This window comes from Megascapheus bottae, chromosome 12 (genome assembly GCF_031878675.1).
Source record: "Megascapheus bottae isolate mThoBot1 chromosome 12, mThoBot2.hap1, whole genome shotgun sequence".
In the NCBI taxonomy this organism is placed as follows: Eukaryota; Metazoa; Chordata; class Mammalia; order Rodentia; family Geomyidae; genus Megascapheus; species Megascapheus bottae.
Genome location: NC_143520.1, coordinates 40,966,573 through 41,078,592, shown reverse-complemented (window position 1 = coordinate 41,078,592; position 112,020 = coordinate 40,966,573). Strand labels below are relative to the sequence as shown.

Below are 112,020 nucleotides of genomic sequence, written 5' to 3'. Positions count from 1 at the left end.
CTAGCACTCTACGACTTGAGCTACAGTACTACTTCTGGCTTTTTCTGAGTAGTTTATTGAAGATAAGAGTCTGTTGGACTTTCCTGCCCCAGCTGGCTTTGAATTGAGATCCTTAGATCTCACCATTCTGAGTAGCTAGGATTACAGGAGTGAGCTACCAGTGCCCAGTTAATCCTATTGTTTTTAAGGCAATTGTTTACTTGCCTGCTTAAAGAGCATTTAGTATATAACTGTCAGATAACTAAAAAACACTATCATAAATTGCTTTTTGATGAACTGACAATACATTTCAAGATACATCTCGGGAGTAGGAAGTTGCTTATTCAATAATTATTTACATACTAAAACTTAATGAATATTAGTTCAATTTCTCTTACTATAATAAATACTTGAGGAAAGCTAAAAATATTCAGTATTCCTAGAAACTAACAAAACAGTAATTACTTAAATAAAACAAAGGGCTGGATATCTTAAGATTAGTAAATAATCAGTTTTTCCGTTGGTATACCCCTTTCCAATTGTGCAATCATTTTCATTAGCACTGCATGTATATGAGTATGAAAATATATACATGAGAGAACAATCGATATATCTCAGTTTTCATGTGATCTTTGAAAATAACAACAGAATGGATGTTTTTCAGCTAGGACTGATTGACCATTCATACTCACGCGTGATGCTGAAGAAGCTCAGACAGAACTTCCACAGGCCTGTAGACTCTCAACAAATCAAGACTCTCAAACAGATCCACATCTCTCACAGCCAGCATCAGAGGGGTCAGGCCATGTTGGTTCGGGAAATTTATATCCAGGAACTCTTCAGATGACTTTACAAACATGAAGTTTTATTTCTATTGTGCTTTTATAGCATGATTACTTAAATTAACATTTGCATTTTCATCATTGGATGATTTCTCATTTTAACTTCTGTTTAAATGCTAACTTTTTTTAAGGGGGGACTGGGATGCTAGGGGTAAGATCCCCATGTACCCTGATATCGAACTACACCCTCAACCTTAACTTCTATACATTCTTTCTCATTGTTGATCCTGAGAAAGGGGTGAAATAGCAGCCTGTTACATATAGAGACAGATAGACTTGGATCTATGTTTCGCTCTCACCTCTATAAGCTGGCTATTTAATTTCTTCAAGAAGTTATAAAATGAATACCTGTTATTTTTAAAATATTTATTTGTTTATTTATGTATATTTATTTATATATTTATCCTACTTGCTGACCTTCAGAATGCTGAAGATCATTCATTATTCCAGTTGAAATAGTGGAATCTTTCTTTTTTTTTTTTTTGCCAGTCCTGGGCTTGAGCTCAGGGCCTGAGCACTGTCCTTGGACTTTCTCAAGGCTAGAGCTCTACCACTTGAGCCTCAGCACCACTTCCGGCTTTTTTCTATGTATGTGGTACCGAGGAATCGAACCCGGGTCTTCATGCATGCTAGGCAAGCACTTTAACCACTAGGCCAAACTCCCGGCCCGTGGAATCTTTCTTGCAGGATTATTTTGATGATTTAGAGTCAGAAGGTGATAATCAGCCGAGTCACACACATAGTATGTGCTCAACAAACATTTGGATTACTCACAATGACAATACCATTCATATATATATATATATATATAAATAAATTACTTGCACAATTTAGAACTGCAAAGCCACTAGAAGACCAAAATATCCAAATTTACCATTTTATAAATAAAAGTAACACCAGGCTCCATCTTCATTTCACTTTCTACCATTGTAGCCCAGGTAGCTTCTCAGCTAGCTCAGCTTCTCATCTAACTTGACTTCTCTTGGGACAAAGTAGAGATAATGATATTACTTCAGCCAGGTGCTGTGGGAATTAATTAGTCCATTTTTTTCAGCCTCTGAGAAGAAACTACCTCTTCTGTCAATGTTTATTATTAGTTAGAACCAATATGAATATTTTGAGCTAAAATCAGATTATAACAGCAAATGCATTTAGCCTCTCTGGATCCAGTTTACAGACACTCATTTATTAAAGCTCGGTTTCTAAATCATAGGCGACAAATGTAGCTACAAAAGCAAATTTGGGGATTAAAATTTCATCTGTCAAAATATGATTAAAAGCAAATGCCTTGCATTTCAGAAAAAAATTCTAAGCTTCTTTTCATGATGCACGGTGATTTTAGACTACCATCTAGTACAACAAAAGAATTTAAGCCATCCATCCTTGGGTTTTGTCATATCTACCCTCAAACTCTATGTGACTAGAATACCTTGTACTTGTTCAACTGTTTATGTCTTTACCAGAAGGGATTAGAAGAAACTGTTTCCTAGCAGCGATTGATTTTTCTTTCAGCGAGGTCACATGGTTCTGACAGTATCTTTAAAGGTAAACGTTAAGAGTAGAGCCAAGAGTAGACAATTTCCAATAATTAGCCACCTTGGTTACGCTTATGATTTCACAAGGTACTTTGGGAAAAGTACCTATAAGGAGGAAGTCTACAGAAGAGGATCAATATCTTCAAAAGGCAGCATTTGAAAAATGTATCCTCTTATGTCCTTTAGTCACAGCTAACTATTATGCAAGGCATGGGCTCTCTGATTCCCTTTTCAGGATAAAGATACTAACTGTATCTGGTCCGAAGGGATCTAAACAGCAATTGTGCAAATGGCAACGACGTCGAGGGAACTCCTCTGAGCAAGATGACAGCAGTCCTCTGGGTGCTTCCTAAGAGCATCATTTCCCAGGGTGCTGGCTGACTTCTTCTAGTGTTCAGTGAGAGGAAGATAGAAATAGGTCATTGCTGTGTTCTTTTATTATCTTGTTTCATACTCGAGTGTCTCTATTTCTTCATCCTTCCTTCCTTCCTTCTTCCTTCCTTCCTTCCTTCCTTCTTTCTTTCTTTCTTTCTTTTTCTTTCCTTTCTTTCTTATTTCCTTTCTTTTGATCTCTCTCTCCTCTCTCTCTGTTTCTTAGTTTCTCTCTTTCAGTCTCCTTCCCTCACCATCTCCCTCTCAGTATTGGAAATTATACTCAGTTTGCTAGTCAGGCACTCTATCTCTTGAGTCACACAACCATTTTAACCTCATTTCTTTCTCATTTCCTGCCTTTAAAAAATAACTTATTTGCCTTTAAAAAGAATCATTTATAGTTTGTTCTCTTCTTATCACCACTCTCCCATCCTATGTAGAAATTACCATTCATTTAACTAACCAGTAAGTGTTGAAGTTGCTCAAGATCACCTTGCCATGAACTTTGTAGAAGCTGCATTTGGGGAGCCTGCACTCCATTGACTTCCAAAAGTTGTCTTTGAATATTACAGTTAGCTACATGGACTGCAGTTTGGTTGTTGTAGTTGCAAAGGGTGATGTCTGCTCCCTTTTCCAGAAGAAATCTGACTACCTGCAACACAAGAGCATTCTTATATAACACTGTTGCATACCAACTGAAACTTCAAAGTTGGATTAAAATAAACTTATTGGAGCAAACGTTTGAGACTGTATCGGAAAAACTAGAAGCAAGAAGAATTAGGGACATGGTTCAAGTGGTAGAGCACTCAAGAGCTAGACCCTGAGTTCAAACCTCAGTGTTATGATAACAGTAACAACAATAACAAAACGTGTGTGTGCAGAGTTGTAGACCGGGATATAGCTCAGCGGTAGTGTTATCATGTATAAGGCCCTGGATTTGGTCCCCAGAACCACAATAAATAAAGGATTGGTTTGGATACAAGTAACTTCTATTTGCCTTTTTCATTGGGAAACAAAAAAAATCTCTGCAATATTGGATATTTCTGGGCACTTATTTTAAAACCTATTTTTGTGCTGGTCTTGAGGCTTGAACTCAGAGTCTGATTGCTGTCTCTGAGCCGTTTTTGCTCAAATCTTGAGCCATAGCTTTACTTCTGGCATTTTTGGTGCTTAATTAGAGGTAAGAGTCTCAAAGGTATGGGTCTGTTATCTCCTCAGAAAATAAAAGTAGGATGGTTGTAGTTTGGCTGGGCAAAAATCAAAACTCTATCTCAAAATTAACCAGAGGAAAAAAAGACCTAGAGGTATGTCTCAAGCAGTAAAAACCCTGATTAGTAAGTACAAATCCCTTTGTTCAAAGTCCTTTTTGAGGGAATGTGAAAAAGAAGGCACTGTCCTTGGTGCTGAAACACAAACAGCCACCTTTAAGCCATTACAAACCGGGTGAGGAACAAAACCAGAAGAAAAAAAAAAACAACCTGCAACACACTGGTAAAATGTAGAGTGCATTTACAAGGAACTATTACACTCCCTTGGCAAGTCCAGAGGGACGCTTAGAAAAGTGATGTTTAAATCAAGACTTCAAGAATTGGATTCACTTAGCCAGACAAAGACTGGGTAAAAGATGGTTTCAAAACCAAAGGATGCTATATGAATAAAGGATTGTGGACAAGAGGAACTCTATCCAGGAACATTCCTGGATAGAGTTACACATGGCCAGGGCTCAGAATACAAGGAAGGAAGGAGATGTGGATGAAGTTAACAATGTCTATATCCTGAAGTCCTTACAAGGTTGGATGTTCAGAGCCATGGAGACTCAGTGACCGATTTTAATTAGGAAAACATGATCAGATTAGTGCTATAGAAGTGGATGTTGTGGGGAGAGAGCAAAGCTGAAGAAGGAATAATAACACTGCAATAGACCTATGGGAACATGATGGCAACTGAGTAAAGGAAAGGGCAGTGAAAGCTGGGAATGTGGACAAAATCTTGGCACATTTAAGAGGCAGATTAGACATGACATAGATTCTATATAAGAGAACTAACAGTGAGCTGGAGATCAAAGATAACTCTCAGATTTATGTCTCCTTTTATCTAAATGTTTTACTGCCCCTGCAGAACAGACTGCCATATTCCCGTGAACCAACAGAAGAGCTTTGTGATGGACCTTTCCCTTTTCAAATGCTTTTGTATGAAACCCACTAGAATAGCTAGCATAAAAATTCATAAGTCAACATAGGCACTAGTAACTTATGCCTGTAATTATAGCTACTCGGGAGACTGAGATCTGAAGCTGGCCTGAGCAGAAGTCTGTGAGACTTTTTTTTTTGGTAAGTCATGGGGCTTGAACTCTGGATCTGGGCATTAGCTCAAGGCTAATGCTCTATCACTTGAGCCATGGCACCACTTCTGGTTTTCTGGTGGTTAATTGGAGACAAGGGTCTCATGGATTTTTTTTTTATGCTCGGGCTGGCTTTGAACTGCAATCCTCAGATCTCAGCCTCCTGAGTAGCTAGGATTACAGGTGTGAGCCACCAGTGCCCAGCTTCTGTGAGACTTTTATCTCCAATTAACCACCAAAGAAACAGAAGTAGGGCTATGGGATCAAGTGGAAGAGTGCTAGCCTTGAGCAGAAAAGCTCAGGGACAATGCATACGCCCTGAGATCAAGCTCAAGACCATCACTAGCTCCTCTTTCCTCTTTCTCTCTCTCTCTCTCTCTCTCTCTCTCTCTCTCTCTCTCTCTCTCTCTCTCTCTCTCTCTTTCTCTCTCTCTCTCTCTCTCTCCACACACACACACACACACACACACACACACACACACAAGGGAGCAAAAGTATTGGCAAAAAAGTGAAGAACTTGGAACCCTCCTATCACTGGTTTTTTAAAGGGATGATAGATGCTTTGCAAAACAGTCTAGCACTTCTTTCAATGATTAAACATAGAGTTATCATATAATCCAGGAATTCTGCTCCTAGAAGTGTTCTCAAGAGAATTTAAAACACAAGCTCACAACAAAATATCTACACAAATGTTTGTAACAGCTTATTCATAACAATCTGAAAGTAAAGACAATCCAAATTTCTGCCAAGAAGAAATTAAATAAAGCAAAATGTAGTATATCCATACAATGAACTATTACTTGGCAATAAAATACCACAAGAAAGAACCCTGAAAAAATGCTAGGTGAATGAAAATAATGTACTATACAATTCCATTTATATCAGTCCAGAATAGGAAAAGTTACAGAGGCATACAAAAGCAAAAAGAGGGGCCGGGAGTTTGGCCTAGTGGTAGCGTGCTTGCCTAGCATGCACGAAAACCCAGGTTCGATTCCTCAGTACCACATACATAGAAAAAAGCTGGAAATGGTGCTGAGGCTCAAGTGGTAGAGCTCTAGCCTTGAGAAAGTCCAAGGACAGTGCTCAGGCCCTGAGCTCAAGCACAGGACTGGCAAAAAAAAAAAAAAGCAAGAAAGAAAAAAAGAAAAACAGCGAAATTAATCCTGTATTAGGCAAAGGCTGCAAGCTGCACAGTTCCAGCTAGAAAGCAGTGTGGATTCCACTGAGGAACTCTAAAGCTGGAATAAAAAATAATAAGGAATCAGTGACAGTGGCTCAGACCTGTAATCCTCACTATTCATGAGTCTGAGAACTGAGGTTCATGGTTCAAAGCTTCAAAGCTAGCATAGGCAGAAAAGTGTTAGACTCTTATCTTCACTAAATTACAAAAAAATCCACAAGTAGAGCTGTGACTCAAGTGGTAGAACACTAGCCTTGAGCAAAAGAAGCTCAGGGGTCATTATTACTTTTTTTAAAATTTTTGGTATTGTTCTAGGGCTTGAATTTGGAGCCTGGGCACTGTCCCCAAGTTTCTTTTGTTCAAGGCTAGCTCTCTATCACAGTGTCACCTTGGGATTTTTTCTTAGTAGTTTATTGGTGATGAGAGTCTTCCAGACTTTTCTGCCCTGGCTGGTTTCAAACTACAGTCCCTCAGATCTCAGCCTCCTGAACAGCTAGGATTACAGTCATGAGCCAATATCCAGCTGATGATGGGCTTTGCATAGACTAGAAATATTGGAACATCATTTGGTGAAGCAACAAGACTCTTCCAGGATTCTGGAAACCAAACACAAATATCTCTGCTAGATGAAATGGAGCCACTAGTTCCCTTCCCCTGTACCTCTGTTAGGTTTTCTTCTGCTGCAGTAATGAGAGGTGTATTCCCAGTCTTTGGGTGCTGGAAGTCAAGGTTCCCAAGGATGGAATGGACTTTAGTAATATGGTCACAGATGAGTTCCACATCACCTCTTGAGACAATTTCCAAGAAATCATGAATTAGCTTATTCTTATCCATTTTTCTAGTACCATACAATTTCCTTTAAGAGAAAAGAAGTGCCATGAAATAGTGGATCAATGAATGTAACATATTTTGTCTTTACTGTCACCTGTTTTCCTTTACATGCACAAGTATTATAATAGTTTTAAGACAATTTGTCACGTGGAATAAAATTCTTCTTTCCATCAAGGTCAGTTCTTTGCATACATTTTAAAATAAGAATGATCATAAGTTTACTATTACCTTACAAAACAAGTGAAATTTTCTCTCCATAGAGTACCAATAGTGTGATTGTGGGCATTTGCTCATCTCATCTCCCAAGGAAATGATGGTCCCCTTTACAAAAGGCCAATGGAAAGGCTGGAGGTATGGCTCAGTGGCAGAGCCTAAGTGTGAGATCCTGAGTTCAGACCCTAGCACCACCAAGAAAAAAGAATAGTTTGGTAAGCATCTGAAAGATCACATAAAAAGTATTGACACTGGAGGCTGGAGACTCCTGCCTGTAATCCTAGCTACTCAGGTGGTTGACGTCTGAGGATTGTGGTTCACAGCTAGCCTGGACAGAAAAGTTCATGAGACTTATCTTCAATAAACAGCAAAATTCCAGAAGTGGAGTTGTGGTTTAAGTGGTAAAGCCCCAGTCTTGACCTAAAAAGACAAGCAAGATTGCAAGGACTTGAGTTAAAGTCCCAGGACTGGCACAAAAACAAAACAACAACAACAAAAATTATTGGCACACTTTAAAGGTGAACATTTGTGTTGAGTTTTATTTTCTTTAGTGTTATTTTTAGCTTTGCAATTCTTTTCTTTAAGTCTTATTTTCCCAATAATACTGTAAATTCCTCAATAAAAGTCTTATTTTTTTTCTTACTGATATTTTTGCTGTTTTAAGCTGGTGCTCCACTCTATCACTTGAGCCACACTTCCAGCCCAGCTTTTTGCTAATTAATTGAAGAATGGATCTTGCCGATTTTTCTATACAGGCTGCCTTCAAACTGTAATCCTCTGAATTTCAGCCTCCTGAGTAACTAAAATAAGAAGCATGGACCACCAATGCCCAGTTCTAAAATCTAAATTTTTTTCTACCCTTTAGGCTACTACTTGAGCCACAGCTCCAATTCTGGCTTTTGGTAGTTCATTGGAATTTCAAAGATGTTTCTGTCTGGGCTGGCTTTGAACCACAGTCATCAGTCTCAACCTCCTTAGTAACTAAGATTACAGGCAAGATTCATTGGCACTTGGCCAAAGTTCTAGTTTTAAATATTGCATCTGGGTTTTCCCAATTATTGCAATATTTATTAAGTTCCAATTGCAGTCTCCAAATACTACCTTCATTTCCATGGAGTGTATTGCTGTTAGAAGCACAAAGTCCATTCTTTACTTCTGTTTCTCAAGTCGTAGTTCACTGTATGTGGCCCTATGCTATTCAGTGAATGAGGTGGTTTGCTGAAATGGCCTGATTTGGGGTTGAAAGCAAAGGAATAGAGAGATTCATTTCATAATATAGCTTTATGGAGCAAATTTAAGAAAAGTAAAAGAAGTATAAAGTTGGTCTACATACACAAATGCCTTTAGAATTCATAGGCTATATTGTAGCAAGCCAATGTCTTTAAGATAAATAAACTTTATTTCCAAAATAGTAATACCCCATGAATTCATCCATTTATTAGAAAAATATTATATGCTCTTTCAGAACTTTCACTGTCCTGTTACAGATACCATAAATTAATTAAGACAAAAGGTCCTGGTATGAGTGGCTCACATCTAAAATTCTAGATACTCAGGAAGCTGAGATATGAGGATTTTGTTTCAAAGCTAGGCCAAGGAAGAAACTGAAAAGGAGTTTGCAAAGTATTCCCCAGCAGGTTATAAAGCCCAGGAAGTCTTTATCAGCACTTTTTAGGGGCACTACTACCTTAGAAACATTATTAGAATCGAAGAACAAAGAGCAGAAGCCAAAATTTGAAAGCATAGGTTAAATGCATTGTTTTGTGATTTGATTGGCTGTAGAAAATTAAAGAAATAACTCAAAGCAGTTGGGGCTGAGACATGGGAAAGACACGATGGTGAAGAGAAAGGTCTTTGCTTTATAGAATAACAATAGATGAGGTCAGCCATACAGCCAGTGTGTAAACAGAGCGTGTTGTCTCCTAGGTTTTTAAAGAAATGATAACCTTATCTTGGTGCAGTTTCCTAGGCGTCACCTTTCATGAAGAGTATGTGCATATGCCTTCATGAAAAATGAATACTGAAATCCATTAAAATTGTTTGAAAAAGAGGAGAAAGACGGTAAGAAAGTAATAGAATGAATTTGATCAAAGTACATTATATACATGTATAGAAGTATCACAGTGATACCTTTTTTATAATTTTTTAATTGTGATTAATAGAAGGGTTACATTATATTCACCAGATAGAAGGTGCATTACTTCACAAACATTGATACCCCTTCTTATGACATGGTCCCCATTTCCCTCCCCCGCTTATTTTGATTTCCCCCCTTCCCTATCCAATTTCAAATAACCAATTAAGCACATATAAAATATATCAGATAACAAGATGAAATATTGTAACAATATGAGATAATCAAGGGATGGCAAAAGAGAGGCAAGATAACATAGTATATTAAGAACAACAGTCACTCATTATATGGCTTTTGTTTCCTTATCCTGGAGGTCCTTACATTTAGTGTCATACTTTTTGGCCTAATGTCTCTAGATTTTGTTCTATTCTAAATCTCTGCTAGGAGATCCCAAGGTTTCTACTGATTATGACAAATGAGGGAAACCATTGAGCCTAAGTTCCTTTGAGTCTGGCTTACTTCACTTAATAGGATTTTTTGTAAGTCTTTCCATTTCCTTACAAATGGGGCGATGTCGTTCTTTCTGACAGCAGCATAGAATTCCATTGTGTATAAATACCACATCTTGTTGATCCACTCATCAACTGAGGGACATCTGGGTTGGTTCCATATCTTTGCTATGGTAAATAGTGCTGCAATGAACATCATTGTGCTAGTGGATTTAGTATGCCCTTGTTTCTGGACAGTGATACCTTTTTGTATAGTTAATATAGGCTAATAAAAAATTACCTTCTTACTATAAATAAAAATTCCTGGGTTCCCTTAATAGGTCTGAGTTGAGGCTAGGGATTCTTTGTGTTAGAAATCTTTTCATTTTTAATATACTTAAAAGTAGGCCTTATTCAGTAGCCTTGAGTTGAAGAGCACAGGGACAGTGCCCGGCCCAGAGTTCAAGCCTCATGACCGGGGGAAAAAAAAAAGTAGGCCTCATTGGGCCAGGATCGTAGCCTAGTGGTAGAGTGCTTGCCTAGCATGCATGAAGCCCTAGGTTCGATTCCTCAGTACCACAAACACAGAAAAAGCTGGAAGTGGTACTATGTCTCAGTTGGCAGAGCACTAGCCTTGAGCAAAAAGTGTCCAAGGACAGTGCCCAGGACCTGAGTTCAAGCCCTAGGATTGGCAAAAAGAAAAAAATAGGCCTTATTCCTTAGAGTAGTTTTTAGGTTAGTAGCAAAATTATGCAGAAATTACATCTTGTCTCCTGCTTCACTAGCAACATCCTGCCACCAGAGTGGTACATTCCTTAACAATTGAGGAGCCAACAATATAGTATACTCACCCAAAGTCCATAGTCTACATTCATGTTCTAGTGGTGTTTTACATTCTGTAAGTCTAGACAGACACATAAGGACATATATCTATGTACCTACTGTGACAGACTCATGCAAAATAGTTTCAGGGTCCTAAAAGTCCTCTATCCGCAGCCTATTCTTCCCTCCTTCCTTCCTCCCTTTCTCCTAACCCCTGGGCTTTCTCCAGGGACCACTTAATCAAGTGCTCAGGAAGTTCCGATCATCAGGCAACTTCTGGAAACACTGACATAATGATACATATTCTGTTGACAACATGCCACTTTTACTTTTTCTTTTTTTTTTTTTTTTTTTTTTTGCCAGTCCTGGGCTTGAGCTCAGGGCCTGAGCACTGTCCTTGGAGTTTCTCAAGGCTAGCACTCTACCACTTGAGCCTGAGCACCACTTCTGGCTTTTTGCTACGTATGTGGGATACCGAGGAATTGAACCCTGGTCTTCGTGCATGCTAGGCAAGCACTCTACCACTAGGCCAAACTCCCGGCCCCTTACTTTTTCTTTAATGGACTTTTATCATTATCACTTGTCATCCATTTTCATTTAAACATCTTGAGATAACTATTATCTTCCCCCTCCCAATTTTCTCAGCCCTATTTTTCTTTTTTTTTCTTTTTTTGCATTTTTTATTGTAATTAGTAAAAGGGTTACATGATATTTGTCAGATAGAAGGTGCATTAATTCACGTACATTGATACCCTTTCACATGTCTTGGTACCCATTTCCCTCCCCCCCCACACCCCCCACCCATCTTGCTTTTCCCCCCTTCCCTATCAAATTTCAAATAACCAAATACAAATAAATTCAATATATCAGATAACAAAGTGAGATACTATAACAATATGAGATAACCAAGGGACAGCAAAGGAGGTGAGAGACAACGTAGTACATTAAGGACAACAATCATTCATTATATGGCTTTTGTTTCAATATCCTGGAGGTCCTTTCAATTAGCTTCACATTATATGTCCTTATGTATCAAGATTTTGCTCTATTGCAAATCCCTGCTAGTAGAGCCCAAGGTTTCTACTGATTATGACAAATGAGGGAAACCATTGAGCCTAAGTTCCTTTGAGTCTGGCTTACTTCACTTAATATGATTTTTTCTAAGTCTTTCCATTTCCTAACAAATGGGGCGATGTCATTCTTTCTGACAGCAGCATAGAATTCCATTGTGTACAAATACCACAACTTGTTGATCCACTCATCAACTGAGGGACATCTAGGTTGGTTCCATATCTTTGCTATGGTAAATAGTGCTGCAATGAACATTGTTGTGCTAGTGGACTTAGTATGCCCTTGTTTCTGGATGGTTGGGTAAATGCCAAGTAGTGGAATTGCTGGATCATAGGGAGTTCTATGTTTAGCCTTTTGAGGCACTGCCACACTGCTTTCCATAGTGGTTGAACGAGTTTGCACTCTCACCAACAGTGTAGTAGTGATCCCTCCTGGCCACATCCCCTCCAGCATCTGTTATTATTCATTTTCCTGATCCTGTCAGCCCTATTTTTCTTTTGGTAGTACTAGGTTTGAAGGCAGTGCTTTGTTACCCAAACACTTTACCATTTGAGCTACTTTTTCCTCTGCTTCTACCCTGTACTTTATTTTTTTATTGTTTTCCAGTCCTAGCACTTGAACTCAGGGACTAGGCATTGTCCCTGGGATATGTCTTTTTGTTCTTTGTTTTTGCTCAAGGCTAGTGATCTACCGCTTGAATCATATCTTTACTTCTGGCTTTTTTTCATGATTTGTTGCATGTAAGAGTCTCATGGACATTCTTGCCCAAGCTGGATTTGAACCAGGACCCTCAGATCTCAGCTTCCTGAGTAGCTAAGGCATGTAGACTGGCAGCCAGCTCTAATTTATTTTCTCACAGAGAATAATTTGAAGTAGACATTACATTCTTCATCTCTTTTTATTCAAAATTATGTTGCATAATAATAATAATAAAGCAACAATAACAGTATTGAATATTTATTGAATGCTTACAGTGTGCCATACATTGTTCTAGACATTTTACATACATATATTTTACCTATGTAGTTCTGGATACTATTATCATTCCTATTTTATAGATGAGAGAAATTGCTATCAGTCTGGTTACTTCACAACATCTTAATCTAATGTGCATGAGAGACATCTTCAGATATATATGTCTTTATGAGACATATGGTGCTATGATATGGGTGTGCAAATTTGTTTCTAGAAACAGTATTGTAACATGTAGCTTACCCCCCCAGACCTCAGGATTGAACTTGGGGCTTTGAACTTATTAGGCAAGTCTTCCCTCCAGGAAGCCATACCTACACCACTTTTTAGCACTGGTTATTTTGACATAAGATCTTGGGGGGGGTGCATTTCTTGTTTTTTTACCTGGATTGCAGTCCTTGCATTTATGCTACCATAGCTGAGATGACAGGTATACACCACTATGTGCAGTTTGAGATCAAGGCTATTAACTTTTCTGCCCCGGCTGTCCTAGAGTCACAGTCTTCCTGATTTTAGACTCCTTTGTAGCTGACATGACATCCCACACACCACCATGTCGAGCTAATAGATGAGGAGTCTTGTGAAATTTTGCCTAAGTTGGCCTTGAACTGCAATCATCCCACTCTCAGCCTTCCTAGTGACCAAAATGACAGTGTGAGCTACCATGCTCTGCTTACTATTTTTTAAATTTAAGCACTTTGTTTGTAAGCATAAACTTTGAAATAAAAATACCTCTATGTACCTCTGGTTATTCATTATGCATCTACCATATTTTATTATCACCTTTCTTAGTGATGGACATTTAAGTTGTCTCCGCAATCCCACTCCACAAACAATACTGGGATAAATTTACCCATTTGGGCATGTTTGGTCCAAAGGTTCCCTATGGCAAATGGGTCAAGGATATTTATGTTCATTAAACACGGCCAGATGGTTCTTCCGAATGGTTTCATCAATTTGTACTATCAGCAGTGCCTGACAGTTTTCCTTAAGCTATTCTAAGAAAAGTAGACATCTGGTTGATTGCTGTCAATTAGTCATCATACTAATCATTAGCATTTAACAAACAATGTACTTGGAACTTTACAAGGGATGAAAAGAATAGGCAATGTGTTCAGAGATTTTTTTTCTCCAAGGTTATTTCTTAACAATTGTTTTAGAGTTTATGCTTAAATTCTTTTATGATTTTTTGTGCTAATATTATTTGCTCACAGTTGGCACTCTAACACCTGACCAGGCCTCTAGTGTTCTGCTGGTTGGAGATAGTCTCATAGATATTTCTTCCCCAGCCTGGCTTTGAAGTGAGATCCTCTATTTTTAGTCTCTTGAGTAACTAGGATTACAAGTGTAAGCCAGTGGCACCTACCTTAGGTAAGCTTGAGGAGAACATTCCAAAAGTAACACCTACCATTTAAAATAAAATGTGTACATGTATATTTGACCACTCCAATCCAAGGGTTATCAAATCAAAGGGCGACAATCCTGGGTAATTCATTGATTATGTAGACATCCATTATCTCACATTCTCAGTGGTGGCTGGAGAAAGGTAGATTAAAGGAACACATAGTAAATCAGCCCTCTAGAAGTAAAGTGGACATTCAGTGTAGTTTATTTGGGAATTCTATTTCATCTTCTGTCATTTAATCTGTACATTTCCATTTTGAGGGTTTTTTCCACCAAAGATTTCTTTATTAAGATTAAGTAATTACGTATATTTCATAGTACTGTAGCATAGTTACACTGAACTGAAGTCACAATGACATGTTTTATTTCATAATAATAGGCATTATTATTCTAATCTACAAAACTTAAAAATGATGAAAAAGGCAGAAACCTCAAGTTTTACATAGAAAAGAGTTTAACTTCAAATATTGACAATAGAACTATTTCTTGCAGATCAGTTGACATGTATATTTCTTTCATTTTGCTAGGTATCAGCTCTTCTCTCTCATTCATTTCCTCCCCACCCCCCCCCCCCATGACTGCCCTTGCCCTGCTTAGTTCCATGTCATCAATGTCTCCTGCAGCTGATGGGCCCTGTTGCTGAACATTGTCACCTGCTCTCCACTGATTCTCTGCCCTCCTCCCACCTTTGCTCAGGTGTGCTCGTGTATACACCATATATGAGGTAAAAAAAACCAGAGTCATCTAAAAATGATAGGACCGGTTAAGAAGGGTCCTTTGTTTCCTTATGTTTGTGGATCTTTTCATTCTGTATACTATTTTATGTACATATAATGAGGTGCTTGGTTATTATATTTTGGTACTTTTTCCCTAAGACTGTCCTCTTTTGGTCTCATTAGGTATGGGAACCTTAAATACTGTTTACTTTGTCTTGTCTTGTCATGTTTTAAATCTAATACCCACATATCAGGAAGACCATGAGCAGTTTATCTCTTTGGCCTTGGCTTAGTTCACTTAAAATGATCTGCTCTAGCTCCACTCATTTCCCTGTGAATGGCATTATTTTATCTTTTCTGATGGCTATGTAAAATTCCATTGTATGTAGGTACCATATTCATCTGCAGTGGGGCATCTGGGTTGTTTCCATATCTTGGCTATTGTGAACAGTGCAGCTATGAACATAGATGTGCAGATGTCCTCATCATATCCTGGCTCATGTTGTATTTTGAGTTTATTTTTAAGAAAACTGCTCAATTTTCCATTCAGAACAAGTTTTGGGGCGACAATTTTTTTGCCAGTCCTGAGCACTATCTCTAGGCTTTCTCAAGTGGTAGAGTACTACCACTTGAGCCATAGCACCACTGCAGAATTTTCTATGTTTGCGGTACCAAGGAATCAAATCCAGGTCTTTGTGCATTCTAGGCAAGCATTCTACCACTAGGCCAAACTGCTGGCCTGCAATTCTTTGTTTTTTTTAAAGCAATAACATTTCATTCCACAGGGCTCGCTTTAAGCCCAGTCTTTTCATATTTAATTATATAAATAATTTATCTATTTGTGACATCAAAACTTTAAATTATATTGTACATTTGGTTTGGAATCATATATTAATAAAGACTGTAAACAATGGCACTTTGATTTTATGTTAGTAAAATGTGTCCAAAACCATACATATACAATATTGAGTGGTTATAAGAGTTATAGCACAAAAATTACAAGTATTTACGTGTTTAAGATAAAAGATGATCTCTGCACATAATTCAACGGAAGTAAATGTTTTCATATGCTTCTCTTGTCCTACTAGTTTATCCTATAGTCTACAGGCATTTGCATAAAGTATTGGAAGGGAATGACAGAAATATTTGGCAAGCTAAAATAGCTTATTATAACTCTAAAGATATAATTATTTGAGATTAAAACACAGTTTTCTCCATCAATTTACCTGATGTCCTTCTTTTGGGACATACTTTAGAGACAACAAAAAGGTCAAAGCAGATGATATTACCTAAGACAGAATTAAAAATAGAGATTTGGCTTACCTGTGGGGTGTTTTGCTGAGGGAGTTGGTAGACAGTTCAAGAAGCACTAAGCTGAACTAAACATCATTCTAATTCATGTGGCACTGATTTCTGGGCCTGATATCAACCCTCACTTCAGTTAGGGATTCATTTAAAAGCAGCATAGATTTAGAATTCTTTCTTTGATTACTTTCCAGGGTTATACAGTCCAAATACTTTTGGAAAAAAAATAATTTAAACTGATTCTCAATGCTGAAACCCTTGAGTTCTCACAGCAAGGAAACTGCTTAGTTTACAGGCTGTCACCGAGGCAACCATCTACTGTGTGTACAGCTTGGAGAATTGAAAGCAGAACATTTCATCTAGGAAAGAAAACAAGTATTGCATACTCTTCTAAGTTGCTGCCTAAGTGTTTTAAATAGTTGGATGTCTGTGCACATTTATGTTAACATAATTGCCATGATCACCTTACTGAGTTGTTTGTTGTCTTGGAAAGCTGTGCCTCAAATAATCTCTGTCATATTTCAGCAAGTTCTTTCAAACCTGAAGACATTTCTGCTTGAGAATCTAGTAGATGGCCACTGAATTGTTTGTAGTCATAGGCCCACACTTAAGAAAGCACCAGCAGAAAGAAATCCTTACATTATAAAACATTTCTTGTCCAGACAAGCTTGTAAAAGTAAAATAGACTGCATTCTCATGTGTGTGATTCATCAACTGCACAAGCCCAGCACTTTGAAGTGACTATGGAGTAAAGATACTCATAAGAAAATAGATCCTGCTGTTCCAGAATACAAGGTCAGTCAGCTGGTACTTGTGTGCTACTAGGTGTATTGTTACCATGAATCAAAGGATACAGAGTCTCTTCTCTGAATTGGGCACACATTTATATCAAGAAACTCTCTGTTTTTAAAAAAAATATGATTAAACTAACTTAAGGATGATAAATAGAGGAGTGAGATTCCATGAGGTAACCACTTTAAACAATTATCAGGAACATTAACAACATCAGTACCAGAAAGCAGAAATATATTTGATTGAGTGAGGTGTGGGTAAAGGAGAAGGGGTAGAGAAAAAGAGAAATACCATAAATAATATTACATGTTATTAGTTACTGCATATCATATTGATTCACAAATTATGACAAGCATATTCCATCAATAGAAGATGTAAATGATAGTAAAGTTGCCCCTACTATTTTTTTTTTGCCAGTCCTGGGGCTTGAACTAAGGGCCGGAGCACTGAAGGGCCGGAGCACTGTCCTTGGGCTTTCTCAAGGTGAGAGCTCTACTACTTGAGAATCACGGCACCTCTTGCAGCTTATTCTGGTATGTGGTGCTGAGAACTTTGTGCATACTAGGCAAGCACTCTACCAGTTGAATAAAGTCACTTGAATATTTTTTCCACCACTATTTTTAAAAAGTTGGATGAACAAATTCAGCACTGGTACTCACTAGACACTATGTTGAAAATAAATTATACCATTTGTGGGTGAGAATGGGAGAGAAAAATTGTGAGACAGCTATAGAAGGGGTAACATTGTCCAAAAAAAGCAGAAATGTACCTGACTTAAAAAAACTGTAACTTTTTTTGTGCATCACCTTTGTAATAGCAATTAAAGAGTTTTTTTTTTCAGTTGAATGATCCAGAAGCTGGTGGCTCATACCTGCAATCCTATCTACTCAAGAAGCTGAGATCTGAGGATCATGGTTCAAAGCCAGCCTGAACACACTTATAAGACTTTTATTTCCAATTAACCAGCAAAAAAGCCATAAGTGGGCTGGGAGTTTGGCCTAGTGGTAGAGTGCTTGCCTAGCATGCACAAAGACCCGGATTTGATTCCTTGGTACCACATACACAGGAAAAAGCCAAAAGTGGTGCTATGGCTCAAGTGGTAGAACATTAGCCTTGAGAAAACCCAAGGGCAGTGCTCAGGCTCTGAGCCCAAGCCCAGGACTAGAAAAAAAAAAGCCAGGGGCCGGGAGTTTGGCCTAGTGGTTAAAGTGCTTGCCTAGCATGCATGAAGACCCGGGTTCGATTCCTCGGTACCACATACATAGAAAAAAAGCCGGAAGTGGTGCGGAGGCTCAAGTGGTAGAGCTCTAGCCTTGAGAAAGTCCAAGGACAGTGCTCAGGCCCTGAGTTCAAGCCCAGGACTGGATAAAAGAAAAAAAAAAGAAAAAAAAAGCCAGAAATGGAGATATGGAACGCCACCCTTCAATAAAAAGCTATGTAAGAGCACACATTATGTTCAAAGCCTCAGTACTGACACCAAAAAAAAAAAAAGGTTGGATGATTATCATGAATCCTTTTCTATACCATATTATATTTAGTGATGTCTTTGTAATATCCCAGCCATTGGGGGGGGGGGCGAACCCCTCAGCAATAGAGTCACCAGCACTCTGCTAAGAGCCAGTTTAATAACGGTGCAGTGGCTAGTCTCCACCTTTAGGCTGATAAGAGAGTAGCCCCGACCTTCAGTGGGGCTGAGCTTTTAAAGGTAAACACCACAGGCAGGTAGTAGTCACCATATGACATCACCTATAATACCCATACTCAATAACCACAAAGATGAAATCACACACAGGTGGTCCTAACCACTTGCAAGTGGTTAAACAGGTTAAGCATTTTCACACACACACAAAGAAAACCAAAAACAGTTTGTCAGCTAAGCCTGCCAGGTCATTACAGTCTTATCTCCGGATTCTCAGACTCTGAGCACCCAGCAGGTAGGGCTTTTTCTTTTTTTTTTTTTTTTGTAAATTCCTACATAGGACTGATCACAATGCCGAGGAGAGTAGACACTTGATAAATGTTACTGAAGAAATAAAAATACAATGTCCAATATTTTTGATTTAGAGAATATGTCTTAGAAGCTTCTGATTCACACACTATCTTCCTTTATCAGCTGTAACTTTGACTGCAATTGTTTCTGGCAACATCTTGGAGAATTCTCGATTCTCTCTGCAGAGGGCCATCAAGGTAGATGAAGATGGGCCAGGAGTTTGGCCTAGTGGTAGAGTGCTTGCCTAGCATGCACAAAGGCCAGGGTTCGATTCCTCAGTACCACATACATAGAAAAGCTGGAAGTGGTGCTGTAGCTCAATTGGCAGAGCACTAGCCTTGAGGAAAAAGCCCAAGGACAGTGCTCAGGCCCTGACTTCAAGCCCCAGGACTGGCAAAAAAAAAAAAAAAAAAAAAAAAAAAAAAGGTAGATGAAGGCAGTCCCACAGCTGTTGCTCCTTTCGCAAACAATGTTTTCTCTATCAGAGAGACCTAATTCCTAATTAAACTGCTCTGCCCCCATATTCCTCCAAGGACTAAGCTGAGGATGATGTTTCCAGGCTTCTCATCTCTTAAACTGCCTATGTGTGCAACTATCTCCCTGTGGCCATTATTGGTAACACTTTGAAATTACTGAATTATACCAGAGAGGAAATACTTGCAAGGAAAAACATTTGCCTTTGGATTGGAGCAAAATAGCTCTTAATGTTGAAGAAACGATCTTTTCTGCTTTGTGAACCAGTCTAATAAAAGTGTGTCTCCCTTGAGTATTTTACATCATTAGCATCCTAGTTTCGCACTTCACTTTAACAAATAACTTATTTAAAAAAAATTCTCCAGGGAGAAGACAAAAGGCCAAAAATATCTTGGGAGAAAACTTTACCTAGCAACCTGATAAGACAGTTTTATATAGTTTTTATAATTTAACTTCATGCAGCAAAATCTTTGGTGGTTACTTTAGTATCTGATTTTGGTTTGTGCTGAAACATCTTCAAGGCAAATTAAGTAAGAAAAAATAATTGTCTATATCTCAATAGAATTTCATAGTACATATACATTCATAATAATTCTGCTACTATAATTGATTGACTGCTTCAGGTTAGGTATTCTGCCTACTGTTTTTTTTTTCCTTTTAGTTGGTCGTGGGGCTTGAACTCTGGGCCTGGGCGCTGTCCCTGAGCTCTTCGCTCAAGGCTACCCGCCCTACCCCTGAGCCACAGCGCCATGGCTCTGCCTACTGTTTTTAAATATGAAAAAATAATTTAATCTTTATCACAAGCCTATGTCAAGCCTATATAGCAATCCTGTGTAGGTGGCACTAGTCCTGTTTTACTAACAGAAACAGGTTTAGAGATGTTAATTGACCATTCTACAGTTTTAATGGCTCAAAGAGGATTGGTCTGTTTTTTTTTTTTTTTTTTTTTTTTGCTAATCCTGGGGCTTGAATACAGGGCCTGAACAGGTTCCTTTCGCACTCTACCACTTGAACCACAGCCTTACTTCTGGCTTTTCTGCTTATGTGGTACTGAGGAATTGAAACCAGGACTTCATGCATGTTAGACAAGCACTCTACCGCTAAGCCACATTCCCAGACCTCGTCTGATTTTTTAAATTCATAGATTTCACTTGAGAATCTTAAAATGTGAACAAGACATTTATATGTAGAAGCCTCTCTACATTTGTATCCATCATTTCTCCCCCTGATCTTAGAATTAAAAAAAAATCTTTATTCTCATTATTCTGCTACATGTGCTCTGATTTCTTCTTGCTTCCTTGCTGTAAGCTCCAGGGGGGTGCTGTTCACAAGAGGGTGTGTTCTCTGGGTGGCACCTGCTAAAGACAGATTTTAGTACACAATGTGAATGGTATTTCCAGAAGCTGAGTGATCAGCTTTGTGATCATCTGTTTCAGCCACAGCACCACTTCCAGTATGATGGTGGTTAGGTGATAAGGGTCTCATGGACATTCCTGTCCAGGCTGGCTTTGAACCATGATCCTTAGCTCTCCTCTCCAGAGAAGCTTGGATTACGGGTATGAACCACCTAGCTGTAATAGGATTTCTTTTTTTTTTTTTTTTGCCAGTCCTGGGCTTGAGCTCAGGGCCTGAGCACTGTCCTTGGACTTTCTCAAGGCTAGCACTCTACCACTTGAGCCTGAGCACCATTTCCGGCTTTTTTCTATATATGTGGCACCGAGGAATAGAACCCGGGTCTTCACGCATGCTAGGCAAGCACTTTAACCACTAGGCCAAACTCCCGGCCCCTGTAATAGGATTTCTTAATGAAAGTACATTGGAGCCAAGTAACCTGGCCAAAGTAGGAACTCATCAGGAAAAAACTATTCTTCCTCCCCCCCCCCCAGTCCTGGGGACTGAACTTAGGACCTGGGCACTGTCCTTGGGCTTTTTCCTCAAGGCTAGAGCTCTACCACTTGAACCACAGCACCATTTCCAGCTTTTCTATGTATATGGTACCAAGGAATTGAACTTGGGTCTTCATGCATGCTAGCAAGCACTCTACCACTAGGCCAAACTCCCAGCTCCAGAAAAATGATTCTTACCCAACTGGAGTTCTACCACTTGAGACATGCTTCCTGCTCCCTAGAAAAACTGTTCTTATAACAGGATTTGGCTTAGCTAAAATAGCTTCTTTAAAATGGCAGCTACCCTTAAAATGGTGGTGCTTATGACAAGCAACCACTTTGGCAGTAAAGATTCTAACTCCTATTCACCTTACCGAGAAGTATTCTCTTCAATTCCATCTCCCTTTCACTACTAGTCCCTCTGCTGGAGAATTCTACCAGCATACAATCATGTCAGTTATTATCTACCTGTAAGAAAATAGACAAAAACCGAGGAAGCAATCACTTTTTCCCCTTTCCATTATTTTTTTTTGTTATTGAAAAGGTAAAGAATGGAAGGGTTACAGTTACAAAAGTTAGGTATTGAGTACATTTCTTTTTAGTCAATTATTCTCCCCCCATCAATCCATCAATTATTCTTGACTCCAAATTCCTCTCATTTCAGCAATATTTATACCATCAGTATTTATAATCTTCAAAGAGTCTCTTCTCTTGAATTCAGCATCATCAATCTTCCCTTGTTTTCTTCCTATTTGTATATCTACTCCTTTCCTCTCTCTGTTTATGGGGTCCTCCCTTTACCTATTCTCTATAACATTTCTCCAAGGCTCCACAGGAAATATCTTTTCTTCACTTTCTACACTCTTGTTTTAAATCATGTCACTTGTTCTTATGATTTCAATCACTATCTCTGCTTTCAAATGTATACATTCACTTAGGGTCTTTCGCTTAGGGTCTTGTCACTGAGTTCTAGTTTTTTTTTTTTTTTTTGGTCAGTTGTGTGGCTTGAACTTTGAGCTCGGGCATTGTTCCTGAGCAATTCAGCTCAAGGCTAGCACTCTATACCACTTGAGCCATTTCCCATTTTCTGGTGGTTAATTGGAGATAAGAGTCTCATGGACTTTTTGTGTCTGGGTTGGCTTTGAACCTTGATCCTCAGGTTTCAGATGCCTGAGTAGCTAGGATTATAGGCGTGAGCCACTGGCACCTGGCACCAAATTCTATTTCTATAGGTACATTCCTCCTTGACAACTGCCATTGAATACCTTATGACATTTAACATTTGAAAAACCAAGCTCCTACTTCCTTACTTCTTCCAGATGGATTTAGCTCAGGAATCTTCCTTATATCATTGCTTGCACCAAAAGTCTGAAAATTACCCAAATTTCTTACATTTCTTGTATCCTTGAATTCAGCACTTCATCAAGTTCTGTTATTACCAAAATGTGTGTCCAATATTACCTCATCTTTTTGACTGTCCTAGTTGAAACTCCCATACTCCTCTAATGGGATACTTTAAGAGTTATTAACTGTTTCTATTTTTTACCCGCTTCCAATCTTCTGTTCATATGGTATTCAAACATTTGCAAAGTATAATTGGATAACATTTACTCTCTGGCTTAAAACAGTGTAGTGACTTCTATTGTACTTCAAATAAAATCCAGCTTTAGTCTCAAAGGCCCTAAGTAGTCTGTCCCATGTCTGCTATCCAACTTCATCACAAACACTGTGCCATAAACATATGAACCTTGCTTACTTCATTAGACAAAGCAGACTTATCTAACTTCTAGTCTCTGGGAATGCTCCCGTCTCTCCTTTACCACTAATCTGGCTGCCACTGTCTTATCCTTCAGGTTTCCATCAAGATGCTTCTCTCATAGTCACCATTGACTCAAAATCTGTTAATAGTGCTGTTGGCCCATGTAGGACATTTTCTTACTTTGTGCAGCAAATTTTCAGCTTCCCTAATAGATTCGAGTTCCTTTAAATCATATACTATATTATCTATATCTTCATTTTCCTGGAGCCTAGTATAATGATTAATTCATGTGTTTTATAATTTCTTGTAAGTGAATAAAGATGCAAGCTAAAACCTCTTGGGAGACATTGCTGTGGGATCCTAGAGCTGAGTCCTGGTGGCTCATGCCTGTAATTCTAGCTACTCAGGAGGCTGAAATCTGAAGATTGCAGTTCAAAGCCAGTCAAGACAGGAAATTCTGAGAGACTCTTATCCCCAATTACCCATCAGGAAACTGGAAGTGGTGCTGTGGCTCAAAATGGTAGAGCACTAGTTCATAGCCTCATAACCATCAATCAATCAATAAGTAAATAAATAACCAAACCCCTTAGTCTTGAAGTAGAAAGTAAAAATTCAGGAGAAAGGGTTCAAGTCTTGGCACTAGTAACAACAAATGGTTGTCAAAGTTCTTTTGATGTCTGTTTTCCTCACCTGCTTTATCTATTATCACTGAATTGCAAATATCCCTAACTCTTCCTTTCAGTTTAAGTATTTTTATTACTGGTACTACACTTCTAGCCCACATTTCCTCTGTGTTGAAAACCATTAAGTGATATTTAGAGTTTTGTAATTATGAAAGCTTCAAACCTAAACAAAAGTAGAGGAAATATAATAAGTGCCCATGTAGTTGTCATCTGCTTAATTACATACACATAGGATTTATTTCATTCCTATTTCCACTCAATTTCCCCTTGCCATTACTTTGAAGCAAATCTTAAACAAAATACCATTCTGTCTGTAATATTTCAGTATATATAAAATAAAAATTTTGGCTGTCGTGGGATTTGTAGAAGTTATAGTATTTTCTGTCAAAGTGGTTGCTTGACCTAAGTATAGCCATTTAAAGGGCAGCTGACATTTTACAAGAATGCATGAAGCCCTGGGTTCAATTCCTCAGTTACACATGAACGGGAAAAGCCAGAAGTGGTGCTGTGGCTCAAGTGGTAGAGCACTAGCCTTGAGAAAATGAAGTTCAGGGACAGAGCTCAAGCCCCTGAATTCAAGCCCCAGGACTGGCAAAAAAAAAAAAATTCTATTGGCTGGCTCAAGTGGTAGAGGTTCAGCTGAGTAAGAATTGTTTTCCCGGCAAGTTCCTTCTTTTGCCAGTGTCCTGGTTGATTGCTCAGGTAAACTTTTAACCCTTTTCAAACTAGCTAATTGTGCAAGACTGTGAATTAAAGTTCTGACCAATCACAATGAAGGGAAGGTACTAGGGATTAAACCTGGCTTAAAGCCTGTCCAGTGTGCTGGTTTAGTTGGTTTCCTGTTAAGACATCCTTCTGCAGAAGTAAAATCTAGGCTTGCCCAATTCCTTGAGATGGGGTCCTTACACCCCCAAATCGGAAGACATTTCTAATAGGTTCTAAACAGTCTACCACTTTAGCTAATGATAGAATTCTTAACAGCTAGCTAGCTTCGCTTCCCTTCTTTGTGTCCTTACTGAGGCTTTAATTTAGGGCCTAGGTGCTATTATTAGATTTTTCCTTTGAGGATGGCACTCTACTATTTGAGCCACAGCTCCATTTTGGCTTTTTTGTGGTTAATTTGACACGAGTCTAACAGACTTTTGCTGGCTTTTATCCAGGATCATCAAATCTTAGCCTCCTCAGTAGCTAGGATTACACATACACATCACACCAATATCTGGCTCCACTTCTGTTCTTAAAAGTGAGGATTGTATTGAACTGTATAACTAAATAATATAATTTTATTTTATACCTTAACCAAACTGCTTAAGTTCTTTTGTAGGTGGAGTAGGTGCCTAAAAGTTCTTTTGTCTTTGCTCAAAATAATGAACTTTGAATGAAAACAAACACAATGTATATTAGTTTTTAAAAAAAAAAATATATATATATGCAAGTCTAGGATCTTGTTCTTCTGTTACTTCTTGTAATCATACCTCTACCTGGTATTTAAAAATATTATCAGCGTGCTGGTGGATCACACCTGTAATCTTAGATACTGAGGTGGGTCGTGGTTTGAAGTCAGACTGGGCAGGAAAGTCTGTGAGACTTCCACTTAATCCGCAAAAAGCTGGAAGTGGATCTGTGTGGCTTAAATTGGCAAAGCCCTAGCCTTGAGCAAAAAAAAGGACAGTGCTCAGGCTCTGAGTTCAAGCCCTAAGACCATCATCCCCTCCAAAAAAAAATAGAAAAAGAAATACACACACACACACACACACACACACACACACACACACACACACACACACACACACACACACACACACACACACACACACACACACACACACACGCACACGCACACGTGACTTTGGAGGGCGTGCCAACAATCTTCCTTCCTGGAAGACCAAAGCTCCTTCTCCAGTCCCCAGGCAGGGCTTACAGAAGGCGGGGCGAGACTGGAGCCCCGCCCCCGCCCCGCCCCGCCCCAGTCCCCTGCTCTTCTTTTTCTCCCGGCTGCCCTTGCGCCCAGCCCGGCGCTCCTCAAGATGGCGGCTGACAGTGAGGTTGTGCTTCGCTCTTTACCTATCGCTGTCTCTAAGTTCGGTCCTCCACGTCAACGCTCCGGAGCTCAATTTCTTTCTTTTCCTTCTCTTCCGCAGCCCGAGTCGGAGGTGTTTGAGATCACAGACTTCACCACCGCCTCGGAATGGGAAAGGTGAGTGGCGTCTTTTGGTTACTCGTACCTCGGGCCCGGCGTCTCCCCTGGTGCCCGTCACCCAGACACGCCCCGCGTGACTCCAGGCCGCGGGGCGAGCGTGACCGCGGGGTCCCCGGCTGGCCGGCGCCGGCTCGCTGTGGCCAGCCGCGGGCCTCCTCCGCGTCGCGGGGCCCGCCCCGCCCCCCGTCGGGCAAACGCTGCCGACGCGGGCTTTGAGGAAAAGTTTACTCCCGACCACTTTCCTTACTCCTTCGGTTCCCCAGCAGAGAAGAACTTCCGAGACTCCACGGCCGTCCCTCCCTTCGCGTCCGTTTGACTCGTTTTGTTGTCAGCTGCTCTTTGCCTTCCCGAGCACTTAGGTGTCCCGGGTTCGGGATGAGGCCTTCGCGGCGTCTGATGGTTGCGCATCTGTCACACGCCCACCACCTCCAGCCGGTCTCCCTCAACGACCTTTTTCCACAAAGTCTGCTTGTGTCTGGGTTTGGAACGCCCCGGTTCCTCGTGGATGGGGGGCGAAGGGGGCTCTGCCCCGTCTCTTCCCGTGCCTGTTAAACCTCATATGAACAGCTGTCTGTTGTTATCACTGTAGTTGTAAGCCAAGTGGATGCAGGAGTGACAGATTGAGCCAAGTTTTCCGTTCGGCGTTATCCAAGTCTACCTTCACTTTCATCGAACTAGAAGTCTAGATGGCTTTAATACTTTATCATTTTTCTGATTGGGAGAAGTGTGTGTATATCATTGTTAGTGGATGGTATAGGAAAATAGAAAAGGATCCTTTCTGGAATAATAGTTTTTAACCTGTACTTTCCTCCCCTCCCCCCCAAAATCAATAAGACAGTCACACTGGCAAGGCTTTATTGAGCAAGTAGGTCTATACGTGGAGACATTTTGGAGAAACTCCCCAAAATTGATTATTTAAGACAGTCTAGCATAAAATGTGAGCCATTTGGTATGTACCAACTATAGTAGTTTAAGATGATTTTGTGGACTATAAAATTGTTGGAGTTATATTTGTGGAATGTAGGTAGGAAGTGGGCTGCTTTGAAAATGGGAAGTGAAAGCTGACTTCTCGGTCATGCTACAGGTCCATCTAATATGGAGGCCCAGGTGGGAAGCTGATTTGAGTTGAAGGGGCAAAAAAGCAGATTTTTTTTTTTTTTTTTTTTTTTTTTTTTTTTTTTGCCAGTCCTGAGGCCTGGGGCTCAGGCCCTGAGCACTGTCCTTGGGCTTTCTCAAGGCTACCACTTGAGCCACAATCACCACTTCTGGCTTTTTTCTGTGTACCTGTACTGAGGAATTGAAGTCAAGTCTTGGCGCATGCTAGGCAAACACTCTACCACTAGGCCAAACTCCCGGCCCCCCAAAAAGCAGATTTATATTTGTCTCTGTCTGTTTCTCTTTCCCACACAAATGTCGGAAAAAAAAATGGGAAGTGGTTGGTTACATGTGAGAAGAGACTGACATTAGTAGAGACATGAGAGGATGAACGTTTGCTCTGTATGTGGAAGTAATTAGATGAACGTTAGCTCTTTATGTGGAAGTAATTATTAAATACAGTTATGGGGACTATTACAAAATAAGGAAATGTAGTTTTTGGCCTTTATGTTTATAGAGCAAAATCAGTATTTTACAATTGAGGAAAATATTAAGATTTAGAAGTTTTTTAAACATGGAGTTTAACATTTGAAGAGTCAGTATATTTACCATACAGGTAATTTATTGAGTGGATTAAACAGAAGCCAGTAACTATCATTTGTTCCTTGAATGATGGCCAAGTGTCATGTGCATGTGTCAAGCACATTGTGGACATGGGGGATATAGGAATGTGGTGGTCAGAAAAAACAGACGTGATTCCTCTTGTTTGTCTAGTAGAAAAGACATAAATCAAGGCTGGAAATCTTATTCAGAGGTAAGAGTGCCAGGTTAGCCAGCACAAGGTTCCCAATTCAAACCCCAGTACTACTAAAAGAGAAAAAAGGCACAATCAAATAATACACATTAGTCTGTCATTTACAATTTGATATTAGAACTAGGAAAGATGAACCTGTACAAAAGCTACTAACAAAAACTAATGTAGAATAAGGAATAAACTAATCTAGGATAAGGAATTACTTAATCCTTCAGCCAAGATCTGGAAAGCTCTTAAAAAAGTAAGTTTTCCAGATGAATCTCAATACTTGTAGGATAAAGTCTAAGTGTTCTTTTAGGCAGTTTATGCAACAAGTATTTCAATATTATAAGTATGAATTTATACTATATGTATACATGTGTATTTTATATATATATATATATTTTTTTTTGGCCTGTCCTTGGGCTTGAACTTGGGGCCTAAGCACTGACTGCCTTTGGGGTTTCTCAAGGCTGGAGCTCTACCACTTGAGCCACAGCACCACTTCTGGCTTTTTCTATGTATGTGGTACCAAGGCCAAACTGCGGACACTACAATAAATATTTTAAGATGTTTTTGCTCCATAATCTATATTTTAATTTATATTTTAAATTATATTATTAAAGTAAAAACATACCTCTAGGATATAATTGCTATAACTTTTTTTCATTTAACACGTAAACAGCTCCTTGTTTCCTAAAATGTTTCCAAACCATATATATGTGTGTGTATCATTATTTTTTCTTTGTCTTTTTTTCTTTTTGCCAGTCTATGTATGTGGTAACTGAGGAATCAAACCCCGGTCTTTGTGCATGCTGGGCAAGCACTCTACCACTAGGCCAAACTCCCACCCCCACCCTTTTTTCAGTACTGGAGCTAGTGAGGTTCTCAACCACTTGAGCTACACTCCCTGCCATTTTTCTGCTTAGTTTTCAAATTGGGTCTCATGTTTTTTGCCTTTAGGTGGTGATCTTTCTACTTACATTTCCTTAATAGTTGGATGACAAATGCACATCACACCTAGATTTTGTTAAGATGAGTTCTTGTTAACTTTTCATGGGACTGGATCTTCCTGCTCTCCACCTTCCAAGTAGCTGGTACTTCAGCTATCAACCACTGGCCCAAAACATCATTTTCATTGGTTCCTTTTTTTTTTTTTTTTTTTGCAAGTAGTGGGCCTTGAACTCTCAGGGCCTGCGCAAGGCTAGAGCTTTACCACTTGAGCCACAGCACCACTTCCAGCTTTTTTCTATGTATGTGGTACGGAGGAATCAAACCTGGGTCTTCATGCATGCTAGACAAGTACTCTACCACTAGGCCAAACTCCCAGCCCCTCACTGGTTGCTTTTTATAGTAGTACATGGAGGATGTACTACTATAAAACTCCCAGCCCCTCTTTCTTTGTCTTTTTTCTTTGTCTCTTCCTTTTTCTTTTTCTTTCTTTCTGTGTGTATCAGTACTGGGATGGAACTCAGAGCCTTGTACTTTCTTTTAATTTACGTTTGAGCTAGACCTCCAGTCCAGCATTTTTGCTGGTTAATTGAAGACAGAATCTCACTAACTTTTTTGTCTGGACTGGCTTTGAAATGAGATCCCTCAGATCTCAGCCTCTTCCCCCCGCCCCATAACCCCCCAGACCTGGAGCTTGAACTGGAGGCCTGGGCACTGTCATTGGACACATTTTGTTCAAGGCTAGAGCTCTGCTACTTGAGCCATAGTGCCCACTTCCAAAGTGCTGGAATTGAACCCAGCACTTTGTGCATGCTAGGGAAGCACTCTGCCACTAGGCTACGGATCTCAGCCTCTTGAGTAGCTAAGACTAGATGTGAGACACTTACATCAGCTTGTTTGTTTTTGGTGTGTTCTGGTCCTGGGACTTGAACTCAGGGTCTGTGTACTGTCTCTGAGCTTTTTTGCCCAAGGCTAGTGTTCTACAGCTTGAGCCACAGCTCCATTTCCAGCTTCTTTGATGATTAATTTGAGATAACTACTCTCAAGACTTTCTTGCTGTATTTCAACCCTGTCAGTCTTCTGGGGATTATAGGCATGAGCCAACCCACACCTGGCTAAAATAGTACATAGTTTTTAGATGTCTGCTGCTACTTAAAGTTAGTTGGATTCTCTTATCAGCTCTCTTAAAACTTGTTTTATTTAATAAACCAAGTTCCCAAACATTTTTGTTCTTTGGGAGAAAGGAAAGTCAGATAATTCTTAAATATATTTAAAGAGATAGTTGAATTAAATAGGTATGCTAATTCTCATGTAGGGGAGAGATTTATCATTTGCATAATTATCTTATTAGTGTTTTCTTTTTCTTTCTTTTTTTTTTTTGCCAGTCCTGGAGCTTGAACTCGGTGCTTGAGCACTGTTCTTGGGCTTTCTCAAGGCTAGAGCTCTACCACTTGAGCCACAGCTCCACTTCCAGCTTTTTTCTGTGTATGTGGTAGCGAGGAATCAAACCTGGGTCTTCATGCATGCTAGGCAAGCACTCTACTACTAGGCCAAACTCCCGGCCCCACTTACTAGTGTTTTCATCTGTCAATTTTCTCTTCTGTTGAAGGTTTATCATATTATTTTAATAAGAGATCCATAATTAATAAGTAGAATGACTTTACTGGGAAATGATAGATTTAAATGAATTAAACCTTAAGAATTCGTGAGCTATATGGGATTATTTCTACTTCTATTCAATTTATTCTGGTGAGGAATAACATTAACTTATTGAGTTTAATCAGAATGCTAAAAACTAGGAATGAGTAAGGAAACTAGTGATATTGTCCCAAAAGAAATGTACTCTCTACCTGACTTACTTAACTTTAACCCCTCATTCATCACCTTTCTAATAATAACAAACTAAGCTGGACACGGTGGCTCAGGCCTGTCACCTACAGGCTGAGATCTGAGGATCACGGTTTAGAGCCAGCCTGGGCACTAAAGTCCCTGAAACATTTATCTCCAATTAACCACCAGAAAACCAGAAGTGTGCAGTAGCCTTGGTCTGGAGAGCTCAGGGGCAGAGCCCGGGCCCAGAGTAAGTACCACAACCACCAAAAAAAAAGCTCTTTTTTAAAGTAATTGTAGTAATTGTATCATGATAGCAATTGTATAATGTAGTTACATATATAGAAAATGTTTTCCTCTCCTTTCCTAGGTTTATTTCTAAAGTTGAAGAAGTCCTAAATGACTGGAAACTGATTGGAAACTCTGTGGGAAGGCCACTTGAAAAGGTTAGATTTATTTGCTGATGTCTCTAAATTTATTTTGAAACTTAAATGTTTAATCCTTTTTCTGCACTTGACATGTTTGATTAAATGTTTACAAGTTATGTATACAGGCCCTGAGTTCAAGCTCTAGGACTAGCACACACATAAAAAAAAGTTACATATAGTATATAAACATCAAATAGCATCTGAAATAATTTGGATTTGAATTTATAGCAAATAAGATATGAAAAACTTTTGGAAAATATTAAAATAACATGTTATTTTTGTGCTAATTTTTTCCTTTTATTTTTACTTTCACCTTATTTCTTAGATGTTAAGATACCTTTTTTCAAAGTTTTGCATCAGGAAAATTGGGCTTTCAATTCCTTGGGTAGAATATTTTGTTAAATGAGGGAAAAATTTTGGTGTTAAATCACAACTTGTAATTTATAGATTTCATATTTTATAACACTACAAGTAACACTCTTTTTTAGCATATGAATGTTTTGAGGATTTTATTTAAGAATGAAAAAGCTATGTACATATTTCCATGTAGGATAAAGCTAAGCAAAATGAACTCCAGTATATGGAAACAAGAGGTTTATCTTTGTGATTGTTGTTCTTAATGTACGATGTGAAGCTATTTCTTTTTTCTTCTTTTCCCCTTAAGGTTTATCTCATGTTGTTATTGTATCTGACTTTGGAACCTGGCATATTTTATATACATTTATTTATTTGAAAATGGGAAGATAAGGGAAAACCAAGATAAGTGGGTGGGGGTGGAGGGAGGGAAAATGGGAGGGAAATTTGGGAAGGGGTATCAGTGTTCAAAAAGTATGGGACTGGAAGTTTGGCCTAGTGTTAGAGTGCTTGCCTGATATGCATGAAGACCCAGGTCCAGATCAAGGCCCAAAACTGGCAAGGAAAAGAAAAAATAAAACAAAAGTAATGTATCCACTACCTGATTAATGTAGTCAGCCTTCAAAATTGAAGTGAAACTCAAAATGTAATTCAAGGTTTTTTTAATTTTATTTATTTTTTTGCCAGCCCTGGGGCTTGAACTCAGGGCCTGGGTATCCTGGGTATTTCTCCAGGCTTGTGCTGTACCACTTGAGTCATACCACCACTTCCAGCTTTTTCTGTGTTTGTGATAGCGAGGAATCAAACTTGGGTCTTTGTGTATGCTAGGCAAGCACTCTACCACTAGACCATGCTTCCAGCCCTAGATATGACTCTTTTGCTACTTTTTTTGTGGGGGGAGGGAGTGAGTCATGGGGCTTCGTCTCTGGGCCTGAGTAGCTAGGATTACAGGCATGAGCCACCACACCTGGCCTATGGTGACTTTTTGTTTTGTTTTGTTTTTTTGGCCAGTCCTGGGCTTAAGTTCAGGGCCTGAGCACTGTCCTTGGATTTTTCTCAAGGCTAGAGCTCTACCACTTGAGCCTTAGCACCACTTCCGGCTTTTTCTAAGTATGTGGTACCAAAGAATCAAACCTGGGTCTTCGTGCATGCTAGGCAAGCACTCTACCACTAGGCCAAACTCCTGGCCCCCTATGGTGACATTTTTAAAACCATTTCCCACTTTCAGGTTGTTGGGTCCTCTTCCCTTTGTTCCAGGGTCATTGTTTTTTCTTTCTGTTTTTGGGGTGCTGGAAATTGAACCAAGGGAATCCAGTATGCTAGGAAAGCGCTGAGTTTGGCATGGCCATTTTATCAGTGCCCTTTAGCTGTTGGTATTCTGTTTTTCCAGGAAAAGTATATGCAAATTAGTGATGTGAAGATGTTCAGTTAATCCAGATCACATCCCTCAACTCATTTGTTTCTGAAAATTGTATTATTTAGCATCCTAGTGCTTCACATTTGTGATACTAGATATTCATGAAGTGGAATTTGGTTAAATCACAGTTCAAGGCCCAGTGGGGCTGAGGAAAGGAAATAAAGGGAAGTTCTTGAGACCTTGTCTAAACAGAACAAAACTGTATATGGTGGTACTCACCTGTTGTTTCATCTAAGGGAAGATTTCTGTCCAGGGCTGGCCTGGGTAAAATGCAAGACTAACCAGAGCAAAAAAAGCTGGTGAATGGGGCTGGGAGTTTGGCCTAGTGGTTAAAGTGCTTGCCTAGCATGCATGAAGACCTGGGTTCAATTCCTTGGTACCACATACATAGAAAAAAGCCGGAAGTGCTGAGGCTCAAGTGGTAGAGCTCTAGCCTTGAGAAAGTCCAAGGACAGTGCTCAGGCCCTGAGCTCAAGCCCAGGACTGGCAAAAAAAAAAAAAAAAAAGCTGGTGACTATGACAATGTATCTGCCTACTGTGATTCCCTGAGTTAAACCCCAGTATTACCCAAAACAAAATTGTATTAGAAGCTGTATTTATTAGGCTGGGAATTTGGCTTATTGGTAGAGTGCTTACCTAACATGGATGAAGCCCTGAGTTCAATTTCTCATTACCACATAAACAGAAAAAGCCAGAAATGGCACTGTGGCTCAAGTGGTAGAGTGCTATCTTTGAGTAAAAGAAGCTCAGGGATAGTGCCCAGGCCCTGAGTTCAAGCCCCAAGACTGGCGGGGGAAGAAAAAGGAGCTGGATTTATTATATTATAAAAAATATAGTTGATCCAGGTTAAATGATTCATAACTCGTAGCTAGAAAGGCTTTAAGTATCATGTAAATGGAGTTCTCAGTCCACAGACTTTTGTCTCATTACACAGTATGCATGGTTAATTTTGCAGGGTGGGGGGAATACTTGGGATTTCTCAATGCTGGAGCTCTTCCACTTGAGCCACAGCACCATTTCCAGCTTTTTCTATGTGTGTGGTACCAAGGAATCGATCCTGGGTCTTCATGCATGCTAAGCAAGCACTCTACTACTAGGCCAAACTCCCAGCCTCATGGTTAATTTTGAATGAGAACATGTATAATTTTCTTGAGAAGGTGGTCTAGCATTCATTATATCCTTGAAAGGAGCCTCTGAAGGTTATTTTTGAGTTAATACAGTTTTTGGAAGAATACATATTCTGGCTTGATAGAAATTGTAGATGGATGTAGAAGCTAGGGCTTGCTAACACATGTTGGCCTGGGATTTTTGAGATGATCTCACTGGTTAGCTGAGGTTGAAATTGAAGTCTCTGTTTTCTTGCTTCAGCCTCTCCAGTGCTAAGATTTAAGATGTGTACTACCATGCCAGGCTTTGAACCTTATTTCTCAGGTCTCAGCCTCTTCAATAGCTAGGATTCTTGTCATGAGCCACTAGTACTAATTTAAAAAAAAAAAAACACTCTTGGGCTGGGCTGAGTGATAGAGTGCTTGCCTAGCATGCATGAAGTTCGATTCTTTGGTATCATGTTGTTGCTCCTCTCTGGGGCAGCAACACAGGAACGGGGAGGGACACACAGGGCCAGCCTGTAGTCCCCCGGGAGCCGAGTGAGATGGTAAGTGTCGAAGACCCAGCCCTCCCCCAATCACCGGGGAAGAAAAAACCACGCTGAGTCAGAAGCAGTGTTAACCATGGAAGCGCATCAGATCTCTCTGCTGATCTCTGCTGATCTCTGATGCTCTCCTTTATTGCGTCAGACAATTAGTTACATACTGTTAGGGTAGGAGAAGGTGGGCACCGGGAAGCTAGCCAATAGGAAGAGGGCCCCTGTGCTACCACTAAGGGTCTGGGTGGGGCTTTCAGGTAGTGGGCAGGACAGGTGCAGGAAAGCGCGCGAGACTTGAGCTGCTGCGAGACCCGCGAAACTGCGGGGGGTTCAATCGAGTCACGTACACAGCCTTAAGAGAGGTATGCAAAAGACCAAATGCCTGGACAAAGCCCTTTAATTGCAGCTGAGCCAGAATCAGGCCTCAGAGATGGAGGCTAGGCCCCAACAATTCCCCCTTTTTTTGTTTATTAGAACGGGGGGACAAGCGCGCAAAACCCCTGTCTTAGGTCGTCCCCTTCAGGGGATCTTACCCGTCATTGAGTGCTCTGCGGCCTTCTGTCCCACAGTATAGATCACCCCCGGGCCTGTCTTAGGTTGTCCCCGCTCCAGAGATCTTACCCGTCATTGGCTCTCGGGGAGACATCTAAGGGGAGTCAAGGGATCCTTCCTCGTCATTGGGCTCTCCTTGGTCATAGGAGTTATTGGCATTGGTAGCAAGCCTCTGGTAATGCACCTGTACGTTCATCAATTGAGTGGATTCGTTCATCAACTGAATGGATTCTATCCTGCTTTGAATGAATTGTAACCTTATTGATAACACAGGGCCCAAAAGTTAAGAGTAAGAACAAGAGGAGTATAGGACCAAGAAATGGAAGGACATAGGGTAGCCATCTGTGCAGTCCGGTCCAGAGGATGTTGATGATGGGTATCTTGACTCCAAGAAGAAACAGGATCAGCACTGTAAGGTCCATCATTTATTCTGAAAAAGAAGAGAGAGAGAGATATCCTCAGGAGGCAGAGAGCCTTCTGGGTCTTCCTATAATGATATCATCCATATATACATAGAAAAGTGAGCCTGTCTCCTCGTTAAGAGGGGATAAGACTCTAGACATATAGTCCTGACATATAGGAGGACTATTGGCCATACCTTGAGGTAGAACTGTCCATTCAAAACGCAAATCAGGCCCCTTATAATTTAATGAAGGAAGGGAGAAGGCAAACTTCTCAGTATCTTCCGGGTGGAGAGGAATAGAGAAAAAACAATCTTTGATGTCTATGACTATGAGATATTGGTGATTAGGAATGGCAGGTATCCAGGGCATCCCCCTTTGGGGGGTCCCAAAAAGTTCCATGCTCTCATTTATTTTTCTCAAATCTTGGAGTAGTCTCCACTTGCCATTAGGCTTTTTAATCACACATACTGGGGAGTTCCAAGGGCTCAAAGACTTGCTTTTTATGCTTTTCTCAACAAAAGTAGACACGTCCTCTCCTGGTCTTTGGTTAATTTCTGCTATAGGAGACTCAGAGGGACCCTCCTTCAGTTTTCTCCAGGCCGCTAGGCCCAAAGCTCTAATCTGATCCTGATAGGGAGGGGGGATGGTTGCCTGCTGGACCCCCATTGAGTACTGATCGGAGGTCCCTGTAAGCATCCCCAAAGTAATGGGGATTACAGGTTGCGAGTGTTGGTTCCTCTCTGCCTGTTGGCGGCATTCTTCTTTATACAGGGCACACCAGTTAATGAAAAGCGGGCCTGGAAGAACTGCTTTGGCTAGAGCCATCCAATCGGCTGCAGTACATGGTTGGTGAGCAAGGCCTTGGAGGATGGCTTCTGTCCAAGGAGCATTAGGGCCAACTTCTAAGACAGCCTTTTTGAGTTCCTTAAGGTCGTCAGGCTCCCAGGGATACCCGGTTGCAGGGCGGTTACCACCCGGGTCAATATTAACCAGGAATAGCTGGCAGGACTCCGGGCCAGGTTCAAATGGTGCCTCACTAGTGATACTGTCTGTTGGGGTCACGCTCTCCGGCCTTTCTGACACACTTCCATTCAAAGGCTGCAATATCTTGTAGACCTCAGAAGCACCATGCAGAAGCCTATCTGGTGAATGGAGCCCTGGCAGGCCCAGACCCTCCTGTGAGACTACTGAGGGCTCATGGCCTGGGTTTGATGGGGGAGGGGTAAAGGGTGGCTCCTTCTCATCTCCCTGAGGGGAACTTGGCCTTTCAGTAGGCAATGAGAGATTAGCATCTCCGCAGGGAGTAAGGGAGGCATCTGGCCTCTCTTTGTTAACTGTGTCCCCAGGGGACTCAGCTCTCAGGTTGGAAAGTTGAGGAGAAAAACTAGAAACGCCTCGTGGAGGAATCTCCCGTTGATTAATCTGGGCTTTTCTGATTAGATGCTCAATTTTGTCCCAAGTATTCCAGTCTACCAAGTTGCTAGTTGGCAGCCACAGGGCGATTTAAACTAAAGTATCCCAAACTTTACATGTCTGTGCAACTAAAATCTCTAACCCTCGACTTTTAAGGAAGAGCTTAAGAGAGTCGAGGGAAGGGTCATTCTTAGAAAGGTTCTTTCCCATATTTGATGGGAGTACACTTACCCGCAGTCCGATTAGCTCATCGGCGGTGAGTTTCTCGAGCACGTGGAGCCCTCACACGGGGCGGCAGTGTCCTCACACGGGGCAGCAGTTTCCTCACACGGGGCACCAGCTGTAAGTGACACTGTAGCTTAAGTGGTAGAGTGCTGGTCTTGAGCAAAATAATGCTCAGGGACAATGCCCAGACCCTGAGTTCAAGACCCAGGACTAGGGGGAAAAAAATCCTTGTCCTTCTTAGGAGTCCATTTTCAGATACATATGTTTTGAGTTTTTCCATTAATACATAGTTTCTCTAATCAGTTTAGCTATCTTTTGATAAACATAAGTTTTAATTTGATAAGACTTTATTTTTTATTGTAAGCATGGCCTAGTGGTAGAGTGCTTGACTAGCATGCACGAAGCTCTGGGTTCAATTCCTCAGTACCACATACACAGAAAAAGCCAGAAGTAGCACTGTGGCTCAAGTTGCAGAGCACTAGCCTTGAGCAAAAACTGTCTAGGGACAGTGACCAGGCCCTGAGTTCAGCCCTAGAACTGCCCCCCACAAAGGCTTTATTTTCTCAGTTTTAGATTTTATTGTTAATTTTGTGTATGTGTGTGTGCTTTTAAATATTTGCTACCTTAATGGTTCTCAAGATCCCATGATACTCTATTTTCTTCCTTGTGAACGAACAATTATGGCAGACCATCTGATTAGAAGACCATCCTTTCTTTCCTTCACTAGATTTTAGATATTCGTAATAATCTCAAAAATAAGTATGTATGTATTTCTGGACTTTGTGTTTTATTTCATTGATCTGCCTTTTTTTTTTTTTTTTTTTTTTTTTGCCAGTCCTGGGCTTGAGCTCAGGGCCTGAGCACTGTCCTTGGACTTTCTCAAGGCTAGAGCTCTACCACTTGAGCCTCAGCACCACTTCCGGCTTTTTTCTATGTATGCAGTACCGAGGAATCGAACCTGGGTCTTCATGCATGCTAGGCAAGCACTTTAACCACTAGGCCAAACTCCTGGCCCCTGATCTGCCTTTTTACAATAGTGTACTGTCATAATTTCCGAAGCAAAGTAAGTCTTAAAAACCCCACAATGTATTTACTTGTTGAAATAAATTTAGCTCTTAGTCCTTTTGAGTGTTATACTAGTTTTAGACTTAGCATCTTGATTTTTGCAAAAATGCCTTCTGAAATTTTGATTGAGATTATGTTGAATTATAGATTACCTTGTGGAAAATTGACATGTTAACAGTATTGTGTCTTTCACTGCAAGTACATGATTTACCTGTAGTAGATCTTTAACATTCCTCAGTAGTATTCGAAGTATTTTTTTAGGTCGAGTGCTCATTTATAATTTATTAATTTCCCTTCTACATGTTTGATTTTTTTTTTTGGTTAGAGTGCTACGTTTAAATTTTTTTTCATTTTATATGACTACTGCTACTGTATATAAATACCCATTTTTTCTATGTTGATTTTGAATTCTATAACTAAAGAATTCAGTTTGTTTTAGTTGTTTATTTGTTGATTCTTTGGATATTTTATGTAATACTTGAATACTCAAATGAATGCAAATGTTCCGCCCCGTTCCTTAGCTTTTTTATTTAAGGGTAGCACTCTACTACTTGAACCACAGCTCTAATTAAGGCTTTTTGCTGGTTAATTGGAGATAAGAGTCTCACAGACCTTTCCTGTTAGGACTGGCTTCAAACTGCCACTCTCAGATCTCAGCCTTATGAATGTTAGGATTACAGGCTTGAACCATTGGCGCCAATCTTATGTGTTCATTTTTATTATGTGCTTAGGGTCTTTACATCTTGGTGAATTACCAGATTAATTTTGATAGAATTGTCATATCCAGATATACCTAAATATACACATATTAGAAGTTGCTGTCAAATGATACCACTAAAAAGGGGATATTTGGGGCTAGGAGTTTGGCCTAATGGTAGAGTGCTTGCCTAGCATGCATGAAGACCCAGGTTTGATTGCTCGGAACCACGTACATAGAAAAAAGCTGAAAGTGGTGCTGTGGCTCAAGTGGTAGAGCTCCAGCCTTGAGAAAGCCCAAGGACAATGCCTAGGCCCTGAGTTCAAGGCCAGGACTGACACAAAAAAGGGGGGGGGAATATTTGAATAGAATGCTCTTTTTCAGTTGAGCTAAATAATTTTCTTTTTGGTCTGTTGTAGGACTTGAACTCTGGGCCTGGGTGCTGTCCCTGAGCTCTTCAGCTCAAAGCTACCACCTTACCCCTTGAGCCACAGGGCCACTTCCACAATCTTGAAAATTCTGTTTTGGAGACAAAAAGATCAGTGCACTCTTAATTGAACATAATCAAATTCTCTTTTATATAGTTATTGGTAAATTTGGCTGCATTAGAATCTTGGATTAGATTCAGCCTTATTACCAATTTGAAACATGGGATTGACTCAGTGTTTTCTGGACTTACATTATGGTTTTAATCCTTAACTGCTATACATTGATCTTTCTGACTAGCAAATGAAGCTGTTTTGTATACAGTTACATTACTTATTGCAACTTGAGACTTTTGGTGCAGGCTTTGTATGTTATAATTCAACATAAGTTAATTCATCAAAGAAAGGTATATATGCAAAAAGCATTATTTGGGGGGCTAGGAACATGGCTTAACTGGTAGAACACACGACTAGCAAATATAAGACTCTGAGTTCAAACAGAGTATTGCCAAAAAAACTAGATACCTCTCCCCAGGTTTTTTGTTGTTGTTGTTGAGGCTGGAACTCTGCTCCTGGATGCTGTCCCTGAGCTCTTCAGCTCAAGGCTACCGACCTACCCCTTGAGCCACAGCCCTACTTCCAGTGGTAAATGGGAGATAAGTGTCTCATAGTCTTTAGTGCCCGGGCTGGCTTTGAACTTCAGTCCTCAGATCTCAGCCTCCTGAGTAGTTAGGATTACAGGCATGACCAACCACGCCTGGCTTCTCCCCCTTTTTTTAATGTACATCATATATAGTAATAATTCTAACAAAAGATTAATGTTTGCTTTATTTGTATAGTTAATCCTTAGGATACTTAAAATATATTTTCATTTAGAATTATAAATATTAAGACAAATGCAACTATTAAAACTTTGTTTAAAGCTCAGTAATTCACAGAATGGTTGCTTCTGTATTTTACAACTAGTTTATGACTGACTGTCCTTGGCAGGTAGTTTATTGATATTTCCTCATTCACAGTTGTGATGCATTGTAAATGACTGTTCACTTCTCTATTGGGGAGAACAGCTATGGGAGATTAGAGGCTTGTGTAAAAGATCCTTTTTTTTTCCTATAATGGTCATATTATATACGTAACAGTTTCTGTGGAACTTTTAATTAAAATATTTCCATTCTAGAAGTTTCTTTCCCAATGACAAGATTTAAATGCCAATGCTTAAAGCTTGAAGCAGTCTGTTAAGCAAATAAGTGCAACAAAAATAGATTCTTGAACTGGGCGCTGGTAGTGCATGCCCGTAATCTTAGCTATTCAGAAGTCTGAGATCTGAGGATCCCAGTTCAAAAGCCAGACCAGGCATGAAAGTCCGTGAGACTCTCATCTCCAGTTAACCACCAGAAAACCCAGAAGTGGTGCAGTGGCTCAAAGTGGTAGAGCTGCAGAGCACAGGGACAGCATCCAAGCCCAGAGTTCAAGCTCCACAAGCAACCCTTCCTCCTTTCCCCCACCAAAAAGAAGCAATCTGAAGATGACAGATGTGAGCCATCAGCACCTGGCTCTCAGACTGCTTCTTTATGAAGCAATTTCTTGTGTTGAATAATACTTTATATTAAAATAGAGATATTGTCAGGTTTTAAAGTTGTTACTGTAAAAATTTATTTTGATGTTATCTGTATCATTTATAATTTTTTTTTTTTGCTAGTGTTGGGGCTTGAACTCAGGGACTGAGCACTGTCCTTGGGCTTTCTCAAGACTAGTATTCTACCACTTGAGCCATAACACCACTTCTGGCTTTTTCTATGTATGTGGTACCAGCGAATTGAACCGAGGGCTTCATGCATGGTAGGCAAGCACTCTATCTCTAGGCCACACTCCCAGTCCATCATTTATAAATTTTAATCAAGCAGAGCACTGGTGGCTCACATCTATAATCCTAGCTCCTCAGGCTAAGATCTGAGGATCACTTTCCAAAGCTAGCCTAATCAGTAAAGCCTGTGAGACTCTTACCTCCAGTTAACCACCAAAAAGTCAGAAGTGGAGCTCAAGTGGTACAGTTCCATCCTTGAGCAAAAAGAGCTCAGGATTGCACCCAGCCCCCGAGATTAGGCCCTAGGACCAGCACATGTACACACACACATACACACACACACTCAAATTAGTAATTTTCAACTAAAAATAGATTGGGGCATTGGTTGCTTATTTTTGTAATCTGTTTAGGAGGCTGAGATGAATCAATTTGAAGCCATGCTCACACAGAAAAGGATTTTTTGTTTGTTTTTTAAGAGACCCTGTCTCTAATTTTTCAGCAGAATGCTGGACTGAAGGTATGGCTCAAGTGGTAGAGAGCAAGTCTAGTGTGAATACAAGACACTGACTTGAAAGCTAAGTATCGGCACAAAATAAAATAAAAAGTAACTAATAGAAGAATCCTTTTTTTTTTGGTAGAAAAGGGATTTTATTTTGCATGTGAAGAGGCATGGGATTTACTCTGTATCCATGATTTTGTACAATAGTCTCATAAGAAAATTACTTGAAAATTAGAATAGTTAATATTCTGGGTTTGAAAATAGAATAGTTAATTCATTTTCAAGAATCACTGTGAAGCCATGTTGTTTGTTTTTGGGTTTTTTTTTTTTTACTTCACTATGTGGGAGATAGCTATAGATGAAATATTAATTAATAGGCAGAAAAAGGGAAAAGCTATTGTAACTAATAAACACTCAAATGTTTTAAGGTAGATGCTCTCTTTTTTTCCCCCATTATATTAAATACAGGGTATATTTACTTCTGGCACTTGGGAAGAGAAATCAGATGAAATTTCCTTTGCTGACTTCAAGTTCTCAGTCACTCATCATTACCTTGTACAAGAGTCCACTGATAAAGAAGGGAAAGATGAAGTATTAGAAGGTAAGGTTTGAGCTGAAAAATCTTGACTGTTAAATTGAATCACTCCAAAACTAATCCTCAAAGAAACAACCATCCCATTAAAAGATGGGCCAAGGCAAAAAGAGAGTCTTCTCTAAAGAAGAAATAAGAATGGCCTATAGACAAATGAAGAATTGCTCCACATCTCTGGCCATAAAAGATATGCAAATCAAAACACTCCAGTTAGAATGGCCATGATCAAGACATCTAATAACAACATATGGCAGAGGGGATGTGGCCAGGAGGGCCACTGTTGGTGGGAGTGCAAACTCGTTTAACCACTATGGAAAGCAGTGTGGCAGTTCCTCAAAAGATTAAACATAGAACTCCCCTATGACCCAGCAATTCCACTACTTGGCATTTACCCAACCATCCAGAAACAAGGACATACTAAATCCACTAGCACAACGATATTCATTACAGCACTATTTACCATAGCAAAGATATGGAACCAGCCTAGATGCCCCTCAGTTGATGAGTGGATCAAGAAGATGTGGGATTTATACACAATGGAATTCTATGCTGCTGTCAGAAAGAACAACATCGCCCCATTTGTAAAGAAATGGAAACACTTAGAAAAAAAGTCATATTAAGTGAAGTAAGTCAGACTCAAAGGAACTTAGGCTCAATGGTTTCCCTCATTTGTCATTATCATTAGAAACTTTGCGCTCTCCTAGCAGAGATTTACAATAGAACAAAACCTAGATACATAAAGCCATATAGAATGATGCTAAATGAAAGGACCTCCAGGATATAGAACCAAAAGCCATATAATGAGTGATTGTTGTCATTAATGTACTATGTTATCTCTCATCTCTTTTGCTGTCCCTTGGTTATCTCATATTGTTACGGTATTTCACCTGGTTATCTGATATATTGTATATATTCGTATTTGGTTATTTGAAGTCGGATAGGGAAAGGGGGAAAACAAGATGAGGGGTAGGGGTGGGGGGAGGGAAATGGGGACCAAGACATGAGAAAGGGTTTCAGTGTATGTGTATGGAGCTTGTGGCCCTTACCCTGGAGCCACAGCCCCATTTTCTGTTTTCTGGTGATTAATTGGAGTTTCACGTTCTTTAGTGCCTGAGCTGGCTTTGAAAGACGATCCTCAGATCTCAGCCTCCTGAGTAGCTAGGATTACAGGCATGAGCCACCATGTACAGCTAAGAGTGGTTATACTTTAAATGTTTAATTTAGCTCATAATTCAGTAGTATCCTAATGAAATATTTTATAATGTACAAAGTTGTATTACCACATCTAAAGTAAGGTATGAAACAGTACTTGCAATGAAGTTCAAGGAGAATTACACTTCTATTCATTTTATATTTAGTCTAGTCAACACATATTTAATACCCAATGTATGTTAGGTATTCTGCTAAGCTTTGTTGACCCAAATTTAAATAAAATTTGCATTCCAGTATGAAAGGCAAAGTCTTAAAGTAATAATTTACAGGAGGTAGAAAGTAATATATGATGTCCCAAGGACAGATACAGTTATGGAGTTCAGAGGATAACTTTTAATCAAGAGTTATAGAAGTTTTAAGGAAATTTTGTCTGTTGATTATACCTTATGTATTTCAGATTTACTCAAAATTTTGTACTTAAGACAAAGTAGATTAACATTTTGATTTTTTTTTTCTTTCTCACATGTCAGTAGCTCATTCCTGTAATCCTACTTACTTGGGAGCCTTAGGCTGAGATGGGGAAGGATTGAGATTTGAAGCCATTCCAGGAATACACATTGGACATCATCTCTAGTCTAGCTGGGCATAGTGATGCATCACCTGTCATTCCAGCTACATGGGCAGCTATGATCAGAAGGATGGTAGTTCAAGGCTGGCCTGATTAGAAAAACTGTGAGACTATCTCAATGGAAGAAACTAGTATAAAATGGGAAGATCAGGGTGAACAGGCTGAACAAAGGGCAAGACTTTATTTTGAAAATAAGCATCGTAGGCTGGCATTAGTGATTCACATGTGTAATCCTCATTATTCAAGAGGGTGAGATCGGAAAATCAAAATTCAAAGGTAGCTGAGACAGGATAGTCCATGTGACGCTTCTCCAATTAACCACTAAAAATGAACCCAAAAGTAGAACTGTAGTTGGACAGGTAGTGTGGTAAGCCTTTGAAAAACAGCTCAAGGAGAGTGCCTTGTTCCTGAGTTCAATCCCTAGGACCAGAATTTAAATAGAAAAGCATGTAAAAAAGGGTTATATCTTTGGCTCAGTGTAGAGTGCCTACATAGCAAGTATGATGAGGCCCTGAATTCAAAGCTGAAGTAATGCCCCCTCCAAAAAATAAATAATAATAATGATTTCTCTACTTGCTAGTTACTTGGTCTTTCTAAAATCAAGTTAACTCATTTGTAAAATGAAGAGGTACTGTGCAGAGGATTAATGTGAAGAGAGATTAATACTAATGGTGTGACTTTGACCAAAGTACATTATGTACATATTGTGAATATCACAGCGAAGACTCTTTTTGTAGTTACACAAAATAATATGAATTTCACAGCTCTCAGTCCAATATAATATTCCATCTTTGTCTGGAAGAATATGTTCCAAGATCCTGTTCCCATCAGCTCCCATCCTCTGCCTAGTAGATACTTAACACTAGATAGTATCTGCGTGCACGTGTGTGTGTGTGTGTGTGTATTCATTCCATTAAGCTTAATTTACAAACTAGTTGGGGTAAGAAATTTGACAAAAGTAGCTAATAAATTAGAATAAATGTCACAATATACTATAGTAACATTACTTAAAACTACTTTTGCTGATCTTGGCAGTTGTGGGGAATCACTTGAGAGGATGAGGAATGGGAATTTCAAGTTCCCATTCAGTTTGGGGTACATAGCAGGACCATAGATAGATAGATAGATAGATAGATAGATAGATAGATAGACATAAAACAAATATAAGAAATACCTTACGAGGCCAGGAGTTTGACATAGTGGTTAAAGTGCTTGCCTAGCATGCATGAAGACCCGGGTTCGATTCCTTGGTACCACATACATAGAAAAAAGCCGGAAGTGCTGAGGCTCAAGTGGTAGAGCTCTAGCCTTGAGAAAGTCCAAGGACAGTGCTCAGGCCCTGAGCTCAAGCCCAGGACTGGCCAAAAAAAAAAAGAAATACCTTACGAATTGTGTGTTTCTGGAATTTAACATGTAATGTTTTTGGACTACCTAAGATAGTAATGCATACAAAACAAAACTATATTTAGAGACAGCAGATGATTATTTATCAACATAGACCTGAAATTGCTATAGCTTTGTTTGTATATGGATACTATTACATATTTCTCATAAAAGTTATTTTATGTTTGCATCTGAGTATACCAAGACTAATATTGAATAAGTAAAGTAGCTCTATAGCAAAATACATTTTGCTAGAGTAACAAAAGGAAAAAAATGTTTTTGGTTTTTTTTTTTTTTTTTTTTTGCCAGTCGTGGGCTTGAGCTCAGGGCCTGAGCACTGTCCTTGGACTTCCTCAAGGCTACAGCTCTACCACTTGAGCCTCAGCACCATTTCTGGCTTTTTTCTACGTATGTGGTACCGAGGAATCGAACCCCGGTCTTCGTGCATGCTAGGGAAGCACTCTACCACTAGGCCAAACTCCCGGCCCCACAAAAGGAAAAAAATGTATATACAACCATATACATCTGATAGTAGCCCAGAGATATTCGGTCCAACGCAATACTGATAAATGAACTGTTCAAGGTAGACAAATGTTTTATTTATTGGTAGAAAGATTAAGTAAAAGCTATTAAAGTGAGGTGGCTTTGAATTGGTGTGACTGACATATATGAAGAAGAATATAGTATAAGAAGATAAACATGAATTTAAGATAGTCGCTGTTGACTCACACCTGTAATCGTAACTACTCAGGAGACTGAGATCTGAGGATTGAGATTCATAGCCATACTAGGCAGATAAACCTAAGAGACTCCTACCGCCAGTTAACTAGCAAAAAACCAAATCAGGAGGTATAGTTCAAATAACAGAGTGCTATCTATGAGTAAAAAAGCCAAGAGCTGGGGCCGGGAGTTTGGCCTAGTGGTAGAGTGCTTGCCTAACATGCATGAAGACTCAGGTTCGATTCCTCGGTACCACATACATAGAAAAAAGCCAGAAATGGTGCTGAGGCTCAAGTGGTAGAGCTCTAACCTTGAGAAAGTCCAAGGACAGTGCTCAGGCCCTGAGCTCAAGCCCACGACTGGCAAAAAAAAAAAAAAAAAAAAAAAAAAAAGCTGCCAGGCACTCAAAGCCAGCCCGGGCACAAAAGGACCTAACACTCTTATCTCCACTTAACCTCTAGAAAAAGGGAAGTGGGGCTTGGCTCAAGGGTAGGGTGCTAGCCTTGAGCTAAAGAGCTCAGGGACAATGCCCAGGGGTAGGACCGTAGCCTTGAGCTGAAGAGCTCAGGGATAGTGTCCAGGCCGAGTTCAAGTCCTATGACTTCCCCCCTCCTCAAAAAAAAAAAAAGCTGAGAACTTGAGGCCCTGGGTTCAAGACCTAGTATGTGTGTGCATACAGATGTACACATGTGCTGTGTATGTGTGCATACACAAAGTTAAGGCTTTGTTACTTATGTATATAGGTATATATACTGGATAGTTTTCTTTTTGGTTGTAATTAAAGCTGTAACTAATGGCAAGAGCTTCAAGCAAACTATAAGCTCAGCTAATTTAGAGATACATATTTTAAACTAGTATGAGCAGTCAGAAGATAGGAACACTGCTCTTTTTACTTTTTTGGAGTTGTGTATTGTTAGGTGGAGGGTCAAGTTGATTAATGTCTTTTTTTAAAAAGAATTTATTAACATTGATTTTTACATCATATTTCAAATGACATGTTTAACATACAAGTATTCAAGAAGGGAATCTCTGTATACAATTTGATTAATGCTTTTTTTGTGCTAGTCTTGGGCCTTGAACTCTGGGCTTGGGCACTGGTCACTTAAGCTCCTTTTGTTCAAGGCTAGCTCTTTACCACTTGAGCTACAGCACTTTTCAGCTTTTTCTGTGATTAATTGGAAATGAGAATCTCATGAGGACTTTCCTGCATGGGCTCGCTTTGAAACAGGATCCTCAGATCTCCACCTCTTGAGTGGCTGGGGTTGCAGGCATGAGCCAAGAGTGCCAGCAGTATATGCCTTTTCTTTTCTTTTTATTTTTTATTTATTTATTTTTTTTGCCAGTCGTGGGCTTGAGCTCAGGGCCTGAGCACTGTCCTTGGACTTTCTCAAGGCTAGAGCTCTACCACTTGAGCCTCAGCACCACTTCCGGCTTTTTTCTATGTATGTGGTACCGAGGAATCGAACCCGGGTCTTCATGCATGCTAGGCAAGCACTTTAACCACTAGGCCAAACTCCCGGCCCCTCTTTTCTTTTTAATATGTAGCTTTGTCTGAAGTGGCAGGAAAGATACAAATAAAATTCTAGCTATAATTCTTTAAAGAATTGCGGGATGTTTCTTTCCTCGAATATGTTACAAAATTGTGCCTTAAAGTGAATTTGTTTCTAAATACTTTTATAGATGCCATTCCACAATCCATGCAAGATTTGCTGTGTATGAATAATGACTTTCCTCCAAGAGCACATTGCCTGGTTAGATGGTACGTATTCCTTTTAGTCTTATTTCTTCTAAAATGTGAGTCCGGGAGACTCCAAGTCTGCCTTCTGGGCTCAATCATTTGTTCAGAGCCCTGACAGGATGTAGCATCCAGTTGTATTTACTGCTAAGTTTTAGCTAGGCACTCGCCTAGATTGTGAAACATGTTGTGCAGAAAAGTTAAGAACAGACTATTTGACTGCTATTCTTAGAAATGACTGATTGCAAAGTTAGCTCATGATGGGCATATGAAAATTTGGATTTGAGGATTCTCACCATTCCCAGAAGTGATAGTAATTTGTTGTGCCTGGACTTTTATGTAAGAAGTATGCTTTATGCTGAGTATCAGTTTTCTTCTGAGAATCTTAACAGCCCTTGTTTAAAATCCTGAGGGCCGAGCCTCTAACAGGTTTTCCTGATAATGTTTGACAACTATTATCACAACTAATTGCGGAGGGAATTGAGTATAACATGTGGGATTTCGCTAGAAAACAACTAAAACTTGCCTTTCTGCCCAAGTTGTCCTGGTGTATTTTTCTTTTGTATTGATTTTTGCTTTGTAACTTGCTTATAGATGGTCACGATGTAATTCAGCAGTAGAGCTCAGTTGACAAGTGCCTGCCACCTTGCCCAGCTTTTGTTGGTTAACATGAAATCTTGCCTAGTCTTTGCCTAGTCTGGCCTCCAATTGAAAGATTCTCAGTCTTAGTCTCCTAAGTAGCTAGGATAATAGGCATAAGACACTATGTGGCTATATCATAAAAAATCCATATGTGGTGTTGGAAATTGAAATAAAAAAGGTTAATAGTGAACACTTAGGTCATAACAATGCAGGAGCTAAGATCTGAGAATCCTAGTTCAAAGTCAGAAAAGTCTGAGACACTTATCTCCAATTAACCACCAAAAAGATGGAAGTAGAGCTGAAGGCTTCTTGTGTGTATATTATGTGTTGTATGTCTCATGTCTCTGTGTCTGGCCTGGGGCTCGAACTCAAAGCCTGAGTACTTTCCACTTCAGCCATAGCTCCACTTTTGGCTTTTTTGATAGGTCTCACAGACTTTCATGCTTACTTAGGCTGGCTTTGGGCTGTGATTCTTAGATCTTATCCTGAGTAGCCAGTATTACAGACCTTAGCTGGTGTCAAGCTTCTTTGGTGTTCATCCCAGTATGTGATAGTGGTGCCATATATATATCAATAAATGTAATACAACTCATTAACAGAATCAAGACAAGAATCACATGATTATCTCAATAGATACAGAAAGAACCTTTGACAAGATCTAGTGTCTTAAATGGCCCATGTTTTCTCTCATATGCAGAAGCTAGATCTAAAATATCCAGGACATGATAAAATTATTTAGAACTTAGACCCTCTCACACAGTGAGACCAAAGGAGAATACTCTTAGAGAAGAAACACAAAGGGGCAATTCCTATGTGACTCTTATCACATAAAATAGCTTATCAAAATGAACTCCAGGAAATGGAAACAAGAGGTTTTTTTCTTTTGTTGTTATTCTTTTCTTTTAGTCTGGTTTGTTCATTTATCTGTCTTTGGGTGGGTAAGGGGGGAGGGACACAGAACTGGAAGGACAAGGGATGAGCATATGCAGCAGTGGTACTGTTGAAAACGAACTGTACAATTTGTGGGTGGGAAGAGAGGGAAAATGAAGAGAGCAAGGAAAGGGGTGCCACTGTCGAATAAAAGTACTTATTACCTGACTTATGTAACTGTAACCCCTCTGTGCATCACCTTTATAATAATAAATTTTTTTAATTTAAAAAAGTACAACATAATAAAGTCTGTATATGACTGACCTATGGCCAATATCATCTTTAATGTTGAAAAACTAAAACCCTTCCCTCTAAAATAAGGAATAAGACAAGGAGCTGTTAAACAATATTTAAAATTTTTCACTTCTAAATTGTTCATTGCTAATATGTGTAATGCAACTGAATTTTGCATGTTGACTTTGAATCCTATAAACTTGCCAAACTCAATAGTTCTGGGAGGAGTTTTGTAGTTGCTTTATGAGCTTAGTTTCTTTTTCCTCTCCATTTCTTTGTCTCCTCTCCAAACTCTTGCTTTTTAAAATACTAGTTAGAACTTCCAGTAAAATAATTAAATAGGAGAAATCAGAGTAGATGTCTTGTTTTGTTTCTGGTATCAGGAAAAACATTTTTTTGTTTTGTTTTATTTTTGTTGGTGATGGTGGTACGGGATATTTTGGTGCTTTGTACTTAGGATCTCACATTTGCTAGACAGATGGTTGAGCTACACCCTTAACTTTTTCCCATGTTTACTTTTATCATGTGGCAGTAGTGTCCTTGTACTACTTCTTTGCTGTCAGATTTTTTTCCTAATGTGTAAATGTTGAATTTTTGTCGCAAGTTTTTACTTGTTAAATCTAGATAAAATCATTTGGTCTTTAGATTTTTAATACGATGGTTGTATGTATCTCAAGGGACCATTCATTGTGTAATTTATACTTGTTTATCACTGTATATACTGCTGAATTTGAGATGCTGGTACTTTGTATCTATGTTCATGAAGAATATTGGTCTATTGCTTTCTATTGTTATACTTTATTTTAGGTATTAGAATAATACTGACCTCATAGTGTTAGTTGGAATGTGTTTTGTTCTTTGTTGTGCTGAAGTTCAACCCTGACCTCACATATGCTAGATGAGCATGCTTATCACCAAGCTATATTCCTCATCTACATTCCTATTCTCTGGGAAAGTGTGTAAAACTGATGCTATGTTGTTTAGAATTGTTTGGTAGAATTTGCCAAAGTACCTAATCCTAGAGTTCTCATTTTACTGAGATAAATGTCTTTTCTAAAGTCTAAGCTTTAAGCAGAAGTCTTAGTTTCAGTGTTCCTAATGTTATGTTATAGTCATTGAGAATATCACTACTTGGGTGGGTATAATAGTATACACGTAATTCTAGCACTAAGGTCTTTTGAGGTGAGATGATCATGAGTTTGAGGTCAGTCTGGGCTACATAATGATTTCCAGACCAGCATAGGATTCATAGTGTGATATTATCTAAAAAAAAAAAAAATCACCAACAACAAAAAACAGGGCCAGGAGTTTGGTCTAGTGGTAGAGTGCTTGCCTAGCATGCATGAAGACCAGGTTTCAATTAGTCGGTACCATATACATAGAAGAAAGCTGGAAGTGGTGCTGTGGCTCAAGTGGTAGAGCACTAGCCTTGAGGAAAAGTCCAAGAACAGCGCTCAGGCCCTGAGTTCAAGCTCCGTGGCTCGCAAAAAGACAGTGAAACAAAACATTACAACCTCTGTAATGATTTGTATCAATGTAAAGTCTGTGTAAAATCAACACTTGAGTAAATCTTAAGGATTTAGAAGGAAGCTGATGTATTTAGGCTATAGTAGGAAGATTGGTGACATACCTAAAATATATATAGTTTTCTTGCCTTATAAACAAAACACAGCTGAAGTCTTCAGCTCCAGGCTAGCACTCTACCACTTGAACCACAGTGCCACTTCTGTTTTTCTAGTGGTTAATTGGATATAAGAGTCTCACAGACTTTTATGCCTGGGCTGGCTTTGTACCTTGGTCCTCAGATCTCAGCTTCCTGAGCAGCTAGGATTATAGGCATGAGCCACCAGCACTCATCTGAGGCTGGGATATTCTTAGCAGTTAATATGGTTATATTCCAGATGCTATCTTCTCTTTTTTGGGTATACCTTATCAGCCTCATATTATGACTGCTATGGTATTCTCAGACATGAACAGAGTGTTTTTTCCTCCCTCATTCTCAGTCTCCTCAGTCCACACATTATAGTCAGTTTTGTAGTTATCCCTGTGAGTCATGTCAATAGGTATTTAGCAGCTAAAAGGCTTATTGTATAAAATCTCAGTCCATAGTCCTTATCTGCCATAGCCTAAAATCTAGAGCTGAAAATCCTCTGAGATACTTGAATGTCATCTTGCATACTTAGTTCTGCCATTCTTTCTTTTTTCTTCTTGGGATAATGGATAGAGGGGTTACAGTTACATTCATCAGGTTGTAGGTTCATTCCTTCTCACACACTGATACTTCTTCTCATGTTTTTTTCCCTGTTTCTCTTCCTTCACCCCTCCCAGTCATCTTGTTTCCCCCCTTCCCTTTTCCTATTTCAAATAAACATATATACAATTTACCAGGTAACAAAGTCAGATACAGTAACCACATGAGATCAACCATAAGGACAAAAAAAAAGAGAAGGGAAATAACATAGTACATTAAGAACCATAATCACACAAGATAAAGCTGTTGTTTCCATACCCTAGAGTTCCTTTCATTTAGTCTCATTGTATATGACCTTATGTACATAGGTTTTTGACTCTCCTCTGCTAGGAGAGTCCCAGATATGTACTACTTATTACAAATGAGGGAAACCATTGAGCCTACATTCCTTTGGGTCTGGCTTATTTCTCTTAGTATAATTTATATAACTACCACATCTTGATCCAATCATCTACTGAGGGGCATTTGGGTTGATTCCATATCTTCACAATGGTAAATCATGTTGCAATGGGCATTGTTGTGCTGGTAGTTTTAGTATGTCCTTGTTTCTGGGCATTTGAGTAACTGCCAAGGAGTGGAATTGCTGGGTCATATGGGAGCTCTATGTTTAGTCTTTTGAGGAATCACCATACTGCTTTCCTTAATGGTTGAACGAGTTTACACTCGCACCAACAGTGTAGTAGCAATCCCTCCTGGCCACATCTGTTGTTATTTCAGTTGCCTCGTTTTTTTTTCCTAGATTTTTTTCCTTCTAAGTTAATCTATTTATTTTTAAAATATTGTCATATTTGATCAGCTATTTTTGTGAGTTTTCAGGGAAGGGAGAGGTCAGTCTTCTGTATTGCTGACAGTCTTTAGAAACATTAGGAAGTATTTGAGTATTACTTTAATATATATACATATATAATTTATTTTTGTTGTTGTTGGTCATGAAGTTTTAACTGGGGTAACCAAGGGCACTGTCTTTTTGGTCAACGCTAGTGCTCTACCGCTTTGAGCCACAGCTCCATTTCTGGTTTTATGCTGGTTAATTGCAGAAAGAATCTCAGAGCTGGGTGCGGTGGCTCACACCTGTAATTCTAGCTATACACAAGGCTGAGATCTAAGGATTGAGATTCAAAGCCAGCCCAAAGCCAGCCTGCACAAAAGGACCTGAGACTCTTACCTCCCATTAACCTCTAGAAACGAACGCAGTGGGGCTTGGCTCTAGGGTAAGGTGGTAGCCTTGAGTGAAGAGCTCAGGGACAATGCCCAGGCCCAGGGGTAGGGCACTAGCCTTGAGCTGAAGAGCTCAGGGATAGTGCCCAGGCCATGTTCAAACCCCATGACCACCCCCCCAAAAAAAAATCTCAGATTTTCCTGCCTACAATGGCTTTGAACAGCATTCAACAGATCTCAGCCTCCTGAGCAGCTAGGATTGTATGTCTGAGCCACCAGCACCCAGCTTTATTTTTATTTAACAACTATTTAACATTTATTGTGAGCTAGACACAAGGATACCAAAAATAAAATATGGTCCTTGCTTCAGGGAGTTACGGGATTTGTAGAGGAACAGACAATGACAACATACTTTGATAAGTGCTTATAGAAGGCAGCACAAGATTTGATTTGATAAAAGTATTATACTCCCTGATTTACCTAGATAAGTTATAAGAATCATAACTCACTTGAATCCTGAAAGACAAGTGAGAATAATTTATATGATTTCAGGTAAAATGTTATTCAGGACAGGAGAGTTATATTTGAAGTGATAATGCCTAAGTGAAATTGTAACTTGCAAGTTATTGGTAAGCCTAGATTATAGTAATAAAGCATCAAGAATGGCTACAGATAAGATGAACTTTTTTTTTGGGGGGGGGGGGGCGGTCTAGGGTCAGGGTCATGGGACTTGAACTGTGGGCCTGGGTGCTATCCCTGAGCTCTTCAGCTCAAAGCTAGTGCTCTACCCCTGAGCCACAGCCCCACTTCCTGTTTTCTAGAGATTAATTGGAGATAAGAGTCTCACAGCTTTATAGTGCCCAGGCTGGCTATAAACCTTGATGCTCAGATCTCAGCCTTTTGAGTAGCTAGGATTACAGGCATGAGCCACTGTGCCCAGCTAAGATGAACTTTTTTTCTTAAAGGTTTTATTAACACTGATTTTTACATCATATTTCAAATGTCATGTTTAATAAACCAGTATTCAAGAAGGGAATCTCTGCAGTTATTGGCACATAGATTTTAAAACATAATTAAAGCTAAGCTGGGAGTTTATATGTCATAGATCCATATCAATCTATAAAATAAAACATGTCTATAAAGTATATATCCCATCAGATTTTTATGTCTGTGTAGTGATGTTTATATCTCCAAGACCATGTCTATAACCTTGGGTACCCAAATATTGAGTCATCACTATTTTACTGTTTGGATCTAATGTCACATATCAAGGAGACCATGCACCTTTGTTCCTTTGGCTTTGATTTATCTCACTCAGCATGATTCACTCTAGTTTCATCCACTTCCCAGTGAATGCCATTATTTTATCTTGTCTGTTGGCTATGTAGAATTCCATTGTGTGTGTATATATCTAATCTATCTATCTATCTATCTATTTATCTATCTATCTATTTATCTATCTATGTACCTATCTATCTCACACATTTTTTGTATCCATTCATCTGCAGTAGGGCATCTGGGTTATTTCCATCACTTGGCTCTTGTGAATAATGCAGAGATGAACATAGCTGAACAGGTGTCCTTATTATATCCTGGGTTATGGTGTTCAGGATAGATGCCCAGGAGTGGTATGGCGGGATTGTAGGGAAGGTATTTCTTTAAAAAACCTCCACACGCCTTTCCAGAGTGGCTGAACTTGCTTACAATCCCACCAGCAGTGCAGTAGAGTTTCCCTTTTCTCCACAACCCCACCAGCATCTGTCATTGTCTGAGTTCAAAATCTTGGCCATTCTTATTGGGGTAAGGTGGTATCTTAGTGTTGTTTTTATTTGCATTTCCTTTATGACCATGGATGATGAGCATTTTCTCATATGCTTTTCTGCCATTTTACCCTCTTCTTTTGATAAGTCTCTCTTTAATTCCCTTGCCCATTTAGTGAATGGTTTGTTGGGTTTGGGGGAGATGAGTTTCTTGAGTTCCCTGTAGATCCTGGATATTAAGCATTTGTCTGATATATTATTGGTAAATATCTTTTCCTAGTTGGTTGACTGTCTTTCTACTTTAGTAGCTATGCTTTTGTCCTTGTAAAACCTTTTTATTTTTAGGTAGTTCCATTTGTCAGAGTTTCTCCAATCGTTGTAACCCTGGGACTCTGTTCAGGAAGTTTTTGTCTGTCCCTGTGCGTTCCGGTGTCTCTTCTACTCTATCATGTAACAGTTTCAGGGTTTCAGGTCTGATATTATGGTCTTTGATCCATTTTGAGTTAATGCATGTGCATGGCGAAAGGCTGGTATCAATTTTTAGTTTTCTGCATAAGGCTGCCCAGTTTTGCCAGCACCAATAATTGAATAGGCTGTGTTTGTTCCACTGTATATCTTTGGCTCCTTTGTCAAGTACAAGTTGACTATAGGTATGTGGTTCTATTTCTGGATCTTGTGTTCCATTGATCTTTTGGTCTATTTTTGTGCCAATACCATGCTGTTTTTGTTCTGTGGCTCTATTTGAAGTCTGATTTTGTAATACCTTCTACATTGCTCTTTTTGCCTAGAATTGCTTTTTCTATTCTAGGTCTTTTCTTGTTTCATATGAACAAGATTATACCTTCTATTTCAGTAAAGAATGTCTTTGGGATTTTGATGAGGATTGCATTGAAATTGTATATCAATTTTGGCAGTGTGTCCATTTTCACTATGTTCTCCCTATCCATGAGCATGGGATGTCTTTCCATTTGCAGGTATCCCTCTTTAATTTTCCTTATGCTTTTATACTTTTCATTAAATAATTCCTTTACATCTTTGGTTAAGTTAACTCCTAAATATTTTATTCTTTTAAGGGCTATTGCAAACGGGACCATTTTCTTGATTTTTCCTTCTGTTTGTGTGTTGTTGGCATAAAGAAAAGCTACTGAGTCTTACTCCATTTAGTATGATACTGGCTATAGGTTTGTCATATGGCTTTAATTAATTTTTTTGAATTTTTTATTGTAATGTATAAAGGGGTTATAGTTATTGGCCAGATAGTAGGTGCATTACTTAACATTGATACACCTTCTCATGTTTTTGTCCCCATTTTCCTCCCCTAACTCCTCCCAATCACCTTATGTCCCCCCTTCCTTTTCCTATTTCAAATAAACAAAATACGTATATATTCCTATTTTTTCTAGTGCTTTCAACATGAATGGATGCTGTATTTTGTCAAATGCCTTCTTGGCATCCAGAGAAATTATCATATGATTCTTAACATTACTCTGTTGATATGATGTATTACAATAATTGATTTGCAAATGTTAAACCAACCTTGCATCTGTGGGATGAAGCCTACTTGATCATACTGTATAATTTTTTAAAAATTTTTTCTGGATTCTGTTGGCTAATATTTTATTGAGGAACTTTGCGTCTGTGTTCATTTGAGAGATTGGTCTGTAGTTCTCTTATTTTTGTTGTGTCTTTTCCCTGGTTTGGGGATGAGTGTGATATTACAAGATGAACTTTTAAAAAAATATTTAAGTATTGTAGAACTAACTGATGTGTCATTTTGTGATGATTTTATAAGCTCTCAAAACCTCTGCTTGTTTCTATAGAATTTTAAAATTGTTAAAATTAGGGGCCAGGAATTTAGCCTAGCGGTAGAGTCCTTGCCTAGCATGCACGAAGATCCAGTTTCGATTCCTTGGTACCACATACATAGAAAAAAGCCAGAAGTGGTGCTGAGGCTCAAATGGTGGAGCTCTAGCCTTGAAAAAGTTCAAGGACAGGGCCAGGAGTTTGGCCTAGTGGTTAAAGTGCTTGCCTAGCATGCATGAAGACCCGGGTTCGATTCCTTGGTACCACATATATAGAAAAAAAAGCCAGAAGTGGTGCTGAAGCTCAAGTGGTAGAGCTCTAGCCTTGAGAAAGTCCAAGGACAGTGCTCAGGCCCTGAGCTCAAGCCCAGGACTGGGAAAAAAAAAAAAAAAGAAAAGAAAAAGTTCAAGGACAGTGCTCAGGCCCTGAGCTCAAGCCCAGGACTGGCAAAAAAAAAAAAAAAGATACAAATTATATCATACTTCCTAACAACTGGATGATAACATTTTCACATATGAAGTGTGTGTGTGTGTGTGTGTATGTATGTATACCAGTCTTGAACTCAGGACCTGGGTGCTTTGTTTCATTGGAGATAAGACTCCCAGGGACTTTCCTACCCTATCTCAGCTGGCTTTGAACTGTGATCCTCAGATCTCAGTCTCCTCAGTAGCTAGGGTTATAGGCACAAGCCACTGGCTGATTTTTTTTTTTTTTTGGCCAGTCTTGGGGCTTGAACTTAGGGACTTAGCACTCTCTTTGGGCTTTCTCAAGGCTAGCACTGTACCACTTCAGCCATAGCAACACACCTGGCTTTTTCTGGTATGTGGTACCAAGGAATGGAACCAGGGCTTTGTGCATGATAGGCAACCATTGTACTACTAAGCCACACTCCTGGCCTTGAGATGGTTTTTATTTACAAATACTTGTATCATGGATGTATACTTAATATAACCTGAACATGTAAGAATGAAAGGAAATTAATATGTGATTAAGTAAAATTTTCAAATCAAACTTTTTATTTTTTTCTGTTTTGGAGATCAAACCTACTAGGGATATATTCTACTACAAAGCTCTATCCTAAGCTTCAAATCACACTTTAGAAAATAGAATTTTGAGGGGCCGGGAGTTTGGCCTGATGGTGAGAGTGCTTACCTAGCATGCATGAAAACTCAGGTTTGATTCCTCAGTACCACATACTGGAAAAAGCTAGAAGTGGCGCTATGATTCAAGTGGTAGAGCTCAAACCTTGAAAAAACCCAAGGACAGTGCTCAGGCCCTGAATTCAAGCCCCTGGACTGGCGAAAGAAAGAAAAGGAAATAGAATTTGGCATTTATATTTTAAATGCTCAGTTTTAGTAATTGAAGTTTTATTGGTTATTTTTGTATCTCTGTGACCAAAATACTTGAAAGAACAACTTAAAGGGAGGAATTATTTATTTTGCTCATGGTTTCAGAGGATTCAGTCTATGGTCACTTGGCTCCATGCTCTTGGACAAGAACATCATGGTGGCAGGAGCATGTAGCAGGGGAACTTCTCATGGCACACAAGAAGCAGAGAAAAGGAAACAGGGAGAATAGCAGGTAAAATCTTTAAAGTCATGCCCCCATTGACCTAATTCCTTCATCAGAGCCCCAACTCCTAAAAGTTTCTACAACTGCTCAAAATAGTACAACCCACCAGCTGTGAAACAAGTGTTCAGCACATGAGCTTATGAGTGGTTTTATATAAAGAATCACCCAGAACTGCTGTTTTCAAAGTCTCTGAAAGAATAGAGCATAACAGCAAATGCCTTCATTAATCTCAGCTCTCAGGAAAATTGAGGCAGGAGGGTGGTAAGTTCAAGGCCAGCATCAACTGCATGGCAAAACCCTACCTCAAAGAACTTAATAAACAAAAAGGGATCATTAAAATATATGTGAGCATGATCAGTTTGGGGGTCTAGGAAAGGTAATTTATCTTGATCTTGTGCTTTGTTGGATTCTTGTCTCCACTGCCTAGTAAATATCTTTGAATGATATTTGCTAAAATTATCTATAGACATTTATTCTCTTGATACTCCTTATAATATATTTAGCTTGAGAAATGGTACAGACTTTAGCCTTAGCAGACATGTATATGCTAATATAAATTCATGATGCTGAGATAAATTTAAATAGGAAGATAAGGTAGATAAGACAATGAATCTTCCCACTCCCTAGAGAGTCCTTTGTATCCTAAATTCACAAACCACTGAATATAGGTTACATGGCAAGAAGGCAAGGGAGCAGATGGAAATAAAGCTACTAATAATCTGACCTTACTTAAGGAAATTTATCCTGGAAGAATATGGGAAGGTCCAATATAATCATAACAGTTGCCTAATATGAGAGAGGGGAGAGCTAGTGTCAAAATGGTATGATGAAAGAACTCAGTCTGATGTTCCTTGCTTTAAAAATAGAAGAGGGGCATGACGTGTAGAACTCTCCTAGCAACGGATTATAATAACTCAAAACCTATGTACATAAGGTCATATAGAATGTGACTAAATGAAAGGAACTCTAGGATATGGAAACAAGAGCTTTATCTTGTATAATTGTTGTTCTTAATGTACTATGCTATTTCTTAATGTACTATAGTTTTTTTTCTTTTTTTTTTTGCCCTTATGGTTAATCTCATATTGTTACTGTATCTGACTTTGTTACCTGATATATTGTATATACATTTGTTTATTTGAAATAAGAAAGAGAATAGGAAAGGGAAGGAGAAAAACAAGATGACTGGGAGGGAAATGGGGACAAAAACATGAGAAGGGGTATCAGTGTGTGAGATGTAATGCATTTACTATCTGACAAATGCAACTATAACCCCTCTGTACATTATCCCGACAATAAAGACAAAAAGGGGCGGGATCATGAGCCCAGGAATGAGAGTATTCCCTAAATATGGAAAAAGGTGATAATGGATTCTTCTCTAGAGAATCTCAACTCTATCCATAATATACTAGATTTGAAAATGTTTAATAGAAATTGTCCAATCTAAAGAATAGAGAAGAAAAGTTTAGTGTAAAATGAACAGCCCCTTAGAGATATATGGAGTCAAATGCCCCAAGCATGCATGTAATGGAAGTTCCCAGTGAAGCAGAAAAAGGAACAACCGTAACAAAAATAGTAGATTTTTTTTTTCTCCTGAAGGAATGCCATCTTCTTTATTTTAGTGAGATCCATGTTAGATTTCTGAGCTGTATATCTGGAAAACACTAAATTTCTTTTGTTTTAAGCTATTAAGTATATGGCCATTGAGCATAGTAGCAATGTGAACTAACACAAATAATAAAACATGAAAGCTCTAGATGCCCAGGAATGTTTTTAGAGTAGAAAGGACAACTGTCTAAATAGAGGACAAGTTATGTCTCCATGATTTTGCATTTGTGTGGCCTTTCCTGGTCTACCAGCTTCAGTAAAACTTAGGTCACCACAGTAGAATAGAGAGCCTGTGTGGGAGTTTGGCCTAGTGGTAGGGTGCTTGCCTAGCATGCACAAAGACCTGGGTTCAGTTCCTCGGTACCACATACGTACAAAAAAGCTGGAAGTAGTGCTAAGGCTCAAGTGGCAGAGAGCTAGCCTTGAGAAAGCTCAAGGATAGTGCTTAGGCCCTGAGATCAAGCCTCAGGACTGGCCAAAAAAAAAAGAAAGAAATTAAAGAAAAAGAATAGGGAAGAAAAAGCAAATTTGGAAGAAATAATGGCTTAATTTTTGGTTAATCTCATATTGCTACTGTATCTGACTGTTACCTGGTATATTGTTTGTATGTTGGTTTATTTGACATAGGAAAGGGAATGGGGGAAAACAAGATGATTGGGAGGGGGTGGGGAGAGGGAAATGGATACAAAAACATGAGAAGGGGTATCATTGTGTGAGAAGTAATGTACCTACTACCTGGCGAATGAAACTGTAACCCCTCTACATACTATCCCAACAGTAAAAAATAAAAAAATATATATAAAAGAAATAATGACATAGCAATATAGATTAGATTTAAAAAAATTTCTTGAGATATCCAAATATCTCAATATATCCCAAATACCAAAACCACAAAGAAAAACCATACCTAGACACAGCATTCCTGCGAATCCCAAATACTTAGAAAATCTTGAGAGCAACAATATGACCCATCACATAGAAGAGACACTAGCACTACTGTCTGACTTGTCATTACAAACAATGGAGACTGGAGGTTATTACGTGACATTTATTCAATGTGTTGAAAATCAAGAATTTAATATTCAAGGAAGCTATCTTTAAAAAAGAAAAACATGAAATGTCATATAAACAAAGTGAAAGAATTAATACCAGGCTGGATTGCCTTTTAGAAAATACCAAAGAAACAAATGCTAACTTGAATTCACAGGAAGAAAGAGCATTGTGGATATTCCAATAAATATAAAGATATTCTCTTAATTTAAAAAGCCACATAATGTTTAAACAACAGACATGACATTGTATTTTTGGATTTATGACTTGTAATTTTTTTGTTGGTGGTGATTTTGGCCTTGAACTTAGAACCTAGGTACTGTATCTGAGTTCTTTTGCTCAATTCAACATTCTACCACTTTGAGCCATAGCTTCACGTTCATTTTTGAGAGTCTCATGAGGACTTTTCTACTGGGACTAGCTTGGAACCATGATCCTCAGATCCCAACCTCTTGAGTAGATAAAATTATTGCCATGAGTCACTGGCACCCAGCTATGTAACATGTTTTATATAAGAATATTGCATTGGGGCCGGGAGTTTGGCCTAGTGGTTAAAGTGCTTGCCTAGCATGCCTGAAGACCCGGGTTCGATTCCTCGGTACCACATATAGAAAAAAAGCCAGAAGTGGTGCTGAGGCTCAAGTGGTAGAGATCTAGCCTTGAGAAAGTCCAAGGACAGTGCTTAGGCCCTGAGCTCAAGCCCAGGACTGGCAAAAAAAAAAAAAAAGAATATTGCATTAAGTAAGGGGAAGAAATAGTTACACTGTATAAAATTATTAGTTTTTTTTTAAATCAGAATTAGCCTGAGGAGATTTTGATAAGTTGAAGCTTCATATTCTAATATCTAAAGAATTTCTCAAGAAAGAACTTTAGCCGGTACAGTCAAGCTTGTAATTCTAGCTATTCAGGAGGCTGAGATCTGGGGATTGCAGTTCAAAGCCAGTCCAGGCACTAAAGTCCATAAGACTCTTATTTCCAATTCACTACCAGAAAACCAGAAGTGGCACTGTGGCTCAAGTGGTAGAGCAATAGTCTTGAGCTGAAGAGCTCAGGGACAGTGCTCCACCTGAGTTCAAATCCCAGGACCCACCAAAAAAAAAAATCCTTTTAAAATGAGTTGTCAATTGAACACCTCCAACTTTCCAGGTATTTTGTAAGTGCTAGGTATTTAACTTGGTCTAAAAAAAGTTTCTTCATTATCACCAACATTTTTTTTTTTTGTCCAGTCCTGGGCTTGAGCTCAGGGCCTGAGCACTGTCCTTGGACTTTCTCAAGGCTAGAGCTCTACCACTTGAGCCTCAGCACCACTTCCGGCTTTTTTCTATGTATGTGGTACCAAGGAATCGAACTCAGGTCTTTGTGCATGCTAGGCAAGCACTTTAACCACTTGGTCAAACTCCCGGCCTATCACCAACATTTTTAGTGATACATTTTATGCATAGATTGTTTATATTTGAAAAAGCTTTGAATATATTTTCTAAAGTAGTATGTCGGAGAAGATTGTAAAGTGATAGCATTTGAAGTGTTATGAGTGGAATATAAGCTCATTTTTTTGAATGTCTAACGATGAGTGAGGGGGGAACGGGAGGAACAGGAGTTTAACCTAGTGGTAGAGTGCTTACATAGCATGCACGAAGACCTGGGCTGGATTCCTTGGTATCACATACATAGAAAAAGCTGGAAGTAGTGCTGTTGATCAAGTGGTAGAGCTCTGGGGCTTTTGAAAAGCCTAAGGATAGTGCTCAGGCCATGAGTTCAAGCCCCACAACTGGCAAAATATATATATATATATATAAATATTTTTTTTAATGAGTGTAGAGGATAAAATAAAAGGTCCTTTTAGCTCGTGGTTTACAAATGGAGAAGAGTCAGCTTTGATCTCAAACCAGCTCCTCAACACCAAGAACTGGAGGGCTTAACTAAAGGAATAGCAGGAGAGGAAAAATAGACTAATAAGCGAGAGATATTCCTATGTTTTCTGGGCATAGGCAGAGATCTTCTAGGACCTCTAGTGCTACCCATTTTTATTCCTTTCATGATCTACTATTTCCAGTTAGGTTGTTGCTGGGATGACAGGCACAAAATGAGATTGAGTCTCAGTTTTCTGGCAGGAGAAACCTAGACTTGATCCTTCAGACACAGACTCAGACTCCCACACGGATTAGAATGACAGGCTTATACCATTGCACCAGCTATGGGTTTAGAAGCAGTCTTGAAAACGTTTACATCCAGGCTGGCCTGTAATCATGATTCTTTCATTTTCAGCCTCTTGAAGTAAGATTACAGGCATAAGCTACTGGTCTCCCAGGTTTAGTGGAAGAAATTTCTAACCGGTCTTTGACACTTAATTTTAATTGCATAGAATGAGATTTGAAATTTTTGTGTGAACATTATTAGCTTTCTTCTTGTTTCCTTGGTAAACACCAAGGGAAAAAATGGCTAGATTGTAGGGTAAGACTATATTTAGTTTTTAAGAAACTGCCAACCTATCTTTTGGAGTGGCTGTATGATTTTCTGTTCCACAGCTTTAGTGAGGTTTGGGACTAGGGGGTAGAACCAGAACTCAGATATGAAAAGATCCAGGAGGAGCAGGACAAAGCAAGTGTTCTACTCATAGACTTTATAACCTTCAAAAAGCAAAAAACACTGGTTTTTTGATTTGGATTATTCTGATAGATTGTTTTGTGTGTGGTTATATTCACTCTGAATGCACCTAATTTGGATGATATATGATGTGGAGAATCCTTTTTTTTATATACTTATTTGTGATCTATATGTCTTCTCTCTTTTTTTTTTTTTTTTGCCAGTCATGGGGCCTGAGCACTGCTCTTGGACTTTTCTCAAGGCTACAGCTCTACTACTTGAGCCATAGCACCACTTCCAGCTTTTTTTTTTTCTTTCTCTGTATGTGGTGCCAAGGAATCGAACCCGGGCCTTCGTACATGCTAGGCAAGCACTCTACCATTAAGCCAAACTCCTGTCCCCTATATGTCTATATGTCTTCTTTTTAAGGTCTTCAGATTTTTCTTTTTGGTAATACTGGGCTTTGAACTCAGAGCCTTGTACTTGCTATGCAAGTGCTCTATCATTGAGCCATGCCTCCAGACCTTCCTTTGTATCATTATTCTTTCTCCCTTCCCCTTTTCTCCTCTCCCTTCCCTCTCTTTTCCTTTTTCCCTCCTTCCCTCCCTCCATCCCTCCCTCTTTTCCTCCTCTTTTCTTTCCTATTTTCCTATAGTGGGGCCTGGGCACTGTCTCTGAGCCTCTTTGTGCTCAAAGCTAGAGCTCTACCACTTGAAGCACCACTTCCAGTTCTGGCCTGGTTAATTGGAGATAAGCGTCTCAGAGTGACTTGTTTGCCCTGACTGGCTTTGTACACAACTCAATCCTTACATATCAGCCTCCTGAGCTAGGATTACAGGTGTGAATCATCAGCACCCAACTTAGTTTCTACTTTTTTTTTTAAAGTTATGATACCATTGTACATATTATTTGTGTTTTGTAAATCTACTTGTAACATGGATATAAAGAGATTGAGGACTTTGAATTTTAAATACTGTCATATTCTTTGCTTTCCCATATTGCCACCCATGACATATTTTTACAAATTTATTTCCCTAATAACTAGTGAGTTTAGCTTTTTTTTTTTTTTGGCCAATCCTGGAACTCCAACTCAGAACACTGTCCTTGAGCTTTCTTAAGTCAAGCACACTCCACTTGAGCCACAGCACCACTTCTGGCTTTTTCTGTGTATGTGCTACCAAGGAATCAAATCCAGATCTTGGTGCATGCTAAGCAAGCGCTCTTAACACTAGGCAAAACTCCCAGCCCCCCTAGCATCTTTTTAAAGAATTATTTTTAAGTAGTTGTACAAAGGAATTGCCATCCAACGAAGTAGTTTATGAGTATGCGTCTTGGTCAGTGTCATCCCTTTGACTACTCTTTCTCCTCCCTCTCATCTCCCCATTTTTCTCACTTTTCTTAAATTTGTAGGAAATATATTGAAATTTTGCTGCGTTTCCTCCCCCTCTCTTCATTTATGTTTTCTTACCACCCCTTAATCCCACCCTATGCTTTTCTTTTTTTCCATATATTTTAATTGTAATTAATAGAAGGGTTACATTATATTCACCAGATAGAAGGTACATTACTTCACAAACATTGATACCCTTTCTCGTGTCTTGGTCCCCATTTCCCTCCCCTCAGCCCCGCCCCTCATCTTGTTTTCCCCCCTTCCCTATCCAATTTCAAATAACCAAATAAGCATATATACAGTATATCAGATAACAAGGTAAAATACTGTAACAATATAAGATAACCAAGGGACAGCAAAAGAGATGAGAGATAACAGTACATTAATGACAACAATCACTCATTATATATGGCTTTTGTTTCTATATCCTGGAGGTCCTTTCATTTGGCATCATTCTATATGGCCTTATGTATCTAGGTTTTGTTCTATTGTAAATCTCTGCTAGGAGAGCCCAAGGTTTCTAATGATAATGACAAATGAGGGAAACCGTTGAGCCTATGTTCCTTTGAGTCTGGCTTACTTCACTTAATATGATTTTTTCTAAGTCTTTTCTATTTCTTTACAAATGGGATGATGTCATTCTTTCTGACAGCAGCATAGAATTTCATTGTGTATAAATATCACATCTTGTTGATCCACTCATCAACTGAGGGGCATCTGTGTTGGTTCCATATTTTTGCTATGGCAAATAGTGCTGCAATGAATATCGTTGTGCTAGTGGATTTAGTATGTCCTTGTTTCTGGACGATTGCCACCCTATGCTTTTCAAGTACTGGATTCTTGGTGCGTATTTTCTTGACCTTTGATTTAGACTTTCTAAGAAATTATACTGTTTGTGTTCTCCCTTGAATTACCGTATTTCATTAATACATTTGCATGTACTTGCACAATCTCACATAGTATTTATAATTATAGCTTCCACATGAGAGAGAACACTGTTCCTGAGCTGCTTTTGTTCAAGGCTAGCACTCTACCACTTGAGTTACAGCTCCACTTCTGGCTTCCTTTTGGGTGATTAATTGGAGATAAGAAACTCAAGGTCAGCAGACCTTAGCCTCCTGATTAACTGATAAGTATTAGAAGCTTGAGCCACTGGCACCCAGCTTTACTTTTATTTCTTGATAATAGCTAACCTAATCTTCTAACCTAATTTTCTGTGAAATAGTCTCATAACACCTTTTATGATATTCCTTGTTATTACTAATTGTTGGAACATCTTTTTATATGTTTTTTTGCCATTTGTAGCTATATTCTTTGGAGTAATGTCTGTTCAAATCCTTTATTTTAAAACTGATTGCTCATTTTCCTTCCCTCCTGTTCTCTGTCTACATCCTAACTAGTGTTTATGACTTGATGAGAATATAGGAAAATACTAGTAAAGTAAATCCATGATTTATAGTGACAGGTTATAGAGATCACAAGAAAAAAGAGGCTAATATTTAAAGAAGAAAGACTGTTTAATGACGGGGAGATAGTTTCCTTTTTGAGAAAAATCTTTCAAAAAAGTTTGATTTGGCTATTCAGTGATAGGTTGCTGTGAGGAAGAGGCAAATATTAAAATAGGTATTTATAACTATATATCCAGAGATTAGGCAAAAGTTATTTTTTTTACTTAAAAAGTTATTTTACTTAAAAAGTTTTTTTTTACATACATGGGAAAGTGACTAGGAGATGAATTTTTAGTAGGCAAAAGCATTCACCCTGATCTTACAATTTTTTTAACTTCTGGAAGCAGATGTGTGCAAATGACTTGGCAACTAAGTAGGAAAAAGTTTTATTAATGTCAATACTATAACATGAATAAGCAGTTTTCTGGTAATTTTGTCATGACTATTTAATATGTTATTGCATAAAAATGTGAGATGTCTTTTATTAGGATATTTAATAAACATGTTTTCATTTTTAGATAGCATATGTACTTGAAAGTGGTTATTTTCCTGTCATTTAGTTAATCTGTCACACTTTCCTAACCTATAGATACAATATTGTAAGTTATTAAGAGATGGACTTATATGTTTGCTTTTATTGTTGCTATAAATTTAACTTTTAAGCCAAATAAGGTCTTCATGATTTCAGAAAATTGCTTCTACTTCATAAAGAATAGAGGAGAAATGGATGATGGAAATGATTCTTACAGAAGATTGTGGGGCTGGAGTGGAGCATACACGAGGCCCTGAATTCCATCCCCAGCATTTGGGGAGAAAAGAGGGAGAGAGGGAAACAAAATTTAGGTGGTGGTTGGCAGTTGCCACAAAGGGTAGGAGAGATATTCTTAGTGCAAATTTTTAAAAATATTTTTCAAATAATGCCTTTTATATCTTGAAATTTCCATTTAATGTAGTCATTCTTCATTGAAGGTATGGCCTGCGTGAGTTTGTGGTGATTGCTCCTGCTGCACATTGTGATGCAGTTCTCAGTGAATCGAAGTGCAACCTTCTTCTAAGTTCTGTTTCTATTGCCTTGGGAAACACTGGCTGGTAGGTATACATCTTGATAAATCTAGACAGTAAGCTGAACACTGTTTAATGACAGTATATGAAGGTAAGCGATTACTGAGTGTTTTTTTGATTTTTGTCATAATGAGGAACTTAGTATATATGCTTGCACATTGTAGAATTTAGCATAAAAGGATAAAATCTTTTTGAAGATCTATAAAGGAAATCACTGCAATATTCAGTGACATTTGAAATAAAGACTATTTTTGTACTTTGTTTTAAAATTTTACTCTATCAAATTGTACAACAAACTAGTTTTCAAAACTTAAGCGATTATACATATATATATACATATATGTGTGTACATATATACATATATGTATGTACATATATGTATATACATACATATATACATACATACAGTTTTGTTGGTGGTGGTCCTGGAGTTTGGATGCTGGGCCTGGGCATTGTCCCTGAGCTCTTTAGTTTAAGGCTACTGCCCTACCCCTTAAGCTACAGCTCCACTTCCAATTTTTCTGGTAGTTCATTGGAGATAAGAGCCAGCCACTGCATCCTATTGATTTTAAGATATTTTTGGAAAAAAACTTCAAAAAGTTATTTTTAAGCACTTTCAGTCTCTGTTCTTAAATGAATCATTTAAGATGATGAAATTTGTTTAATACTATTTTGCTATTTTTAGTTCTATTTAATTACATATCATTTAAACCAAGGGACTAATGTAAATTAAATTAATGAGGAAAAATAATGTATCAGAATGAAGACACTTTGTATTTATGTACTTTTATTGTATTCTTAAGTGAATAATTTGAACCTTTTTTTAAAAAAAAAATAAAAGAAATAGCCAGGTGTGGTCGCTCACACCTGTAATCCTAGCTACTCAAAAAGCTGAGATCTGAGGATCACGGTTCAAAGCCAGCATGACCACTAAAGACCAGGAGACTCATATCTCCAATTAACCACTAGAAAATGGAAGTGGGGCTGTGGCTCAAGGGGTAGGGCGGTAGCCTTGAGCTGAAGAGCTCAGGGACAGTGCCCAGGCCCAGAGTTCAAGCCCCACGACCCCTCCCCCACCCACACACACACAAAAAAAAAAAGAGAAAGAAAGAAGTAGGGCCAGGAGTTTGGCGTAGTGGAAGAGTGCTTTCCTAGTATGCATGAAGACACAGGTTTTATTCCTTGGTACCGTATACATAGAAAAAGCCAGAAGTGGTGCTGTGGCTCAAGTGGTAGAGCACTATGCCTGGAGAACACCCAAGAACAGTGCTCAGGCCCTGAGTTCAAACCTGAGGACTGGCAAAAAAAAAAAAAAAGAAAAAGGAGAAATTAACTTAGGAAAGTATTTGTATAGCCTATTCTTATTGTTTGAGGTAGTTTTCTTTTATAAAGCTTCCACAAATAGTGAATTACATTCTAATCATTGATTCCATGAGAAATAAACTTAGGTTCTTATGAGCATCTGGTAACAACACTTTTGTCATTTAATATATGGCCTTTGTTATGTGTGTCTCTGTTTAATTACACCTCATTGTTGACTCATTAGGATTAAACTTAGCCCTTAGAACTATGTATTTTGTCTAAAAAAGATCTACAGACTTGCTCTTAGGACAACTACCTTCAGAACTATGCATAGAAATGAGAAAGACCTCAGTAGATCATAAAAAGGACACTGTTTTAGAGTCTGAAAATTGAAACAAAAAGGCTGATTTCTACAAATGGCTGGATGTATTGTCTGTGTTTACTTGCAGTTATATATTGTAGTGAGTAGGCTAATTTCCAAATATGGAAATGTCCTAATAGCGAGGGTCACTTTTATCTTTATTTGTTTGTACATCTTGGGGCTTGAACTTGGCCTGGGCGCTGTCCCTGAGCTCTTCAGCTCTCCACATACCCCAGAGCCCAGCCCACTTCCCATTTTCTACAGGTTAATTGGAGATAAGAGTCTCATGTCTTTTGTGTCTGGCCTGGCTTTGAACCTTGGTCCTCAGATCTCAGCCTCCTGAGTAGCTAGGATTACAGGTGTGAGCCACCCGTCCAGCTTATCACTTTTATGTTTAAATGATGAAGAAATGTTATTTCAGCACAAAGTTCGTTTAATTTTGTGTTGTTTCATACTTATAAATCATGTTTGTCCTGAACTTGGAAAGAATAATATGGTATAAACATTTTCTCAAGAAAAATTATTTACAAATGAGAATGTACTTTTGAAGTATCCCTTATTTAGTGCTTTTAAATATTTGAAATTAAAGTAAGAACATTTTGAGGTTTTAGGTTATTCAGTATATAATGGACTTTCACTCTGTTCCTTTTTAATTGTGTCCTTAAGTCAGGTACCATTGTTTGTGCAAATTCATCACAAATGGCGAAGAATGTATGTGGGAGAATGTCAGGGTCCTGGTGTCCGAACTGATTTTGAGATGGTTCATCTTCGAAAAGTGCCAAATCAGTATACTCATTTATCAGGTCTGCTGGATATCTTCAAATCAAAGATTGTGAGTTGGTGATGCTATTGCTAATCTTACTTGGGACTCAGATAAATGTGGCAGTTTGTTACTTGGAACATGAAGGGCCAGAGCTGTACCACTTGAGCCTCAGCACAACTTCTGGCTTTGTTCTATGTATGTAGTACCGAGGAATCAAACACAGGTCTTGATGCATGCTAGGCAAACACTCTACCACTAGGCCAAGCTCCCAGCCCCCCCTTTTTTATGTCTATATTTTTGGGGGCTTGAACTCAGTGCCTGAGCACTGTCCTTGGACTTTTTTCAAGACTAGAGCTCTACCATAGAAATCTTTTCTGCATACAAATGCATGGCCAGCTGTATAATTTTGTTTTTTTTCTTTTTTTGTTTTTGCCAGTCCTGGAGTTTGAAGTCAGGGTCTGAGCACTGTCCTTGGGCTTTCTCAAGGCAGTGCTCTACCATTTGAGCCACAGCCCCATTTCTGGCCTTTTCTATGTATATGGTACTGAGGAATCAAACCCGGGTCTTTGTGCATGCTAGATAAGCACTCTACTGCTAGACCTAACTCCCAGCTCCCAGTGTAATTTTTTTTTCTTTTTTTTCTTTTTTTTGCCAGTCCTGGGCTTGAGCTCAGGGCCTGAGCACTGTCCTTGGACTTTCTCAAGGCTAGAGCTCTACCACTTGAGCCTCAGCACCACTTCCGGCTTTTTTCTATATGTGGTACCGAGGATTCAAACCCGGGTCTTCATGCATGCTAGGCAAGCACTTTAACCACTAGGCCAAACTCCCGGCCTCCCTGTGTAATTTTTTTTGAGACTATATGCTTCCATTTTTTAAAAACTTAAGTCTAACTTTTACCATTATTGTTCATTATGACATTCTTGATTTCTGAAATTCTGTATTTTTGGCTTTAATAACTAGGTGACTTGTTTTTCCTTCTGTATGGCTAGAATAAGCATGCTCTGGTTTTAACATAAAATAAGAATATAGATTTCTTAAGAATGTATTCTATAAGTTTGAAATTTTGATATTGAGTTTATTAGAAGAAGCTTACTACCATTTATTTATATGGTATTATTTTTGCATATATTTCCTAGGGATGTCCTTTAACTCCATTACCACCAGTTAGTATTGCTATTCGATTTACCTATGTGCTCCAGGATTGGCAGCAGTACTTTTGGCCGCAGCAGCCTCCAGGTAAGAATATTTAGAGTTCATGTTTAACTACTGAAAGCAGGTAGAAAGGAAACTACAATAAGTAGGTAAAATTACTTAACAGTGTTTCATGTGCTTTACATAAATGAGGCAATGTTTGTAATTTGTTTTAAGTACAGTATTACTGATTTTATTGCCGTTATAATTTTTTTCTTAAAAGCTTTGTAGGTTTTCTAGAGTCATTATTACTTTATATTTGGCAATTTGTCTTTAAAAACTAATATTGATACAGCACTTCCTGTTGTGAAAAAAATGGTGAGATAGTAAGTTATTAAAATAAATGCTTTTTAGAGTATAAGAGAATTCACCTTCACTTTTGAGAATGTACATCCAGGAAATCTTACAGAAAGAATTTGAAAAGAGCTAAAGAAAGCAGGGGAAAAAAGTATGTATACCAAAAAATTTGTTGGAAAAAAACTATAGGACATTTAACCTACATTTTATGAAAATGTTGCTTATTTAGTTATTGATCATTTGGCTCATTCAAGAATCACTCATTGTTATAATATGCTAGGTTGTGCCAGTGACACAAATTTTGACAGGTTATTACCTGTGTTAAAAAAAACTCAGCTGATGACCATGTAACTTAGGTATATGAGCTTTGATTTCTGGGTATTTCTTTCATTTAGTTATATTCAGTTATAATTATGTTCATAGAAGTACATTCAACCACATCTAATATACTAGGCACAGTGGTTCATCCATGTAATCTAAGAGGATCAAGATTTCAGGCTAGCCCAGGCAAAAATGTTACTGAGAAACTGGCATAACGGCATAAAAAAAAGTCTAGGCAAAAAGACTTTCAAGAATAACCAGCACCCAAAGCACTGTAGGTATGGATAGGCAGTAGACAGTATAGTATCTGACTACTAAGTATGATTCCCTGAGTTCAATTTCTTATAACACACACACACACATGCGCGCGCGTGCTCACATACAATTTTGATCTTTCTAAATGCTTTTAAGACATTTTTCAGGGACCGGGAGTTTGGCCTAGTGGTTAAAGTGCTTGCCTAGCATACATGAAGACCCGGGTTCGATTCCCCGGTACCACATACATAGAAAAAAGCCGGAAGTGGTGCTGAGGCTCAAGTGGTAGAGCTCTAGCCTTGAGAAAGTCCAAGGACAGTGCTCAGGCCCTGAGCTCAAGCCCAGGACTGGCAAAAAAAAAAAAAAAAAAAAAAAGACATTTTTCAGTCTGTACTTCCCAGAAAGAACTCACTTTTTTTTACTGTTTTATTTTTGTGCCCGCCATTTATTTGTAAGATTAAAAACCATTGGTAGGGCTAATATTAAAGTTAACATAGTTCATACTTGGCTCTGAACAATTACACAAATCACTGTTTTAAATGCTAGACATTCCAATTTCTATTCTTTTCCCATTTGTTCCAGGTTAATCTATTAGTAAGCATAATTCAAGATTTCCTAAGGTATATATTAGTGAAGATCTTAGATTCAGTCATTAGTTCCCCTCAGAAAAATTTCCCATGATGGTATATTATATGCTAATAATCTAAGAAGCCTAAGGGCAAGATGGGGCTGTGACTCAAGTGTTAAAACTTCTGCCTATCTCCTAGCAGAGATTCATAATAGAACAAAATCTAGATATATAAGACCATATAGTATGACGCTAAATGTAAGGACCTCCAGGATCTAGAAACAAAAGCTATATGAATGATTGTTGCCCTTGATGTACTGTGTTATCTCTCATCTCTTTTACTGTCCCTTGGTTATCTCTTATTGTTACAATATTTCACCTTGTTATCTGATATATTTTATATATGCTTAATTGGTTGTTTGAAATAGGAGAGGGAAGGGGGGAAAATCAAGTTGGGAGGGGGCGGAGGGGAGGGAAATAGGAAACAGGACATGAGAAAGGGTATCAATATTTGTGAAGTAATGTATGTTCTGATGAATATAATGTAACCCTTCTATTAATTACAATAAAAAATAAATGAAAAAAAAAAACTTCTGCCTAGCAAATAGATGCTCTGAGTTCAAACTCCAATGGTAGTAAAGTAAAATAAAGACCAGGGATAGAATCTAAGCATTATAATTCTAACTGCAAATATGGTCTTTATAAATATTCTATTGCCATTTTTTTTAACCTGTCCTACAGCTTGAACTCTGGCCTTGTTTCTGTCCTTGAGCTGCTTTTTGCTCACGGCTAGAGAGCTCTACCACTTGAGCCACAATGCTACTTCCTGCTTTTTCTGAGTAGTTCATTGGAGATAAGAGTCTCACTAATTTTCCTGCCAGTCTGGCTTCAAACCTCAATCCTTGTATATCCGCTTCCTAAGTATTTAGGATTAGAGATGTGAGCCACCAGCACCCAGCAAAGTTTTTAAAATTCAAATAAAAATATTAACCTCCCCCAGTGGACTGAAGATCATATAAATTCTTAGCATTTTCTCTTACCAGGGTAAAAGACTAGTGTGGCTTTTTTTATTACTTAATTTGAGTTACAATCTTATGGCCTTTTCTCCCAAAGCTGGCTTTGAATTGTGATCCTCAGATCTCAGCTTCATGAAAAGCTAGGATTATAGGCATGATTCCCCAGTCAAATATTAAGTTTCTTAAAAAACACAACTGGCCTGATGTCAGTCACATGGTCACCAAGGGATTAAATTTGCATTCACATAAGTAATCAGATTCCAGTTCTGGTTCTTTGCATTCTGTAGTTGTAAATCAACTCCTTGTTGTTTTTGTTTCCCCAGTCCTGGAGCTTAAACTCCGATCCCGACTGCCTGGCTATGTTTTAACTTTTAGTTAACAGTTTTGCATAGTTACATCTTGATAAGAACTTTTAACTTAGTAATTTATAAAAATGCTAATGTAAAATTTGAAGCTCTTGAAAATTAACATTTTGTAACAAAGCCAGTCATTGTGATCTTTGTTATTGTGTTAGTTTTTGTGTGTGCATGTGCGTGCATTGTGATCTCTGTTATTGTGTTAGTTTTTGTGTGTGCGTGTGCGTGCATTGTGATCTCTGTTATTGTGTTAGTTTTTGTGTGTGCGTGTGTGTGCATTGTGATCTCTGTTATTGTGTTAGTTTTTGTGTGTGTGTGTGTGTGTGTTTTATTTTTTTGTTTTTGCCAGTCCCAGGCTTGAGCTCAGGATCTGAGCGCTGTCCTTGGGCTTTGTCAAGGCTAGAGCTCTACCATTTGAGCCTCAGCATCACTTCCAGCTTTTTTCTATGTATGTGGTACCAAGGAATCGAACCATAGTCTTCGTGCATGCAAGGCAAGCACTCTACCACTAGGCCATACTCCCAGCCCCTACGTGTTAGTAGACCTTGAGCTTGAGCTCAGGGTGTGGGTACCATCCCTGAACTCTTTTTCCTCAAGATAAATGCGTTGCCAGTTTGAGGCACAGCTCTACTTATGGTTTTCTTGTGGTTAATTGGCAATAATTTACTTTCCTGCATGGGATAGCTTTGAACTGTGATCCTCAGATCTCAGCACTGGACTTGAAGCATTGTTTAGATAGCAGAAATATAACTGGGAAGTGGCTCTGTGGCTCAAGTGGTAGAGTGCTAGCCTTGAGCTGAAGAGCTTAGGGACAACACCCAGGCCCAGAGTTCAAGCTCTATGACTGACCAAAATTAAAAAAATATATAACTGGGAAATATTTGCCAAGTGATTGAGCCACACTTAACGACTAATTTTAGTAATTTAAGGGTATAAGTGATTATCTAGGGTGATTTAAACAAATGAGGGCAATGATTATAATTTCCCAATAGACTTTAAGAATTACTAGATAGGCTAGAAATGTGGCTTGGTGGCTTAGCCCTGGGTTTGATTCCTCAATAGCATATAAACAGAAAAAACTGCAGTGGCACTGTGGCGCAAGTGATAGAGTACAAGCCTTCAGCAGAAGCAGCTCAGGGACAGTAACCAGGCACTGAGTTTAACTCCCAGGACTGGCAAAAAAAAAAAAAAATCCTAGATAATAATTTAAAATTGCCATCCATACTATTTTAAATGCCTTTCTAAGAAGTATTTTTAAGTTCCTTCGGAATTAATCTAAGGAGTCTGCTTTACTGTAAAAATTCTCTAGCCTCCACGCTTGGAACATAGCTCTGTAGAAAGTGCTCACCTAGCATGCATAAAGCCCTAGGTTCAATTCCTCAGTACCACACACACGGGAAAAACTAGAAGTGGTGCTGTGGCTCAAGTGTCAAGGTGCTAGCCTTGAGCAAAAAGTGTCTGAGGAGAGTGCCCAGTCCCCGAGTCCAAGCCCCAGGACTGAGCAAAAAAATTTTTTCTCTATCCTCAGGCAAGTCCTAGTGGTTCATGCTGGTACATCTACTCAGAAGGCAGAGATCTGAGGATCACAGTTCAAAGCCAATCTGGGCAGGAAAGTCTATGAGACTCTTCAGTTAACTAGCAGAAAGCCAGAAGTAGAGTGGGTGGCAAAGTGGTAGAGCATTAGCTTGAACACAAAAGCTCAGCCCTTGGCCTGGCACAAAATTTTTTTTTCAAATAAATTATTCATATTGGAAAGGAATGTCTTTCCTGGAGTTTAAATCTATATACTGTCAACTAAAATATTTTATAAATGATAATAAGCATGCTAATTTGTTATTCAGAAATTATTGAGAGCAAAAATGGTGAATGTAGGTTGATGAATAAATGTTTAATGCTTTGATCTACTATTTCTTTTTAGGTTATATTAGCCTTAGAAAATATGAAAAATAGGAATAATATTTTCTTGAATTATATTTCTTGAGAGAAATATATCCAGGGGCTGGGAGTTTGGCCTAGGGGTAGAGTGCTTGCCTAGCATGCACGAAGACCCGGGTTCGATTCCTCAGCACCCCACATACATAGAAAAAGCTAGAAGTGGTGCTGTGGCTCAAATGGTAGAGTGCTAGCCTTGAGAAAGTCCAAGGATAACACTCAGGCCCTGAGCTCAAGCCACAGGACTGGCAAAAAAAAAAAAAAAAAAGAAATATATCCAAAGGGTAAAATTTAGGATGTGTGGCTCGAGAGAAACACTAAATAATAGAAAACAAGTGGATCTTTTAACTTGTGTTTTCTCTCAGGGGAAGTCTTTATTACTTGACTGAATGTACCATACTGTTAATTTGCTGTCTTACTATACACTTTTTTTTTTTTTTTTTTTGCCAGTGCTGGGCACTGTCCTTGGATTTTTCTCAAGGCTAGAACTCTACCACTTGAACCTCAGCACCACTTCCTGCTTTTTCTAAGTTTGTGGTATTGAGGAATCGAACCCAGGTCTTCATGCATGCTAGGGAAGCACTCTACCACTAGGCCAAACTCCCAGCCCACTATATACTTTGAATGCTATAGATTTTCAAAGGAATTAACCAAGTTAGATCCTAGTTTCTCTACTTCTGCTAAATAAGGAAGAAAACATTTTTTTGTTTTTGTTTTGTTTTGTTCAGATATAGATGCCCTTGTAGGAGGTGAAGTTGGAGGTCTGGAGTTTGGCAAGTTACCATTTGGTGCCTGTGAAGATCCAATTAGGTGAAAACTTCAAGCTACAATTTAAAATATTCTTTTACTTTGTAAATTTATATGAATTACAACATTATTGTACTTCAAATAACTATGTTATTGGAATGAATATAGTGGAAATACAGACCTACATTTTGTTTTCTTTAAATTTGTCATGTGAAAATATCTATGAATTGACAAACTTGTTTGTAGCTTAATCTGTCCAGTAGTCTTAGTTTTGTATGGCCAGTGAGCTTAAATTTTTTTTTTTTTTTTTTTTGGTGGATCATCAGGCTTGAACTCTGCCTGGGCGCTGTCCCTGAGCTCTTCAACTCAAGGCTACCACCCTACCTCTGGGCCTGGGAGCTAGGATTACAGGCATTTTTTCAAGTTCTGTTTTGTTACATGAATACATTATTGTTTTTATAGTTGTAAATTGCCATTGTGTGTATTACTGTATAGTACATTTTGCTTATTTAGCTATCAGTGAGCATTTGGGTTGTTTATACTTTTGGGTTATTATGTACAGTATGAGTTTTTGTATTTGTAAAACATTAACTTCATTATGGATATGTGGCTATTAGCTACACAAGGTATTTTTAGTAATACTATTTTTAAAACACATGTATATATAAAGCTGGGCATGATAGCTCATGCCTGTAATCCTAGCTACTCAGGAGGCTGAGATCTGAGGATCAAGGTTAAAAGCCAGCCTGGGCACTAAAGGACCTGAGACTCTTATCTCCAATTAGCCTCTAGAAAATAGGAAGTGGGGCTGTGGCTCAAGGGTAAAGTGGTAAGGCGGTAGCCTTGAGCTGAAGAGCTCAGGGACAGTGCCCAGGCCAACTTCAAGCTCCATGACCCACAAAACAACAACAACAACAAAAAGATGTGTATGTACATCTTTGGTTATTAGCATGTATTTCCAGAAGTAGAATTGCAGAGTCAGAGGAATATGTTCAATGTTAAAAACCTTTGGATACATGATATGTTTTGTTTATTTTAGTGAACTTCATCTAGCAACTACATGGCCTCATCTAGCTGAAGGAATCATTGTGGACAATGATGTTTATTCGTAAGTATGTTTAAAATGTAGAATATAATGTATGTAGACTAAATGTATATATAAATAAAAGTATGTAGAGCACATTACCAAATGGTTGACAATTTTCCTTTTTTTTATTATATCAATCTCTTAATATTGTGTGTGTGTGTGTGTCTGTGTGTCTGTGTGTCTGTGTCTGTATGTGTGTGTGCCCGCTGATCCAGAACCTAGGCTCTATCCTGAGACTTTCTTTTCCTCAAGGATAGTGCTTTACTACTTGAGCCATAGCCCTGCTAATGGCTTACTGCCTGGATGGCTTCAAACCACAGTCCTCAGATCTCAGACTCCTGAGTAGATAGAATTATAAACATAAACTGCTGTTGCTATAGACATAAACTACTGTAATTCTGCAGCTTTTCTTTTTTAAGGTTTTAATTTATTTTGTGCCAGTTCTGGTTACTATCCCTGATCTCAAAGCTAGTATTCTACCACCCGAGCTACAGTTTTACTTCTGGCTTTTTGATGGTTAATTGGAGATAAAAGAACCATGGACTTGTCCTGCCTAGGCCAGTTTCAAATTTAAGTCCTCAGATCGCAGCCTCCTGAGTAGCTAGGGTTATAGGCTTGAGCCACCAGTCCCCAGCAAGTTTTTGTTTTGATTTGATTTGTCAGCCATGTGATTAGAACTTAGGGCCTAGATGCTGTCCCTGAGCTCTTTTACTCAGAGTGTAGTAATCTACCACTCTGAACCACAACACAACTTCCAATTTTCTGGTGATTAATTGGAGAAATGAATCTCATGGATTTTCCTGCCCTGGTTGGCTTCAAATCACAATCCTTAAATCTCAACCTCCTGAGTAGCTGTAATTACAGGTGTAAGCCACCAGTATCCTGCTTCTCTTTTTTTTTTTTTTTTTGCCAGTCCTGGGCTTGAGCTCTGGGCCTGAGCACTGTCCTTGGACTTTCTCAAGGCTAGAGCTCTACCACTTGAGCCTCAGCACCACTTCCGGCTTTTTTCTATGTATGTGGTACCGAGGAATCGAACCTGGGTCTTCATGTATGCTAGGCAAGCACTTTAACCACTAGGCCAAACTCTCGGCCCTTGTTTTTTTGTTTTTTTTTTTAAAGGTCATACTTTAGAATTAATTTGTATGGATTTAAAGATATGTTTTAAATGATTGGTTTTAGAAATATGATCCTTAGGTTCAGGGATAATGAACAGTTTGTCTTGCTTTTCTTTAGCATAGCTATATCTAAGTTTTAGGATTTAGTACATAATTATTTCTGAACTGTTCTTAGTTCATAAGCAGTCTGGGGCTTGGAAACTACAGTACCCCAGTGGTAGAACACTCACATAGCATATGTAAAATGATGGGTTTTAACTCCGGCACCAAAGAAGAACCTAGAAGAAAACATTTTATAAAGTGCTTTGAAGAGATAAGTTTTATCCGAATGTGTGGGGGTATTACTGGATTATTAAAATTTTTTGTCTTTATATATTTTTTATTGTATTTTATTGTTGTAGTGATACATAGAGGAGTTACAATTAACATTTATCAGGTAGTGGGTACATTACTTCCTGAACATTGATACCTCTTCCCATGTTTTTCTCCTACTTTCCCTCCCCCCTTATTAAATGTTGTAATAATAATATAGAACAGCTTGAATGTTACAGCAAGCATTCTAGAATAAAACAGAAAACAAATTTACTTCTTCCTCACTCTGCATACAGAATAGTTATAAGTAGGTCAGTTTTCATACTTACAATAAATCGTTGTACTTGCTGAAGGTGAAAGTAATACGAAAGCTCTTAATTATGTTTAAAAAAGAAAGTAAAATCTACCTGTGATCCCATTAAATGCCAGGCACAATGGCTCACGCCTGTAATCCTAGCTACTCAAGTGACTGAGATCTTAGGATTGTATTTCAAAGCCAGCCTGTGAAGGAAATTCCAGACTTATCTCCAAGTAACCCCAGAAGACCAGAAGTAGAGCTGTGGCTCAAAGTGGTAGAGCAGTAGCTTTGGGCAAGAGAGCTCAGGGACAGTGCTTAGGCCCTGAGTTCCAGCCCCATAATCACCTAACAGCAACAAAAAGTATTGTTCAGAATCATTGTTACTTTTTGTTATTTTGTTTTGATTTTGTTACTTTATAGGGTTCTTTTAATTTTTTTTTTGCCTTGACAAACGTTTTCATTAAGATTGTATTTCTTAAGAAAACTTACCCAAATGGCCATATGGATAACTAAGATTAAGAGAAACAAAATGGATTGCTTTTTTATCTACAGTTTTTTCAGTAGGTTGTATTGTTTTAATATTTTGTTTCCTTTTATTTTTAGACAGTAAATAATGTAGTTTGTGTTGTCCTTAGGTTCATAGTCCTTCTTCCTAAGCTTCCTTATAGTGTTAGAATGATAGGTGAGTGCTACCTTTCTTAGCTTTCACTAAGCTGCATTTGGTAAGTTTTGTGAACCTTTGTTATAATTACTATCTTATTTTATTTTAGTGATTTGGATCCAATTCAAGCTCCCCATTGGTCTGTTAGAGTTCGAAAAGCTGATAATCCCCAGTGTTTGCTAGGTAAGATATATTACCTTTTCTGAAATAGCACTAGCCTGTCTTCCTGTCTTCTAAATTAGGGATATTGAATACATTCCTTTTGATCTTTTTTGCCAGTCCTGGGGCTTGAACTGAAAGTCTAGCACTATCTGTGTTTTATTTGTTTGCTTGGTTTTTTGCTTGACATTAGTACTGTACTTCTCAAGCCACAGCTCCATTTCCGTCTTTTGGGAGAATCAATGGGAGATAAAAAGCGTTCACGGACTCTTCTACCTGATCTGACTTCAAACTGCAATCCTCAGATCTTTGCCTTCTGAGTAGTTAGGATTACAGATGTGAACCACTGGCACTCTGCTTGAATGCATTATTTATACTTTATTTTACCTATCTACATTTTTTCTTTTTCCTTTTTTTAAACATTTATAATATCTTCAAATTACCACCATAGAGATAAACGATTAATTGGCAATAGCAGTGTATCTTTTTTTAGTACCACTAGCAAGTTTTTCTTTTTTTTTTGCCAGTCAGCACTTTGAAATTCTCCATTATTTTCTTTCTTTCACAATTTTATTGTTATTTGCATGTTACTGTCTTTCTCTTACAGCATAGGCTGTATTATTTTAGTTAATGGAGTCCTTTTTTGACTTTTGTTGTGCTTCTGCACCTGTGGCATATAATAGCAACAATCAGTAATACGTTAGAATTGTTTCACATTTGCAAACCTGTTTTCTTCCATTATGGGAGAAGAGATATAAATATACTTTGTACAGCTGGTAGACTTAATTGAAGAATTAAATGAAATAATGTCAAATACTTGAAAAAGTAATTTCTACTAACATTCCATTTCTGGAATGTTTTTCTCTTTTTTACATAGTTTTTCCAACCTCTAACCTCAGTGTACTTTTCCCTACTTGCCTTTCATATTTCGCACACATGAAAATGTTTTTTGTATGGCTTCTGTTTGGATATTTATGTCCCATCTGTTTCATATATTATTTCAATTATGAAGTTAATATTTATTAGTTACAGTAATTTTGTATTCTTCTATTGCATATTTTTAGCTCTTTATCATTTATTGTAGGTTATTTATCAAGTGTTAGCAATTAGCATTTATGGGACCTAGTAATGAAGAAGATCTGCATTTGATGTATTTAGGACATAGGGAGATAGTATAGGATTGATGATAAGGGTTTAGTGTTGGGCAAATTGTGATTCACATCCTAGATTCACCAATTGAGCAAGTTTCTTAATGTCTTTAAGCCTCATCATCTTCATCAGTTATTAGGTAATAGTACATACACCCCAGGTTTATGAGGGAAATAAGATTATGTACCTTTACATGTCTATGTGTATTTAACATTGTGTCCATCCTACATAACTGCACAATAGATATGTTGTTTAATCATTGAGTTATTATTTTAACTTTGCTTACTAAATTGTTTCCTCACATTTTACTATTCCTCATTTACTGACTTTTGTGATAGTTACAACATTTTAAAATTGAATCGTTCTCATTATAATTTACTGTTTCATGACATTACCCTACCTCTTTGTCTAGTTTTCATGACTAGATTATAAAGCTTTTTTTAATCCTGTTTATTTAAGAACTCGTTGGTAAATTCTAAAACTTAGATGTATATTGTATGTTATATTTAGTACTAAATGTTTTATTAAGCTGTAATTGCCAGCATAGCTCTTTGCAGCTATAGAGGAAATACACCCGCTTCCCTTTTCTTACAGTGTCAAACCATATCATTAGTAGGCAACAGAATTGGGATGGCAAAGATGGGAGAGAACAATGGAGGGAGTAACTCAATCATGATACATTGTACTCATAACCTGACTTGTGGAATTGAAACTTCTCTGTACAATTCTTTAATAAAATACAATACCTTATATACACATACACACATAAAACAGAAACTGGAATTTTATCCTGCATGTGTTTTTAATCCTTTTGAAACATATCGTTATAGTTTCTTTTTAATTTGTTTTCCATTAGATTGAGAATCTTTGTAGGGTATCAAGGGAAAGAGGTCTATGACTTAATGGTAAACATACTGTTCTCATTGAAACATGTTAAAAATGTGTAGTATTTTGTGATGTAATTTTTCCTCTTTTTAGAAGTAATCCCTAGGGAAAATTATATTAATGTCCTAGAACATGAAGAGGCAGGAAAACAAGACTACTTTTGAAATAAAATTAATTTTTGTCTTTTTCAGGTGAATAATGGAATGTTTTCTTTTTCCTTTATAGTTTAATTTATAGGACTGCTTTCTTTTAGTACAATGTCAAAAATGATAACCTTTTTTGTATATAGGTGACTTTATCACTGAATTTTTAAAAATTTGCCGCCGAAAGGAATCAACTGATGAGATTCTTGGACGATCCACATTTGAGGAGGAAGGCAGAGGTGACTGTTCCTTTTTTAACACTACTTTCCAGTATCTTGTCCTTTTTCTTTGGAAAACTTTCTGAAGACTTTATATGAATTTTTTTTCATTTTGAATTAAATTTGAGAAGCAAGTTTTGATAAAATAGCTGTCATTTTAGTCTACACTCAGGTTTAAAAGCATAAGTATATTAAGTTCTTTTTACACAAAAGATATTTTGAAAAGTAGAATTTTAAAGGCTGATTTTTGAAGCCCAGATGGGACAAATAATATGTATGGTACCACTATTAATCATTCAGGAATATAGAGCTGAACACATAGATTAAAAATGTACAATTTTGGGACCATGTGAGACTAGTCAAAAAAGACTAACTATTATATGTTGTCATCAGTTTCACTTATTACTTTAACCTACTAATATTCGTAATATAATTAGTATTCATTCTATGCTTTTTACAGATATTGCTGATATAACTCATGCTTTGTCAAAGTTGACAGAGCCAGCACCAGTTCCAATTCATAAATTATCAGTTTCAAATATGGTACACACTGCAAAGAAGAAAATACGAAAACACAGAGGTGCAGAAGAGTCACCATTGAATAATGATGTCCTTAATACTATTCTCTTGGTAACTAAATGTCTTTTTTTTATGTCTATCTATGGCATCTATTTAAAATAAAATGTTTCTTTCATATGGGAAGTACTGGATTGGAAAAAAAAGTGATGAACTTTGTAGAGAATTCTCACTAGCTAGCATGAAGAAGGAAAGTAAGTAATAGTTACACTGTCATATTACACTGGAGAAGTTCTGTGGCTTGAACTCAGGACCTAGACCTTCAATGTCTGAGCTTTTTCCACACAAGACTAACCTCCTTCTTGAGTCACAGCTCTACCTCCCGCTTTTTGCTGGTTAATTGGAAATAAGCATCTCATGGACTTCCCTGTTCAGTCCATGGCTTTGAATTGTGATCCTCAGATCTCAGCCTCCTTGAGTAGCTAGAATTACAAACGTGAGCCACCAGTGCCTAGGCTATGTTCAACATTTTTTTTTTTTAAAGATACCTACTAACACAAACACACACCCTTGAGAATACTATCTGAAACAAATATATTGGTTATTTCAGCTTAGGGTACTCATTTTTTAGGGCTATTTCATAAAGTTCTGAGTTTTTTAATATCAGACCATTTTTATTTAGGAAAACATGTATACAAGTACAGATAAAAGTAAAGATCTTTATGAATAAAAAGGCGTCTTCAAACTTATCTTTTAAAGTTTTACCTCTAGTAGTGTTACCACTTTAAAAAAATTAGCATTAAAAGTGTGGAAGAAATTACAATGAAAAGATACAGCTCACAGAATCAGTCAGTCAATGAAAAATTTATGATTTTTGGACCGGGAGTTTGGCCTAGTGGTTAAAGTGCTTGCCTAGCATGCCTGAAGACCCGGGTTCGATTCCTCGGTACCACATACATAGAAAAAAGCCGGAAGTGGTGCTGAGGCTCAAGTGGTACAGCTCTAGCCTTGAGAAAGTCCAAGGACAGTGCTCAGGCCCTGAGCTCAAGCCCAGGACTGGCAAAAAAAAGAAAAATTTATGATTTCTCAAATTGACTAGTCACGTAAATCCTATTTTTTTAAGAAAAATATTTTTAAATTGAGAAACTATAGAACTAACTGGCTATAAATAAGAATATTCCCATTGTTTTAACAAACATTCAGATATACTAGTGTGTATATGAATTATAAAAATCTAAAGTGTAGTTTAACATTGTGTGTTCTCTTTGTCCTTGCAAGTTTTTATTCCCTGATGCTGTTTCCGAGAAACCATTAGATGGAACTACAGTAGACAATAATAATCCTCCATCAGAGAATGAGGACTATGTAAGTTCATGTGCAATATTAAAGTATTTTAGATAAATTAAAAATCTAGGGGTTGGGTGTATTTCTAAATACCTTTTTATTTTTAAAATTGTCTTTGGAAAATTGAGTGGAGATCATCATGGCATCATGCAGATACTGCTCTCTAGCAGAACATTAGCATTAGGTACCTATTTTGGGTAACAAGAATTCAAAAAAATATATACACGATTGTCCTTATTTTAAAGATTTTATAGAATCCTTAAATTTGTTTTGAAATGAGGTTTTATGGGGCCGGGAGTTTGGCCTAGTGGTTAAAGTGCTTGTCTAGCATGCACGAAGACCCGGGTTCGATTCCATGGTACCACATACATAGAAAAAGAAGCCGAAAGTGGTGCTGAGGCTCAAGTGGTAGAGCTCTAGCCTCCTTGAGAAAGTCCAAGGACAGTGCTCAGGCCCTGAACTCAAGCCCAAGACTGGCAAAAAAAAAAATAATAATAAGGTTTTATGTGTATTTCAGTGCTAGACAGTGATTATAAAACTTTAACAAAGTATCTAAAGTCAAGCAAAATTTTTACATTCTCACTATCTTATTTAATGATAGTTATATATCTAACTTCTCAGTAGATTTGTTCAATGGTAGATTCCAAAAAGTGAAGGGGAAAAATGTTTTTTTTTTTTTTTTCATTCTTGGGTCGGGAGTTTGGCCTACTGTTAAAGTGCTTGCCTAGCATACATGAAGACCTGGGTTCGATTCCTCAGCACCCCATACATAGAAAAAAGCTGGAAATGGTGCTGTGGCTCAAGGGTAGTTCTCTAGCCTTGAGAAAAGTCCAAGGACAGGGCTCAGGCCCTGAGTTCAAGCCCCACAACGGGCGAAAAAAAAAATTTTTTTTTCATTTTCGGCTTAACATAGTTACAATTTGTTTTATGTTTTTTTTATTAAAGAATTTATTAGTATTGACTTTTATGTCATATTTCATATGACATGTCTAACAAACAAGTATTCAAGAAGGGAATATATACAATCACTGGCACTTAGATTTTAGAACATAATTAAAATTAGGCTGAGGGTTTATATATCACAGATACATATTAATTTATGTACTAAAACATTATGTCTATAGAGTCATAAATTTTTATGTCTGTGTAGTTGTGTTTATATTTCCAATACCATGTTCATAGCATTGGGTACACAAATATTGAGTCATCACTCTTGTACTTGTTTTGTTTTGACAGTGTACACATTTGATAAGGAAAAGATTTTGAAAACTTGAAATACAGCTTAAAGATGGCGAAAATGTCAGCTATAATTTTTATTCTCATTGAAAGTATATCTTTACTATTTTCAGTATCATTAGAAAACAGATCTGCCGGGGCCGGGAGTTTGGCTTAGTGGTAGAGTGCTTACCTAGCATGCATGAAGACCCGGGTTCGATTTCTCAGTACCACATACATAGAAAAAAAGCTGGAAGTGGTGCTGAGGCTCAAGTGGTAGAGCTCTAGCCTTGAGAAAGTCCAAGGACAGTGCTCAGTGCTCAGGCCCTGAGCTCAAGCCCAGGACTGGCAAAAAAAAAAAAAAAAAATTATATATATATATATATTTACTAGAAAACAGATATGCTTAAGAACAATTACTGTATTAAGCATTTGATAAGAGCTGGTTTACATAAGATAGATTAATTTTTGTAAGATCCTTATGCACTTTGATTATGTATATAAATTTGTTAACAGGTTTTGCCTTGCTTCTTATTTGTTAAATTTAGAACCTCTACAATCAGTTTAAATCAGCACCATCTGATAGTTTAACATACAAACTGGCTTTGTGTCTTTGTATGATCAATTTCTACCATGGAGGGTTAAAAGGAGTGGCACATCTCTGGCAGGAGTTTGTTCTTGAAATGCGCTTCAGATGGGAAAACAACTTTCTTATTCCAGGGTAATACTTTTAATTTCCAATTGTTTAGGCAGAATTTTTATTTGTTAACAAACATTTGGCTGTTGACTCATTGACTTGCTCTTCTAGAAAATAATCCTTTAAAAGTTGGCAAGAAATTATCCAGGCTCTGATGGCTCATGCCTGTAATCCTAGCTATTTAGAAGGCTGAGATCTGAGGATCATGATTCAGAGTTAGCCTGGATAGTAAAGTCTGTAAGACTCAGATCTCTAATTAACCACTAAAAAGCTGGAAGTGGAGCTGTGACTTAAATGGTAGAAAACTACCAGCAGAAAACCTCAGGGATAGTGCATAGGTCCTGGGTTCAAACCCTAGGACTGGCATACACACAGACACAAAAAAAAATTTTTTTTGCAAGAAATTTGAGCAAAATTCAGGCCGGGAGTTTGGCCTAGTGGTAGAGTGCTTGCCTAGCATGCACGAAGACCCGGGTTCAATTCCTCTGTACCACATACATAGCAAAAAGCCGGAAGTGGTGCTGAGGCTCAAATGGTAGAGTGCTAGCCTTGAGAAAGTCCAAGGAGAGTGCTCAGGCCCTGAGCCCAAGCCCAGGACTGGCAAAAAAAAAAAAAAAAAAAAATTTGAGCAATATTTATATTTAGAAGTATTCACTAGAGCAAATTTATAATGGAGGGAAAAATGCAAAACAACCTAAATGTCAACATAAAGAAGTAATTCTTTCTATAATGGAAATATATAATATCTAAAAATAAATATATATAAATATATAAAATAACTTTTGTCCAAGTATCTTTAATATCAAAAATACTTATGACTCGGGTGCTGGTGGCTCATGCCTGTAATCCTAGCTATTCAGGAGGCTGAGATCTGAGGATTGTGGTTCAAAGCTAGTCTGGACACAAAAGTCTGTGAGACTCTTATCTTCAATTAACCTCTAGAAAGCTGGAAATGGTGCTGTGGCTAAAAATGGTAGAGCACTATCTTTGAGCTACATACAGCTCAGGAATAGCACCAGGCCCTGAGTTCAAGCCCCACGACACCAAAAAAAAAAAAAAAAAAGTTAATGGCATTGAATATATAGACTGCTTTTGATGATACTGCTTTTATATGTATAGCAAAAAGATTGGAAAGGAATAAAGCCAAATATTAATAGTTTTTTTCAAATATAAAGTTACATTTTTATTCAGCTTTATATTTAAATGTGGTTTTTAAAGTCTTCTATAATGAACATATTTTGTTATTGGAAGAAAACTATCTTTAGAATTATAAGTTCAAGCTTGAATATTTCCTATAATTCCTTTGGGATAGTTTATATTGGAAAAAAAATTGGGGGGGGTGGGCATTGGTTATGGGGCTTGTCTCTGAGCTCATCAGCTCAAGGTTAGCACCCTACCCCTTGAGCCACAGAGCCATTTCCAATTTTCTAGTTAATTGGAGATAAGAGTCTCACGGACTTTAGTGCCCAGGCTGGCTTTGAACCTCGAGCCTCAGATCTCACCCTCCAGAGTAGCTAGGATTATAGGCATGAGCTAGGCCATGCCCACCTGAAATTTTTCTTAATGAAAATAGAACATTTTAGTTAGCATGCATTTCAGAACTGGGTGACAGTGTTTATCTACTTTGCTAAAGGAGAATAATGATATGAATGGCAATTGACAAAAATGTTTATTATGTCATTTATTAGTTATTATTTAGCTGGGTTATCTCTTGGTTCTGTTTTTCTCTGGAACTTAGTTTTGTTTTCTTATAATTTGATAGGTTAGCAAGTGGATCACCAGATTTAAGATGTTGCTTATTGCATCAGAAATTACAGGTAAATATTTCTTAGTAGTAGTTCATAAATATGTAAGTGGTCTTGATATAATCAAACTTTATTCAAATGATCAATATAATAATGGCTTTTAATAGTTTTCATTTTATTTCTGCTAGTCCAATATAATCAAACTTTATTCAAATGATCAATATAATAATGGCTTTTAATCGTTTTCATTTTATTTTTGCTGGTCGTGGAGCTTGAACTCATCAGGGCTTAGGCACTGTAGCTTTTGCACTGAAGGCTAGCGCTCTACCACTTTGAGCCACTTCCAGTTTTCTGGTGGTTAATTAGAAATGACACTCAGCCAGGTGCTGTGGCTCACGCCTATAATCCTAGCTACTCAAGAGGCTGAGATCTGAGGATCAAGGTTCAAAGCCATTCCAGGCACTAAAGGACGTGAGACTCTGATCTCCAATTAACCTCTAGAAAAAAACAGGAAGTGGGGCTTGGCTTACGGGTAGGGAGGTAGCCTTGAGCTGAAGAGCTCAGGGACAACACCCAGGCCAAGGGATAGAGTGGTAGCCTTGAGCTGAAGAGCACCCAGGCCAAATTCAAGACCACACACAAAAAAAAAAAAAGAAAGAGAGAGAGAGACTCATGGACTTTCAGCCTAGCCTGGTATTAAATAAGGTTTCAGATATGAACCATCAGTACCTGGCCATGTTTTTAGTAATTTTGTTGTTACAGATTGTTTATGAGCACAGAAAAATCCTGAAAAGTATTTAAACAATAGTGAGATTTTTCTGTTCTTTTAACTATAAATATTTGTTTTCTTAAGATGTTAAATTGTTGTATTGAAAGAAAGAAGGCACGTGATGAGGGGAAAATGACAAGTTCTTCAGATAATGTAACTAACACATACTTGGGGGATACTGGAAAAGCTGGTGTCCAGTCGGGGCCTGATCATCTCAAAGACATGGATAAGGAAAAAGGAGAGGTTGGAAAATCTTGGGATTCTTGGAGTGACAGTGAGGAAGAATTTTTTGAATGCCTAAGTGATACTGAAGAATTTAAGGGAAATGGACAAGAGAGTGGCAAGAAAGGAGGACCTAAGGAAACAGCAAATTTAAAGCCAGAAGGACGTCTCTATCAGCATGGGAAACTTACATTGCTACATAATGGAGAGCCTCTTTTCATTCCAATAACTCAGGTAGGATGTGCCAAATCATTATTTCTTCTTGTTGTCTCTGTAACTTACTCATTGTAGTAACTGGTTTGGGAGATAAAACTTTTTAAATTATTTGAAATCTGCATGTGTTTTTGGAGGTTTGTTAGGTCCATAATTCTGAAATCAATAAGCATTTTGAAGTTTAATAGGGAGTTGTACACAGGTCCTGGGGGATGTTGAATGATAGACCATGGGATGTTTGGTCATGTGGAAATGAAAGACACTGAACCCCTAGCAGCTTGCCTCCTTTTCCTCGTGTTGGGGCTGTGAAGACAGCTGTTAGTCATCCTGCTGCTCAGCATTATCCTGCCTCATTGGTTTTCCATATCATACTTTTAGTCTCCATGTTAGTTTCTGTCTTGTTCTTAATAGTATTTCTTCTATCTACTAATATTTGGTTTGATGTATTATTGGTTTTTAAGAGTTTGAGATGTATCATTAGGTTACCTCTCTGGGATCTGGATTTCTAATGAAGGTACCTCTAGCTATAAACTTTCCCTTAGAATTACCCTTGCAGTGTCTCAAAAGTTGTGTTTTCATTTTTATTCTTGGAATTTTTAATTTCTCATTTCATCAGTGACTACTGATCATTTAAGAGTGAAATGCTTAGTCTCCATTTATTTGGATATTTTCCTTAGGCTTCTCTTATTATTGATTTCTAGTTTATTTTATTGTGATTTCATAAAATACAGGAAATTACTCCATTTTTTTTAATGTTAAGGCTTGCATAATGTCCTAAGTTCCATGGACTATTGAATAATATATATTCTCCTTCTGTTTGGAAGAATGTTCTGTAGATGCCAGTTAAGTCCACTTGCTCTAGTGTTTAATTCTGAAACTTGTTGATTTTGTCTGGAGGCACTTTCCAAAAGTGGGGAATTACAGTCACCTATTACTGTACTTTGGTCTATATGTGTTTTTTCTACCCAGTACTGTTTACTTTAGAAAAAAAGTGGTATTGTTACATTTATTACAACTTCCTCATGGATTGTTTTTAATGTAAAGGGAAAAAATTTAACCTACATATAAAACAAATATCTTTGTGTCTTCTCACCAATTTTGTGTTAAAGTCTACCTTGCCTTGAATATAGTTTTTTTTCCACTCCAAGCCTGTTTATCTTTGTAAGTAATAGATGTGAGATCTTATTTGTTTTGTTTGTTTTTTAACCCAGTTTGCCAGCTCTGCTCAGATCAAAGGAAACTCTCTGGAGTCTTTTTTTTAAAATTGTTATTATAAAGGCGATGCACAGAGAGTTTGCAGTTGTACAAGTCTGGTTGGAGTCTCCTGTAAAGATTTAGTTGTACACTTGTAGATTGCTTTCACTATTGAAGCTTATCTTTGGTTACTGTGTGGCAGTGCTGGCCTGAGGAAACTTAAAACCCCATGAGCCGGGTCTGTTTCCACTTGTTCTACAAGCCCTCCAATTTATATTACTAGCTGTAACAAGCACCCAAGCCTAGGGCTATCCCCATATTTGTCAGGAGAGGGAAGAGCAAACAGTATTGACTTCTGCATTGGCTAAGGGAGAATGGAGAGACTTAAACACTCTGCCTGCTAATCTCAGTGCTTACAACCCCCCCCCCCCCACCCAGCATTCCTTTACTATGGGGAGGAGGTAGCTATGGAAGGTTTGATTCAAAGGTTTGAATTCAAGGCTCTCTGCTTGACAGCAAATACCTGTTAGGATGCAGTTCATAGAGGCAGGTTTCAGGACTTTGAGGCTTTGCCCAGCAATTCACTAACCTGTAGTAGGCAGAAGGCCATGGAAGACACATTCAGAGGTTCTATTCTTTGGGCTCTTGGACCTACCGAGAAACAAACACATGCGGTTCTGTGGTGGGCCACAAAGTTTTCTGAACTCATCTAGCAATTTACGTGTGAGGAAGTGGTGGGTCTCAGGTGATTCAGAGGATCTGGATGCTAGATCTTTAGACTCAGCTAATAGCCACCACATGTAGTCTGGTTGACAGGCCCTGGAGGCCAAAAATTATACTACTGGAAGCTTGCTTCTGCCTTGACCCTTAGGTGGTAAGACTTCTTGGTAGGAAGTAGAGGGCCTCTAATTAAAATGCCCTCACTGCAGAGTGCCAAGGTGCTGGAACTTCTCTGAAGGACATTAGACCTTCTGTCTGGCAATGACCACCTCTTGTGGCTCTCTTCTCCCACACACTGTGGTTCAGTCTCAAACAATAGGTTCTAATATAGCATCTTGCTATAGCTGTCAGAGATGAGGGGAGCAATTGAAATAGTCTTTTTAATGAGGCTACCCTTTCATACCAGAGTAGTCCCTACCTTAGCAAATCCTTGCACTGGAGACTTAAAGTTTGTGGGAGTATATAGTTCATCCTCCTACTAGAATTGCTAGTTAGGTACTAGGGTCATCTGACTTACCTTTTGATGGTGTCTTCAGAACAGTCTTCCTCCAGAGATCTGGGAATTGGCTTGGAATTGTTTGCCACTTTGTGTTTTGTTTATTGTTTGATTTTTTGCTGTACTATTTCTTTCCTTAAACCTGACGCATTTCCTTTCACTCTAGAATATAGTCTCTCCTGTGTTACGTAGATTTACCTAATCCACCATCTAATCTACCATCTTGCCCTGTCCTATATTGACTAGACATGTTGATTTGGTCAAAGTGAGAGTAGAATGTGATGCTTTAATACAGTCTAAGTGTTTTGTTTATAATGGGTAGTTATTATTTAAATGTGCCAGGATTTCGTCTTTGTAATGAGTATCTGAAATGTTGAGTGATCAAATCCAAAGGTCATAGAGCTGGGACTCAAAATCAGACATTGTCTGGGCCAGGAGTTTAGCCTAGTGGTAGAGTGCTTGCCTAGCATGCACAAAGACCCAGGTTCGATTCCTCAGTACCACATACATAGAAAAAAGCTGAAAGTGGTGGTGAGGCTGAGCTCAAGCCCAGGACTGGCAAAAAAAAAAAAAAAAAAGAAAAAGACATTGTCATTGGTGACCAAACCCTTCCCATTATACCACCTCACTAACCATTCTACAGCCTATGAGTCCATGTGAGAGTATTATTACTTGTTACATAATTACAAGTAGTGCCATTTACTGTGGAGCAAAGAAAACATAAAAATAAACCTCTTAACTCCATAACCAGAGAGATGATCACTGTTAGAAAAGTTTCCTCCCATTTTTACCTATATGGAACCATTTGTATTCATTATATTGAAAATCTTTCTGCAACTAATGATACATGTTTTAAATACTTATTTCTGCACCACTAGTGGGCAGGAAAATGCACATTAGACCTAATTCCTACCTTTTGCTTCTCAGTCTTTGCCTTCTTGTCCATTAAGAGGAAGAGACCTGACGGTCATGTGTATTCTTAGTTAATAGAGGTTCTGAAAAATTGGTACATTTCTCTGAATTCATACAAATACTTACTTTGTGCCTTTAAGAACGGAAATGTTGGTTGACTGTTCTATTTTTATAGTTTTGCTTTACTAAAAAGGACTCTTCTTTGTTCTCTTTTGCTTTACAGGAACCAGCACCAATGACAGAAGATCTGCTAGAGGAGCAGTCTGAGGTCTTAGCTAAATTAGGTACATCAGCAGAAGGGGCTCACCTCAGAGCACGCATGCAGAGTGCTTGTCTGCTTTCAGATATGGAGTCTTTTAAGGTGGGTCACACTTTCAGAGCTCAAAGGTCTACTTTGAGCTATTCTGGGATGAAACTGGGAAAGTTACTCTATATAGAGATATGAAGGCCTGCATATGTTTTATTTAAGGATTGGGTTGCAGTAATAGTTACAACACTCCACCTCCATAACTCAAAGGAAAGTCCCAGCTGTTTCTAAGTAGTTTTTTTGTTTTATTTTTTGCCAGTTGTGGGGCTTGAACTCAGGGACTAAACATTGTCCTTGGACTTTTCTCAAGGTTAGAGCTCTACCACTTGAGCCACGACACCATTTCCAGCTTTTTTCTGTGTATGTGGTACCAAGGAATCAAACCCGGGTCTTCATGCATGCTAGGCAAGCACTCTACCACTAGGCAAAACTCCCAGCCCCTGTTTCTAAGTATTTTTTTAAAAACTGTTATTAATAGTTGGAAATTGAGGCTTGATCTATTTCTGTGTGCGTATTGAGATTCTTTTTTGTGTGTACGTGGCCAATGTAATACAAGGCTTTTAGGAAACTGGTCGGATTGGTACACTCAGCATATCCTTTGAATGCCTTCAGTATGCCTCACTATGATTAGATTAGTAAGAAATTTAGAACTTTCAGTTCTAGTCTTTATTTTTGGTCGGTTGTGGGGTTTGAACTCAGGGCTTGGGAATTGTCCCCAAGTTCTTCAGCTCAAGGCTAGCACTCTGCCACTCCTGGTTTTCTGGAGGTCAATTGGAGATGAGTCTCATGGACTTTTGTGCCTGGGCTGGCTTTGAACTGTGATCCTCAGATCTCAGCCTCCTGAATAGCTAGGATTACAGGTGTGAGCCACCAGCGCTGTGGTAGTTCCAGTCTTTTGTAGTTGTAAAAGTTATATAAATTATGTAATGAGTTCTCATAAAAAGGTGAAGGTTTAGCTAAGCACAGATTGTCATGAGGCTAACATTAGAATGATAATAGTTTCACAACAGCCCCAGCCAAACATTTTCTTTTTTTTTTTAACTTTTTTTTATTGTAATTAATAAAAGGGTTACATGATATTTGCCATATAGAGGGTGCATTCACATACATTGATACCCTTTCACATGTCTTGGTACCCTTTACCCTCCCCCCGTCTTGGTTTTCCCCCCTTCCCTATCAAATTTCAAATAACCAAATACAAATAAATTCAATATATCAGATAACAAAGTGAGATACTGTAACAATATGAAATACCAAGGGACAGCAAAGGAGATAAGAGATAACATAGTACATTAAGGACAACAATCATTCATTATATGGCTTTTGTTTCAATATCCTGGAGGTCTTTTCAATTAGCTTCATACTATATGGCCTTATGTATCAAGGTTTTGCTCTATTGCAGATCTCTGCTAGTAGAGCCCAGGGTTTCTACTGATTATGACAAATGAGGGAAACCATTGAGCCTAAATTCCTTTGAGTCTGGCTTACTTCACTTAATATGATTTTTTCTAAGTCTTTCCATTTCCTAACAAATGGGTCGATGTCGTTTTTTCTGACAGCAGCATAGAATTCCATTGTGTACAAATACCACAACTTGTTGATCCATTCGTCAACTGAGGGACATCTAGGTTGGTTCCATATCTTTGCCATGGTGAATAATGCTGCAATGAACATTGTTGTGCTAGTGGATTTAGTATGCCCTAGATTCTGGATGGTTGGGTAAATGCCAAGTAGTGGAATTGCTGGGTCATAGGGGAGTTCTATGTTTAGCCTTTTGAGGCACTGCCATACTGCTTTCCATAGTGGTTGAATGAGTTTGCACTCCCACCAACAGTGTAGTAGTGATCCCTCCTGGCCACATCCCCTCCAGCATCTGTTATTATTCGTTTTCCTGATCCTGGCCATTCTAACTGGAGTGAGGTGGAATCTTAGAGTTGTTTTGATTTGCATTTCTTTTATGACCAGAGATGTTGAGCATTTCTTCATGTGTCTATAGGCCATTTTTGTTTCTTCTTCAGAGAAGACTCTCTTTAAGTCTTTGGCCCATTTTTTAATGGGATGTTGTTACTTTGGAGATTAGTTTTGGAGTGATTCAATTTTTTGAGTTGTTGATATATTTTAGATATGAGGCCTTTGTCCGTTATTTGGTTGGTGAAGATCTTCTCCCACTCTGTAGGCTTCCTAATTAATTTACTAGCTATGTCCTTTGCCATACAAAAGCTCCGCAGTTTAATGCAGTCCCACTTATCCAGCCTTTCTCTGATTTGTTGTGATTCTTGGTCCTTATTAAGAAAGTTTCAACCTGTGCCGAGGAGGCCTAGTGTATCTCCTATTCCTTCTTGTAAAGTTTTCAGTGTGTCAGCTTTTACCTCCAGGTCTTTGATCCATTTGGAGTTAATTCTAGTGCATGGTGACCAAGAAGGATCCAGCTTTAGTTTTCTGCAGGTGCTTAACCAGTTCTGCCAGCACAACTTGTTGAAGAGGCTGTCTTTCTTCTATTCTATTTTTTTGGCTCCCTTGTCAAAGATTAGGTCCATCTCAACCATTAAAACCTAAATATCGGGCTGGGAGTATGGCCTAGTGATAGAGTGCTTGCCTAGCTTGCACAAAGACCTAGGTTCGATTCCTTGGTACCATTTACATAGGAAACAGCTGGAAGTGGTGCTGAGGCTCAAGTGGTAGAGCTCTAGCCTTGAGAAAGTCCAAGGACAGTGCTTAGGCCCTGAGCTTAAGCCCAGGACTGGCAAAAACAAAACAAAAAGAAGTATGGTATTATGTGCCCATAATCCCAGCTGTAAGAAAGTGTAAACAGGAGGATCATGGAACAGAGGAAAAAAATGTAAGACTTTCTTTGAGGGGGGGCAGTAATGGGGAACCCTACAGTTAAACAGTGTATGCCTTCATTGAGTCGGTCCTTCTTGCTCAAAACCTAACATTCTACCACTTGAGTACAGCGACACTTCTGGCTTTTTCTGTAATTGGAGAAGAGTCTCATGGACTTTCCTTCCCCAGCTGGATTTGATCTCAGTCAATCAGATGTCATTCTCCTGAGTTGCTAGGATTACAGGCCCCAGCATCCAGTTAGGTGACTTTTCTATTTCCTCACTATTTCCTCGGTTACCTTTACATAGTCAGGTAATAAATACATTTCTTTCCTTTTGTTTAGTATCATCTGTTCCCTCATTATCTTTTATTCCCTTCCTTCCATTTCCACCCCTGAGTTGCTTGCTTCACTTTCATCAAAGTCCAGTGCAGACTCCTTGTCCCCTCTCTCCTATTTCCTCACTTGCTCCACTCTCCCCACTCACTCTCCACTCTCCTCTCCTGAATCTCTTCACTCTCCTCTCTTCAAGCTCCACTTTCCTCTCTCCACTTTCCTCTCTTCACTGTCCCCATTCTCCTCTCTCTTATCTCTCCATTCTCTCTTCACTCTCCCCACTCTACACTCCTCTCCCCGCTCTCCTGCTCTTCAAGCTGCACACTCACCTCTCTTTACTTTCCTCACTCTCCCCTCTCTCCTCATTTTCCTGCCTCTCTTCTCTCCAGTCTTCAAGGTCCACAATCGACTCTCCCCACTGTCCCCACTCTCCACTGTCACCACTCTCTCCTCTCATGCTCTTCAAGCTCCACACTCCTCTATCTTCACTCTCCACTCTCCCCACTCATTCCCATCACTCCACTCTCCCCATTATTCCTCCATTCCCCTCTCTCTCCTCACTTTCCTCTCTTCATTCTCTCTTCTCTCAAGCTCCCACACTCCACTCTCCCCTCTCTTTACTCTCCCCTCTTTGTACTCCTACTCCCCTCTCTCCCCTCTCCTCTTTCCTCTCTCTCCCCTCCCCTTTCCCCCCTCTCTACTCTCTCTCCTTTCTCCCTCCCTTCCCTCCCTCCCTCCCTCTCCCCATCCCCCTCTTCCCTTCCTCTCTCCCCTCTCTCCTGTCCCCTCTCTCCCCTTCCTTCTCCTGTCTTCCGTCTTCTCCCTCTCCTTCCCTTCCCCCTCCCCAATCCTCCCTTTCCCCTCCCTCCCTTCTCCCCCCTCCCTTCTCCCCCCTCCCCTCCTCCCCCCTCCCCTCCTCCCTCTCTCCTCATTCTCCTGTCTTTCCATGCTCTTTATTCTTCTCCCCACTCTCTTCATTCTCTGTTCTTCATGCTCCCCCACTCTCCTTTCTCCACTCTCTTTACTCTCTCTACTCTCCTCTTTTCATGCTCTTCAGATTCCACACTCCTTTCTTCAGTCTCTCTTCTCTTCACCCTCTCTTCACTGTCCTCTCTTCATGCTCCACTCTCCTCACCCTCCTCTCTTCATGCTTGTGTAGGCTCACATTCTCCTCTCTTCATTCTCTGTTCTTCATGATCCACACACAAGAGTGAGTGTGTGTGTCATGGGGCTTGAACTCAGCCTAGATGCTGTCCCTGAGCTCTTCAGCCCAAGGCTACCACCCTACCCTTGAGCCATAGCCCCACTTCCTATTTCTAGAGGATAATTGAAGTTTCATGTTCTTTAGTGTTTGGGCTGGCTTTGAACTGTGATCCTCAGATCTCAGCCTCCAGAGTAGCTAGGATTACAGGCATGAGCCATTATGCAAGCCACACTCTTCTCTCTCTCCCCTCTTCCCCTCCTCCCTCTTACTCTGGCTTTCTACTGATTAATTGTAGATAATGTCTTCTGCCTGGGCTGATTTTGAATCTGGATCCCTAGGCCTCCTTGAATAGATAGGATTACAGTTTTGAGTCACCAGCACCTGGCTTAAAGATAGCTTTGGTATGATTATGTAATAGTGGGCTGGGAGTCTGTGCATGCTGTAGGCAAGCACTCTACCACTAGGCCAAAGACCCAGGTTCGATTCCTCGAACCTGGGAAGTGATGCTATGACTCAAGTGGTAGAGCACTGGCCTTGAGAAAGCCCAAGGACAGTGCTCAGGCCCTGAGCTCAAGCTCAGGACTGGCAAAAAAAATCTTCTTTAGCAGTATATGTTAAATGCTTTTTTTTTTTTTGTTTTTTCCAAATGTATGTTTTTTTCTCCAAATGTATTATCTTCCTTTAGGCAGCTAACCCAGGTTGCTTTCTGGAAGATTTTGTGAGGTGGTACTCACCCCGGGACTACATTGAAGAGGAGGTGACTGATGAAAAAGGCAATGTGGTTCTGAAAGGAGAATTGAGCGCCCGAATGAAGATCCCAAGCAACATGTGGGTCGAAGCCTGGGAAACAGCTAAACCAGTTCCTGCCAGGAGGCAGAGGAGGCTCTTTGATGATACCCGTGAAGCTGAAAAGGTAATTTAGGGTGGGACGTTAATACTAGAATGTTAATTTTTGAAAATTAGAAACTCATTGTCATCAGTTTGAGAATTTTAGGACACTCTTGATAAGCAAAGCATTGAAATTCAGGACTCTTAAAACACCTATCATTTACATGTAAAGATTTAAGAAATGGCTGCAAATTAGTCAAATTAAGACAGTTGGTTCCATTAGAATGCTTACCCCTCTTTTATTGTCTCACAATATGTATCAGAAATTTTAATAAAGGAGCATGTCTTTTCACCTAGCAGTTCTACACAACATCTTATTAAGGATATAATGAGAAATAGCCAAAATGTCCACAAAAGAGGGCTCAATAAATTATGGCATATGCATGGAGGAACAGCTTTGCAGATGCTAAGATATTTGCAGTTCTGGAGAACAGTAACACTTTTTTGATCCCACGTTGTCACACCCTCTTTATTCCCCTTAAAATCAATAATCCTCTCAGCATTACTAGGACATAGAGTTGACTTTCAAATTAACAGTAGTAAGTAGAGAAGCAAAAACTCCTTGTCTCCTATTGCTGTAAGCTTGTATATGTGTATGTAGCAGGTAGCCATGAGGATTCTTGAGAAAAGGAACCAAGAGAAACAAAGGACTTAAAGCCTAGTGACTAGAGAGGGAGAGCCACCTCCAAGTGTTGATGGGGCTTGGTAGGTCGCAGCACTTACTGAGATTAAAGCATAGAGAGAATCCAGTACCAGCTTGTGCTGTATGACTGATGTTCAATAGGCCATAAGCTTAAAAAAGGTTGAAATATTCCTATTGCCTTGTGATGACACAACTGTCAGAACATCATAGTTCAAGGCATTCATTACTTGTTTTTGGTGATGCTTGTCTAAAAGTATAGCATTCACAGCCAGTCGCATTGGCTCATGCCGGTAATCATAGCTACTCAGGAAGTTGAGATCTGAGGATTGAGGTTCAAAGCTAGCCCAGGCACTAAAGTACGTGAGACTCTTTATCTCCAGTTAATCACTAGAAAGTGAGAAGTGGAGCTGTGGCTCAAGGGGTATGGTGGTAGCCTTGAGCTGAAGAGCTCAGGGACAGTGCCCAGGCCCAGAGTTCAAGCCCCATGATCCAGCAAAAAAAAAAAAGTATAGCATTCACACATGTATATACTATATAATTATGATAAACAGTTGTTATCTGTTTAGTATATTTTGAATCATTTGAGCATATTTTTGCTTATAGAAAAAGGTTTTTATAAAAAGAACCACGTCACATTGTCATGTATCTAATATATTTCCTGTTTATGAAGTTTTTTCATTGCATCAAGAAGCTGTGTCCAATGATTGACATACCATTTAGATTGTAAGTACAGGCTTTAATGTAGTGAAATTGCCAGAGGTTTTACAATAACCCCATGTCATAGACAAGCAGTGCAAAGACTATGTAATGGGACACAGGAAAAGAAATAAAAGAAATTTAGGATCCTGTAGAAATGAGAAAGCACAGTTTACCTCTTCAACCCCCAACTTTTCATTAAGAAATTATAGAAAAGGACATTTTGAAACCATCTGTGGTATTACTATGAATAGAAAAGAACAGATTGTCTCTACAACTACTTTAAACATGAACACAAAATGAGCTGGGCACAGTGGTTCATACCTATAATTCTAGCTCTTTAGGAAGCTGAGATTGGATCCACCCAAGCAAAACATTCGTGAGACCTTTCCTCCATGAACAGCCAGGCAACCAGCTATGTAGGGCATTGAGATCTGGTGAATTGTGCTTCCATGACAGCCTGGGCAAACAGGTTTTTGAGAATCCAGCTCAATAAAAAGTAGGTGTCTAAGTGATATATAAGTTCCTGTTATTGCAGCTACAACAGGAAGTGTAAATAGTTTAACTCCAGATGGAGTCTAGTTTTCCCAAGCCTACATGTTAAAATAACCATAATAAATAAAAAGGAGGTATGATTCAGGAGTAGAGCACCTATCTAGGAACAGGAGGCCCTAAGTGCAAGTACTGTTACTGCTACTATCCTAAATATAAACGACATAGTTTTCAGAGCTTATTTCTAGCTTGTTATGATAGATACCTTTAATCTTTAGAAGGCTGAGGAAGACAATCATAAGAAGCTAACTTGTACAGTGCTTGACCCTGCTCAAAACAAAAATACAAAAATAGTAGCTCATGAGTGTAATCCTAGCTACTCAAGAGACTGAAATCTGGGGGTCACAGTTCAAAGACAACTAGAATAAGAAAGTCTACGTGTCTAAGAGACACTTAAGTCCAGTTGAACCACAAAAAGATGGAAGTAAGAACTGTGGTATACGTGGTACGGCACTATCCCCTAACATAAAAGCTCAGGGACTGTGCTCAGGCCCAGAGTGCTCTTATTACAGAGCCATGCATCCAGTCCTATATATTAATTTTAAAATCACAGTCTCATCCTGGCTCAGTGGCTCATGCCTGTAATCCTAGCTACTCAGGAGGCTAAGATCTGAGGATCCTGGTTTAAAGCCAACCCAGGCACTAAAGTCTGAGACTCTTAGCTCCAATTAACCACTTGAAAACAAGAAGTGGCACTGTGGCCCAGGGACAACACCTAGTCCTTTTACTTTTGGCTTGTAGAGACTGATATGTCATTAAACAAGTTATAAAGAATAAACTAATTCTTATACTCATATATGTCTTGTGTTTAGATGGAGTAGAAACATGTCTGATAAACATGGAAGTGTTTCTTAGAATGTGGCTTAGTGCCAGGCATGGTGGGTCATGCCTGTAATCCTAGCTACTCACGAGGTTGAGATCTGAGGAATCTGAGATCTGAGGAATCGCGTTCCAAAGCCAGGCGAGGCACTAAAGAAAGTGATGCTCTTATCTCCAATTAATCACTAGAAAAATGGGAAGTGGGGCTGTGGCTCCAGGGGTAGGGTGGAGCTCAAGGACAGTGCCCAGGCCCAGAGTTCAAGCCCCATGACCTACCCCTCCCCCCCAAAAAATGTGGCTTGGTAATGTGCCTGCCTAACATGCTTGAAGCCCTGGGTTCAATTCCTTGGCATAACAAACTGAAAAAGCCAGAAATGGTGCTATGGCTCAAGGGCTACAATGATAGCTTTGAGCAAAAGACACTCAGGACAGGGCCCTGGCACTGGGCCCAGGCCCTGATCCCAAGCTCCATCATTTGTGTATTTTTGAAACATGTTCAGTATCAGGCCTCCAGTGTAAGATTATACTTCTGATTTTTATTGTCACTGAATAAGGAGCTTAAAGATGGGCCTGGGCACTGCCCCTGGGCTCTTCAGCTCAATGTTAGCATTCTACCACTTGAGCCATAGTGACTTCTGGTTTTCTGGTGGTTAATTGGAGATAAGAAGAGCTTCATGGATTTTTGTGCCTGGACTGGCTTTGAAACGTGATCCTCAGATCTCAGCCTCCTGAGTAGCTAGAATTATAGGTATTTGTCCCTGGCATATCCATATTTTTATATGTAGAAAAACAGAACATCAAAAAAAGTAAAACCGATTAGTAGACTGTCAGTAAAAATATATCCTAGAATACTTTGCTATCAACCATTATTTGTCAGAAGATTTTATTTTCTTTTCGTTTTCCTCACTTGCATGTATAGCAACATACAGAAGCAGAAAAATATTGTAAGAATAGTCTTAATTATAAAACACTGATTTCTGCTGGACACCAGTGGTTCATGCCTATAATCCTAGCTTATCAGGAGGTAGAGATATGAGGAAGCCAAACTGGGCAGAAGAGTCCCAATGAGACTGTTTTCTCCAATTAACCACTCAAGTCAGAAGTGGAGCTGTGGTTCTGTGGCTCAAAATAGTAGCTCAAACTCTTTAGCAAAAGAATTCAGGCATAGGGCCTAGGCCCTGAGTTCAAGCCCCACCACCAAAGAAAAAAAATCATTTTTACCTTAGATAATGGCAGTTGCTTCCCTGGGTAAACACAGCTAGATAGAGAAAAGCATTGTGAGCTAAGGTCAGAAATTTTGTACATTGCAAACTGGCTTCTTTATTTTTTAATACCAACAGTAATAACATGTGCCTCCTTTCAGGTGCTGCACTATCTGGCAGTCCAGAAACCTGCAGACCTTGCTCGGCACCTGTTACCTTGTGTAATTCATGCAGCTGTTCTCAAGGTAAAGGAAGAAGGTAAATGTCTTACTTCATTAGTTCATTCCCCAAATGAAAATATATTTGCTTTAATTTACTTAATGATAGCTTTATCATTTAAAAAAAAACAGAAAGTCTGGAGAACATTTCTTCTGTGAAGAAGATTATAAAGCAAATCATATCCCATTCCAGTAAAGTTTTGCACTTCCCCAATCCAGAAGACAAGAAACTGGAAGTAAGTTTGATGTATTTTCAGAATCTTTGGCTAAGATATGTTATTAAAGGTTGTTTTTGTTTTTTCTTCATAGCTTCTTCATGTCCACCTCTCTCTCTTCCACTACTAGGAAATCATCCATCAGATTACTAATGTGGAAGCTATAATTGCTAGAGCTCGGTCTCTGAAAGCCAAGTTTGGGACTGAGAAATGTGAACAAGAGGAAGAAAAGGAAGATCTTGAAAGGTAATTGCTATTTGGCTTCTCCAGTTTTCTTGGCAATAGGAAAAGTCACCAATGTCTTTAAAAAAAATTGTAATAGAATATTGAAACTCGTTTGTGGTTTAATCATATAGTTTGACCCAAGACAAAAATATCTGTCCTAGGATTTATTGACTCTGCTAGGTGTTTCCATTGCTCCCACTTTCAGAAACTCTGGTAGCATGTTCTACTAGATGCTGTGCTCTTAAAAGTGCGGTGCCTGATGTGTCCTAGGGAAAGGCTGTGGTCTCCAGAGCTCACAATACCCTCACTGCACTGTCTGCTTTCACTGTTCCTTCTTCCACAGCACAGGGTGTACAGAAACTACATATCTGTTCTGTACTCCTAGATATTTATTCAGAACATTTGTAATAGCACAAGTACACATTCTGTGTACCTGGCAAGGATGTTTTGGATAAGTGACCAGTAGCTTCTTCCTGTGAGGCAAAAAGGAAGCTCTGTGCCCTTACCAGAGTAGAGTCTGTCTGGCCATTTTTGTTCATCTCACTTAACTGTGTGTGTATGTGTAAGTGCACATGTGTGCATGTACTAATACTAAGTCTTCTACCACTTGAGACACACCTCCACTTCTGGCTTGTCTCCAGTTACTGAAAAGGACTAGCAGTATAATTCATCACAATTTAAATTTTCCTCAGCTTTTCCAGAAGAAAAAATCACTGTTAATGATAAATATTATATGACAACGCATTGGTTATAGCCTTTAAGCTCTTATTTTAATACTGGATCGTTTGTCCCAGTCTATTCTTGAAAAAGCTTTCCTCTTAAATAAGAACAATTACCTATAATCAAGGGAACTTTCCTAAGATACTAGTATGAATTAGTAAGCAGGGGGAGCATTTTGCTGCCTCTGTGCTTTTGACTCTTACTTCCACTATATGCTGTCTTGTGACATGCTTGAAAGTACAATATTTCAGGCACATAGTTCATAATTATGACTTTTCCCAGCAAAACATGTATTTTAAGCACATACTTTTTGGAGGGAGGGGCCACTGGGTCATGGGGCTTGGCTTGGGCACTGTTCCTGAACTCTTTGGCTCAAGGCTACTGCCCTACCCATGGGCCTGGGCATTGTTCCTGAGCTCTTCAACTCAAGGACATTTCTTAAATAATACACATTGGTTTCTTTTGTCCAAAAACACTTTGTTAGCTGGGCGAGGTGGCTCATGGCTGTAATCCTGGCTACTCAGGCTGAGATCTGAGGATCAAGGTTCAAAGCCAGCCAGCCTGGGCACAAAAGGACCTGAGACTCTATCTCCAATTAACCTCTAGAAAATAGGAAGTGGGGCTGTGGCTCAAGGGTAAAGCAGTAAGGCGGTAGCCTTGAGCTGAAGAGCTCAGGGACAGTGCCCAAGCTGAGTTCAAAAAAACAAAAAAACAAAAAACAAAAAAACACTGTTTTCTAAGCTTCTACTATGAAAAAAATATCTTTCTTACATTTTGATGAAAAAAATTTTTTTTAAAAAAAGGTTGATTGAAGTCTTTAGAATGTTATCTGCAGCCTATAAAATGCCACTCCAGCAGTGGTAGGTTTAACCAAGGTCAATTCTAGGGTTTGTCATGTAGACCTGTATGTAGGTGACCTGGGCAGCAGTGGGCTTACCAAACTTTTTTTTTTGGTGGGGGGGTTAATCCTGGGCTTTGAACTCAGGGCCTGGGCACTGTCCTTGGACTTTTCTCAAGGCTACAGCCTACCATTTGAGCCACAGCACCATTTCTGGCTTTTTTCTATGTGTGCGATACCGAGGAATCGAATCCGGGTCCTCGTGCATGCTAGGCAAGCACTCTACCACTAGGCTAAACTCCCAGGCCCAAGGCTTACCATACTTTGATGCTGTTCTCTCCTAGGTTTGTGAGCTGTCTGTTGGAGCAGCCTGAAGTGTTAGTCACCGGGGCAGGAAAAGGACATGCTGGCAGGATCATTCACAAGTTATTTGTGAGTGCTCAGAGGGTATGTGAGATTCCTTACTATCAGCATCATATCACATTTGCTCAGGAAGATTAGCTTGGAGTTCTACACATGGCTGACTATACCCACAGCTGCAGTAGGTTTATACAATGAAGAAACTGACTGTTCTTAAAATCCATTGGCTTTGCAGTGTTTTCAGATCTGTACAGAGTTTTGCCATCAATAAACCCAGCATGCTTCAAAATGGATTCACATTACAGGTTGAGTTATGAATCCCATTGGCCTTAAAATGGTCAAGAGACTTAACTTTGTAGAGATTTTTAAGACATTAGAAACAGATTTAGGTACAGAAAGATCCAGTTTAGGAAATTATCTACATCATTACCTCTGCTAATGCAACTAAGAGTTTTAAACTTAGTTAAGAGGTGCTGGAATCCTATTGGCCATTCTCATCAGGGCACATTTGCTATTAGAGATTCTGATAAAAGTGTTGTAACTAAATACACATTCTTTTACTTGGAACTGTGGTGACATTAGAAATTACAGTAATAGTTCTAGTTTTTAATAAAATCTTATGGCACAAATTATAACTGGGGTTTAATTATAGTATTTACTTTCATGTATAAACTGCACTTTTTTTTTTGTGGGAGGTGTGGGGTGGTAGTCCTGGAACTTAAACTCAGGGCCTGAGCACTGTCCTTGGGCTTTCTCAAAGCTAGAGTTCTACCACTTGAGCTACAGCGCCACTTCCGGTTTTTTTCTATATATGTGGTACTGAGGAATCAAACCCAGGTCTTCATGCATGCTAGACAAGCTCTCTCTACCTGTAGGCCAGACTTCTGGCTCTCAGTCTTTTGTACCTGTGCTGGTTTTGAGCTGTGATCCTCAGATCTCAGCTTCTTGAGAGCTAGGATTATAGGCGTGAGCTACCAGCACCAGTTCTCATGCTTTTTCTTCTTACAATACTGGGCATTAAACTTGGATTCTCTTGTATGCTAGGAAAATTGTTCTGTAGCAGTTTAAACAGTATAATTTTCAAATAGAATTTTTTAATCTGTTAGAATATACTTTTAAGTACAAACTAAAAGTCAATTTAATATGGACTAGCCCCTGACTTAAAATATTTGGTCTTTAACTAAAATTCTTTATTTCTTTATAAATTAGAGTTTCAGGGGGCCGGGAGTTTGGCCTAGTGGTAGAGTGCTTGCCTAGCATGCACGAAGACCCAGGTTCAATTCCTCGGAACCCCATATACACAGCAAAAAACCGGAAGTGGTGCTGAGGCTCAAGTGGTAGAGTGCTAGCCTTGAGAAAGTCCAAGGACAGTGCTCAAGCCCTGAGCCTAAGCCCAGGACTGGCCAAAAAAAAAAAGCCATTGTAAGTATGTTTCTATAAAAAAAATAATAAATCAGAGTTTCAGAAACACATGCTTGCTTTCCTTTTTTTGGTTTTGTCTTTGACATGAAAGCAAGACTGGAGTTTGTACAAAACCTAGTAAACATTACAGGATGTAAAAACAGAGGCTGCAATCACATTTCCTGTGTACCCCTCACACATATAAAAAAAAAAAAAACTTAGACCACAATATCTTTCATTTTTCTAGATAATTATTTTTATCTTCAGTTGTATGAAGGAATGTCCATTCATCATTCAACAAAGTAGTATATGAATACAATGACTCTTGAGCGGTGTCACTCCTTCTGTCACATTCTCCCCCTCCCTATGCGTTTTACTTGTTTTAAGTTGTTATATAAACAACCACCTCGCTTCAACTATGTGCAAGTAGAAAAATAAAAATCACAATTGTAGTATCTAATTATCACTGTTAACTACTAGCACCTAGTACATAAAAATGTATTACTTTATATAAATATGACTGTTTTCCACTGAATATATCTTTCAGTATCTTTTTGTCATCAGTGTACAGCTAACCTCTAGCAAGCAGTGAAATTATAGATTCGTACCATATGAAATTCTTTAAATAATTTTAAACTTTCACACCTCATGCTTCTGGAAATGATTTCTTAGTCATTAAAACGTGAACAAGTTTAAGTTTTCAGCCCTTATAGTAAATGAGTGATTGTAGGTAATCTGTAAACTCTGTAGTTCACATAACAAACATCTGGTAACTCTTCAAAGTCTGCTGTTAAATATGTGGCCAGAGTAAATTGTTCAAGTTTACTGATAGAAATTGTAGTAACCTTTTATAATTAATGACATTATTTATAAGTTTAAGGAAAAATTTTAAACTTCTATATGTATTATATATGTATAAATGCTTTTGTTATATTTAAATGGAAATGAGAAAAAAAAGCCTAGATTTTGTGATCTTGCTGAATTCTCTTTTTCAAGTCATGGGTGCTTTTTTAGACATTAACTCTGCAGAAAAAGAGCTAGGTTTTTTGTCCAATCATTTCCTCATTAAGTAACATCCTCTGTCACCTGTGGAACCATCAGATGATGCATGAGTACTGAGATGCATTTGCTCTGCTGGCCAGGTGTGTTGTATATGATGTGACTTTGTGCATCTTAAGTATTCTTTTAGTAGAATCATGTTTCTTAATGTAGTGCATGCTGTCAAATAATCTTGGAATCTGTGCAGCTCTTTTTAAACCATCTTGCTTGTTTCCCTTTCATCACTGTTTCTTTTCTCACCCTTTCTCAAGCTGACTGAATCTTCTGATGAGGTAACAAAATAGCTTTTGTCCCTCACAGTTCATTGTTCCTGTCCATTTTCTAACTTAAGGTCTTTCAAACTAACCACCTCTTCAACAGTCTGGGTCTGGCTGGCATATATTCCTGTGGGTGTTTAACATGAGCTCATGTTTCCATTGCCAAAACATTTTTTTTCCAAATCAGTGATATTGAGAAAGAAGCAGAGTAATCAGAATTGAGTGAAGGCTCTAACTGAGCATATATGGAGGGGATTGGGGAGGGTTATTGATGGCTACTAAAATTTGAACTAGGGCCTCATGCTTGCTCGGCTTGCTTGCTCTGCTGGTGCTGTACCACTTGAGCTATGTCACAAACCACTGGCTTTTGCTGGTTACTTTGGAAGTGGAGTCTTTCAGACTTTTCTGCCCAGGCTGGCTTTTGAACTGAGACCCTCTGGATCTCTCAGTCTCCTGAGTAGCTTTTGTGTAATTTTAAGGGGGGAAGGGGACTTGATGCCTTTTTGAAAACTTTTTCGTTGCCATTGCCATTAGCTGTGCAGTGTCTTTGTTTTAATTTGGGATGTGAACTTTAAGAAATGACTGAAAGAGTTCAGATAAAAATCATCTTTCCAGACTCGGGAGTGAAGCAGCTCCTTACTAGACTAGGATATCTGATTTGTATTTGAGTGATTCCTTGAAGAAACCTGGAGAACAACACGGTTCCATGTCTGCTTCCATTAGATGTTCAAATGTAGTCCTCTGTCTTCAAAGCAGATTGCCTGGTGGTCATTTTTCTGTCTCTTTTCCAAGCTAGTGGCTCATGCAATGTTTCAAGCTTCTTGCATAATCATAGTTGACTGCATTATGTAGTAATTTTAATGTATTTATCATCTTTATTCATCTGTCCTTCAAAATTACCTGAGTTTAGCCTTAAACTTACTGTTGAATTTAGCATTTGATTCTTCTGTTCAAGTCTGCAGCCATGGCTCCACCAGAGGAGGAACTGAAGAGAACTGGGTATCTGGAGGAGAGGAGGCAGAACTCTGTGTCAGACTTCCCCCCTCCTGCAGGCCGGGAGCTCATCCTGCGTGCCTCTGTGCCCCGCCCAGCTCCCTACTCCAGGGCACTACCACAGCGAATGTACAGCGTCCTCACCAAAGAGGACTTCAGACTCGCAGGTGCCTTCTCATCGGATACCTCCTTCTTCTAAGTCTTCAGCTTCCACTGTGGGTGGCAAGGAAGAAGGAAGGGGTAGACCTGAGCATTGAGGAAAGGCCCCTTCCAGCCAAATGAGCAAAGCCACACCAGCATTTGAAGGACTGTCAGCTCCAGGCTCAGGCTGCTGGACCTTGAGTGGGCAGAGGGACTGGTTGGGGTTGTGCTGAGGTATCCATCTGTAGGGAAGGTGGCCTTTGTGTATGAGGGAAACTAGAAATCAGCTGGTCATGTGTCCTCACTGTGATGGGACAGCATTCATTATAGTCTCCTCTGCCTGTCCTTGGGGCTAGGGCCTTGCCTTCATAGTCTGTATTAGCACTTGCTATCAAGTATGAAAAATAGTCTCACCTCAGATTTCCAGGTATTTTGGTGGTAGCTTCTAGTACCAAAATCTGTTTTTACATCACATTTTGTTTAGTCAATCACCTGGTGATCAGTTTTATTATACTAATTAATTTCTGAGGATGACTTGGAATATTCCAGGAGAAAGCCTAGAATGTCGTTTTTGTTTTTCCATGTAACTGTACCTTAAATGCATTCTGATTAAATGTCATTGCAAATCAGTTAATATATATATATCCAGTAAGATGTGTCTTCCTGTCTGTTCTTTTTGCTACCATGTGAGTCTCAGCCTGCATGGGGCTCTCTTGCTCTGCCATCTGGCATGCTTCCCTCCCAGGGCTGCTGGCTGGTAGCTCACTTGAGGCAGCAGCTATGAGCACAACCTGGCGGTGCCCTTGTGACATTTAGTGTACATGCCAGCTTTGAAGAATGAAGGAATACTTTAATGCACTATTTTGCTTTTGTGTTGTAATCAAAAAGAAAATGACCTATATGGCTGTGAACTTCACTGTAAGGATGACAGCACGTGTCCTGTTTTGTGAGGATCACAATCTACTGATTTGATGTTGCTATGTGGCTTCTGTTTGGTCATTGTAAAAAAATTTCAATTGTAAAATTACCACATTAATCCAAAGTTACAAATAAGATATACCGAAGCATAAATTCTGCCTGTGTAAGTTTAATGCATTGATAGACCTGTGAAAACTTAAATTATTTTTGTAAAAATTATATACATATGTAGTGTGTGAAACACATTGATATGTAAATAGGAGTAGCCTTCTGATACAGCCTCCCCATATAGCCCTTGTCTCCAAGATGCTGCCCTGCACTGCTAGATCACACAGACCAAGTAGAGATGTTTCAAGATCAGTGCTTGTCTGCTTTCAAAGGGTGTTAAAACTACACTGGAGAGGCTGGACCTTCAAACAGCATTGTAAATCTAATAAAATGACAAGTCTTGTTTCTGTGGCTTATTTTCCCTTATTCTGTCCACTCTGAACATTTTCAGTTGTGTGTCACTTAGGAAGAGCTGACAATGGACAAAACTAAAGATTTGTCTCCTGACTTACAGAGCAATGGGTTGTCTTTAAAGGCAGACAGTGATAGAACGCACAGCACACCCCTCTTTTCTTAGGCCTTGGATGTTACATAGGATGGTGATGGTCAGTAAAGCCTAGCATGCGAGCTGGACATGTAGCCCACACATCCATTCACACATTCATTGGTGACAAGAGTACTCAATGCAGTGAATGGGCAGGTGTTAGGAGAAAGGATTTTCTCTCTGGGAAAAATCATCCCAGAGGATGTGATTTCTGGTTCACAGCAGAATTGTAAGTAGAAGTTGCAGCAAAGTGTGGGAAGTTTAGCAAGCCTACCAGAAAAGCAAGCACTCCCCACCCCTTCACTGTGCGCACACTCCTGCTGCCCTGCTGGAAATGGAGTTTTTCTATCCACTCTGTCATCTGCTGTAGTCAAGTTTTTGTTTGCTCAGTGAACATTGGCGAGCATGGCTCAAACATGGCTCAGGCAGGCATGTGACAATACTTGCACAACAGGAACAGGGCTTCCGTCCTGCTGAGCATCCCAAGGCCTCTGCATGAAAGCCCAGGGCTGGATGGCGCCACATAGCTAACTTGACAAGCTGGCAAAGCGGGTTGGAGGCTGGTGAAACAGGCACAGACCCAGAAACCAGACAGTGGGACAGCCAGTCCTGTGTGGCTGGAATACATTATTCATAGTGGGAAAGGACAAGTAATGAACATGATGTGGTCAACTAAGGCAGGAAGATCTGGAAGCCAGACCAAGAAATGTGGCTGTATCTTGAGGGCTGTGTTAGTTACTAAGCAGGAAAGTGAAGGCCAAGCTCATGGAGGCCAAGTACATTCTCACCTGCATCTCAGATTGTAAGCTCCTTGGAAGAAGGGTAGCAATTGTATCTTCAGTGATTTCAAACAGTGTTGCTATAGAGCCTGGGCTGAACTTAAATTCACCTCCTCCTGCCTCACATTCTGAGATGCTGGGATTATACCGGTGTCCCACCTTCCATGTTTTGTTTTTAACCTCAACAGTGTACTGTGCCTCACGGGTACATCAATGTCTTGGGAGTAAACATGACATGTTCTCAGTTCAAGACCCTCTTCCACTTGTACATGCTTGTATACCAAAATAATCCACGTTTTCTTTTGTTTGTAATTCAGCCCTAAGCATTTATATTCATTAGTCCAGCAATTCTTGTCACACTGCTATGTGCCAGACACTATTCTAGGAATTGAAGAGACAGCAATAAACTGCATGAGAGGACTTAACCCTCAGAATTGTGACACTAAGGGAAATTAAAGGGCAGGAAAGACCTTGAGAACAGACAATGGAAGAGAATTCCAGTCCTGATGAGGAACATGGTATGTCACAATATGACAGAAAAACAAGTCATTGTGGATGGAGTACAATAAGAAAATGAGGCAGATGCACAAGGACCAGATTGCATCCAGTTTGGGGAGGTTTTTATTTTTCTAATTTGAAGGGCAGCTAGTGAGTTCTAAACAACTGGAGTGTTGTAATGGGACATTTGAAAACCTCACATACTGTTCAGAGTAAGGTGGGGGAGGGGTGGTCTGGGCCATGGTGGCAACAGCAAGGACAAAGGCATTAAGATTTAGACATTTGAAAGCTGTTGGAAAAATTTCAGGCACTGGCCATGGCCTTTCCCCACATAAACCAGAGTTCTCTTCCAACACATCTGCTGCCCACAGCTGAAATAAGGGATTACAAGCTGCTTAAGTGTGCAGTGCTGTCTTCCCTTGAGCATCAGGCGGACGAGGCATGAGGATAGGCAGGCAGAGCAGGGCTAGCTGGGTGCCATGCTAGTTGGACAAGCAGTACTGTCAGCACTTAGAACTTTGGTAAAAGGCATTTTACAAGAGAAAAATTTTGGAGGCTCTGTTACCTAGGGCTGTCATAATCAAGTGCCACAAGTCTCACAGCTCTAGAGGCTGCACCTCCAGAGTGGACATGCTGATGGGCTCTGCTCCCTGGGAAGCAGCATCTGCCGATACTCTACACTATGTCTTATGATGCCAACCATATAAGGCATGGGCTCTTCCTACTCTAATATGACCTCATTATGACTAATGATATTAGTTATGCTATTAGTGGCCCTGTTTTAAAGTAAGGTCACAAACCAGCCTGCACAGTTACTTCAGAAGTCATCCAGCTAGATTCAACTGTTTTTGTATAAACAGGGTTCAGCTCTAGAAAGTTGTTTCAGATCCCAGATTTCCTCTATTTTCTCTTCTGCCTACTGTGGATTACAG

The 112,020-nt window shown here is 38.9% G+C and overlaps 2 protein-coding genes across 4 annotated transcripts in view; one reads left to right on the top strand and one right to left on the bottom strand.

Annotated features, from left to right (window-relative positions):
* The window catches only part of Map3k19 (mitogen-activated protein kinase kinase kinase 19), a 53,052-nt gene extending 45,954 nt beyond the window's left edge, over positions 1–7,098 (bottom strand). Inside the window, exons 1-3 of the mRNA XM_090343134.1 lie at positions 6,910–7,098; positions 3,192–3,380; positions 672–826 (exon numbers count right to left, since the gene is read on the bottom strand). Of these exons, the coding sequence (XP_090199260.1) occupies positions 672–826; positions 3,192–3,380; positions 6,910–7,083 (518 nt within the window). The 5' untranslated portion in view covers positions 7,084–7,098. The remainder of the gene's footprint in view (positions 1–671; positions 827–3,191; positions 3,381–6,909) is intronic.
* An 18,648-nt stretch (positions 7,099–25,746) lies between these two features.
* Positions 25,747–109,678, top strand: Rab3gap1 (RAB3 GTPase activating protein catalytic subunit 1). Of its 3 annotated transcripts, XM_090342893.1 has the most exons (25): positions 25,747–25,774; positions 25,871–25,926; positions 30,969–31,044; positions 41,995–42,127; positions 47,682–47,760; positions 67,135–67,254; positions 69,557–69,722; positions 70,790–70,889; positions 76,318–76,399; positions 77,376–77,444; positions 79,919–79,992; positions 82,292–82,384; positions 82,824–82,993; positions 84,158–84,244; positions 85,987–86,159; positions 87,898–87,952; positions 88,734–89,105; positions 92,630–92,767; positions 97,760–97,987; positions 102,036–102,132; positions 102,225–102,328; positions 102,438–102,553; positions 104,435–104,537; positions 107,162–107,182; positions 108,123–109,678. In XM_090342893.1, exons 1-25 carry the CDS (start codon positions 25,757–25,759, stop codon positions 108,357–108,359), a joined length of 2,967 nt encoding a protein of 988 aa, XP_090199019.1. In that variant the 5' UTR covers positions 25,747–25,756; the 3' UTR covers positions 108,360–109,678. The 3 variants fall into 3 exon arrangements, with proteins under 3 accessions (XP_090199019.1, XP_090199020.1, XP_090199021.1); XM_090342894.1 differs by lacking the exon at positions 107,162–107,182; XM_090342895.1 differs by lacking the exons at positions 25,747–25,774; positions 25,871–25,926; positions 30,969–31,044 and adding an exon at positions 57,969–58,095 and having other exon boundaries at positions 42,039–42,127.
* Positions 109,679–112,020: the final 2,342 nt, after the last annotated feature.

Excerpts from the sequence above, each read along its gene's own strand:
- Rab3gap1 (XM_090342893.1), top strand. Across the intron at positions 82,385-82,823 it reads ATTTGAGGAGGAAGGCAGAG|ATATTGCTGATATAACTCAT; the intron begins GTGACTGTTCCT and ends TGCTTTTTACAG. Across the intron at positions 104,538-107,161 it reads TATTTGTGAGTGCTCAGAGG|CTGACTGAATCTTCTGATGA; the intron begins GTATGTGAGATT and ends CCCTTTCTCAAG.